The sequence below is a fragment of the Manacus vitellinus genome, unplaced genomic scaffold (genome assembly GCF_001715985.3).
Source record: "Manacus vitellinus isolate BGI_N305 unplaced genomic scaffold, ASM171598v3 scaffold_24_pilon, whole genome shotgun sequence".
In the NCBI taxonomy this organism is placed as follows: domain Eukaryota; kingdom Metazoa; phylum Chordata; class Aves; order Passeriformes; family Pipridae; genus Manacus; species Manacus vitellinus.
The window spans coordinates 5,459,229-5,587,251 of NW_021939798.1; the positions used below are offsets into that span (position 1 = coordinate 5,459,229).

The window sequence follows — 128,023 nt, forward strand, 5'->3', positions numbered from 1 at the left end:
AATCTAAGGAGTCTTTGTCCTAATTCCTGTTTGTGTCAGGAAATCTGTCCTGAGGGCAACTTGCACAAGTTTCAATGAGAGTCCTTCACAAGGTGAGAAAACTGATAATTAGAAAACTGGATGGAAAGTATTTCCATGGGAGTGTACTGTTGACTTGTCAGAAGGGGCAGCTTTCTCTTACTGCAGCAGATTCCAGAGGAAAACAGTGCCTGCATTTGTTATTCTGACTCTCCTTTGCACAGAACCTTGTGGAACTGACGCAACTTCCTGGCCTAGAGGAGGACAAGAACTTCCAAAAAGAGATTGGATTGAAGACACTCGTGTACAAAGCTTACAGGTGACTGAGAAACAGCCAGGTTTTCTTTAGCACACATGACATCCTCAAAGGTTGTCACTCCAAAGCTCTGTGTGCTGTACAGGCCTTTGATGCAGTTCCCTCTGCCCTTTTGTGAAATGGAGACTGGATGCTGAGGGGAAACTGGCCAGTGCTACCTAAGGATATCCCCTGTTACCAGTCCTTGGAGTTGGCAAAAGGTGTGGATAACAAACATGTCAGGAATCCACTCTTTACTGTTGCAGGTGTTTCTTCATTGCCCAGTCCTATGTCCTGGTAAAGAAGTGGAGTGAAGCTCTCGTGTTATATGAGAGGGTGCTGAAATACGCCCGGGAAGTTCAGTCAGGAGCTGGAGCTCATAGGAACAGCTTGAAGGTAGGAACCCAGTCCTGTGTGTAGAAGGGAGCTGAAGTTTATGAAGAAGCTCTGTCCCAGTATTTATTGTTAATTAGGTGCCAGGCCATTACAATTCAAGACTGATCTTTAAGTAGGGAGAGGAGTAATACTCATTATAGCAGAGACTTTCTAGTGATGTGGGAACTCTTCAACAGGCCCTCACCTTGGAGGAGAGGCAGACTTCCTGTAACAACTCCACAACAATTTACCACTTTTTCCTCACCTGTGCATTTTTTCCTATACAACTTCTGTAGTGCCTGAAGCATGACACTGTAGCTTTTTATCTTCTGGGAAAGCTTATCAGCAGTAGGAATTAGTTTTTGTCAGGTTTTCACTTTGCTCTGACTCTTAGACTGGCACATTTCAGGCTCTTAAATGATTTTCTTTAATGCCCTAGGAGCTGCCTGATGTTCAGGATCTGATCACTCAAGTTAATGCAGAGAAATACTCCTTGCAAGCAGCAGCTATATTAGGTGAGTAATATACTACAGACTATACTACAGCTCTGCTCTAATGTATCTTGAATAATGCCCCTGCAGCTATTTCATTCCTTTTATTTCATTTCTGAAGTTCCAAATGTTTTTCCACTTCACTCTGATTCATGCAGGCTCTGGAAAACTAATTTTCCCCCCCAGTTGTAGCTGCCTCTAGCTGTGTGTAATGCAGGCAGGCAGTGACTACCCACTTGGCATCTTGCTCCCTGCCCAGGGATGTGAAAACCCTTCATGGGGGTGGGCACCCTTTTTAGAAACCTGCACAGAACAGTTTAGTGTTTAATTTTTTTTTTTTTTGCTGCACACAATATGTCCTTACACATCCCAGTTTTGCCTGGGTGGGAGAAGTACTGAGAACTGCTGGGGAGAGCAGTGATGTTCTGCCCTTTGTCAGAGTCAGTCTGGTCAGTGGAGCTTTTGGGAACTGAGTGAACTCTGTGATTTCTTGGGCCGCTGTTTTTGCTGTGCCTGCTGCTGGAAACCCAGGATAAGGAATGGATTGCCTGGTCTCTTATTGCCTTAATATTGCTTTAACAGACCCCCCCGGGGCTGTTCTCATCATCTCCTGCTTTGTGCTTAACTCAAAGTCTCTGCTGCTTTTCAGAAATTCCCATGACAATGGGAAGGAGCAGCTCTCCACCACTGCAGAGCTATGTGGGCCATAGCTGAGTGTTTGTGCTCCTCTTAGTCTAGAAAGCAAGTTGATTCTACTGAAAATAGTCTTACAGAGAGCAAGGATCATAGCTGAGCTTAGAGGCAGCTGGTTCCTGAGACAATCCTACTTTACGCTGGGGTCAAGCCTGTTATTCTTACCACTTCTTCTTCAATTTTGCAGATGCAAATGATCCTCATGAGTCTGAGTCTCCATCTCAGGTCAAGGATGGCAAGGTAAGAGCTGAGAGCTCAGGCAGATTCCAGTAGTGCTCTTAAGGAACATCACTTTTAACCTGTTACCTGAGTGACTCTCATAACTCAAGGAGTGTCACACTGGTCGGGATTTGGTCATGACTGGTTTATTTGGGAGATTTTATTAGGCTTGTTTTTCTTCTGCACGTGCAGAAGGTCCCTGGCACAGTGGAGTTCCTTAGGCAGGAGCTGGGCAGCTGCTTGCAGCTTCTAGGGTGGCCTCTTTCTTTATTTAGCTTTCTCTCTGCACATGGGAAGGTTTTCCAGAGATCCTTTGACAGGGCTCAAGATGCCACACAAGGGAACTTCGGCTTCTTCTGTCTCAGTTGCTGCTCAGTCCTCTTTGCTTGTTTGACCCCATCAGCTTTGATGTGTCTAATTTGTGTTTCTCCTTCTCTTTCAGCCACTCTCAGAACGGTTTGAGACTTTCTGCCTGGATCCTTCTCTTGTCAGCAAGCAAGTCAACCTCGTGCACTTCCCACCGGGATTCCAGCCCATTCCATGCAAACCCTTGTTCTTTGACCTGGCCCTTAATCATGTTGCTTTCCCACCTCTGGAGGACAAGGTGGAGCAGAAGGCCAAGAGTGGCCTCACAGGATATATAAAGGGCATTTTTGGATTCAAAAGTTAACCAGGACCCCCAGAGAAACAGAGGTTTTATTCTGTATTGAAGGAAAAGCTCCAAGAGGTTCTAGGACACCAATACCTGCACCTGAAACCAACAGAGGGAAGTTTTACCACCTTCTCTCCTGTGTCCTGTGTGTATGTCTGTGCACTCACATTCTCTCCCAGTGTATTAAAGACAAGCAATTATTCAGAAACAAACACACACTATAAATAGCTGAAAATAATCTGGGGCACAGAGAAATTCCATTTTGGTTGGAGAAGTTCTGTGACCAGTGGCCTGTTCAAGGCCAGTACACATCTACTTAGCATGGACCAGGGCATAGGTATAATTTGACTCTTCCCTCTGCCCCATTATTTGACACTGTAATTTGGTATTTTGGTCTAGAAATTGGGGTGTGATGGGGAAACAGAGGTAAAAGTACAGGAGAACTAAACCAGCAAGATGGGGCTCCCACATGATGGCTATGGAACAGTAGCCAGGGGGGCTACTTCTCCTTCCCTTTTGAATCCCAGAAGTCTCTGTATTTTTTAAAAATGTAACAGAACTGACAAAATAGAGCCTCTTTCCTTATCCATAAGGATGGCAGATACGAAATGTTAATGGTTACCCCAGCTGTGGTGGGTGAATTTGTACTCTGGGCCAATAGCATCCTTCTTTATTCATGCACACCTTTTGTTAAATACCTGAATACAGTATAGAACCTATTCCTACATGGATTTTCCTGGGAAACTAGCTTCATGGGTGGCTTTGGAAATAGCTACTTGCTCTTCATGGGAAGTTGGGTCTCTCATTGTTCATTTTGTCTCTGATCTAAACCTTGCCTGAAAACAAGATGATCTTTTTCTGGAGTTCATTTGTTGCTTTGTTCTTCATCCTTGGTCAGTAGTTACACCTGAAATGAGGGATAAGGAACAGGAGACCAGGAAGTTTGTGAGTGATAAATCATCTCTGTCGTGCCAGACAGCTTTTTTTATAAAGCACCCAGGTGCCACAGTGACAGGCACTGTGAAAATGCAGATAATTTCGTAATTGTGGTGACTTAAACAGGAAAAAACCCCACAGCACATGAGCAGAACTGTTCCTAAATAAAGTATTTGGAAGTTTCCACCAGCACTGTGTGGGTTTTCACTCAGCCTGTGGCTGGAAGGTGAGGCAGCAGCTTGTTCTGCCTGAACTCCTGCACTCAGTTGTCTGGACTTTGTGTTGTTTCTCCATTTTTAGGCATTAGGGTCAGAAACAGAAGAACTGTTTTAAATGGTCGAATTTTTCCATGGAAATTTTCCATGCAAGGTGCTTGTGAGATGAATGGGGGTAATTAACAATTCCCATTATTTTAATACAAATGTTTGCCTTTTCTGTTCCAAGTTGATTTGATTTGTGAGTTCTCAAAGTACAGAAGGACTCTGTGCTCAGAGAGAGGTAAGACGAGGAGGAGGAGGAACTTCTTGTTTGTGTTTAAGTTTTGCAACATGGAAACAAAATGGGAATTTCTGGTATTATAGCTAATTCCCTTTGTGTCTGGATGCCAGGGGAATTTTACAGGAGAAAGGGAAAGTGCAGAGCTGAAAGAAACATAAATGACTTTTTTCATCAGATTGCAATTTCTAGAAAACATGGTCTTGAATGACAGATGTCACTCTAAAGCCCATTTCCTTTGAGGCAAGGAAAGGCCAGGGAATAACCAGCACAGGCATCACCTGCTCTGTTTCAGGGTATCTCCTCCTGTGTAAATCTCCACCTAAGCTGCTCTTTCCCTCTCAACTTTTGTATCAGATCCCTGAGAGCTCCCGTTTGGTTTGCACACCAAACTCCTGCTTTCCTACCACGGATCCGTGTGGTGCCTGGATTGACTCCAGGAAAACTTGTACTGCAGCCACTTTCTAGATCTGTTACTGTTACAAAAACCGAAGAGCAATTTGGCCTCTTTATGCCAAACATCTTTTGACAAGTAACTGATTAGTTGGAGGCAGATAAGAAATTTGAAAACAATAAAGTTTTATTCCTGACCTCCGAGGCGTGGAGTTTGTGTTGAGAACACCGAGCACTCTTTGCCTCCCAAGCACTCAGAGGATCACGGTCCTGGGGCTACTGAACCCCTGGAGAATGGTCACTTAGCTCTGGAGGAGGATCTTTTCCCCAAGGCTCAGATAACACCACTCAGAGGTAACTTGGCTTGTTTGTTTTGGTGTAGTGTTAATGGAAAGCAAGTAGAATGGCATTTGTTAGGAGTTGTGTGGCTTAAATCATGTGGGAGGCACTAGGAAAAAACCTCAAAATGTAAAAAAGGGGAAAAAAATCATTATTTAAGTCACCTGTATAAGGCAGACCAGACTCTCAAAGAATACTGAGGATTTTAGCCCTGCAGTGGAGTTGGGATGGTGAAGGTGAGGCTGAGGCAGGTGAAGTGTCTGATGTGCTGTGCAGAACAAACCGATTTCCTTGGACCTGCCACGAGTGTGTTGTGCCTGGAACAGCCAGGGCAAGGTGCAGAGCACTGGCTTTTGGGGCTTGGAAACCTTCCTGGCAAACCTGCTTCCTTATTGTGCTGCTCTTTGATCACTGTTTGTTTAAAGTGTTTGCTCTCTTTCCATGAATTAATTGGCAACTAGGCCACATGATTGCCCTCAAAACAGGAAACTCCAGCAGAATGGTCAAGAGGATTGCTTTCAATCAAGTTTTCCTATAGAGTATCTTTGGGATTAGCACTGGAATTTTAATTACAGGCTGAGCTAGCCATGCCTGGTACCATTGCATCTATTAAAATAGAAATGAGAGGTACATTGTGGCCCTTGGTCCCACCTTCAGAGACAGACCTGTGTCCTGGACAGTGTTCGCTTCTGGTTGTGCATTCCAAGGGGTCTGGTGACAGTGGATGGTTCTTGAGGGACTGATGGAACACAGGAGAAGTGATGAGCATGAGGCAAAATGGGCAGTTAAGGAGAACTGGCACATGGGATTGTAACAGTCTGGCCTGGGAGCTCCACAATAACAGTGTCTGCCTCCTTTAAAACAAGAAGTTGGGCGTATTTTAAACTGAAGGATTGTGTTAGTAGAGAGAATTGTTGCAGCCTAATCCAAGCCCACTTCCCATTGCCAGGAGTTCTCTGGGGCTTTTGTGGTTGTGTCTGTTGAGCAGCAGGTTGTAGGTTCAGCTGGCAGGGCTACAGCTCCCTAAGTTTAGTTGTGGGAAGTTCCTGTCCAACTGCAGTGGGAGTAGAACTCGTTCTTGGGAGAAGATGCACCTGCTGAGAGATGTCTGTGCTCCCACATAGCCCTGTTGGCACAGGGACCCTGTGGGGTTCAGCCGGGGCATAAATGGGGTTTGCTCACTTGAGGAGTGATTTGATGTGATACTGACTCTCTACGGCTGCTCCCTTGTTTCTTCAGGTGGGGCTGCTGTTTTCAAACGAGAACAGCTGGAGGTCGGCTTTCCTGCCAAAGAAAAGCCCTTTCTGCTCCGGGCAGGAGGAACGTGTGGTGGGTGCCCCCAGTGCATAAAGGGAAGCTCCAAGAGGAAAGATGTAGTAGAAAAAGCAGACAGTGATCCCAGCAGCTGCTCAGCAGAGGTGGGCTGTGTGCTCCGAGCTGTCCCGGGGCTGGGGCAGGAGCAGCAGCAGCTCTCCCGGCTGCGCTGCCTTCCCTCCCTCCTCTGCTCCGGGTTGAGGAAGTGCTGGGGCTGCAGCTGCTTGTTCAGCCCAGCTCGAAAACAGGGTCGCTGCTCGAGTCCCGTCCACCTGCCCCCCAGCCCCGCACTCAGGGTGGGTGGGGGACCCACGGAGCGGCCTCCCGCAGCGGCTCCGAGGGACGCGCCTACAGCCAAGGTTTGTGCAGGGCTCTGGCGTCTCGGGCTCACCCAAAACGTGCCGAGGGTGAGCAGGTTTGAGAAATGCAGCCCCTCCCTGACCCTCTCCCTTTGGGTGAGGTCTCCTGGGCCTGACTGTGCTGCTTTGTGTCTGAGGAGAGGCTCAGAGCTCTGCTGTCCTGCTGCAGAGCCGCCCGAAGTGCCGGTCGGGTGACTGCTGCTGCCACGGGTGTCTTGGGGAAGTGGGTCATGGTGGGATTTGGGTGGGGACAGAGCACGGGAGTCCTTGCTCCGGAGCATCCAGCCCAAATCCCTCGAGGGTCCTCAGTTGTTTGTGTTTGTTTGCATTGGAGATTCACTTTGTGCGCTGCAGAGGGATCGAGAGCGCCTTGCCCAGCGCTGAGCGCCGCATGTCAGCGTTCGGGTTAGAGCCGAGCACGAGTGCAAACTCTGTGTGGGAGGCGGCTGTATCTGTCCCCAGCCCTTCCCCGGGCTCCTGCAAGGAACCCGGGGTGAAAACCTTCCCACCTCTGGCCTAAAAAGCAGCAGTGTCTCAGAGGGGGAGGTTTAAAACCACTTTCAAAGGTGTCTGCTGTGCGCAGGCGGCCCTGGGCGCAGCTTTCATGTTCCCCACTGCCAGTGCATTCAAATCCAGACCCAGGTCCGAGCGCGTATTTGGCATTTCCAGGCACTGCCACACTGGGATCTTTGGCAAACTCCTCCGCTGCTGGGCACCCGAGGTGTTGGGGTTATTAAAGTTAAAATTCTTGCTCTTGTCCCTGCCCTGCCGGGCTGGGGGACGGCGCTGTCCGTGCACGGCACAGACACGGCACTTTGCCCGAGGCTCACACGCTGTGAACGAGGATTAGTGACTCTCATCCCATCCCGTGGTCAGTCCAGGGAGCGATGCCGGGGCTGTGGTGCCCGAATGACTAAAGAGCAGCATCAAAGCCTCTGAATTACCTTCAGTGCTTGCCTTTTTCCACAGAAGCAAGAGAACGTCTAATTTTCTCAGAGCATCAAATTAAGTCGGGTAAGGTGAGGTCTGGCCGTGCAGAATTAGCCGTGGCAGACAGATTCATCCTGCCCTGTTCTCTGCCTGTGACACAGAGGCACTCGCTGCTGAATCAGGCAATAGCAGCTCAAAGATTGAGCTTTGCAGGAGGCTCGTGTGATTGCTGGGAGTCTGGGGCTGGGGCTGTGAGCTGCACCGGCTCAAATTGTCCCAGCTGGTTGCCCTCTGTCCTTGCAGACAGGCTGGGAGGCGGCTTGCAGGGGCTGTCACTACTCTGTCCTCTGCCTTGGTCACTCAAGAAAGGTTTGTCTCCTCTCCCTGATAGTCCTGTTGTGCAAGCAGAGCCCTTCCACAGGCTCCGTGTGGTTTGGAGGGTATCTGAAAGCTGATCCTTGAAAGGTGATCCCTCCTAGTTGATGTGTGCATCCTCCTCCCTGAGGATCTTCAGGTCTTGCCAAATGTGGTGCTCCAACCTGGCCCCCTCTTTTCTGAAAGCCTGCTCCTTCAGTCAGCTCTTTGTGTCGAGGACAGGGGTTTTTCCCCCAAGCACGTACACTCGGGAGCTGTTCCAGGGTGGGTGTTTCAGGTGGCCACCACCTGCACTTCACCATCCTGCAGGTATTTTTGCATGTTACTTGGTGTTGCACCTGAGTGTGGAGGCACAGGGGAGAGCAAACCTGTCCTCATGTTTAACTTTCCATCATCCCAACACGGGCTGGTTGCCTGGTGCTTTATCCCAGTGTTTCCAAGGGATGGTCCCTCCTCCAGGGCACTCCCATTTGGGCAAAACAGCTTTTTTTAGGAGACGTGAAAGAAACACCCTAAAAAGCTCTGATTTCCCACCCTGATTCCATGGGGTGCTTCTCCAGCTGTGCCATGTGTGTGAAGGCTGCCTTTCCAGGCAGGTGTTTAATTACCTCATTGCCTGGTTAATGATCTGGGACACATCTTGTTCAGATCCAATCGCCCCGTTTGGGAGCAGCTCCCTTCAGCCATGTCACTGGATAATAAAGCCAAATTTGCAGGCTGCATCCTGTAAGTTATAAACAAGTTTTCCAGACAAAGTGTCTTGAGAATCTGCCATTAGTGAATTTATTTCATGCTATTACAGCCTTGCTAATCCTCTGGGGAGAGGAAAATGAGGCTAATGCGTTAGCTGCTGTGGGGAATTGCCGTGATGTCCTGCTCCGTGGCTCTAGGGCTTGAACTCAGAAGAAGCTGCAGGATGCTGGAATGAGCCTGGAGAGGCCATGGGGTGGGAAGCAGGCAGGTCCTTTTGATGTCTGAAGGGTCTAGGGATGAGTAGTCCATAACAGCCCTGGGACTGAGCTGTTAAGGAGATGGCGTGGTGCAAACGTCCTCTGTATTTAGAGAGATACAAAGGAGCAGGACAAGCAATTCCCATTTGTGCCATGCTGGATTTGGCCACTTGTGGTTTCTGGGGAAAGGTCCCTTGGTGTCACGGGTGACAGCGGGTCTGTCAGCACCTTGGCACATACTGACAAAGCAATAGATGTTGACCAGATCAAAGTATACCCCTGAGATGGACTGAAAGAGAGAACTGAAAATGGAGGCCCTGATCCTGACAACATACTGATGCATCCTGAAGAAGCTGTCCTGTGGGAACAGAGAACACTGTCTCATGAGAACAGGAGCACTGTCTCATGAGAACAAGGACCTGTTTTGAACGAGAGTGGTTGGGAAGAACATCAACATGAGAGAAAAATAAGAGCAGGTGCTCGGGACTGTTGTGGGAAAGAACTGGGCTGTTTTGAGAAAGAGCAAAGTTGTGGTGAGAAAGTAGAGTTTAGAAAATGCACCTATTAGCTGTAAGAATTCTGGTGTGAAAGTTTGAACTGTCCTATCCGTGTGCATTACGTGTGTTCAAAAACTGTACTTAAGGGGCTGCGCAGCAGCCCCGGGTGGTTGTCCCCGCTTTTTCCTTGGAATAAACTTTGCTGGAACCTTTTTTGTGTCGCTTTGGCCGTTCCGACATTATCAGCGACACCTTGGTGCTGAGCTGGCTCTGCATCCAGAGCCCCCTGACCTCTGCAGACCCTGTCGGGATCATTGAGCCCAGCTCTGACCCAGGGAAGCTTTTTAATGGCTCTTAATCAGACCTGCAGGGAGAAGTGCTGGGAGCCTTTGTTCTTCCCCTCTGCTTATCAGTTGATAAAGATAAGGCAAAGCAAAACAATGTTTGAGGACTGAGTAATTTTAGACTTAAGAAAATCAGGTGTCCTATTTTCCCAGTGGGAGGGCAGTTTTTTCAAACAGGCCGTTCCGAGGCTCTGGAGTTTCGCTTTGGACTGTATGAAAACTGCTCCATAGGGAGGAAAAAGAGCTGGGATAAGAATTGTATGAAAAGATGCTGACCCTGGTGTCTGCAAGGTGAAAGGGGGCTGATGTGTGAGCTGTGGGACAAAGTTCTGATACCTCCCAAGGTGGTGAGTGGGGGCCCCTGGCTCCTGACTCCCATGGCAGCTGTTCGTGCTCCACTGTTCTCCACGGCTTTGGAGACCCTCAGGAGGGTTTCCCTGTTCCTGAGGTCAGCTCAATCCTACAGCCTGTGTCTCCAGTTGCAAAGACCACATATCCTTTGCAAGTCTTGGTCTGGGCTGGCTGTTCCTGCTGGTCCTGCTGCCAAACAAGCAGCATCTCCACGCAGCAGAGTATCCGTCAGGGATGCAGAGGGCTCCTCAGGGATGTGGTGGTGGGTGTTGCTGGACAGGGCAGTTGGTGAGGTGGGCACCTGGGTTTAGTTTGTGTAGTCACCACAAGCAGAGGTTTCACAGGGGTGAGGACACTTCCACCCCTCTCCCGTGAGTGCTTGATGAACAACTCCAGGCTGTTTCCAGGTGCATTGAAGATCAAACCCCAACCTCTGCACCTGTGCTCACTGACAGTTCCTGTGTTTCTCTTCCTACCTCCCAATGATTCAGTCTGTTGTAAAGGTCCTTCCATTGCTCTGCTGTGGCACTCACCACTCTGGAGAGTCATTTAGGACAGTGGAGTTTTCCCTGCAGTGTCTGACCAGGGGCAGCTCTAAGTGGTGTGACGTGGGAGTGCAGTGCTTTGATTTTGTTACATCTCTTCCCAGGAGGATGATTCCAAGAACGAAGAATTTCAAAAGCAAGGAGGTGAAGTGGAAAGAAAACTCAATTGGAGAACTGGTGTGCAGAGGGTGTTCAGGAGGGGAAGGGAGGGGTGCAGAGAAGGTGGGTATGTTGTCATCCAGGAGGGCAAATGGTCTTCATAGGTCATAGTAAATCATTTATGGGTCATATTTAACTGCCATCTCCTCTGTAAAAGCTTAACAGAGAGACCAGCCTTATAACAAAGGCACGCCATCCTCCAACCTCCGCCTCTGCCAGTCTCTCATTGAGGATTAGCCCAGGATGGTTCCTGAAATCTTCCTTCCCTGAAATGTTACCTGCTCACCAAGGTCCTCCACACAGCTGTGCCTCTGCTATCTGCCCCTGCAGGCGACCTACTCAGCTGTGTGAGCAGCAAGAGGCATCTGGTTGTGTGCCTGCCCTGTAAAACCAGGCATCTGCATCCTGGCACAGCTCCCGGCTACTGGGATAAATCCTGGTCTGGAAAACAAATGAAATTATTATGATGTGACTTCCCAATCCATCTCCTGTTGTGTCTGGAGCCCTGCTGGAGCAGCCAGCCCCAGGTCTATACCCCCAGGAGGGACGTCTCAGCCCCCAGAATGAGCCCAGCTGGGGACGAGTCTGGGCAAGACACAACCTGCTCTGGGATTGGCTTTGCCTGTGGATCAACAACAGCATTTTAAGGCTGATCCACCTGGGATGAAATGAAGGCTTCCCACCCCGACCCATCTCCCCTGGGCAGGGCAGCTCTGGCAGCTCTGGCAGGAGGGAGCTTAGTCCCTATTGCAGCACTGATCCCACTGGAGATAGAGCTGGGGTGGGGGCTGCCTGTCTGGGGTGGTCAGGAGTTGGGAGACCCCTGGGAATGCTGTTTGGATGGTCTTCTCGGAGGTCTGGGAGTGGGTTTCCAGCTGCAGAGGGGCAGGTAGGTCTGGGGGCAGTCCTGCCTGGGATCCTGGGCTCAGGTCCAAGTGCCAGGCACAGCTGTGTGGGTGGCTGTGGTGGAGAACTGGTTGAACTGGTCTCCTTGCCTGTTGCTTCTTGCAGGGTCTGGGTTAACCACCGTGCTCTGCCCTGGCACAGCTCGAGCTGGTCTGAACAAAACCCACTGAGGATCTGGAAGTGACCTGGGCTGAATTCAGCAGTGCCTGTCACAAGTGTCTCCCTGAGGATTCCTGCAGTGACATCCCCTTCACCTGTGCAGGTCATGGTGGCCATGGCAGCGTGGGGGAGCCTGGGCTGGCAGCAACACAGCACTCCTTGTGTGCCACAGGGGTTGGGCTGCAGCACAAACTTCTGGGCTGGCAAGACCTGTCATCCTGGAGCCATCCTTGGCTCTTCCCATGGCTCCCCCTGCCATTCTTGTTTCCAGAGGCTGGGATGGTGACAGACCCCTCGGGGCTTTGCTGGGGGCTGGGTGAGCCCTGCTCTTCCGAGGGTGAGCAGGCAGCAAAGAGCTGCCCCCTGCATGGATTCTGCCTCTTCTCCTCCCAGTGTCTGGCTGAACAAGTGAGAGGCAGGTCCCTTCACCTCGGCTGGATGCTCGGCACCGCTCCTGGAGCAGGGCTCAGGACCAGGCAGGATCTGGCCTGTCTCTCTGGCTTGTGTCTCACACCATCTGCACCCTTACAGGTGCTCCCCTGCCAAGCACTGCTCTCCTCCCATTAGCCCAGAGATTATCCCTGTTTTTGTCTGTCCCGTCTGTGTGTGGCACAGAGGCTGCACTGCCTGCCAGAGCGTGTGCCTGTGTGTGCACAGGGCTGAGATCAGACACTGCTGGCTTTGGAACACTCTGTCTTTCCGAGGGATCCTTGCCAGGCAGGGACTTGGCTGGGGGAAGGATCACACCTCTGTCTTGTTCAACACAGGAGAGGAAGGTGCTGTCTCAGAGCTTTGCAGGTGAGGAGCCCCAGCCCTCAGCTCCAGGTTGCAGGTGATGGATGGCTTGGGAAGCAGGTTGTCCAGGGTGGTGTGTTGGTACGTGCCTGGTTTGCTTTTTGTGTTCATTCTCAGAACTTCCTCCACGTGTGAACACACTGTTTTCCAGGGTATGACAGGCAGATTACAGGCAGTGGATCTTGTTCAATTTAGTTTCCTCCTGGCCCATGCAAAGAGCAGCCCCACACAGAAGGGGTTGTCCCATGCTCCTGTTTTGTCTGGGTACAAACAGAAGTCTACTTGGCCTCAAATGCTCTCCACTCTCATCCCTGTCAAAGCTTCAGCTTATTTAAAGCCTTTGAATGCCAGTGCAGCAGGATCTGGCCCTGTGGGCTACAGGTGATGTGCTGGGCTGGTTCCTTCTCCCGGGGCCCTCCAGCAGCTCCAGTCAAAGGGCATCACTGCTGTCCTTGGTCAGTGGGATGTCAATGGCAAAGGGGTGATGTCTCAGCAACCACTTTCCATCCTGTCTGTGTCTTTCCCTCTCTCCTGAGGTGAGCATGATTTGTTTTGTGTCAACTTAAAGAGGACAAAGAAGTCACCCAGGAGGGGATGATGGACCCCAGGCCTTTGTCTCTGGTCCTGGGTTGTCCTTGGGCCACGTGGAATGGGGAAGAACAGCCACAAATCTGTGCTGGCATCACATGGTGGCTGTGACCTCCATCTGCTCCTGTCCTCTTCCTCCTCCATCCTCTGCCCTCTCTCTCTGTTCCTTCCCGGGTTAAGGATCCCCTGTTGCTGTGGGATCTGAGCTGGATCAGCCTGAAGCACAGGGTTCCTGGTCTGTGGGGAGCTTTGTCTGGCTTTGTCTGAAACCAACATATAGCCAGTCCTTGCTGTGGCTTAGGAGAGCTGTGGGGCTGGGCAGCCCTGCCAGCAGCACTGCCTGGATGGGCATCCCCAGGAGCCACAGAGGTGCCAGGGTGTTGTTGGGCTGTACTGGGAACCAGATGGGACTCTGAACATTTGCTCCACAAGGGAAAGAGCTGCCCAGAGGCAAAGCCTGCTTGAAGATCTTGCCTAGACAAGGTGTCCAGGCAGAGCCTCAGACCCAGATTTTGGGGCTTTGGTACCCAAGTTTGTCCCAGAGCCTCAGTCCCCCTGTCTGAGGCTCCTTGATGCTGCACTGGAGGTGCTGATCTTCCCTCTGCCATTAGCCTTCCTTGTTTTCCTGGGAGCCAGGGCCACCTTGTGCTAAACCTGGGCCAAAAGTTTGCTGAACTGCAACATAACATCAAGTCCTGCAGGTTGGTGGTTCCCAAACTGCTGCTGCCACCTTGGAAAACTCTTGGTTGGCTTTGTAGAAGTTGTGCTGTTCTCTAGCATTTTGAACAGCTACTACAAGAAGATGCTTTAAAGTATGTTTCAGTGGCTGCAGTGCACCCCTTCCAAGTTGCATTTGCAGGTTTTTCCTCCCTGCAAAGGCCGTGCTCTCTGCCCCTCTGCCGTGAAGCTGCTGCACGGCCGTGCCTGTGTGTGCCAAAGCGCTCTCCGAGCCAGGGCGGGGTCTCCCGTTCTCCCTCTGGGGCTCTGCTCTTTCCACCCTAAACTGGTTTTTCGAGTCATTTTTTCATATGTGCCTCCTCCATCCCTCCTGCTGCTGCTGCTGCTGCTCACCTGCGTTCGGGGAGGAGCCTCCCAGAAACTGCTCTTTAGTGCTCCGCCGACCTTCCCCCGCTGAGTCTTGTTCCACCCCGACAGACCGGAGCGAAGAGCCGGCGCCCACGAGGACTCTGCAGGCTCCGGGAGACCCGCTGGGACCTGGCCAACATGTTCAAGGGGGTGGGCAAAGGCTCCCCGAGCAGAAGTTCCCCCAACAGAGGCTCCCCTGTCAAGCCCAGCAAGTAAGTGTGACCTCTCTCCTCTCTCTCTCCCCATCCTGTGACCCTGGGGGAAGATGAGGGATGAGTGATCCGTGTTTACTAAGTCCCCTTAAGAACTATCCCTCTTTGTGGAGCAGCAGAAGGTTTGGGCTTGCTGGGAGCTGATGCCAAAACTTGCTGCCCCAGCCTTTGTCCTTGTCTTTGGAGGGCTTTGTGCTCCCTCCCAGAAGTCCCTGTGCAGCCCCGGTGCCTGACGATGTGCTCAGGGTGCGATCATTGAGCAGGGAGGGGCAAAAAGCCCCTTTTGGGCAGGAAGGAGTAGGCAGGATAAACACAGCCCCTGTGCTTGGGTGGAGCGAGATCTGCTCGGTGGTGAAGCAGATCCCAGCCTGGGTCTGAGATCCCGGGATTCATTGGTTCCGTGGGGTTGGTGTGATGCTGCCCTGGGATCCCTGGAGAGGGATGCTCAGTCTGGTGCTGCTGAGGTGGAGGAGAGGGGTGGGGAGTGGGTTTGCTCTAACCCATCCTGGGGACAGGCCGGGTCTCTGCAGGTCAAATTGCTGAGTTTGCCTCTTTTGGAGCTGCTTGGAGCAACCTGGTCTGGTGGAAAGTGTCCCTCCTATGGCAGGGGCTTGGAACTGGGAGGTCTTTAAGGTCCCTTCCAACCCAAACCATTCTGTGAGGAGATTCCCTAAGCTGTGGGGAGTGAGATATGTGATGGGACTGGGATGCTTCTGGGAGGGGGTACTCTTGCAGAGGGAGTGCTCATCCCTCCCTGCAGCTGCTGTTGTTAACTCAGGGTTATTTTCCACCTTCCCCAGCAATTTTGCAGTTCGTGGTGTTGGTGGACTGGTTCTGTGGGGATCCCTGTGCCCTGCCAGGGTTGGAGGGCGAGGAAATTGCAGGGGGGTTTGTGCTGAAGAGGAGGGGACCTGCAGGGGGAGGGGGGTGCTGGCCCCCTCTCCTGGGACCACCCCCAGCAGTCCAGAGTGGGGGGCGTGTGTGGACACCTGTGGGGTCACAACATGGTGCTGGCACCCAACTGCTCTGTTTTGGGGGTCCAAACCCCAGGTCACCAAACAGCCACTGAGGAGGGGGGTGGCAGGTGCTGCTGGGCAGGGCAGCAGGACCTGGGGAGAAGGTGGCCCCTACAAAGGCTGGGGCTGCTCTGAGTGGGTGTCAGGAGCTGGACCCCTGCCACAGGAAGCTTCACTGGAGCTGAGCACTCACAGACTCATCTTGAAGGCAGGTCTGGGGGCTCCCTGAACACCAAGCATTTGCTGGGGCCTGGCAGCAGTGAGCCACCTCCCCAGCAGCCCTGGAACTGTGTCAGGCTCTGGGTTTTTTTAGCCTTGTTAATGCAATCTATCCACCTCCTCAGCCGGCTTTCAAAGCAGGCTGGGGATTTCTCATGTCAGCCCCTGCCATGCTGCAGAGGGTTTGGGCCAGGTTCTCCCCTGCCATGAGCCTCTTGGGATAACTGGAGTTGCATCCCAGCAAGACCTCACACCTCTTCCCTGTGCAGGACGGAGGCTGGAGCCAGGAGTGCAGCAATTACTGAGCTAGTTGTGCTTGTTTTAGGAGGCACCAACCATCAGACACAGCCTAATTCGCTTGGCCATGGCCTGGGGCTTGGTCAGCACCCAAAGTAGCTGAGAAAATGAAGGTGGATGAGTTGTCTTGGGAGCAGCCACCAGCACACGCTCTGCAGATGGCCCTGAGAAAATGTTGGTGGCCCAAGGCTGCTCTTGGTGGCCCCAAGGCCAAAAGCTCATCAGCAGCTGAGGTTCCCTGTCTCTGGGGTTCACAATTAGTGATTGGACCCCTACAGAGGTACCTTGTCTTGGTCCTTGGGGTGATGGTGCTGAGCATCTCAGCTCTCAGGGTCCTTTTCTGCCTCCATTTGGTGGATGCATCCCAGGGAGGCAGCAGCAAGTGGAGGTTTGTCCCCAGGGACCATCCTGGATGTGCCCTGCTCTGGAGGAGGCACTGCAGGGCTGAAAGGGAAAACTCATGTGAAGGTGGAATTGAATTGGATCTGGCTGGACTGGCTACCTGGGTGTGATTTTTAACAAAGGCTGTGGGTGGTTTTGGAGGTGGAGGGGAAGTCACCTCCTGGTTTAATCATCTCCTGGGATTGCTGCTTTTGCCACTGCCTCCTCCTACTTCTCCTTGATCAGTCTAGAGCAGGGTGGACCCTGGGAGACAGGCTCAGGGATTAACCCAGCACTGGCAAGGGGTCAGTGGTGCTGTGCTATGATCTGCTGGCAGATCAAAATGTACAAGGACATGTCAGGGAGAACAGACCCAGCTTTGGGGTCTGCCATAAAACAAAGTCCCCTGTGAGGAAGGGATGGAGGGATCAGGGACTGCAGCACATGGGTGCTGTGGTCCTGCCCAAATGTGCCCTGGAAGGAGTGACCAGGAGTGGGGACAGTGCTCAGTGATACTGTCCCTTGCGTGTGGCTGGACTGTCCAGGAGGCAGAAAGTGGTATGAGAAATGAACCAATTAATAATGATAATAATAGTGCTCTGCCTCTCCCAGGCATGAGATAGCCCTAGGGAGGAGGCTGCTCTGGCTCTGGAGGAGGAGGAGCAGGAGGAGCTGTGCTGAGCCTTGCCCTCAGCTGTCCTGGGGCTGTGGCTGTACCATGAGCTGTGCAGGGAGCTGGGCCTGAGCTCTGGGAGGCTGAGGGGTGCACAACATGACCTCGTGGCTCCTTGTATCCCACCTGATGCCAGGCTGCCTCTCTGCAGCCCAAATGTCAGTATCTTCATCCTGAGATGTGGGGCCCAGCTGGGTTGAGTGAGGGCTCCTGCCCAGGAGCAGCAGGGATGGGGCAAGGGGACACCCCGAGGAAGGATGGTGAGGCACCACGTCACTGCAGCCTGTGTGGATGGGTGTTTGCACTGACAGGAGAAGCTCACACTCAGCACAGGGCAGACCCCCTCTGCTCCTGAGGTGATGCTCTCCAGGAAGCATTTTGGCAGCAGCATCCTGGTCTCTAATGTCCCTGTGCAGCACAGGCTGGGATGGGCTCAGTCCCCATGACCAGGAGGTTTCTCACGTCTTTTCAGTCCATACTTTTCTTGTGGCTCAGCCTAAACAAAGCTGATTCCTGTGTCCAGCCTTGTAAACCAAGAGATGGGATGTCCCGGTGTTTCCTTCAGCCAGAAAGGGGTGCCAGCAGGAATAAGCAGGATTTTGTTGGGGATCTACCCTTCCTAGGAAGGATGGATCCTCACTTCTCCCCTCTTGGAATGGCACAGAGGTATTCACAGTCACAAGACAAACTGGGATGGGCTCAAACTGGACACCCCATTCCCACTCTTCCCAAGTGGGAGCTGAATTTGGTCAGACTTCTTGGGGGAACAATGCTCTCCCTGCCCAGTGGGAGAGGTGTCCGTCCCCTGGGACTGCTGCATCCCTGCCCTGGGACTGCTGCATCCCTGCCCTGGGACTGCTGCATCCCTGCCCTGGGACTGCTGCATCCCTGCCCTGGGACTGCTGCATCCCTGCCCTGGGACTGCTGCATCCCTGCCCTGGGACTGCTGCATCCCTGCCCTGGGACTGCTGCATCCCTGCCCTGGGACTGCTGCATCCCTGCCCTGGGACTGCTGCATCCCTGCCCTGGGACTGCTGCATCCCTGCCCTGGGACTGCTGCATCCCTCCCCTGGGACTGCTGCATCCATCCCCTGGGACAGGGCCCAGCCCAGCCCGTGACTCACACTCTCCTCCCTGCACAGAGAGCCTGGGCAGGAAATTTGGGTGGTGCTCGAGTATTTGCTCATGGGACACCACCTCATTCCAGGCGTGTCAGGGATGAGTGGGAGATTGTGTAACCTCCTGGGGAGGGGAGACCTCTGAGAGCTTCCTCCTGCTGCACACTCAGGCTCACAGGGGCCAAATCCTGGCTCTGTGCTGCTCCCACCCACCCCTTTGTGCTGGGGCTTGGGGCCAGCATTCATCTCCATGAGCTTATCTCAGAAAGGCATCCATGGGGCACAGATTGGGTGGGAGGGATGATTAACGGGATATAAAAGACAGGTTGTAGCAGACAGTGATGCTTGGATGGGGATGATGATGATGATGATGAACGCTCTGCTTGGGCTCTTCGCCTCCGTGATCCCTGGAATTAGACCCTGTAGAGGGGGCCCTGCTGGAGCACAGCAGTCCCCATTTACTTTGCTCACTGCATTCCAGGCAGGGAAGCAGAGGCATGGCCAGGAGATGCTGCCATCCAAAATTCCCCAGGGCAGCTGAGAGCTGCTGCTGCCCTCTTGGGAAATCAAAAACAAGGGAGGAAGTGGAGAAAGGGGACAGGAGGATGCAGAGAGCAGGAGTGCTGGGGCTGTGCCTCCGCTGGAGTTACACAGGCTACAGTCAGAGTGGGCTGGGCTCACTTGAAACAGGAACTGTGGCATGTGAGTGCTTGGCTTGGGGTGACCATGACACTCACTGGCACGTTACAGTCACTTGAGGCTGTAATAAATGAACATCCCAGTATCTGCTCCAGCCTTTGGAATGAACGGTGGAACAGCTGCAGCCACGCTGAGGAGCTGGAGCAATGACAGAGCCATTAAGGGAACCACTTCCCTCTGTCCTTTGCTGGATTCAGGGACCTGGAAGGAAAGCACATGGCTCTAGGGCAGATGTGGTGGCTCTGCTGCAGGACATCACCTTTCTCCCACCTTCTTCTTCCACCAAAGAGGTACCGACCTGCCCGAAGAAGTGTCCCCCACCCAGACCCCCCTGCAATGTCACATTGCTGCTGCTCAAACTCTTCCTCCTGGTCTCAGACCCCAGTGTTGACACGTAACCTCACTGAACTTTGTCCCATCTGCAGCATTCCGAGGGCTCTGCATGATGTTATTGCTCCACACCCTCCTGCCTCTGCCCACACCGTGCTCTCCCTGCCTGCAGGGTAGGGCTGGCACTGTCCTCAAGGGCAGATGCTGCTAGAAACAACAGGACAATGAGGACGAAGGTGGCACCAAGGTTTGTGCTTCCCTGTCTGCAGGGAGCTTTGGGAGCCATCCCATGCCTTGCTACAGGCTTTGGATCCAGCTGTTTCAGCAGCTCATTCCCAATCCCGGTGATGGAGTCAGGGCTGTGATGGCACCATCAGCTGTGTGATGGCCCTGGGGTGACAGGCAATAGGGAATGGTCTGTTGGGAACCTTCAGTGAAGCCTCACTGGGGCAAGGAGAGCTGGCAGGTGTGCAATGGCCTTGGGAAATTAGAATTATAGAATCACAGAGTACCCTGAGTTGGAAGGGACCCATCAGGATCATCGAGTCCATCTCCTGACCGTGCACAGGACACCCCAACAACCCCACCATGTGCCTGAGAGCATTGTCCAAACACTTCCTAAATGCAGACAGGCTTGGTGCCCTGACCACTGCCCTGGAGAGCCTGTTCCAGTGCTCAAACACCTTCTGGGTGATAAATCTTTTCCTGATATCCAACCTAAACCTCCCCTGACTCAGCTCTGTGCTATTCCCCAAGCTCTGAAAACAGCACAAATGCAACAGCCTGTGCAGCACCCAGGGGGTGCAAGTCTGTGTCCTCTGCAGCCCGGCCCTGGGGTGGCACTGGGCTCTCCAGTGACTCAATGGGCCCAACTGTGGAGCACTTCACATGGAACAAGACAGCAGGATGGCAGCTCTGGGTCAGGCTGAAGGGCCACCTCTGCCAGCAGCTGAGGGCAGGCACTCAAGGAAGTGTCTCCAAACAGGGTGAGCATGTTGTGCTGCCTCTGCAGGGTGCTCTCCTGGCCTCCAGCCGTCTGTGGCTTCAGGTCTTCCCAGCCCAGATGTGGTGTCAGTGCCTTTGGGAGCCCTACAGTGATTTGTTGTTTGTTGTTGGGTGTTTTTTCCTTTTATTTTGTTTTAAATTTTTTTTTCTTCCAATGCTTTTTGAATCCACCTGAACTTTTGGGCATCTGCAGCTGGGAGTTGTGCAGATGTGAAAATCTGCTCACCCTAAACACACCAGCTCTTACCTTCTCTTGTCTGAAGGCAACAGCCAGGCATCAACCACTTGTGCGTGTCTGTGCCCTTGGCCAGGGCTCATAACCCTCTCCTTGGAGACCAGGAGGATATGGGGAAAGGCCTGAAGGACCACACCTGGGACAGGTCCTGGGCAGTGATGAAGAGGGTGGGAGTTGCTTTCACCCACCCCTCTGCTCTGCTGTTCCCTCCCTCAGGTCCTCCACAAATGAGCTGGCCGTGCTCATCTCCCGCATGCAGACAAACGCAGACCAGGTGGAGAAGGACATCCTGGAGACACAGTCGAGGCTCAAGCAGGTGAGCTGTGGCAGAGGGTGGTGGGAAGGTGAAAGTCTTTGCCTCCAAATGCAGTGTCTGGGATGACAGGTCAGGTGTCTGCTCTGTGCGTGCTGGTGCAGGTTTAGGGGCTGACTGGAGGCTGGGGAGGAACAGACACCCCACAAAGCCTCCCAGCCCCTGAGGCTGCATCCCAGGGCCTCCCAAATTCCAGCCTTGTGCTTTTCTGCTCAGTGCCTCATGCTTCCCACAGCCAAGGCTGTCTCACCTACGGCAGAACAGCCCTTTGCCTCCCAGCAAGCTCAGAGGCAGCCAGTCTGACCCACACCAGTCCCTGGGTGGGAGGGACACTGGAACAGCAGCTGGGCTGGACTGGGCTCCCCAGCTCAACCCTTTTACCAGGGATCCTCTGTGGTTGACATGTTGAGGACCCAGAGCCTCTGCATTGGCCAAGGAAGGTGTTGTGAGGTCTCTGTGGTCCGACCAGGCTGTTTTCTTCTGTCTCCCTTGGTCTTCAGGATTCCAGCAATCAGCAGAAGAACAAGGCTTTTGAGTTCCAGACAGAGAATGCCAGGAACCTGAAGGAAGCAGAGACCCTGCTGAAGGATCTCTTCCTGGATGTGGATCGTGCCAAGCGGCTGAAACACCCACAGGCTTCTGAGATAGAGAAAGAGTGAGTGCAGTGGGGGGACTGATGTGATGGGGGCACTGAGCAATTGGGAACCCCTCTATGATCTAGACTGAGTTCCAGTCATTGCCATGAGAGGTAGTGTCAACTCTTCTTCCCACAGAGTTTAGCCTTAAAATCAGATTTTCTGCCAATATATTATAGAGATAGGAGTGTACAGAGTGGCTGCCAGGGTGAGTGCCCAAGAGGCCCCATTCTTTTGGGAGCTCCTGTAAAAGGTACCAGAAAAACGCAGAGATAAAATGTGGCCCCACTCTCAGGGCAAATCCCCTTTTCCTCTGCATTTCTTAAAACGAATGCCTTTGGTTCAGGCAAGCACAGAGTCAGACGTGGGTGTTGGAATGGGAGAAGAGCTTCAGTTGGCTTCTGGTGCTTTGTTCCCCTTCACTTCCAGCACTACTAGGTGGAAATCAGGAGGGAATGGTAGTTTTCTAGCTGGGAAGGTACAGCCTTGATCTCCCTGCAGTGTCATCCTGGGCTGTAATTTCTGAGACATCCCTGGAGACAGAGAACAGACAAGTGCTGAAGGAGGCCAGTGCCACAGAGGGACAGCAAAGTAGCCCAGAGAGTCTTGCAAGTGAAATCTGGGCTCCACAAACCCCACTTTGGCTGTCCCTCTTCCCAGCTGACACAGAGACATGTGCCCTTTCCCCTTGGCAGCATCCAGCAGCTCCATGACCGTGTGACCCAGCTGTGTGCCGAGTACCGGGCCCTCTACGAGCAGCTGAACGTCCCCGACGTGGGGCCCAGGGTGGACTGGGCCAGGATTCTGGACCAAAAGATGGTAACAGCAGCTGGGTTTGGATGCATCTCCAAACTGTGTGCTCAGCATCATGCAGGGATGTTGCAGGGTGGTGGAAATAATTCAGTTGCTCTGGGTGGAAGAAAGACTTTCCTCCCACCTCTTAAAATGCTCTGGATTGACCCCTTCAGATTAAGAGCTACCAGAAGGGGTCCAGTAGAGAGCTCTGCTGTGGGATGAAAGGATGCAGAAGGTGACGTCTCCTACAACTTGACAGCACTTCCTTTGAGAGTTTCTCACTGTGGGGTCTGGGTATTTAGAGTGGCCAGATTGAAGTCAGTTTGGATTCCCTTGAAAGCTGGATGGTAACTAAGTGCATCCAAAGCATGTCACCATAGGCAGGGAGCTGGTGCAGCTTAGGTTTCTACATCAGGGTTATATGCTCTGGTTATCTTTTTCCCTGTGTATGGCTGGGAAAAAGGCAATCAGCAGCAGTCACAGGAATAAACAAGATCCCTTCCCTTGCTCCCAGCCTGCTATCAGATTCCAGATCTTTTCATGCCCTGCCAGCACTCACTGGGGTTTCTCCTTGAAATAAAGCCTTTTGCTTTAATCTCTGCCTAATTCCTTTTGCACAGAAACAAGTCAACGCAGGACAGTACGGCCCTGGCATGTCAGAGCTGGAGAAGCAAATAGCTGAGCACAACATCCTGCAGAAGGAGATCGAAGCCTACGGGCTCCAGATCAAGAACCTCCATTCTGGGGTAAGGCATCCTCTGTCCCCTCCTTGTTCTTGTTGCTTCACTCAGGCCCATGTCCCATCTGCTCCTCTGCACGGTGAATGTTCACCCTTGTTTTGCAGAGGGCATGGGGGGCCTGAGCTGGGACAGATGGAGCCATTCAGGGGCCGGGGAGGTGATTCTTGGATGGTTTCTAAAGCGCATTCCATAAATCAGCTCATCAGTATCTACCACATGTTTCGATAACAGCTTTTTTTCTCTCTCTTTTTTTCTTCCCCCCCCACCCTCCTTGGTCTGGGCTGTGTTGTAACCCAGGATGTGGCAGATTTAAAAAGCCAGTACAAGGACTTGCTGGTAAGCTTCTCGGTGGTTTTCTGTGCAGATGGGGTCATACAGCGGAGTAACACCATCCCTGATGGACTGGGAATGCCCAGCTCAAAGCAGGAGCTACCTCTGGGCTTGCTCAGTGATGTCCCTCTTCTTCTTTCCTCATTTCCTTCCCAGCTTGGGATGGGTGTAAATTGAGAGCACTCTTGCTGCCCTCAGGGCAATGCCGTGGGTGAGATCCATGTCTCTCCTCTTCATGGGTCAAGGATCTGGAGCTGCCCATGTGTGTCCATGAGCACAGGGATACAGAGGCAGCAAGAAACCCATCCCAGCCCACACACTGTTCCCAGTCAGGATTGCAAATGCTGAGGCTCAACCTGATCCCTATCAAGGGCTCCAGAGAGGAAATGAGCAGCAGGAGCAAAGGAGGTGGCTGGGAAGAAGGTCCTGGTTTTAGCCAGCTGGGCCCATGAAGGTTTAATGTTGAAAATGGGATTTATAAGAAACATAGCAGAGCTGGGCCAGCTCTGAGAGTGCCCGAGGCACCAGCCCACACCTGGGATTCTGGTTAGACAAACATATCCTGTCTGTGGGGAGGGAAGGGGAATGGCAGCCCCATCAGATAAGAGCCAGGGGTGGCAGATTTCTCGCTGAGGTCTCTGGGAATCTCCTGGTGGATGTGCAACAGGAGCAGGGTCCTGGGGAGGAGGGGAAAGGGACTCCCCAGGCTGAGCACCAACACCATCTCTCTCCCGTGTGTGTGTGGGCAGAAAGCCTCCATCTGGCGAGGGCAGAGCCTGGGCAGCCTCTACCACCACCTCCAGGGCTGCACCAAGGAGCTGGGCTACCTGACAGAGCAGCAGACCAAGATCCTGAAGCAGGACTGGAGTGACCAAATGATGGATGTGCAGAGTGTGCGACGGGAGTACGAGGTGAGCTTTGGGGGGTGGCAGCAGGTCCTGGCTTGGGAGGCTGGCCAAGCCTGGCTTGTGAGATTTGCAGGATGGATCCCAGCCTGCTGGACATCCTCCACCAGCCCTGAGCCTGGGGCTTTCCCAGGGCAGCCCAATAGTGCTGGGCACTGAAACAGAGGTGGAAGAGATCCTCTGGATCCATTGAGGAACTAGGGATGAGCCACTCTGTGTGTCCCTGCCAGTCCCCTGAGCTGGAGTGTGGGATCATATGTTAGAGAGCTGTCAGTGAGGCAGAGAGAAGAGAAGGACTCAGTATCACATCAGCCTCAGTGGCCAACATACAGAACACAGTGACTGCTATGTGCTGGGACCAGGAAGAATAGAGGGATAATTGCTTAGGAAAATGCTCTTTGAATGAATGCCCTGGTGCCTTCTGAGGCCCAAGTGTGTCTAATTTGTTTTAGCTTTGCCTAGTCTTTTCTGTTTTTAAAAAAAACAAACAAACAAGGATGTCTATGCTTTGGGAGCCTTGTCTCTGTTATGTTGGGGTTTGGTGCTCTCTGTGCTCCTTGCACGCTCCCAAGGTCATGAAGTTTCTCTTACCCTCCAGGATTTCAAGTCCAATGAGCTGCTCAGCCAAGAGGAGTTTGTGAACCACCTTCAGGATGATGGGGACAGGATGATTGAACTAAAGCACCCAGCCATCAAGCCTATCCAGGTAGGGAGAGGGGGGTCTCTTCCCAAACACTGTAGGAGAACCAGAGTGCCTGTGCATCAAGAACCAGGGGGAGGGTTGGAGGAGACCCCTTCACATCTTCTGCAGTTGTTACTCTTTCTTCTCACACTGCACTGGCTGTACTGCAGCACCTTTCTGCCTATTCCAACCTTATGGGGAAGCTGAGAGCAGTGCAGGGCCTTCACCCCTTTCAAAGTCTCCAGGAGATGGTGGGAACCATCTGTGTGCTGGGACCAGCTCCTACCCAGCTGCTCAGATATATTGGTGCTGCAGGGAGCTATGACATGGTGTGATTTCTCCCAAGTGAAACCAGTTCCCAGCTGCCCAGGTTGTATTTCCAAGCCTGCAGATGCAGTGTCAGGCTGAAGTGGGCTCTCAGCCCCCAGCACCACCAGAGCTGAGACCCCCTGGGGAATGGTGGCTGCTCTGTATGAGCCAAGTCCTTCTCAAGGAGTGTCCTCGCCCAGGTTCAGCGTCAGGCAGTGCCTGGGCACAGCTTTGTCTCTGCTCTTCCTCTGATCTCTGGGACTTCTGGGGAAAGGAGACCAGTGCTGGGGGAGGTAGGACCAGCTGGAGCCCACTGAGCTGTGCTCTGTCCCACCACAGGCTCACCAGGAAGCCTTGAAGAACGAGTGGCAAAATTTCCTGAATCTCTGCATTTGCCAAGAGAGCCAACTGAACAGTGTGGAGAGCTACAAGAAGGTAAAAAGCAAATTCATGGGCCGTGGGTCTACGGGTCAGGCCAGAGTGGGCAAGCTGGGAAGAGAGAAAGTAGAGGAATGAGGATGGGAGATCCTCTGCTGGTACCTAGTCAGGGCGTTTTGGGGAAACACCCCTCAAAACCTAATCTTTTAGAGATGTTGGGAACTGAGAGACCCCACTGGACTTGGGGGTAGTAAGGTCCCCCCGTGCCTGACTGTTTTCCTACCCACACCTCCAGTTCCAGGATGATGCTGAGGCTGTGAGCCGCTCCCTGAAGAAGATGAGCTCTGACCTGGACACCAAATACAGCAAGTTCAACAAAGACAGCCCCGGGGTGGTGTCAGATCTGCTGCTTCAGCTGGAGGTGAGATCTTCAAGGCTGGTGGAACCAGCCAGACCGAAGGGGCAAATCCAAAGTTGTAACCTCCCCAATAAATAACAGTGGGGAAGAGGAAGAGGTGGGTAAATAACCCTATGGGGACAGCTCACCACAGCTCTGTGCTCGGGAGAGGGAAGCCCCTGGCAATACTGTGCTCTGAGTGCTGAGTCCCTGCATCCCAGACTGCAGGGCAGTGACCCCTGGGACAGCACTGTCCCCATCAGTGACACACAGCCAGGCCCCAGGTCACCATCAGAGTGAAGGAGAAGTGCAGGGAGGAGCCTTGTGTTGTCCTTAATAGGAGACACTTGGATTAGAGGGCCCACAGAGTGTGAGCCACTGGCACTCAAGCAGAAGGGAAAGGTCCTCCCATCTCCTCAGCACTCCCATGAGCCAAAGGCAAGGGAGGGAATAAAGAAATCTGACCTGAGGGGTGAGATGCAGATAAGAAAGGAACATTTGCCCGGGAGAGAGGGAAGGGACACGTTCAACATGGTATCTTCCCAAGCATGCAACACATTTCACTCTCAAGAGGTGCTTGGATCTTGGTACTTTCTGACACTGGAATGCAGCCACCTCTTGGCAGGCCTCTGTCCCATTCCTGAAAAAGAAAACTTCTTCAGGAGATTTTAATACAACAGTGTGGGTTCACCTAAGGTTAACTCAGGCTGTGCCTTCAAAGGAAGACCTGCTGTGAGCAAAGGAAACCGAGCAGAGTGTTGATAATGAAAAGGGGAAGAAGGGACATGGAGGGATCAAGAATGGAGAACCTCCTGACTCTGCTCCACAAGAGTGGACAACTGGTCCCAGCATACTCACTGTAGAGTGACCCTCCCCTTCCTTCTCATGCAAGCCTGGTCACAACCACTGTCTTCCCTGTTTTGTCTAGAACGAGGAGAAGGTGTTGAAGCAGGCAGAGAAGAACATCGCTGACCTGAAGAGAAGGAGCAAAGAGATCAGCCCCCTGAAACTGCGCAGGACACGTCCCTCTCAGCCCCTCACCTTGGACACCCTCTGTGACTGGGATGCTGGGGAGGTGAGGGCTTGACTGGCAGCACCTTCAGAAGAAGCAGGGAGCTGAATTCTTCTTTGGTTGCTCCAGATCTTGGCTCTGTGGTGGGAGGAACCATCCTAGTGCCAGAAAGCCAAGCCTTTCACCGGGTTTTGTGTCTCTGTCCCAGGTGCAGCTGACCAGAGGGGACAAGTACACCCTGAAGGACAACAGCAACCCTGAGATGTGGGTGGTGCAGAGCAGCGCTGGTGTGGTCCAGGAGGCACCTTCTGCTTGCTTCTCCATCCCTCCACCTGACCCTGAGTCCATAGACAAGGTCAATAGGTGAGTCTGCAGCACAGAGCCTGACCCAGAGAGACATTTAGACTCACTCAGGTCATAACCAGCCTGATCACCTCACCTGCAGCTGGGGACAGGACTCATGACTATCTCTAGTATGAAATCTCTCTCCTGGAGAGGTACCTTATCCAGGTTCCTTCCATTCCTCAACAGCCCTGCACACTGCACGGACCTCACTGTCAAAGAGTTTTCTGGCAGTCAGGCTTGATTTCTTCACCCAAACATGTGACTCGCACAGGTCTGACTAAATTCATTGCAGAATCAGTCTGGAGTTTGGGACTTGCCAAACAGGACAGAGTTATCTGTGGTATCTCCTCTCAGCCAGCCCCAGCTGGAGACAGAAATGCTCCTTGAACCACCGTGTAGTTCTGCCTGCCTGCTCCGTCAGCTCCTGCCGTTCCCACAGGACGGGGCGGTGGTGCAGGGAGGTTGGCATTACCTTTTTAATCATGTCCCCGGGTCTTTGGATAAATCAGTGCAGCTCAAGTGCCATGGAAAGGCCACAGCCCTGACTCAGAGCTACGTGGGCATGTCCGTGGTGGGAGCTTGGGTCCCCAGGCACAACGGGCAAGATTGCTGCATTGTGTTGCTCTTCTTCAGTGCCCACCCCTCTTCACACATCCCAGATTACTGAGTCCTTTGGATTTATGGGTTTCATGTGTGCTTTAAAACAGAAATTTAGTTCCTCTGCATGGAGCTGTGCCCTGGACCCCCCAGACAGCCCTTGTCTGACAGCAGCCAGGCAAGCTGGGAATTGCAGGTTTTAGCACACAGCGTTTAGTTGGAGCAGTCCATAGCAGGGATCACAACTGGCCTGGTCTTTTCTGGTTCCCTTCCTCCTAGTTTCATTAGGCTTTTTTCTCCCAGAGGTACATTTTGGTCCTTCCAGTTTTACAGATCCCAGCTCTAGTTTCATTAGACAGGAACCATCCTTTCGATTGAGACTTGGCATTTCTATTGCAGCAGCCACAGCAGCAGCTCCTTGTACTCCCTTCCCGTGAAGCTGCAAAGCGCTGCCACCATATGAAATCAACTTCCAGCTTTGACAGCTTCTGCTGAGGGTTGGAAACGCTGGCTTCATTGGCAGAAGTCAGCTGCTCAAGCCAACCAGCTGCTTTTGCTGCTCTTCCCTTTCCTGAGGGATGTCTCTGAGTTACAACAGGCTGCAGGCTCCCAGACTGCCCCTGCCTTCGGGGACACCTTCCCCTGCCTTCGGGGACACCTTCCCAGCAGGAGCCACAGAGCTGCTGCCATGCAGGGCTCTGTCAGGCCATGCTCAGGGCTGTGTCCCATCCTGCTGGCTGAGGGTGCTCCTCTCTGCTCACAGGCTGGAAGGGGAACTGAACACGGTGAAGCAGAAGCGAGCGGCGGTTCAGAGCACCCTGAGACGCAGCCAAAAGGAACAGGTCCAGCCCAGCCAGCAAGGTATGTCAGCTGGATAGTCCAACCCTCTCCAAAGCCAGCTTCCTCCCAGAGCTCCCAAAGCAGACTGGAAGCAAAGCACCCACCCAGGGTGGGCAGAGATACCTGCAATACACACACAGGTCTCTGTAGGAGGTTGCTTTTTGCTCTGTGGAAAAGAACAGCCACAGGATAATCTGACTCCTGGTGCTGCCAAGGACTCACTATGTGATATCAATTCACTTAAAATCTGTTGCCCTTCTCAAAACTCTGTGATTGACCTTCAGCTCCATCAACAGCTGCAGGGTATTTAGGGTTGCAGAGGGATGTGCCTATCCAGAAACCGTAATTAAACCTGCTTTGTAATCTGGGTGCCTTGCAGTTCTCTTCCCTACCTGGGGGCTGTGGAATAAGCAGGCAGCCAGGGCTAAATCCCAACCCCTGCCTAGCCATGTTATTCCCACAGCTATAATTCAAAGGCTCCCAGCAAAGCTGAGCAGGGATGTGTCTGCAAAGACTTGGCTGTCTTTGTCCCTCCTTTGGACTTGAGCTCTGGCTGGCCAAGGAAGAGCTAAAAGCTGGGGATTAACCCAAGCTGTGTCTTGCTGCAGCTCTGCCCAGGAGCCCTCCAGCAGTCCAGGATGATCCCCAAGCTGACCGGCTCCTCAGTAGCCTGGATCGTGTTGGCAAGGACCTGGTTCAGGTAGAGAAGGAGGTCTTGAACCGAGTGAGGTCTCCTGTGAACTACAATGACCCCACGGATGACCTTGCCAGGAGGATCAAACAGCAGCAGGTGAGTTGGAGCAGGAGGAGTTTGGTAGCTCTGTGTCCTTGCCCCAAAGCAGGTTGACATAGAAATTACATGAGATGGGAGCTAGTGCTTCAAAGAAGCTGTAGTTGCAAGGGTTTCAGGCTGGCTTGAATCCTTAAAATGGGACAGGCTAAGCCAAACCCTCAGGAAACGCAGGTCCTTCCCTTGGCTCTGTACCAATCTGTACATTTGTTTCAGAGCTGTGGTCCAGGTCTTGGGAATTCAGTCCTCAGCTTGGTCGTGGGGACTCTGTCACCCTGCACTCTCAAGTCTATAGCAAAAAAATGAAGGGATAGAGGGAATTAATCCAAGGACTGGCTTTGGCTCACCTGATGGGAAGTACAGACTGGTAGATGCCAGTGGTACAGGAAAAGAGGCAGTGCCCTGGAGCCCTCCTCTTTCCTCTGGGATAAGGTCTGGGCCTGTAGCAGCTCAGCTTGTTACATCTTCATCTGTGGGTATTTATCCAGCCCTGGCAGAAGGATGGGCTCAGGCAGGTTTTTTCTATCTCTTTCCCACACCCTGCCATTGCCAGACAGCCACAGTCTGGATGGGGCTGTGCCCCAAGGGGCAGCTCCTTATGAGAGGGGTACCACACCCTGAGCCCCACAGCCAAATCCGCCCCTGGGGGAGACAAGTTTCCACTGCAGCACTGTTATGACTGTGTTGGGTGACTCTGCTCCCATCTGATGTGCCAGGAAACAACAAAGAAGCTGGAGAACCTGGGGGCAGCCAAGGATGCCTTGCAGAAGGAGTGTGAGACCTACCTTTCCAAGAAACCCACCAGCACCTCGGCTTCCCAGCTCCCTGTCACGCTGAACGCCCTCAGGAGCAAGTACAATGATGTCAATATGCTCTCCAGCCTGTACAACGAGAAGTGAGTGATGGTGGCAAGGCCTGATGGGGGTGAGGGAAGGAAGTCCTTGCACAGAGGTGTCAACACAGAAGCATGACAGAAAATGCTTTTAGTCTATGTCGGTGTTTGCTGAGGTCCTGCACGGGTTGGAAACCTCCTATCCATCACCAGAGCGACCTCTGAAAGAGTTTCTGTGTGTATTCTGTGCTCAGATCCCCCCACTGTGGAAAATCCACCACAATGGGTGTGTGTCCTAGCTCTGTTGTTGTGAAATGCAACGTGTCTGACTTCTGGGCAGCACTACAGGGTCATGAGTGCACAGTGCTTGTTCCCTGTCATGTTGGAGAAGCTCCCATGTTAAATAAGCTTAAACACGCAAAATCAGAGAGCAGAGGAGAAGAATGGGGTCTCCTGTAGCTAACCTCGTCCTGTCATTTTTTCCCTTTCCCAGGGCCAAGGCTGCCCTCAACCTGGAGACTCAAATTGAGAACACAGACAAGATTGTCAGCACATTTGAGGCCAAGCTGGCTCAGGACAGCATCATTCCTGCATCCCCCAATGCCCTGCAGGATCGGGCCAATGACCTGCAGGTAGGGGAACATCAGGCTCTTCCTTAAGGAAGGGACATCTCTGAGCTCAGATAGCAATGGTGGGAGGAGCTGAACTTTGCTAATTTGAGCACCTCGAGGTGCCAGCAATGAAGCCTTTTTAAGGACTTGTTCCTTTAAGGTTTCGTGTTGGTATTGCAGGCTGACCTGCCTTCACTGGCCAGCAAAAAGCTCTGTCCCTCTCAGGCTACCTTTGAGTCCCTAAAATGATGACCACCTTAGCATCTAATCTGTTGCTCTGCCTCACACTCATCCCTAATCTTTCCTGCTTCCAGTCTCCCTGCTCCATCCTTAACACTCACAGGGACCCTTTTTTACCTTCTCCCAAACTTCTGCATGCTGCTCCATCCACTGTCCAGCCCACCTTGCTTCCCACACTGTTTACCGAGTAAGTCTCACTGCTCTAGCTCTTCCACCTTGCACATCCCTTGGAGAGCCTGACCAGCCCCCAGGTACTGCACAGTTAGCGGTGACAGGTTAAGGAGGGTGTTTGGTTGGTGCATTGACTGCTACAAACCTGGAGGTGTCTTTTCTTTCCCCCTGCAGAAGATGAGGCGGGACCTGGTGGCCCAAGAGGACTGTGTGCTGAAGCTGAACCGGGGGCTGAAGGATGCCGAGCACAGCTGCAGTGCCGTGCAGAACAACTTCCAGGAGTTCTGTCCCGACCTGCCGCGGCAGAAGCGGGAGGTGCAGCTCCTCAATGATCGCTACCACGCCGTTGCCGACCAGCTGGATCAGCGGTGAGGGGCTGTGGGATCATCTCTGCTCCTCTTGGCTGACGTGGACCAGTGTTAGTCAGGGTCACAGAATCACAGAATATGACCAGTTGGAAGGCACCCATAAGGATCATCAAGTCCAACTACTGGCCCTGCACAGGACCATCCCCAAGAGTCACACCGTGTGCTTGAGAGTGTCATCCAAATGCTTCTTGAGCTCTGTCAGCCTTGGTGCTGTGACCACTGCCCTGGGGAGCCTCTTTTAGTGCCCAACCACCCTCAGGGTGAAGAACCTTTTTCTGATACCCAACCTAAACCTCCCCTGACTGCAGGACCCTGATCCTGACCACTATCCTGTAATACTGAGGACTGGGTCTGTCCTGCTCTGTGCTGTCCTGCCTGCACAGCACAGGCTTTGAGCTTCCAGATATCTGAGATAAGGCAGTTTTTGACTACTGGCCTCTGCCTGACACAGGGACCTTACACATAGAGACCCTTTTAGACACTTCTCCCAGGGACTGCTGCTGGTTGTCTGCCTTTTTCCTTCTCCCATCTCCCAGGTAATGTTCATGCTGCAGTAGCAAACCTGATGTGCGCAGTTAGGCTCCCCACTCAGGGATCACTTGTCACTCCCTTGTTTTTTGTTATCTTGGTGCGTGTTGTGACATTGTCACCAGAGCGTCTTTTTAGGAACTTGCAGATAAATCTTTGCCCTTCCCCTTAATGTTCCTGTTCACCTCTGTCCTGTGCAGAGAGAAGACCCTCAGAAACATCAGCCTCACCTACCAGCAGTTCCAGAACTCCAATGAGAACCTGATGTTCTGGATGAACAACCTACCCAAGCACCAAGTGAAGACCACTGATGGGCCAAGCCAGATCAACTACAAGCTGCAGGCACAGAAGGTGTGTTCCAGGGCAAGCATCATAACCTGTAACGTTACAGGGATGTGGGAATTGGCTTGCATAAAAGATTGTACCATCAGCTCCTGGATGAGTCCTCCCACTGTCACAGTGAATAACTGTGATTGCAGCCCACAGATGGTATATCTACAATCCTGAAAGATTGTACCTTGGGCTGAGATGTTGCACTGGGTCCTGCATCTTTCTCTCCTTTAGCAGATCCTAAGCTCAGTAGTTCAGATGATGAGTTGTGGAGGTCTCTGTGTTGGCTACTATTTATCTCATATGTGATAAATCAGTGTACCAGGGCAAGTGATAGTGCTGCTGAGATCCTCTAAAGCCTTGGAGACTCTTCCTAAATATCTTCCTGTTCCCATCATTCCCTCAGCTGAGCTAATTCTCTAGGCTGCAAGAGTGTCACTGTGTTGCTGTATTTCAACCTGTCCTTAACACCACATGTGTCTCCTGCAGAGGCTGGTGGAGGAGATTGAAAGCAAGGAGCCCGAGAAGAACGCTGTGGTCAGGCTGTCCCGGAATGTGCAGTCCACGCTCAATGTATGGCTGGGTTTTCCCATTTATCACTCCCTTAGTGTCTCACATGAGAGATCCCACCTGATTCTCCTGTTTCTGCTCTGGACAGGACTATGAACTTGAAGCAGGCAAATACAGCTCTTCTCTGGACCCTTCCCTGACCGACTCTGCTGCAAAGAGGCTGCGTGTGACCCCCCTGCAGGAAAGCATCCAGGCCCAGGTAAAATGTTCAGATGAAGGCATGGAAACCATTGTCTATCTCCTTACCTGTGCCCCAATGTCCTCTGCAAGGCCTTAATCCGCTCTTACAGCCACAGATGATCATAGTCAAATCCCAAGGTCAAAGTCATCAGGGATCTCTTTGTCTGTGGTGGAAAGCAGCACATGAGGTCCAGAATTAGGGTTGTGCCTGGTGCCTTGTGATTGCTGATGCTGCCTCTTTACCATGTTGTATGTGAAGATAAGACTTACAGGGTAGTTGTGTGAGGGCAGGAAGGAGCCAGAGCTCCTCTGTGCTGCTCCCAGTTGCACCCCAGTTCTCCTGCATCACCTCGGGCTGTTCACCAACTGCCATCCATGTGTGGCCCAAGGTGAATTTGGAAGTCTGGACTTTGTGTAGACCTGCAGGCATCTAACAGGCACTCAAATAATGGGGACAGGATCTTCTGCACGAGTCCCTAGACTCTGTGTGTCTCTATGGAGTCAGATGTGAAGACACTAATCCCTGAAATTGCTCAGTACACAAAGTGCCTCCAGGTGAAAGGAGGGGTGGCAGTGTCCCACCCAACAGAGCTGTGTCAGGGTGAGGGGACAAGGCTCTCACTGCTGTTTCTTTTTTAGGAAAGTGATGTAACCAAGCTCTACATGGAGCTGGCAGCAGAAAATAAACAGCAGCTCAGCCGGCTGGAGTTTGCCAAGAAGATTGTTGAGAAGGTACCAGCTCACAGCAAGATTGGGGTACTTTAGGTTGGGGGTTCAAATCTGCTCAGACTGGGGTTCCCCCTTCCTGAGTCTTCACATCCAAGTGTGAGGAAGGAAGGAATGAAAACCCTCTGAGAAAAAGACCACAAGTAATCACAGTTTACTGACACTGATCTTAGGCTGTGACTCTCTCACTTGTGTGGACTCTCAGCTCTTTACTGAAGCTGTAGTGTATGCTAGGAAAAAAGATTAGGGCTCTTAAGGCCTGTCCTCAGCTATATCTAATCAACATTCAGGGGCTGAGAATTTCAGATTTGTTTGTGGATGTGGCTGGAATTCAGTGCTCACAGCCTTCTGAGAACACTTCAAAGCAATAGGATTTTTAGACCTTTCTAGGGTTTGAACCATCTGTAGGAAAGGCCTCTGGTCTGGATGACTTTCAGTGTGCTCAGGAAGGACAAGAGATTAAACTGGGGCCTGGCCCTGTTACTCTCCATCAGCTGCAGGTACAAGGCAGCACAAAGCACCTTTGTGAGCTGCTGCAGCACCTCCAAAACAAGGGGAAAACACACCAAGTCAGTTGCTTGAACTGATGGGAGCATGTCCTCATTTTCCATTTACAAACAGCCATATTTGGAGACTCCCTGGGGATTGTGTGCCAGCTCTATCTCCCACCATGCCATGGCATTTAAAAGGTCTCTGTGCCACCCTAAAAAAGAAGAATGACTCCATTTCCCTGCCCTTTTTTTTTTTTAAATTCTTTTTGGTTTCTCCCTCGCAGAAGGAAGTGCATGAGGACATTGAAGCTGTACATGAGCAAACGCAGAAATCTGAAAACAAAGCTGCAACAAGCAGGGAATCTGAGGGGTTGAAATCGCAGCTGGAGGAGGAAAGGAAGAAAGTTTCCAAGATTGAAGAGGACCTGGAGGAACACAGAAACAAGCTGCTGATGTTGAAGACTCAGAAGCCCGTTGAAAGAGTGGAAGAAAAGGAGGTGATAGAATATTACAGAGACCCACAGGTGGAGAGTAACCTCTCTAAGTTGGTAAAGCAAATTGAAGAGGAAGGCAAAAAAAGGCAGAGCCTTCAAGAAAACATCGAAGCGATGAGCCGTAAACTTGCCCAGGTGGAGAGCGAGAAGAAGGTTGCTCCTGCCCAGCTCCTCACCAAAGAGATCACAAAAATTGAGAAGGATCCAAGCCTGGATGGTGAAGCAGCCAGTCTTCGTCAGGAGATCAAACGTCTCCAGGAGGAAAGCTTGGCTGCTGCTTCCGAACTTGAGCAGCACAAAAGGGAGCTGCACATGCTGGAGCGAAAGCAGCCCAACGTCCGAGAGAAAGTGGTGGTGAAGGAGCTGATCAAACTGGAGAAAAACCCAGAGATGCTGAAGTCTGTTAGGACCCTGCAGCTACAAATTGATGAGGAATCCTTCAAGAGGAAGTCGGTGGAAGAGGCGATAGAGAAAGTGAAGAACAAGATTGAGGAGGTAGAAAGACTAATTGAAATGGCAGAACCCAAAATTATTGTTAAGGAGGTGAAGCAGGTAGAGCAGGACCCAGAGTTACTGAAAGAGACTTCCAAGCTTAAAACTCTGATTGAAGAAGAGAGGAGCAAAAACTTGATGCTTACGGGTGAGCTGGGAGAGCTGCAGAGCCAGTACAGCATCGCAGAGAAGCAAAAACCAAGGATAGAGGTGAAAGAGAGGGTCAATGAGATTTTCCTGGTGGATCCTGAAACGGAGCGGCAGATTGCACACCTGAAAAGGGAGCTGCAGGAAGTCACTCTGAAAAGGACAAAGATTGACAGTGAAGTGGAAGAGGCCTTAGCAGAGCTCAGTGTCCTCAGGTCACAGAAACCAGTGGTGGAGTTTAAGGAGGTCATAGAGGAGGTGGTGAAACATGAAAAGAGTCCAGAGATTCTTAGAGAGATTGACAGGCTGAAGGAGCAGCTCAATGAGCTGGTGAACACCAATGGCAGGACCCAAGAGCAGCTCATTAGGCTGCAGGGTGAAAGGGATGAATGGAGGAGGGAGAGATCCAAGGTGGAAACCAAGCTGGTCAACAAGGAAGTCATCCGATATGAGAACGATCCACTCTTGGAAAAGGAAGCCGATCGCCTCCGTCAAGAGGTGCGTAACATGTCTCAGAAGAGGAGAGCTGCAGAGGATGCAATCTATGACTTGCAGAACAAATACATGCTCCTGGAGAGGAGGAAACCAGAGGAGAAGGTAGTTGTTCAAGAGGTGATACTGACTCAAAAGGACCCAAAGCTCCGAGATGAGCACACCAGGCTGAGCCGGAGTCTGGATGAGGAGGTGAGCAACAGGCGCCGCCTGGAACGCGACGTGCAGCAGGTTCGTGCGCTGGTGAAGGAGCAAGAGAAGTTACTCAACTTTCAGGAGGATCGAAGCAAGAGGCTTGCACTGGAGAAGGAGATGAGACAAATTACACTGAGAATAAAGGAGCTGGAGGAGAGCCCGGCCCCGGTGCAAGAGAAGATCATTATGGAAGAAGTGGTGAAGCTGGAGAAGGATCCAGTCCTGGAACAGTCTGCCAGCAACCTGCGCTTGGAGCTGGACCGGGAGAAGATGGAGGTGCTGAGCTTGCAGAGAGAATGCAAGAACCTGCAGGTGCAAGTCGATGTCCTGCAGAAAACAAAATCCCAGGAGAAGACCATCTACAAGGAGGTGATTCGAGTGGAAAAGGACAGAGCGCTGGAGAGCGAACGTGCACGAATCTGGGAGCTGCTGAGCAGGGAGAGAGGAGCCAAGCAAAAGGCAGAAGAGGAGGTACGGCGGCTCAGGGATAAGATCGAGAGAGCTGAAGGCATGAAGAGGACATGGGCTCGTGAAGAGACGGAGCTGCAGAAAGCCAGGAACCTGGCCATCCAGGAGAGAGCCAACTTGGAGAGTGAACTGCGGGACCTGGAGAGGCAGAAGCAGCAGAAAGTCCTTTTCCTTCGGGAGGAGTCCAAACTGCTCAACCAGCGGACTGAGAATGACAGGCAGAAGAAGAAGCAGCGGGAACATGAGTTTTCCCTGCTGGAGGCAGACATCCTTAGGGAGAAGGACCAGATCTACAACAAGGAGAGGTTCATTCGGGATCTCCAGTCAAAGGTCAACCGGGAAGAAATCAATCACGAGACCCAGATGAGAGAGACAAACCTCTCCACCAAGATCTCTATCTTGGACCCTGAGACAGGGAAGGACATGTCCCCTTACGAGGCCTATAAGCGAGGTATCATAGACAGAGGCCAGTACATCCAGCTGCAAGAGCTGGAGTGTGACTGGGAGGAAGTCACTACCCTGGGCCCAAATGGGGAAATCTCACTTCTCCTTGACAAGAAAAGTGGGAAGCAGTATTCCATCGATGATGCACTAAGGCTGAGGAGGATCACAAAGGAGGAGTACCAGCTGTACCGGGATGGCAAGATTCCCATCTCTGAATTCGCCCTGCTGGTGGCTGGGGAAACCAAGCCTCCCTCGTCCCTCTCGATTGGCTCCATCATCTCCAAATCCCCACTCACATCACCCACCACCCACCAAACCCAAACCTTCTTTCCCCCAGCCTCACAGAAGGGCGTAGGTGATGACACATCCCCCATCGCCGGGGTGTATGACACCACCACCGACACCAAGTACAGTGTCAAAACTGCTCTTGCGAAGAAGCTGCTCGATCCCATGACAGCTCAGAAGCTGCTGGAAGCCCAGGCTGCCACGGGGGGCATCATAGACCTCATTTCTCGGGACCGGTTCTCAGTCCATAAGGCGATTGAGAGGGGACTGATTGACAGGACCTACATGCAGAGACTGCTCAATGCCCAGAAAGCTTTCACGGGGATTGAGGACCCGGTGACCAAGCGAAGGCTGTCTGTGGGGGAAGCAGTTCAGAAGGGTTGGATGACCAAGGACAGTGCTTTCCCCTACCTGCAAGTCCAGCATCTAACTGGAGGGCTCATTGATCCCAAGAAAACCGGTCGCATCCCTGTGCTGGAAGCTGTCCAGACCGGGATGATAACAAGCAACTTGGCCAACAGGCTCCAGGATGAGTCCAACTATGAGAAAGATCTCATTGACCCTGTCACTAAGGAGAAGATAAATTACAAGGAGGCCATGGCCCTCTGCCAGAAGGATTCGCTGAGCCACCTCCTGCTGCTCCCGGCCGCATCTGAGGGGTATCAGCGGTACCACCAGGCGAGCCACTCCCCCAGGCTCTCACGGTTCAGGCACTGAATGTACTGGGGCTGGTTCCTTCAGGAGTTCATCCCTTCAAAACAGCTCTCCCCACGGAGGCAGCAGCGATCACAGGAATGGACCATCGAGCATTTAGGGCTGTACTCTCTTCTCTCTTAGCTACCTGCTTCCCCACACAGCTCGGCCGTGCACGGCAGAAGGCATGACCATGAACCTGACACGGAGGGTCCCCGCAGTCCCCCGGGGGCTGCTGTGATGCCAAAGAGGGGTTGATTGTGAGAACTCCACTGTAGGTTAAACATGGTTATGCTCAGAAAGGGGGGAGAGCCAGAGTGTTTTCTAGCTGGGTCATTCTGCATGCAATAAACATAGCAAGTGTGTCTCTGTGGCTGTGTTGTCTCTGCAGGCTGCGGCTGCCAAGTGGCTGAAGGCACAGATACTCTTCCCTCCATGCAATCCCAGGCCCTGCAGCCCAATCTACAGGGGGTTTGTAGGCTCTTGCTCCCCGTGATCTCACAGCACTGAACCCCCTAAATGTCTTTCTGCATGTGAGTCCATATTTTTAAAGATTTTGTTGTATTTGTCTTTAAAACTAAAAACCACTGGGACTTTGCTCCCTGGTCATTTGGACACCTCTGAAAGAGGGTGCAGTTCCACCAGCAGTACTGGGAAATCTGTACTTGCTATTTCTTTAGGTGAACTAAAAGGATGTTACTCCTCTGTGTAACCTCCACCGCTCAGTCCTTGCTGAAACAAGCAAATCTCATATCCCAAATGTTCTCCCTTATTATCTACCCCATTGTGGAGCACCTCCTGGCTTTGTTGGATGAGAAAAATTACTTTCTACTGATGTCAGCTGCTCTTCTCCCTCTCCCAAGGGCTCTTTTACATGATGCTGTTCAGTAACTCCAACAAAACCAAATAATCCATAAGGACAGAGGTTTCTGCCCCCTCCTTTCCTCACCAGAGCAGCAGCATAGCCTCTATTTCCATATAGTCTTACTGGAATTTGAAGCATCCGTTCCCAGCCTCCTTCCTCTCAGTAGAGCACTACTGGCACTGCTGCTCTGGACCAGCAGCAAGGGCTGGAGCTGGGCTGTGATGGATCAGGAGAGAAACTCTGGCCTGCCAGGGCAAGTCCAGCAGCCCTCAGAGCACAGGAGCATGGCCAGGTAAGGATCATGTTCCAGCACAACCCAGGAGCCCTGGACCAGTGCAGTTCCCAGCAGCCCCTGGGTCCCAGCTCTTCAAAGCTGCTGGGAACAGCCTTGCAGTGCCTTGGCTTTGCTCCCCTCAGCTGCCTGAAAGCAGGGAAGATCCATTGGCAACGGGGCTGTTGCCTTTCCTGCAGCTCAGCTCTGCCCAACAGGTGAGTTTGCTGCCAGGCTTCCCCTCACTTGGCTCTGTGGGGTGATGAAATGATTTGGGGGAGTGCTCTGTAACTACAGGGACTTTGGAGTTCTGGTAATTAGGAGGTCAGTTAATCATTTTGGACAAACTGTTCCCTAGCTGTGTGGTAGGAAGTGTTTACCTGGGGCTGGGTGAAGGTGTTAAGAGATGATTAGGTGGCTGAGCAGTCTAGTCTGAAAAAAACTCACTAAAAATCCTTTTCTTTGCTACCAAGAGCCCCTCATCTGCAGAAAGCAGCTCGTGTCACGTCCCGATGTGTCCGTAGGAAGCACCAGCCAGCCAGAGGGCTTTCCCCAAGGCCTGGCTGTCTGGCAGGGTTGTCAGTTGCTCAGGAAAAGCCAGGCAGGACTTCTCCTCCCTTCCCAAGCACAGGGTGATGAACCATGGTCTTCCCAGAGCAGTTATTTCAACACAGCTGTTGTTGATTCCCTTTGCTGACAGTGGAGTTGGGTCCCAAACATTTAAAATTCAGCCTGTTGCTTCATTTTGTTGGGCTAGATGTGCTGTAGTGTTTTTATTTATGTTTCTGGTCTGGATGAATGTCCTTGGTATTTATTTCTTAATGCAGATCTTTTAAAAACAGAATAAAAATGAAACTCTCCTGCAAACGGTTTGTCAGGTGAGCATTGTTTGCATAGAGTGAACAGTGGAACATTGTATGAAATTAATTGACTTTACAAGGCATATGCAAAGGCAGGGAAATGATTCCCATAGCAGAATTAATCCATGTCTCCATGGATTCATCCACAAACGTGCCCCTGTTGGCTGTCACCAAACAGAGGCCACAAGATGCTGCAGGAGCACAGATGTCAGGTTGTGCTGAAACCAGTTTTTGGGATCACAGTTATTAGGAGGGCACATGTGTGCACGTGCATGAAAAACAGGAGTGCAGAAGTTTGGCTTCCATGAGTTAAATCTGTCTTTTGAGTATTTAAATAAGCAGAACATAACTGTGATCTAGTTTGTGGTGATGGAAAACAAGCCCAGCTTACCCCACTGAGACACTGGGCTGCAGAACCATCAGCCGCTTGCTCCACAACAGAATTGAGAGCACATCTCTTCACCTGCCAAGGATTTGGGCTGGAAAGGATAAAAGAAAGAGTGCAGGAGATGAGGAAGGAAGAGCAGCTCTGTGGAAAAAAGGACTGGCCAGGTTGTCCTGCGTCAGCAGCCCGACGGGCTGTTCCAAATAATAAACACCAAGGTTTCTGAACAAACTACAAGTATATATTTTATTCTATACTGAAACAAAAAAATGAAAATTACAAAACCACACCAAGTCAGTGACAATTCTCCAAACATTTGAACTGCAAAAATATTTCCAATACAATAAAGCAGAGGAAACAGCATTACATCTGGAAAGATGATGGAAAGTCAGTGGTTTAGCTGTTCCTGTTTCCAGTCATATCCAGCAAGTGTTTTATCCTAACTGGATCTGCTTTATGATAACTGGATCTTTTGGCTTCTTGGTCCCACCTAATGCACAAATTAAGACTCCTGATAGTGCTCTTCAGCTTGTGGAAGAGCAGGATGTGAGCTCTGTTAAACAGCTCAGATTAAACAATGTGCTGACAAGCCCGGTGTGGTAACAGCAGTAAAGGGCTGAGCTCCTTTTCCCAAAGTGGAGCTCCAGCACGCCCTGGTGCCAGCTCCTTTTCCCAAAGTGGAGCTCCAGCACGCCCTGGTGCCAGCAACTGCCACTGACAGAGCTAGGGATGCTCCAGTGCTGGAAACAGAACTCACTGTGAGTCACCTTAGCTCACTAATGCAAGGACAAACGTCTGAGAGATGCTCTCTTCTCTACATTTCAGTGTTTTATGCTGATAAATGACCCCCACCCTTTTGCACGTGACCTCTTCAAACCACTCTCTGGCTGCAACACAAACTTTCCCCCAGCAACAGGCTGAGAGTCTCTAAATGCCAAGAATGTCCCCTTCCAGGCTCCTTGGGAGAAGCAAGATCCCAAGTCCCAGCTGGGCCCCAAACCAGACCTGCAGTGCTACCTGGAGGTGCAGGAGCTTGGGGAGAGCTGTGTCCTCTCATCTGCATTCTCTCCGCAGTGTGTGTCGCTGTTCAGGGGTCCCAGAGCTCCTGCTGAGGAAGTACTGGTGGTTGAGGGCTGCCTTGGCTGAGATGCGCTTGCTGGGATCATACAGGAGCAATTGCTGCCAGGAGAAAAACCCAGCAGAGTTAGGATTTTAAAAATTAAATGATCACTTGCACCCACACATGGCTGGGCCCACTTGCAGGTGTTGGTCCTGGGCTTCAGGGGTCACCCACAACTCAAATTACTGTGGGGATTATGTTAGAAGAGTTCCTTGACTCCCAGTGCCGTGGTTACTAGAGGAACCTGTGAGACTGTCCTGCTTCAGAGCAGGACTGAGCCCTATTCCGTAATTTGATGCTTCTGCAGTGGCAGAGGTGAGCTTTAGGCCCAGATCAGATTTACACTTCCAGGTAAATCAGTCTCAAACATCCCTATTCTTTGCCCAGTTTGAAAAGGTCCTGTCTGTCCCCAGGTCTTATTCTGAGCCCTCACTCACCGTCAGTAAGTCTCTCCCATCTCGATCCAAGTTGGGAACAATGTCCTTCATCTCCTTCTTTGGCCACCGGGGAAAGCTCCCCTTGTAGTCAGGCAGCTGGGTCACGCCAGGCCAGGTCACCTCGGTGGGAGTGCCCAGGGTGCGAAAGATCTGGAAGAGCTGGTCGATCTCAGAGTCCCCTGGAAACAGGGCCTTCCTGGTCATCTGGTGGGGAAGAGAAGGCGGCAGTTCCCACCTTTCCATCAGCTGTGTGCCCTATTTCCTGCTGCAGGCAGCCCTTTGTCCCAGCAGGGGCAAACGACTGCACAGAACAGGGCACTTGCAATGCCAGGCAGTGGTTGGGAAAGTCACAAGTGTCTGAGTGCTTATCCCTCTTTGTCTCCAGCTTCTAACACCCACTCCTGGTCCGCTCCCTCTTGCCTACTCTGCAGCTCAGGGACTTTGGGAATGAGGGATAGTGCTATTACACAGGGATAACCAGAGCTCTTCCAAGGGGAGTACAGGCCCCTAGGAGATCCACTCTGCCATGCTACAACAGTGCTAGTTCTCTGCAGCCCACTGTGGAGACATAGAGTCATCTCCTCCCAGGATCAAAATGCTGCAACAGCAAGACAGAATTTACCCCTTCTGTGAGGAGAGGCACCATGTCACCATGTATCTGGAACTGCAGCCTTCTGCCAGGCCCCTGAGGGTGGCAGATTTCCCTCTGAGATAAGGATCAGCTAACCCTCAGGGTGGACTTTCCATAACAGAGTGGGAACACAGTATCACAGATGTTCTGCATCTCATCCCATCTTCCCACTGCAGCTGCCTCCTCCCTGCCCGTTAAAGACACTATTTAAACCCATCCTACCATTTCTGCAAAGATGCAGCCGATGCTCCAGATATCCACAGGGGTTGAGTAGTACCTGCACCCCAGCAGTATCTCGGGGGCTCGGTACCACAGAGTCACCACCTGGAAAGGAACCAACAAACAATCTCTGGAACAAATAAATATACCCTGTACAGAGAAGGTGGGAACCCAGCTCGCAGCCAGGCTACAGACAGAAGACTTCTTGGGGACGCGAGGTAACTTTTTAGGTGCAGGTTAGGATAAGAGCGTGTTCCTGGCTATGGCTGTGCCTCCGTTGTGGATGAATAACTTGTTGTGATGCTGCTACTGTTCACCCACTGTGGATTGTGTACCCCACTGTGGGAGTCTCAACACTACCTCATGAGTGTATGTGCGCAGGGGGACTCCAAAAGCTCTTGCCAGTCCAAAATCAGCCAACTTGATTGCTCCTGCTTCGTTAATGAGCAAGTTCTGCGGCTTCAAGTCCCTGTGGATGACCCTGTGAGAGTGGCAGAAGCTCACACCTTGCAGCAGCTGGAAAAGGTAGTTCTAAGGAGAGAAGAGATTTCAGATAAGGCCACGATGAAAACACTTTGAATGCTGGATTGTGCGAACCAACAAACTTTGGATTACTTATAGATCTGAATGGGAAAAAAGACCTTGCTACAATGCAACATCAGGCTGGTGGGCTACTACTCAGAGACACACACAACCTGCTCCCACCCTGTATGGGGTCAGAAGGACTCTAATCCAGGCAATGGATCCAAGGTCAGTCCCTTCCACTCATCCATTACTCTCTACAAAGGCAAGGAGCAATAGATCCCTCAGTTTGTTCTGCAGCAGAGATGGGCTGGAGAGCCTGGAAACAGCTGGGAAATAAATGTACTGAGCAATAGTGCCACGAGGGTTTCCCAGCTGAAATGTTTGAGATCTGAGGCTGAGGAAATCTCTTCCAGGTGCAGTCTGCCCAGCAGAAGGCAGCAGGGATACATGCTCTCTGCCCTGCCTGTTGGCACTCCTTCCACACTGTACCTTGACCAAGCTTATAGGGAGAGCTCCGGATTGGCACGAGTCCATGTATTTCTTCAGGTCCTGACTCAGATACTCAAACACTATATAGAGCTTCTTCTGGCTGTGTATGACATCCAGGAGCCTGCAGAAGAAGTGCAGATTCTCCCTTCAGTACCTTCTCCTAGAACTTTATGAATATCCAAACATCCCTCATCCCACAGATGCCTCTGCTCTGTGAGCCCTTTGGAGCAGAGAGAGGCAGAGGTGCAGCTAGTATGGAGCAGCAACAGCTTAGACCAGCGTGTGTTGCTGGAGTGAGGTATTGCTGAGAGTCAGGGAAGTGCAAGTGATTCCTGCATTTTCCTGTTTATTTTTCTCCTGTCTGTGCAGTTGGGAAAGGACAGAAAATTCCTCTTGCTGCTTGTACCCAGAGCTCCTGTAGCAGGAACTCATCGATGAGCTGGTGGGGAGGGTTCATCTTACCTGACTATGTTGGGGTGCTTCAGCTCCTTCAGCAGTGAGATTTCTCGGATCGCAGTGCTGGGGACACCCTCTGACTCCCTGTGGCAGAGACACCCTGTAACCCAGGGGGATCCCACAGCCCATTGGGGTCCTGTGTCCTTTCCCTCTTCCACTGTACCCCATCACCTGCCCAGGGGAGCGTTTGAGTTTGGGATGGAGCAGTGCTGGGGGTGAGGAAGGGGGCAATGGAGTTGTGGGCAAGGAGATGGAAGAAGTGACCCAGACAGTTCAAGTCCCAGGGCAGAGGTTGTTTGGAAGCACCTGAGAGTGCATTTAGAGAGTCAATAACGGTTTAAATGCCCAGGTCTTGATTTTTGGAGGTGGTGGGAGATGAAAGCTCTGTGTCCCTCAGGCAGCCACCTCCCCCATCCTGAGGGGCCACAGTCCCACTACAATTGCCCCCCAGCCCACAGACACCCCTCACTGTGCAGACAGCCCAGGGCTCATCCAGGGGAAGAGCAATGAGCTTTTACCTGCTCAGTCCCACCTTGGAGGGGCTGAGGCTGACCCCACTGGGAGGCTGAACCTCACCAGACCCCCACACCACAGCCCTGAGGGAGAGACCACCTCCCAAAATGGCAGCTGCTTCCCCCTGCCCCGTGCCTTGAGCCCAGGGCCTGGTGTCACTGGGTAAGGCCCTAACCACTCCCACGAGCTGATAGAGACACTTTTTCCCCTCATGTCAGGCTTTTTTGAGCCTCTTGCACCATTTTAGATGCCAGCCTGGCGCCATGGCGGGCCCAGGGCTTTGCCCCGTGGCTTTGCCCCACTCACGCGTCCAAGCGGATCTTCTTGAGGGCCACCAGCTGCCCCGTGCGCTTGTTGCGAGCCTTGTACACCACACCGTAAGTGCCCTCCCCGATCTTCTCCACCTTCTGGAATGACTCCTGGATGGCCTCCATGGGGCTGCCTCTGCTTGGCGATGGCACTGTGGGGTGGCCGGCTGGTGCTGTGCTCTGAGGGGAAAAAACAAGGCGGGAAACAAAAAGGTGAATGTGGGGAAGGGGTTTGGTCTCCCTGGGTGTCCCCTGAGGTGCCGCTGTGTCTGAGTCCCTGCTTGCTGCTCCCTCAGCCTTGAGGGATCCCCTCAGGGACCTGCCTGGGGTGGCTGTGGGTGGACAGGGCTGCCTGGGCACTCTGGGGGTGTCTGAGGGGCTTCTGGCAGACCCAAAGAATCACACCCTGGTTTACCACAGCTGGTTGTTCCACCCGGGTTGTGCAGTGTGCTGGCTAAAGCCAAAAATTGAGGAAAATGGAGGTACAGAGGTGCTTTGGGGCCTGGGGAAAGGCAGCAAGAACTGCACGGGGCCAGGGGAAGCTCTCCCACTCCATTTGTACAGTTTTTGGCATCAAGGGGATAATCAGGCTCATGATTAATGTTCCCTGGGACACGCTGAGGTCAAAGACCCAGCAGGATGTCTTTTTTTATTGTTTTTTTTTTTTCCTTTTTATATTTCCTTTTTTTATGTGTGTCTTGCACAATTGTCCCTTTAACCTCCCCACCGTGGGCTGTGCCACTTGGTCAGCCTTTTGGAAGATGCCCTTGAAGAGGGATTAATCATTGACTTGACAGCTGACGGAAGACATGATTAAAAGAATCTTATGTATTGTGGCACCAGGAAAGGCAAAGCCAAAGGGAATGTTGTCTGGAGGGCTTGGGGGCTTCACATCTCTAGGTGGTCATGGACATGGCAGTTGTGTGAATCCACAGGGAAGACCCCAACTTTTAGGGTTGATTTAGCCCATTGCTGAGCCAGCAGCTCAATTTTTTTTTTTTTTTTTTTTAATTAATCCTGATTTTGCTAATTTGAAAAAAACAAAGCATTAGTTGCTCTGTGGCAGAAGTGGGATCCACATGGCCATGGCAAACTCTTGTGTGGTTTCTCTGGTGGCTTATGAAGGTTGAGTTTGCACTGAAATCTCCGTCTGAAGTCATTGCCAAATTTGCTCTGTTCTTTACTGGTAGGATTTGTGGGTTGATTTTTTATCATAACACTTGTAGAAACCTGGTATTTTGGATGTTCTCAGTCCTGGCATCTTGGATCATCCCAACTCTGGCAAACTTGGCCATTTGGATAAAATTTAAGCACGAGGAGGAAGGTAGAACAGATAGGAGATGAGGTGTAAACATAAATGCATCATGACAGACTCGCTGTTGCCTTACACAAAACCAGGTTATAATCTTGCCTCTTGAAATCATGGTTTTGGATTTGGGCTCAACAGAGTGCTCAGTCACAGCTTTTCTATTTCTGTAACTGGGTGAAGAAAAACATAAGACTAAATTATGATTAAAGATTAATGCAAGTACTGTAATTGCCATCTCAGGCCCTTGAATCAAGCCTGCCTGCAATGGGATCGTGCCAATACCTGTTGTATTTTATCTGCTGCTGTGCACTGGACAGCTTCAGTCCTTATTTTCTGCACATTTCAAGAGAAAAACCATTTTATTCTCACTTGACATTAGTGATTTTCTGTCCCTTTGTCAGTGGTTTAATTCTGCTGGGTGGGCCTGGCACCATGTTCTTAAACCAGAGTGGCTCTGATGTAAACTTCATCTTCTTCTCTTGCAGCTTTTTCAAAACAAACCAATTCCTTACACACCCAGTACTTAGGAGAAGGAGGAAATATGTGTATCACTGAATTTTCTTACATCATCCACAGGGTTTGTGCAGGGTCTAATGCATTTGACTTGGCAAGAAAGAGGGTTTTAATCAATAAGACAGGCTGCCTTCTCTTTTCATCTTTATTTAGGAAAATATCAATAAAAAAAAAATCTCTCAAAAGGGATTTAAGATCTCTTAATTGTGTCAAGGAAGAAAGTCAAGTGATGGTTGTCAGAGCACTTCAAATATTTATCTTAGAGGTAAAATCAATCCTCCCCTCGGACACCAGCTACTGAAAGCCTGAAGAGGCAGCTGCTACTGAAAATAGGGACTCTTTGTTCTTCTTGTTTCTTTGTTGGTCAATCCAGGTAAGTGAGTGTTTTTCCAGGAATGTTCCTGTGTGGCAACTGAGTCAGGGCACCCTTTCCTCTTTCCTCCAATCTGCCCACAATGAGCTGCTTAACTCCTGATTCGGAGACTTCTTTTCCCGACTTCTCCAGGCCCTGTATTACAAAAGGACCAGTATAACCCAAGTGTTCCCTTTCCTTAATCACCCTTTCAAAAAACAAACAACAAACCTCCCCTGAGCTATTTTCAGTGATGACACATGGCATGAATGGATAACCCAGTCACAGACTGACTCACAGCCTTCAAGTGCTTCCCTGCTCAGTGACTTTGCTGTTTGCCACAGCAAAACCCATGTAGCAAACCCACATCCTAATTTACTTTTAACATATTTGTTGCAAATGGTAGTGCAAGGACCAGCATGTCTGGTCTCGGAGCTGTCAGGATGTGCTGCTTTCCCTCTGCTTCTGCCTCTCCTTGAAGTATTTCCTCTGCTCCTGTATGGCTTGTTCCAGCAAGGGCACGTTCATCCCTTCCACGCAGGTCAGTATTCGTGCTTTTACCACGGGACTGGAAGTTTCTGTAGAAAGAAAAACAGACAAAGCAGCTTGGAGACAGAGAGTTCCCTGAGGCAGCATATGGCTCCAGCTAGACAAGTAACCACAGCCTAAGTGCCAGGAGACTGGATTGGCCACTGGCCACTGAAGGGAGCAGCAGGCCTGGGAGCAGGTTAACTCAGTGACATGCTTCCCCTCTGCCCTGATGGCTACAAAATGCAGGTGACTGACACTGCAGTCTCCTTGCACTGGGGAACGGTGCCAGTGCCTGCCATGCAGCATCTGTCTACTTCATGGCTGGGAGTTTGGTTTTTCCTGTCTAGAAAGCAGCAGGGACAGGTCTAATCTCATTTCTGAATGCTCCTGTGCAGACAACAGGACAGAACAAAGCTGGGCTTAGAAGAGGCTCAAAGCTGACTATAACCAACAGTTCATTGGTAGCATTCAAATGGTAACATGGAGCTGCACAGAGGGACCAAATCTTGGTGACACAGCCACCATCTCAGCCTGCTCCCCTTCCATCCCTGCAAAAGGGGCCCAACTCGCTCCCAGCCTGTGATGACCAAAATAACATCTTTCTAGAGGAATTTCGTGGCAGTGGTGTAGCAGGTCGCTCTCTAGAGGCCACGTGCAGTGTGGCTTTCCACACTCTGAGGATTTCAGTGGCACAAACGTGAATGCTTGTTACCAGGTGTGGCCAAGACAACAAAGGATTTGCTTCACCGTCTCAGCCCAGCTCAACTCCCCAAGCAAAGCAGCTGGAGCACAGGGCACCCCAGGAAAGGACAACAGGGTGCACTGCATGACAGAGCCTGCCTGAATTCCTCACATGTCTGAGGGCAGGGATGATAATTAGAGCCTTTCAAGGATGGCAAAGACCAACCCAGCGAGCTTGCAATGAGGTATTGCTGCAATCAGCCACATTTGGAACGAAGACGGTCGGTGTGGTGGCTGCCGGTGATGCCAGAAGGCTTTAGCACAGGTCTCACAAGCCCAGCAGTGGTGCTTCTTGTCTCTAACAAACTCTGTGCCAGAGCATCAGATTTTCACCAAGATAAGGGTGGCTCTTCTCATGGTCAACAGGGACAGACAGGCTGCTCCTTGGATCAGCTGGAGGCAGCTGCACGACACGAGCTGCCTTGGCCCACACTGCCCTCAGTGACCCACGAGCAGCAAAAGGCACTGGTTCCTGGAGCATTTACCTTCCCTGTATTCAGCCTCTCCCAGGACGATGTAGAAAGATCCCAGCTGGGCTTGGAACGGCTCCACAAACTTGGTGTCGACACAGACCTGGTACTGAGCTGAGCTGTGCTGAGCGGTGAGAACAGCTTCGGATCGGGCCAGGTCATAGCAGCATAACCTGGGAATGACGGATTTGGGAAGCTCAGTGGTGCAGAAATACAATTACAAACCAAGTGAGGGGAGTGAACCAGTGAAGGAAAGGCACATCTATGGCATCCCCTGGCCCACAAGGAGAGCAGGGTATCCTTCTCACCTGCCAAAAGTCCTCAGGGCCTCCCCCTCAGGGACTGAGTTGTTGATCTCCCATGGGAAGTAATAGACACCAGCACTTGGCAGCATCTCACACAACTGCTGGGCCTGCAGGAAAGCAAAACATCTGAGTCCATGTTGTTCCAAGCTATAGGTGACACTGCCCCAAAACCCCTTCTTTGCCCAAGTACCACCATCCAGGGGGCTGCAGGAGCTTCCTAGCTTCCCTGATGAGTTCTGTTTGCAGCTCAGTGTCAAGCCCGGGGCATTCCAGCATAAACGGGCACTGTCTACTCCAACATAACCCAGCATGAACAACAGGCAGCCCACCAGATCCTCCAGGTCTGGCCCAGAATATGGATAGGTTAAGAAAGGTTAAGAAGTGGGAAAAACGATGATTGAGAAATTCAGAGAGTGGGAGGGTCTGAGATGCAGGAGTAGCCTCAGCTGCTGGGGTGATGGGTTACTATGCAGCAAGATTTAAGGAATTATCCTGAACTTGTTCTCTTACTGGCAGTGTCTGATCCTGCAGCTGGAGAACAATTACTTGGACACAAGCCAGCCTGGTTTCATCAGCAGTCTAGTAGGGTTTAGTAGACAGCGATGAGTGAAAAGGATTCATTCTAAAGCATTGCTCACGGGGCTTGCAAAATGCCCCACAGAGGACTCCGTGGGAGGCTGCTGAAACCAGGGCAATCCTGGCTCACCCCGTCTCTGCACATGCCTCACGCTGTCTGGCTGCCCCGTGCAAGGCTGGGCACACACACGGCGGGCGGCAAAATCCCCCAGGCACGGTCTCAACCTGGCCACGGAGGTGCAGACCCACCTCCCTGCACTCCGCAGCTCCCTCCACCCCCGCCTCACCTAAAATTGAACAAGCAGGGCCAATTCTGCACCTCCAGAAGTGCAAAGGTTGTTCTGCACGGTTTGGGTTTTGCTCCCGAATGGCGCTGCGCGGGCGGGTGTGCAAGGTACTCGGTGCACGTTTTTCGGGTATAGAATCGTTTATGTTGCAGAAGCCGTACCCCGGCCGCCACACCCCCTGTGCCCGCCCAATGCGCTATTTAATGCCCGCGCCACCTCCACCGCAGCACGCTGCAGGCACATTTATCGCAGCGCTTTATATGCACATCCAGAGCACTGCCCAACCCCGCGTTTAACGCGCGGCCGAACGCGCCCCGCCAAAGGCATTTAACGAGCCGTTTATTTAATTAACTACCCAGTGGCGATGCAGCAGGCGATGTGCGCGTTCCCCACGCACACCACACCGCATCCCAGCCCCGGCTGCGGCCCGTTTCAGCGCTAAGGCGCCGCTCCAAGCTCGGTCTAACGCGCCGCTCACCGCTCCGGCACCGCATCCCGTGGGAACGGCGCCCACGTGGTCGGGACCCACGTGTCGTCGCGGGAGTGACGTCGCGCGGGGGCGTCGCCGGCGGAGCGGGGCCGGAATCGGGGCCGGGTTTGGGATCGGGACTGGGATCGGGACCGGGACAGAGCGATGACGATGAACGCGGACCTGCGGAGGGAACGCGCCGCCGCCACCTTCCAGCCCCTGCTGCTCACGCACATCCTGGACGGCGGCCCCGAGCGCACCCGCCGCCGCAAGGAGATCGGTGAGGGAGGGCCCGGCGGGGACCGGGCTGGGGAGGGCGAGGAGGGGCAGAGGCAGCCCTGGTGAGGGCTTGGGGAAGGAGGTTTTAGGAGAAGGAGGCGTGGCGGTGGGAAAGGGAGAGGCTGTGGAGTGAGGGACACCCAAGAGGGGACCCCCAGGGCGAGGGAGACCGGGATATGGGGACGGGGAAACGGGGTGGGGACCCTCGGGGGAGGTGAGGAGGGACGAGGTTGTGAGGAGGGGGACACATGGAGGGGAAGGATGTATGGAGGAGCTTTTGGGGAGAGGGGAGACTCCAAGGAGAGGGCAGAGCTGTAAAGAGAAGATTTGCAGACAGATGGTCACAGCCTAAAGGAAGTTTAGGGCTAGACAGGAGAGGAGCGCTCTGATGGGTTAGACAGGAACAGGAGCTGCGTTACGTCCCTGGTCTCCCTCTCGTCCCCTTTCCAGGAAGGCTCTGAGCTGACCCTGATAGAGCAATGTCCTTTTACTTGTTTCTCCTTCCTCTGGAGAGTAAGAGGCAGCTTCTCACGGTTATTTCACTCGGCCCTCTCCTCTCCTGTTTCCTTCCTGCCACGCACTTGCCCAACAGTACAAATGTCACCTGTTTGTCACCTGCCACCGCTGTGGTATGAGAGATTAATGAACTGCTTCCATTCTCTTCCCTGGGGTGGGACTGTCAGGGGCTGCTGTTGTGTAACTTCTGTGCCAAAGAGTGGGCCACAGGAGCTCTGTGGCCTCAGGGTACCTATTTTTCCGGTTGGCACAGTGGGAATAGCCGCTGTGGCCTTCTGCAGGGAGGGAGTTACGAAGGGATCAGAGTTCAGGAGGCTGAGGGACAGCAGCCTGAGCCTCTGAGGCTGTTGCTGGGGGACCTGTAGGTCTTACGTCAGAGTTGCCCTCCTGCCAAGTCCAGAGTGCTCTGAACTAAGCATGGGGTTTATGTGTAAAATGAGAGTGCCAGGAGTTGCTCTCTAAAAGGGCTTTGACTTTTTCCTGATTTCATTAACTTCCAATTTTATTTTTAATTTTCTGGTTCCTGTGCCTTGAGGTACAGCAGGTAAAAAGCTGAGTCATTTCTCACCCACTGTTTGTTGAGGTTTGTGGAAACTGAGCTTGTTTTCCTCTTCTGTTCTGTCCCCAGAGGCCTTAGTTCTTAATGACCCTGACTTCCAGCATGAGGATTTGAACTTCCTGTCCCGTAGCCAACGCTATGAGCAAGCCATCAGGAAGAGCTCCTTGATGGTGATGAAGTTAAGGGAATATGGAATTGCAGATCCTGAAGAGATCTTCTGGTTTAAAAGGTACCTACACCCAGCATTTGCTTTTTGTATGTACTGTGATCATCACCAAGGACATTAGAGTTGTGCTTTTTCCCTATGTTTGCTGTCCAGGGGAAGCTCAAAACCTGTGCAAAAGTCCACTGAAGTCTTGGCTTTTAGTGACTTTCAGATGAGACCTTGATTTCATGAATAGTATGTTTTCTTAGATTATTGACTAGAGATGCACCATTAACAGTTACACCCTATTTCTTATATGTGGTGCAGAAAGTAAAAAATGGGACTTGTAGCTTGATTTTTTTTTTATTCCACGAAAGAAGTAAAAAAATACACTAAAATATTTTCAGCCTGAATAGATCTGATGAGTTTGCAGCTTCTAATGAAATATCTTAAATCCGATTACTTCACTTTGCACTTAGACCTAATAAAGTAACATTGCAGGCATACTTGAAAATGTTCCAAGATGGCTTAGAAGTTCTTGTTTATCACTGCCTGTCCTATCTCCCTCCTTCATGCTCCTGGTGCTGCAGTGGTTCCCTTTGACCCAGAGGCTTTTTGTTCTATCTGACCTTTGGTTTATCTGATACGACCCTTGGATTAAGTTAATAAAAATAAGACAGTCTTTACATCTGAGTTTTCATCCCTTCCAGGAGGAATCAGAACTTAGTTCCTGATTTTGATGTATTTTTCCCCTTAGTTCTGTTAAACTCATTCTGATTTAATCAAACAGAGACTGTTAACAGATTACACAGACCTATAAATCTATGGTAACACTGTGGATATATTCTCTGGCACAGTATTTAATGAATCACAAGCCCCCTCTGACTGGTTTTGTAGCAAATCTGGCATGGGCCTTAGGGCATGAATATTGGGAGTAGGCAGTTGAAATCACTGTGGTTTTAATTTCCAAGAAATTGGTCCACACTGACCTGTGTCATGAAAGTTCTCGTGGAAGTAAAGTAAATGTTTTTGCTCTCATTGTCCACCAATGCCAACTTTAAAAAGAGCAAGTTCAGTGACAGTATTGGATTATTCCAGTGCTGCATAGTAAAAGTTAATGATTAATTTTTTTTCCTTCACAAGGATTATTGGAAGTGACAGGAAGTTTCTTCATTTATTTGTATGGAGAAAATGCAGAGAACTCTATCCAATCTACCAGCTGGCAAATTTCAATGGAGTTTGCAATGTAGATGCTGTCTTTGGTAGCATTACTGACAATATCATATGAAAACAGACTTTTCAGAAGTAGCCTAGTGAGAGATTCTAGTTTTGTATTTCCATAAATTTTTGTGGGAGTCAGCAATTCTTAACTTTAAATGGATGAAAGTGTAACATTTCATATAGACACCAAATAATACCTCTATATTTTATGTGATAGGAACAGTCAGGTGTAATGAGTCAGAATTCATGATCCAAAATCGACTGAAACAATGAGAAAGACTTTTTTCAGAGTCAATTCTAATTGCAGGCATTCAGGATTTTAAAATGTAAATGCAATTACTTTAGACTGACTGCTTTTACCATTTTTTAACCATATTTATTCTACATAAACATGTAGAGTAACATACAATGACATATAACAGAATGAAGAGCAGTACATGAACTTCTTGCCTACAAGTGCAGTGTGCTTGCTCTGAGAACTATACACTTACTATTCCTGATTTGACTTCTTTACTGTAGTGTCTGGTGTTGGCAAGGGAGGATGTGGGCTTACTGCTGCTTAATAAATGGAAGAAATGAAAGGATTATTTTTTCATCCTTTGATTTCATTTGCATTTTAACATCTGTCTCCACTTTCTCACCTGCTGAGTGTCAAATATTTTTTAAGCTCAGTGAACTCCATCCAGCTGGCAAAATGAAGTTTATTTCTATCACATATCCAAACATGCTAATTGGTGCTAACTAGAAGAAACTCCATGAGTGCAAAAGCTGACCTGGAGAAACTGTATTTGTGTTCATGCATTTTTCCAAATTGGAAAATTGAGTGGATATGGTGTTGCAACATTGCCTTGAATGAAGTTTATGAAAGAGATTGAAGTCCTTGATTCAGATGTCAAGTTGTATTTATTGTGATGGACCATCAGAGTTTTACATATGGAAGCCTAAGAAATTCTTTCAATCATCCCCAAACAGCAAGGACAGATTTACATATGCAATTTTTGGAGAATTTTGAACCAGTAGTTTTCCTGTAGCTTTCCTATATTCCCTGAACAGCACTAAGGAGCTTGGCACATGACTCACTGACTTTATAGCTTGATTTATGAATAGGTGAGGAGAGATGCTGCTTCCTTCAGCTGCCCTGAAGATACACATAAACAGTTGTTGCTGCTGTGACATGCCCAAGTGAATGAATGCTCCTCCTCTGTTTCCAAAGAGCTTTGTTGGACTCCAAACCGTAAGAGGATCTATTAAATATATCTAGAATCCATTTTAATTGCTTCTCATATAGTCAGTTTTTCTATGTCCACACTGCAGTTGCTGCTGTGATACAACTTTGAAGGCCAGCAGCCTAAAAGTGCCAGTATTTCAGATTTCTTTGACAGCCCTAACTACAGCAAAATGTAAATCAGCCTGAGAAGTGGGAAGTGGTTCTGATGTGTGATGCTACAGAGCTCTTGGAAGAGAGCAATCTGGCCAATTTTAATTCACCTTCAAGTTTAATTAACCTTCAGTGAGGACAATGGGATTAAATGAAGAAGTGAAAAACAGTTGGGAGAAACTGGGTCACTGAAGAGGAGAAGATCCAAGAGCTGCTGGTCACCAAGTGATCCCTGTGTTCATGGGCATTGTGTGAACGTGCACTTTCCCTGTGGGAATTTGTCCTTATGTCTCCTTTTGACACTAAATTAGAACCTGGTGTAGCTTTGAGGAATCAAATCAGAAAAACCGTACTAGGGGCCCTACTGGCCACTGCTAAATTAATTTGAAGTGGATGAGTCTGACTTGCTTTTTTTGATACAGCTGGAATAGGAGTTTATTCCCATAGGATTTGTCAGCTCTAGGGCCCAGTAAGCACAGTGCAGACATAGCTCCTGCTCCTCCTCCACTGGGATGACCCTTCGTGCTCTTCCTTGAGAGAGTTACTTGAAGGACTCCTGCAAAAAGCAGAAAATTTTGCATGCAGACTTTGCTTTAACCCTGTTCTGTGACCCAGCTCTGCAGCCTGAGAGTGGCTTTGCAGTTGTTCATGTAGCTTTGGAGCCTCTGAAGAGGCAGACTCTGCTTCTGTCATGCTCTGTGCACTGAGAGACAATGACTTACCTGTCATACAGGTGCCTTCTGCTGTGTGGGTGGCACTGGTTGCTGTGAAATGTGGAAAGATCTATATTGCCAAAGTATGGGTTGCTACACATCCATCTCCCATCAGTGGATTTGGAGCTGCAGCCTCCTCATGACACTGGTTGTCACAGGAAATCTGACCTCAGGCCACCAAGGTGATCGTTGGTCATTGAACAAATGGCCAGTGCCACAGTCAGTCTTGATGACTGCCCACACTGCAGCCTTTGGGGAACAAAGGCAGTGGGCAGTGGGAATGTAGAAATTCTGATGGGAAGCAGTAAGAGTTCACAGAAAGGAAAAGAAGAGAAGAAAGCCTTTTGTTCCTCCCTTTACAGCTGTTCCTCCTCTTCTGGAGGAAAACAGGTTTCTGTCTTCTTGTGGTTCAGGTTGTTAAAAGGCATGTTAAGGAAATCCTAAATATTCAGTGTGGAGTATGCAGAGATGAACAGTTTCTGCTGTAATTTAGGTTTCAGGTTCGTTAATGCGAGAAGCTGTTAAAATGCTGCATGTTTAGTTAGTGACACACCATGACCTCCTGACACAGGGGTGTTAAAGCATCCACTTGCAAAATGTCTCTTGTCTTACTCCTGTCAGAGAAGGTGCTAATTAAGCACGAGATACCTGGCACTTGTGATTAAACTTACTCATAGGCAGTGAAAGTTGCAGCTGTGGCCTTTAATGTTCTTGTTTTTTCTGAAGCATTACCTTCAGAGAAACAGTGTCTGACGTGATTTTTCTGACAGCAAAGCACGTGCTGCAACTTTTTCACAAATTCCTTCAGTAGCCTCTGAAAATACCCAAAGCACCGTTCAAGCTCTTCCCAAGCTGCCCAGAAATTGTGCATTTCAAAGTCAGCATTCGGTTTCTCCCTGTAGATTTGTCCTTTTGGGCCCGAGGAGCAGATGCACAATAACTGTGCTGCAGGCAGTGAGGAAATAAAGGGTGCTGCTGTTGCTATATGGGTCCTGGGCTAAGACAATAACCCACTTAGGAAACCACAAGAATGCTGAAGGTATTCTGTCTTGCTGTCCTTGCAGCATTTTTAGGCCCTTGGTCACCCTGAAAGCATCAGCTTTGTAAACGTGTGCTGCTGTAGTCGAGTGTTTTCTGGTAAGAGAACCATCTGCCTCTATTCCAAGAACTTGAGACACTGCAGCTGCACCCACACCAGCTTAAAGCACAGTTCATGCATTAATCACCAGCATCAGATTACTTGATTGCAATAGTTTTGGTCCTGGAAAAATCAGGAGGGAAGATGTTGTGGAGTCATGTACTCCACAGTGACACTTTAGCATGTTTGTGTTACAGAGCTTGTTGTACTTGGAATGCACTTTGCCTGCCATCGTGGCTACTAAATAATTAGAATTTTCTCTCATGAAATATCTTCTGCTTAGATAAAGGACACCTAAAATATCTGATTTTTCCTTCCATTCCCTCCAGCACTAGACTGTAATGGTAATTTTAATTAAAGGTGAGTTCCTGATCTCACAACTGATAGGAGCAGCTACAGGTAATACAAAGCCCTTCTGAAAAGCACTCAGTCACCTAAGAAGCCTTTTCCTTTTCAGTGCATAGTGCTTGTAGCTAATAAAGGCCTAGTTGTAGGCTACCAGCAGCAGTGGGATTGATTCCCACCAAGCCTGAGAGATGGGGGAGAAAAGAGTTGATTTAATTTTCATGTCCTTAGTTTTAAGTTCCCCCTAGATCTTTGTAGAATAATATTTTATTATACAGTTACATAGCAACAGCAGGATTCATGGGGAGATGAAAATGTCTGGAAGAAACATTTATTTCCCCATTAGCATTGCTTCTAATGCCTCCATATTTGAAGGTTGGTTGTGTGACAAAAAAAAAAAAGGTTGAAATAGGCCAAGAGATTATTCTTCTTAGTTGGAGAAAAGCCTTTCAGGTTCACAATCACAGTAAGACTGAGATCCAGATCCCTCTATTTCTCTCCTGTAGAACATGCATTGGCAATGTGCCTGAACCTCTGGGTCTCCACTTCAGCATGTTTCAAAAAACCATAGAGACCCAAACGACTGCTGCTCAGAAGGAGAAGTGGCTGCCCCTGGCCCGTGGAGTCGAGATAATTGGCACCTACGCCCAAACCGAGTTGGGACATGGTTAGTTCCCTTCAGGCATCAATGGGTAACCTCTCTTCTGTAACTCCAGTGTGTAAGTTTATGATGTTCCCTGGGTAACTCTAAAAGGGGAAAGGTAAAATACCTTGGTTAATGCTTGATGTTTCTTGCCCTGTAGCCAGACAGCCACCTGTTTTTACATCCTGACAATCCCAGAGTTCTTTTTGGTCTTTTCCAGAATGCACCTCTTAGCTGATCACTGCCTCTGTAGTTGTTTACGGTGAGGAGATTGTTCTAAGCCGTCAGAGTCTGAATTTCACTTGAACTGGTTGGAAAGTGTCAGCCAACAGTCTTGTGGGTTTTATTTTTGCCTGCGTTTGGGGCACGTGTCTCTCAGAGTTGTCAGTGCAAGGTTGGCCTGCAGAAACAGGTCAGGAGCATTCCTTTAGGTGCAGTGGAGCACGGTGAGACTGCAGTTTGGTTTGAAAGTCAGGTATGCTTTGCCCCAGGCACTTTTCTTCCAGATGCTTCTTCACTGCACCTGTACAACTTCATGGAAAGGTCTTGGTTATAAGGAAAAAAAACATCTTACTCTTACTATTGTTGAAAACTTCCACTGCTTCAAAGGAAAAAACATTTTATGCATCAGAAAACAATCTTTTAGCCCAGAACCTGGAATTATGGCTGTTAAATACCAGCAAGAATAGTTAACAAACCAAAGACTCCAGTGCTTGTGCTGGCATCTGAACTGGGAAAGCATGAGGTGTACAAGTCTGGACACTGCAGAAGCTGGATGGCAATGCTGGTTGCCTTGTTGTTCATTTACAGCTGCTGAAACGTTTGTAGAAGATTCAATGAAAGAAATCCTGTCCTCTGCCCTGCCTGGGAGAGATGGAATTGGCAAACCCAGCTCGACTCTGGAAACTGAGGGATAACTGGATGGCAACAATCAATGCCTGCTGTCCTTGTTTGCTTTCCTACAACAGCTGCTTTCAATCAGTCACACCCACACTGAAGTGATTGGTTTTTACTTGCAATTTCACGTTACATGATTTTACTTTCTTGCCTGGTGATGGTCTGGTTTGCTGATAGTTCTCATGCTGTTTGATGGTAAATTGACACTAAATAGAACTATTATATTCTCTGCTGAATAATTAAAATGCAAACTTTTGTGAATGTCGAGCATCTGACTACTCCACCTATAAAGCTGCTGCAGTAATTGTCACTGAATTTTGCTTAATTTAATCCTAATGTTTAGAAACTGGTGATGGGGAAATAGACCATTGATTATTGAGTTGAACCCCAGCCTGGGTGGGTAGTTGCTCAGTTTTATCTTAGTGACTACCTGTGTGATAGCCTGTGTTGATTTCAACCTGTTCCATAGTGAAGAAGTCTCTCAAAAAAAATCAAAGAAAGAAAAAGCACAAATAGCACTTAATAGGACTGAACAGGAAATGAGAAGGAGCAGTGAAAATACTGTGCTGTTTCTGTCTGGTTTATAACTATTGCTGGTAAATAAGGGTTTCCTTTCCCTCATTGACTGTTAGCTGGGTACTTCTCACAGTACTGAACTCACTTATAATCCAGTATTCTTGTTAACCCATTAGTCCCCTCTTGAGCTCGGTCACTGTGCAGTCAAAAAGCTTTGAAGATATTTCTGCTGGGTTTATTAGATGGTTGAATTTATTTATAGGTGCCTGAGAATATCAAAGAACAGAACTGCAGTTCTTGGGAAGTCCCAGGGATAGAGCTAGTTCATACTAATGTGTGTTTAGAGAACACAAGGGTGCATTGTTCCCACTTTGATAAGAATGTCAAATGAGTTTGAGCCAAGCTCAGACCAGTGCTCTTTCCATAATGCATATAACTTAAATATATATATATATTTCTGTTAAAGACATTATTTCATACATAAATGGGCCAGGTGCAGGTACTGATCCTCAGTTTATCCCCACCATTTTAATACTCAAATCTGTCAATATTTAAAGATTTAATAAGCATTTAATTCTTCATATTGAACAACTTAATAGACCACTTAACTACTTCACAGTGGTGCTTGACAGAACTTGGAGGAAGAGTCATTCTAATGAAACATGTTTAATTGGAGATAATTTGTGCTGGTGATTTGCAAATTGAAAAATGTTGGCTTTCTTGCCAAGTTGTTCATGTTCACAACGTTGACTTACACATGCAGAGCACTGTCCTTTTTTTTAAACATAGCAGAAGTTGAAGGGAGTTGTTTTGGAATACCATGTACACTAGTAGTGTCTGATCTTTAATTTAAAAAAAAAATTAAGTAAGTAATGCAGACAGTTATGATTTGCCTTTTTTAAAAAAAACAAAATTTAGTTAAAATTTAGCTTGTTCAGCTGGATAAACAAGAATTTCTACCAGGTTCTGCCTTCAAAAAATGAAGAGGATAAAAAAGTGGACTTCCTATGTCTGGGTAAGGGCTCCCTGCATCCAGCCAAATCACATCTTCATCAAACTGACATTCTGCCTCAGCCCATTTAACTTAGGGATGCTCTGGTTTGAGAACCAGAGTGAAGGTCTGATCTGTCTTTGCTTTGGATTAATCCCTTTTTTTTAATCAATCATGGTGTATCAAAAATAGGTGAATGTTGCAGATGCATTTTATGTATGATAAGAAAGAAATGCATTGCAGCACGTTTATTTCGAAGTGAGTGTAATTTCTTATTATTCAGGCCTGAGAAAAGGACAGTGCTCTGTCTTTCTAAAACACACTGGATGAACTCGGATTTACACATGAATCATTTTTTTTTCTTTTTGTCTCTTCCTGAATCTCCACCATGAATCCTCATGCTTGCTTCCCTCCCATAACATTCCCTTCACGCTCCCATCCCATGGCAATTCTTCACAGCTTTGTTCACCGTGGACGGCCTGAGCCTCTGGACCTTCATCTGGGCATGTTCCTCCCCACCCTTCTCACCCAGGCAACCCCAGAGCAGCAGGATCGCTTCTTCATGCCTGCCTGGAACCTGGAGATCATTGGCACTTATGCCCAGACTGAAATGGGCCATGGTACAGTACATTCACTAAATGCTATTTCTGAGAATGGCTTTGTGTACAGAGCGTTCCCCTGCCTGGGAAGAATGGTGTGTGTGTATCCCAGAGACTTCACACGTGCAGCTGTGGCTGCAGGGAGAAGTGGGCAGCCTCTGAAGTGTTTAACAGGGCATTATTGCCATGTGCTGCTTCCTCCTTTTTCCCCCTACAGGAGGGTTTGGTGTCTGTAGCTCTATATGTGAGCACCCTGAGTGCTCCTTGTGCCATTCAAACCAGTGTCATTAGTGCCTCTGACTGGTGCTGTCAGTTTGGTGGCATCTGTTCATCATTCTTTCCAGTTTGATTTCTGCTTTGATGTAATTAATGTCCAGTGTGAAGACAAAAGGACGGAACTTTTACGGTACTGAAAGAGAAGCCAAAAACTTTAAAGAGTTGTTTGTCACCTTGGACTGACCTTGGGTCAGAGAACATGTGGATGACTTTGTTCCAATACTCATGTTTTGTGTGGAGTTTTATTCCCCCTTTGTTAACTCCCATGTGTTCTTTTTAATTGGACTGTGAAATGTTTTGGTGTGTCTTTAATTTTCTGTCTCAACTAGACTTTGGTTTTTGTTGCTACTCCTTTGCTTTCAAGCTTTGAAATGGATTTTGATAACTCCAGCAGTATTGTGATTGCAACACTTTTAATCCAAGTTTCAAAGGGAGGATACTGTGCCTTGGGAAACTTTGACATCTGAGAGTTGCAGATGAGAATTATTTTCTAAGAATGAGCAGGATTCACGCTTGTGCTGAAGTGAAATGTAGAAACTGTATGAAGCATAAAGTAACTGCAAGTCTGAGGAGAATCTCTTGCAACTAGTGAGGTTTGAAGATCCTTTACCAGCAAAGTAAGTCTGTGTTGAGCTGCCTGTGGAAGTCTGCCATTACCTCCTTGTTTTGGGAACGTGGTTGCATCAAGGTGATCCCCTTTTTCATGTTGGAGCTCTTGTTCTGCGCTCTCAGTCCAGACTCTCAGGAGTGTTCACAGCTTGCCTAGTTTAAGCAAGTAGGCCTGGTGATTTTTGATTTTTTAAGGCATGCAGGGACAATACTACTGCTCTAAGATAGGTGTGTGTGAAGAGTTGGAGGCAGAAGACAAAGGCTGTTCCTGGAATTACCTCCATCTTTTTTCAGTCTCTTCATCTGCTTGCATCAGTCCCCTGGCATTCATGTGCCATTACTTGCTGTCTTGGAGCTATGGATGGTCTTGTTTGGGAGATCAACTCCACCAAGTGAGGAGAATGTAGGCCTGAGAGGGAATAAAGAGGTAGTGGGCACTGCTTATTTCATCTTGTGTCTGAGAAGGGTATGATTTTATTTTTCAATTTAGTCAGATTGCATTTTAGTGAAATTGAGGCGAGTGTGGTTTTGTGGAATACCTTAACTGAGAAGGGGCTTCTGGTGTGTGATAACAAAAAGGTGTCAGATTGGAGGTGCTTGGAAAACTAGTCTCAGACCACTGGGGGAAAAAAATTGACATATTTTCTGAGAATTGGCTTCAGGTCCCAGATTGTGGTCTGGCTATCACTTGTTCTTCCTTAATTGATTGAAATTCAGTTCTTTATGTAGCCTAAAAGCTAAGTTAAAATTTAAACATTACTACTGGAGTTCCACTTTCCGTTGTCCAGTTCTATCCTTGTCTCTGTTTTCTGACTGACTTTCTGCCAAAACAATGTGTTTGCTTGTTTTCAGGGACTCACCTTCGGGGTCTAGAGACTACAGCCACTTATGACCCTGCCACGCAGGAGTTCATTCTCAACAGCCCCACTGTCACCTCCATTAAGTGGTGGCCAGGTGGACGTAAGTGCATCACTGTGTGTCTAAAGCTGGAAGATGTATGGAATAACTTGGGGAGGTGATGTCATGTGTGTTGCATTTACAGAGTGATGGTTGAAAGCTGACCCAAAAAGTTGGCTGAAAAGCAGTTACTCTTGAACACCAAGAAACAAACTTATCAGAACCTGCTAAAACATCATCTGTGTGTTCTGGACTGTTGTTCACAACCAGTCACACTGTATGAATTTAGTGTAATGTTTGGTTTGGTATCAAAGTTTATATTTCCTTCAGCTTCACTGGTAGGTTTGCCAAGGATTTGGTGTTGTGTAGTCGAGAGAATTGTGTTGTGCAACTTCCACTGACTTGAGCAACACTGTTTGTCTAGAGCTGTACAGCTGGGGTGATAACCAGTGTTGTAAATCTGGTTTTCTGCTGCATGATGTGGTTCAGGTAATCTCAGATCCTGCTTTAAGGAAAGACTCTGTGTGTGTAAGTATGTTTCACTGTGTTTTTCCTTCTGACTCCCATTCCTGTTGCAGTTGGGAAGACGTCAAACCACGCCATCGTTCTGGCCCAGCTCTATACCCAGGGCCAGTGCAAAGGGCTGCACGCCTTCATTGTTCCCATCAGGCAGCTGGGCACCCATGAACCTCTACCAGGTAAAAATCCATGTTAAGGGTTAAAATCCATCTCATGGAATAAGTTAGATCTGTTTCTCTCTGACTATACACAGCTGCTCTCTTGTTGATGTCCATGGCTTACTTCACTAGCTGCTTGCAGTGATTAGATCACAGGGCTTAAATGAGGCTTTCTTGTGACTGAACTACCACTAAATCACCTTTTATCATGCCTTCAATGTGAAGTGCAGCTTGGGATTTTATTCTGTCCCACTGTCTCCCAGTGTCTCCCCAGTGTCTCCTATGCATTCTTAGTGCAGCATGTCCTGCTTTCTGAAAGGGAAAGGAGAGCTTTCATCATTGTTTAGCTGCAAGTGAGCTGGGTGAACTTCAGAGGCAGCTCCTGCAGTGAGTGGATAGTAGGAAGTTAGGAAGTTTCCCATGTTTTGATGTCCCCTTGTGGTTTAACCCATCAGGCAGCTAAACACACAGCCATTCCCCTTCCACAGTGGAATAGGGAAGAGAATTGGAAAAAGGTAAAACTTATGGGCTGAGATAAAGGCAATTTAATAGGACAGAAAAGGAAGAGAAATTAATAATAATAATGATAAGAGAATATGCAAAACAAGTGATGCAAAATGTGATTGCTCACCACCCATTGACTGATGCCCAGACAGTCCCTGAGCAGTGGGCTGCCACACCACCCAGTTTCCCCAGTTTTATTGTTCAGCATGATGCCATATGAAGTGGAATATCCCTGTGGCCACCTGGGGTCAGCTGGCCTGGCTGTGTCCCCTCTCAGCCTGTTGTGCCTCCCAGCCTCCTCACTGGCATCACAGTGTGGAAACTGAAAAGTCCTTGATTTGATGCAAGCACTGCTCAGCAACAACTGAACCATCAGTGTGTAATCAACACTTCTCATCCTGAATCCAAGGCACAGCACTGTACCAGCTACTGGGAAGAAAATTAACTCTATCCCAGCCAAAACCAGGACACCACTTTTCCATCAAATCTGTTACTCATAACACTGCCAGGACTTGCTAGAAAACTAAATAATCTTACTGGAGAAAGCTTGAACCTCTCAGCTGGTGTTTAGTTCCTGTTTCTTAACGCAAGTGGCTTTGTCTGTGGCAGGTATTACAGTGGGTGACATTGGCCCGAAATTTGGCTATGATGAAATGGATAATGGCTACCTGAAAATGGACAACTTCCGAATTCCTCGGGAGAACATGCTGATGAAATATGCTCAGGTAAAGCAGGGGATTTCAGCACCTGCTGTTAGACATGGCCACACTGAATGCTCTTGTGTGGCTGAATAAGTGCACCAAAAGGACTGTGGGTTGCTTAAGTGCTGCTTGATGAGTTTTGAGCTTGACGTGTCGATATGTAAAAGGGAGGAAACTTCAACAAGCTGGTTTTTGGGGTTTTTTTGGTAGGTTGAACCAGATGGTACCTATGTGAAGCCTGTCAGTGACAAGCTGACCTATGGGACCATGGTGTTCATCCGCTCCCTCATCGTGGGTGACTCCGCTCGCTCGCTGTCCCGCGCCTGTACCATCGCCATCCGCTACAGCGCCGTGAGACACCAGTCTGAGCTGAAACCAGGGTGAGTGCAGGGACTCCCAGGAGCAGCCTTAGTGCTGAGGGGAAATTCTCAGTTACTGGAGGGAAGAGGGACTGTGGTTAATATTTGTTTTGGCACTTGATACTGTTTCAAAACACTCAAACTTCAAAAAATCTTTCATTCTTGACTGCCAAAATGTCCTCCCCTGCCAGGGGCTCTTACTGGTCTTAGGTACTCTTAGATACTCCAGCTTGATATGGGTGTAGCTTGTGCTATGAATGGGATTTCTGCAGCAGCAGATTGCTGGCCACTGGCATGCTGATTCATCTGTGTTTTGCTCTAGGGAACCAGAACCCCAGATCCTGGATTATCAGACCCAACAATACAAACTCTTTCCTCTCCTGGCAACAGCATATGCTTTCCATTTTGTGGGAGCCTACATAAAAGACACCTATCATCGTATTAGTGGGGACATCAATGAAGGGGACCTGAGTGAGCTGCCAGAGGTACTGTGTCCTCTGGGAACCAGAGGGGTGTTTGTTGAATTCATGTGAGGTTTTTTACAATTATCACTTGTGAGATGTCTTGTACTTCTGCAGTTTCAAAAGCCCCCAAGCCCAGTATGTGCTGGTAACCTTTACTTCTTTATTTGCACTATTCATTTAGCACTTTATAAAAAACAGGGAGTAATGCACAGTGAGAAAGCTACTGGGAATATATTTTATCAACAGGGGACTTTTTAGGAATGATGGCATATCACTTGGGAGTTAAGACTGGTGTTATGCTTGTACTGTAGCTTCTGAGTTGTTCTTCCAAGTGGCTGGGGTAGAACAGGTGTGTTGATCAAAGGTATCAATACCATACTGAGGGGCCAGGGTTGTAAAATGTTTGTTTTCTGTTAGGGTTTCAGTCTGAGAACCTGGTGTGACAACAGGCAGTTGAAGACAGACTTGTACATAAAATGCGTAGGCACAGAAAGGGTGGCGTACTCAAAAGTGGACTTTCCATGTACAGAGGTTTTCCTATAAATAGTTTGGCTCAGGAAAGAGTTCTTGCAAGAAAAACAGGACCCTGTGGGACAGTGCAGGAGTGGTGTTTTTCTGGGAGCTGCACGTACATGTGCAAGCCAAGAATGGGAAATAAATCTAAACTGGCTTTGCTTTGTCCCTCAGCTCCACGCGCTGACAGCGGGGCTGAAGGCCTTCACTTCCTGGACTGCCAATGCTGGCATTGAGGAATGTCGGATGGCCTGTGGTGGGCACGGCTACTCCCGCTGCAGTGGCATTCCTGACATCTACGTCACCTTCACCCCCTCCTGCACCTACGAGGGAGAAAACACGGTCATGATGCTGCAGACAGCCAGGTGTGGTGGGAGCTCTGCACAGGGGTGCTCCTGCCTCAGTGTTGTGCTATTTGTAGCAGAAGAGTGTTCTGTACTACCGTGAAACTGGAGTCATGTTTCTGTCCCTTGCCCTGTTTTTGACAGAAAATTATATGCCTACAGTGTTCTTTCTGGCCTGAGCCTGACTTTTCTCTGCTCAAACAATTTGTAAGAGTTGCCGTCTGCTGTCTCTGTTTTCAGATTCCTTGTCAAAAGCTACACCCAGGTTAGCTCTGGGCAGCAGGTTACTGGCATGGTGTCCTACCTGAACGACCTCTCCAGGCAGCGCATTCAGCCACAGCACGTGGCTGCCAGGACTGTGACCGTGCGGATCAACGACCCTGTCAGCTTGGTGGAGGCTTACAAGGCACGTGCTGCCCGGTGAGTTCACAGTTACCAGCCTGAGCCAAGCCAAACTGGATGTCCTGGGAGGTGGTGGTGATGCACTGCCCTGTTAATGCTGGATTTTCAAGGTGTGGTTGGCAGAGCTTTGATCCATGTGTTGCTTTCGGGAAGTGACACACTTCACTGGGTTGGGGTCGGTGTTAAGTGCTTTGTGGTTACAAGAGGCCACTTACAGCCTGCTCATAGCCTAGTTACTCTGCTCCCATTTCCATTGGGAAATATTTACATGTAAAGTATATTCACGTGTACAAATACCAATGTTGTATTTGCTCTGAGGCTGCTCAGAGATCTCTCTGGAGAGAAACAATCCTGATATTCAAGCCTGTTATGAAGGAAATGCGAGAGTAGAGCAGATGCCTACATGTGAGTAGGTATTGAAGCACCACATGGGTGCTGTCAGATGTCCTTTACCCCCCTACAGCTGTATTGTAGCTGCAGCAGGGGTAACTGATGTTTCAGAGGCACAACTTTTCAGTCCAGGCAATATATTCAGTCATAGCACATCAGAATAATTCAGAGCTCATGTGCCATGACTGAAATCCATATGAATTCAGTGTATGTCATCTACTGAATGTGGTGATATTGTGTAAACCTCTTTTTATAAAACAGACTTGTAGAAGCTGCAGCAAAGAATTTGCAAGCTGAGCTGAACCACAGAAAGAGCAAGGAGGACGCCTGGAACAGAACTTCTGTTGACCTGGTGCGGGCATCAGAGGTCAGTGGTGTGCCTGCTACAGAAAATGTGCTGTAAGAGCTTCTCATCTCCTTGTGATCCTTTGTGACTGGCCTTCCTGTGTCTGTGCAGGCACACTGCCACTACGTGGTGGTGAAGCTGTTTGCAGCAAAGCTGTCTGAGGTCTCCAACGCCGCTGTCCGAGCTGTGCTGACCGACCTGTGCCTCCTGTACGCCCTGTTCGGCATCAGCAAGAACACAGGGGATTTCTTGCAGGTTGGTGTCTTTCCCCAACACTTTAGATCTCCAGAGCCAGATTCACTGTTTGCAAAGATGCTTTAAATGCCAAATGTATGAATATTTTAGGTATAAATTCTTGACTTCCAGAAGGCCATTAGCAGGGCAGGTCTGGTGGAAGAGTCTTGTCAGGTTTCCCTTGTGATCTGCCAGAATGGAGAGTTGGGTGATAAATGGAAACCAGGCATGTGCCAGGTTTAGCTGAAATGGTTTCCAGTTGGTGACCAGGTGTTGTGTGTTAAAAGACAAGGAGTTAATAAAGGAGGTGCATGTTAGACATGCTCCAAGAGCTGGATCTCTAAAAGAGGGGTCTTGCACTTCAAATCTCGACTCTTACTTCAGTGAATGGGTTTAAATTGTCAGGCATTGCTTTTCTCCTCATTCTGTCAGTTTGAGAATGTGCTCCTGCAGCAGTGGTCTTCAGGCAGACGTGGTACATTTTGTCTTCCCATTTTTCCTCTTTGCTGCTTCCTAAAAAATTCCCTGAAACTAGGAGCAATTTAACATACATGTATGCACATTCTTCAAGTAAACTTGCACACAGGGCCTCTAAGGAGTGAGTCTCCCATCCAAGATTAAATAGCTGGGTGGTATAGTAGGCTGTGCTGGGCATCTCCATTTGCTTGTACAGTATGGATAATTGCCAATTTAATTACTTAGTAAACTAAAAAAACCCTGGTGTTTATGAACTGCTGCATTTGTGTGTGGGAAGGCTGACCACGGGGAAGGGAAGGTTCTTTTGGCTTCTACAATCCCTTTTTCCCCTCCCCAAGGCGGGTATCTTGACCAGTGCCCAAATCACCCAAGTGAACCAGCACGTGAAGGAGCTCCTGGCTGTGATTCGCCCCAATGCAGTGGCCCTGGTGGACTCCTTTGACTTCCACGATGTCCATCTGGGATCTGTGCTTGGCCGCTACGACGGCAACGTCTACGAGAACATGTTCGAGTGGGCAAAGAAATCCCCACTGAACAAAACACAGGTGAGGAAACCTTATTTCATCCTCTTTTTCTCTTCCTCACACGTGCCCAGAGACATAACTCCATTTAGGGTTGTTAATTATGCTCCAATGATCTCAGCAGGTAATTGATGAAGGGGGGAGAAAAGTCACTGGTAGTAATGGACCAAAACTAGCAACCTACTTTCAGTTTGCTTTCTGTAGTTACTCTCACACGTGTCCCTCATGTGCATCCCTGTGGGATGCTTTTGGGGTTCTCACTTGAGGGAGGAGATGATACACTCCATAGAGGAACAACTGAATCATCTCATTGAATTTAAAAGCAATTATCACTTGCTGTTGATTCTGCTTAGTGACAGTAGCTGTGAAAGCTTTTGAAAGATTTGCTGTTTTCTGGCAAATCTTCCTGTGTTCAGGCAGTAGCAGTGACCAGAGATGAAAATAAATTGCTCCTGTGTAGTATTTAGGTGTCAGTTGTTGCACATCTGCCCTAAGACTGGAGCTGCAGCTGAGCTAATAAAATAAACTGTGCTGGGAAGAGTCAGTGTCCCTGTTCCATCAGCCAAACTGAATCCTGTCTTGGAGGTGCCTTTATTTAATTAGGACAGACTGTGTCTCCTACAACGGGCTGCCAGAGACTGCAGCTGGAGTTAAATCCCACCACAACTTGCTCAATGTTTTGTAATTCTGAAGTCAGTGGGGCTTAGGAGCTTCATTACAGTCCCCTTAGGAGACCTCTACCAGTTTTCTTTTAATTAAAATGCCAGATAATTGTATGGATATAAGGTATCTTGCTTTCTTTTCTTAGAAGAAAGGCAGTGGGCAGGATGCTTTTTATATTCTCACGTTTTGTGCCATGTAGACACTCAAATATAGAAATTATCTGGCTGTTCTTAAATCTCCAAACTGCCTCTGATTCAAATTTCCTTAGCAAAGAAACACACTGCAAGATGTGAGGAGCCAAAACTGTTTCAAAGACCAGACTTGACCTTGTGACCACTGTCTTGTCCTCTTGCAGGTTCATGAATCTTTCCACAAGCACCTGAAGCCGATGCAAGCCAAGCTGTGAAGCCTGCAGGGTTTTCAAAATGCACTCTTGTCCTGCCCTGAAAACTGGGTGTTTGCATCCTTTCTTCAGGCACCTGAATCAAACCTTTCAAATCCTGTAGCTGTAGGACAGTGAATAATTGTAGCCTTTCTTTTCCACTTTTGTAAATGGAGGAGGTGTTTGGGGAGAGTGAGTAGGGACTGATGCCTGTTTTTAAAGTGCAATTATAATGGTAAAAATTAACCTTTTAAAAATCTGGGAAAGCTTTATGGATTTATACAAGAATTGCTTTTGTGAAGCTGCTAACTAGAGAGAAGTTCCTGTCAACTGGAGAGGGGGCAGGACTTTACTATGAAGTAGTTGACAGCCCTCAGGCAGTAGCTTCTGATGAGCAGTTATGTCCTCCCCCCCCCAAAAAAAGTGTCTTGATTATTTTTTTTTTTAATTAGCACCACCTCTCTCCTTGTTTGGCAAATATTTGTGCTGTCTGGAGCCTCCTGCATAGCCTTGTGCATGTGAGTCTGTGTGTGGCACTGTTTTCCTGATGTATCTGGGAAGTAAATGCCCATCCTTCTCTGCTGAGCTCTGCTTCAGGAATCTTTCCAGAAGAAATATTCATGTGTCCTTTGTTTTCCAATACATCCTTTCACTGCCTTGCAGAACCTCCTTTTCCCTGTGTGCCACCTCCAGCACTGGCACCTTGCTCCTGGTTAATAAGAAGTCAAAGGAGAACATAGTGATGCTGCTCTGAGGACAAAAAACAACCGGTAGGAATCAGCTGGGTGCTGATAGCAGATGCTCTGCCCCTTTTTTCACTGTTAGTATTTTCTAGCACTGTCTCAAAGCACTTTACAAATGTTACTTATGTTTGATTTGGTGGGAAAAAAACCCACATGTAGTGGTAAAAACTGCAAATTTGACCTGGAATGATGAAGCCAGTATTGGAGGGCAGAAATCGGTTGACCAAGGTCCTCGGGTCTTCAGATTGTTCTGGGATCTTGTCCTGGTTTTTAAAGGCATTTGTCAAGAAAACGACAATCCCAAATGAAGTGTCCAGATTTTTTTTTTTCTAACTGTGCATTTCCAAGGAGCTTTCTCTGATTTGCTTGATTTTGTTTTTATATTGACTTGGGCCTTGCCACGGTGCTTTGACTGAACAGGAAGGATTTATCTTGTAAGAGAACCTCCTGCTGCCCCATGAAATCAGTGCAGCTACAAATAAGCAAAATCATTTGGGCTTTTCCACACCAATAACACTGTCCAGTAACCATAAAACCAGATATAAGGGCAGCTTTGAGCTTAAAATGGCAAAAAGCTTCAGCAAAACCCCAAATCCTGCAGGCAACACCTGAGAAGATGCTTCTCTGCAGCTTTTGGTATCTGTTAGTCTCTAATTTTGGATCAGTTTTCATGGATGAGTTTTTTCCTGGCACTAACAATGATCAGACACAACGTTTGGCTCCACGTGCAGTGGCTGAACAGAATGAAATGTTTAATTTTGAATAAACTAATCAAACTTGCCTGTGAGCTGCCGAGTGTTCCAGGTCCCGTGGAAGCACTGCTGTTCAGGATTCCAGAGGACCTCTGCCTTCCATGTGTCCAGTGGAACAGCCTCCTGACCTGGGGAGGGAGGAGGGAGGAGCAGGTTAAAAATACGCTAATGAGAACAGTACTAGTTAACTATGTACAGATCTAATAAATTACAAAAATGTGTTTTCAGACAAGATGTCTCTCTTTTCATGCATTGCCTTCAGTGGATCTTGTGTAAAGTAGTGGAGGAAGTAGAATGAAGTATTCAGAAGACCTTTAATTAGTTGGATTTTGGTGTTTTATGTAGTCTGAGCTTTGTGGCTTTGCTGTTCAGTGTTGCAGGGCAGTGATCCCTGTCCTATCCCACAGTGATCCCAGCCTCTCCTGCTCACAACCACAGGAGAAATACCCCTGGCAGAGGGCAGAGCTGGCTGTGGCAGTTCCTTGGTGTCATTATGGCTCATAAACCATCAAAAGCTGGTCACTGCCAACAGCCAAGATTTAACCATGATGTTGGGCAGCAGGATCTTTAATCCACAGAAGCTTTTGTCTGTTGGTTTTTGGGGTTGGCAGTGATGTGTTGGCAAACGCTGTCCTTCCTTGCTGTTGGTGAGGACACTGTGCACTTCTTTGTCCCCTTACTGCTGTTGGTGGTGACCCCCAAGTGCCACAGCCCGGTGTGGTTTGCTGTGTCTCAGGGTCACTAAACAGCATTTAAGCTCTCTCAGAGCCCCTGCAGCCGCCTTGGGACTCATCCACCTTCTGACAGCACACGGTGGTGCCATTTCCACAAGTGCTGAACCTCTTCTGCTGGAGTAGGAGCGGTTTCAGTGCCAAGCAGTGACACTTGTGACACTTCACTAGTCTGTGACTGTGGGTTCTGTTTGGAGCGATGGACTCCTACAAATGCCACCTTTTGGAGGAGACTTTACAAGGACCCCGTGGTCCCAGAGGGACTGGCAGTGTATGTGGTGAAAGGCAGGGTCTGCAAGGTATAAAATACCAGAGGCAGACGTTTCCCTGGGGATTTTATGGAAGCAGGAACTGAAGTACAAAAAACGAGGCAGGAGCAGGGCCTTGTCCTGTACCCAGCTTTGGTATGTGCCCTGCCCATGGCATGAAGGAGGGTCTGGGATAGTTCCCTCGGGGGGGAAGGGGAGCCCGGGGGCTGCGGAGACGTTTCTAACCAGGCGCTGCCAGGGGCAGCCCCGCCGCGATGCCCGCGGGGACGGCCCGAGTCAGTGGGGCAGCAGGCACTGCGAGGGGCAGCCCCATAGCAGCGGGGCCTTCAAGTCAGGGCTGCGCGACGCGCGCCCGTCGCCATGGTAACGGGGTCCTTCCCCCAGCCCGGCGCACAAGATGGCGGCGCCCTTGCTGAGCGCGGCCGTGCGCGGGGCCCGGGGCGGGCGGAGCTTCGGAACGGCCGGTGAGGGGGGCAGAGGGCTGGGACCGGTCTGGAGGGGACTGGAGAGGCGGGAGGAGCGCTCCCGGACGCCTGGGTCCCGAACGCCAGGCCCTGTCACCAGCAGTGTCCCCCAGGGTTCAGTACTGGGCCCAGTGCTGAGGGAACTGGGGCTGTTCAGCCTCCAGAGACACTGAGACACTCCCCAGTGTGTGCCAGGGTCTGCAGGGAGGGGGCAGAGGATGGACCAGGCTCTGCTGGGGGGGGCCCTCAATGGCACAAGAGGAACGGGCAGGAACTGATGCCCAGGAAGCTCTATCTGGACACGAGGAAGATGTTCTTCCTTGTGCAGTGACCCAGCCCTGAACAGAGACCAGAAAGGGTGTGGAGTCTCCTCCCTGGGGATATCCCAGAACCATCTGGACACAACCCTGTGCTGTGTGCTCTGGGATGGCCCTGCTGGAGCAGGGAGGTGGGACCAGATGAGACACTGTGGTCCCTTCCAAGGTGTCCCATCCTGTGATCCTGGGCGTTGGTCTGTTCTCCTGGGCAACCAGCAGTAGGACAAGAGGGCACGATCTTAAGCTGTGCCAGGGCAGGTTTAGGTTGGACATTGGGAAGAAATTTCTTCCAGAGAGAGTGATCAGACATTGGAATGGGCTGCCCAGGGAGGTGATGGAGTCACCATCCCTGGAGGTTTTTAAGAAGAGACTGGATGTGTCATCAGTGCCATAGTCTGGTAACCACAGCGGGGTTGGATCAAGGTCGATGATCTCGGAGGTCTTTTCCAGCCCAGTTGATTTTATGATTCTGGGAATGTGGCTGTGGGAGATGGGGGTGGCACAGCCTGGATCATGCTGCTGTTCCACATTCACTCCTCTCTCTCTGTTCCCCCACAGCCGTGCTCTGGAAGAGGGCAGCCCCCCTGGGGCCGATGCCCAACGAGGACATCGACGTCAGTAACTTGGATGCCCTGGAGAAATACCGGAGCTTCACCCGGTACTTCCGGCTGGCGGAGAAGGAGAGCAGGAAGCCCCGGTGGTGGAAGACGTACCATCAGCACACCAACCCCCCCAAAGGTACCCTGGGAGGGGCTGCTGGAGGGCTGGGAAGCTGCTTTGGGGGACATGGGGTTGCCCCCAGACCTGCCCTCTGAGGAGCTCTGGGACAAGGTCAGCCCTTGCACAGTGCAAATGTCTCCTGGGGAAAGGGGTGGCAGTTTTCCAGGAGGGAGGCTGGCCAGGACCTGCCAAAAGTCACAAAGCAAAGAAATGATTCCTTGGAGCCTCAGTAGTACCACGGAGAGCAGAGCAGGATACAGAGTTCCAGACCTGCAGCAAATGACAGTTGGGCTGCTCCCAGTCCCAAAGCTGGGAATGGGAGGGTGATGAGCTGGGGAAGGAGGAGGAGGAGCCTGGAGGTGCAGAATCAAGTCCTGATCATCCTTTCAAGTCTTTTCTAGTGAAAGGTGTCCCTGCCCATGGCAGGGTTTGGAACTCTGTGGTCTCTAATGTCCCTCCAAACCCAGACCATTCTGTGATTCCACGATCCTGATGTCTGGAAGTTTGTGCCTCTTTCCCACACTTTCAGACATTTCGCAGAGTGTTGTGTTTGGCTGTTTTGGGTGCTCACATGTTTCACCTGTGTGATCTTTTCACCCCATCTGAAGAGCCACAGACAGACATCAGCCTGCCACGTAAGAGGGTGTCACGGGCCAAGGGGATGAGGGAGAGAAAGGTGATCCTGAGGGGGAACCGCCAGAACGCTGAGATGGAGAGAGCAGCGCGGCTCCAGACGGGTCAGTGCCCCACCACCCCCTCCCTGCCCTGGCTGCCCCAGTGCCCAGCTGTGCCTCTGCAGCCTTCCTGTTTCCCTGCAGTGCTCATTCCCCTCGATGAGGTGAGGGCAGAGTGGGAGAGGACCAGCGGCCCGTTCCACAAGCAGCGCGTGGCCGAGCACTGCGGGGTGTTCAGGGACCTGTTCAAGGGGGCCACCTTCACCCCATGGGTGGCCCTGAGGGTGCACTACAGCCAAGAGGATGAGTACCTCGTGCCAGTCTACTATGGGAACATGGTGACTCCGTCAGAGGTGCGTGAGGGGGGCTGGGAACAGCCTGGACCCCGTGGGAGGCCTGTTCCTGTCTGTCTGTTTCTGTCAGATGCTTCCAGTGTTCCTTTTACTGCAGTATTTCCTCTGTGCTGAAGGAAATGTATTTGATGGACCTGATAAGGACAGATATTTGCAGCAGGATGGTTGTCTGTTAGCAGGCTGATGGTTATTAATGCTCTGGGGGCAATCCAGGTGGAGCTGGATTCCAGTGGCCTGGCTGTGCCCAGTCTTTGTTGTTTTCGAGCCTTGCCTGTGACAAATTCATGGAATCTGTTGTTTGAGTGATTTACCTTCTCTTTATGTTGCCCTTTTAGGCTTCCAGTCCCCCTGCAGTGTCATACGAGGCAGATAAAGGCTCCCTCTGGACTTTGTTGCTCACAAATCCAGGTAAGCAGAGAGTTCTTTAAAAAAACCACATTTAAACTGGGTTGTTTCACTCTACTTTTGGTTAACTCCTGTTTCTTTTGGCTGCATAGTCAAAGGTGATGTGATATCTGCTAGGGAGGGACATGTAATATGTAGGCAAGACTGTAGCCTCCCCATATCTGTAGCAGTTAAGAGAGAGAACAGTGACACAACAGGACCTGTATCACACCAACAATTCCCTGACTCCCATCCCAAAATTCCTCTCCCTTGTCAGTCTGCCTGGAAGGCAGGTTTGCTGACACTGTTCACCCTGAGAAACCAAGGCACAGTGAAGGGAAGCAGCCGACTGAGAATATTCCAAGAATCTCAGAATTAGATCTGCAGAGTTCTTTGCTCCTCATTTTAAACTCAATCCTATAGCAATGAGCTCCTTTTGTGATAGGAAAGGAATGCTGGGAGGTTTCAAGGTGCTCCCTCTGATCAAAGCAGGTCTGAGCATTCTCACTTTGGGGTCAATGCAAACACCAGGGGGTCCCTAAGTCACCTTTCTCTGTTGTGTGTTGGCAGATGGACATCTAAGGGACACAGACTCGGAGTACCTGCACTGGCTGATGTGAGTACAACAGAGCCACATGCCCTGTGCTCAGGGTGTGGGCAGGAACTCCCCCAACAGCTTGGGAATCCGTGGCTTTCCCTGGTGCCCCTGCCATGAGCTCCTGTAGCCCCCTGTTCTGGGTCCTGCTGAAGATGCAGGAGTTCCAGGTGTTGCTGCTGTTTGGCATTGCAATCACTGGATGGGATTTTTCCTCCAATGAAAGCAGCCTCTGCTATCTGTTCCCTTATCAAATGGGGCAGAAGTCACCTCAAAACGTGGCAGAGCGATTCGCAACCCTGGGTGAATCTGCTGGAGGGAAACGAGTGGATACACAGCAAAGTAAATGTCTTTGTGTTCAGAACCAACATCCCAGGCAATGACATCAAGTCAGGAAAGGAGATCTGCCACTACCTGCCCCCCTTCCCTGCCATGGGGACTGGCTACCATCGCTTCATCTTCCTTCTCTTCAAGCAAGACCATCCCATCGACTTCCGCGAGGACACTCGGCCGACACCGTGGTAATTCTGCTGTTGCTGCTTGTTGTGTTCATCTGCCTGTCACTGCGGTAGGAGGGCAGTTCCTATCACTCCACAGGGTTCTCCAGGGCTGCTTTGGGTTTGTGTGTCCCTTGCAGCCACAATCCCAGCCCTACAGAGTCCTGTTGCTGTGGAACTGGACTGGGGCAGAAATGTGCACAGAGCTGGAGACACTGGGAGATTTCCTTTTGCTGGCTCCATTTTCCCTATGTTTCATAGGCTCTGGGGTGATGTGGAGCAGTAGTTGCCTCCCAAGATGCTGCTGCAGGGAGAGGTTCACCTCAGCCCTTGTGCTTGTGTCTTGTTTCCAGCTACAGCCTCAAGATGAGAACCTTCAGCACGTTTGACTTCTACAGAAAGCACGAGGATGCCATGACCCCGGCAGGGCTGGCCTTCTTCCAGTGTCGGTGGGACAGCTCTGTCACTTCCATCTTCCATCAGCTGCTCAGTAAGGAATGAATGCAGTGTGTGGGGATGCTGGAGGGGCGGGTGGGACACGATCCCATGTGGCTGCAGGCTCTCGCTCAGGCCTGGGATGTGTCTGGGATCGGCATGGACTGGGTCCTCCCTGAGCCACCCTCCTCCAAACGGCAATCTGAGGGAACAACCTCTAAAAGGCTGCTTGGAATGAGCAGCCCTGTTCCCGTGGGGGTGGAAGGGGGCCTGGGTTGGGATCTGAGGCCTCGTGCTGAGGTTGTGGGTCCCTCCTTTGCAGACATGAGGGAGCCGATATTCGAGTTCGTGCGCCCGCCCGTGTACCACCCTCGCCAGCTGAAGTTCCCGCGCCAGCAGCCCCTGAGGTACCTGGACAGGTACCGGGACACGGAGGAGCCCACCTACGGCATTTACTAGGAGCTGGCCCCCTCCCAGCGCTCTGTGCCCACTGGGATGCTGCCTCCCAGCTTTGTGCACTCCCTCAGTGCCTCTGGAGGGAGGTGACAAAGTCTCAGCCCCTCAGCTCCCAGATCCCCTGGGAAAGGCAGGCAAGGGCAGCAGGTGCTCACAGTGCTGGAGCTGCATGGTCAAGAGGCTGCTTAACGAGGACATTCGAAGTGAATCCAGGCTGAAATCTTGCTCCCGATTCTGCAGCAGAGCTGATCAGTGGCTGGCAGGGTAGAGTCCCCCCAGAGATGCCCTGCCTTGCTTCTCTGCACGGATCACAGTTCTCCTTTTGCCTGTTTAGGGAACAAACAGAGCCAGGCCAGCCTGGATTTCCTCCTCTTAACAGCGCTGCAGTTCAGGGCTGTGTCAGCCTTTATTTGTGCAGTCCCCTTGGAGAGATGAGCCTGATTAAACACACTCTGAGAAGTGTTGGCAGAGCTGTCTTTATTGGGAAGAGCCTGTTATCCCAGCCAGCTGGCACAGAGCTGGGGAGCTCAGCAGGGTGCAGGGGAGAAGGGCAGCCCTTCGCCTGGCTGGGACCACTTTCCCTCTTGGATATTGTGGGTTGGGAAGTGTTTGGCTACACAGGTGGTAAACCTGCACAAGGTCAGTGTTTGTGGATCTGGCTTCAGCTGCCCAAGCACATGGACCTCAGTGTCCTTCCCCTCACTCCCTGGACAGGATGTACCTGGTGTGGACAGGTGGAGCACAAGCACAGCTGCTGGGGTTGGGGCAGACCTGTGGTGGTGTCCTGGCACTGCTGCTGCTGGTCCTGCTCCGAGGCTGTGGAGTTCCTCTGCTTTCTGCTGTGCTCTCCAGGGCTCTCCCTGTTCACATGTTTAATCCCCAAAATACCAACGTGCTCCTGCTGTTAAAGCTGCCTGTTCCCAGCTCTGCTTCCCAGTGACTTTCTCTGCAGGTCCTCTTTTCCTCAGGAAATGAAAGCCTCCAGCAAACACCTGAGACTGGGCTGAAGTGTCCCCTTACTGCTCGTACTCCAGGTTGTTACAGCTTCCCTGGAGCTCCCTGAACTCCCCTCCCATCCTGAAGAGTTCTGGGGTCTGGTTTAAGCCTGGGGGAGGGTGTTGGAGGGGTGCCCACAGGTTGTGTTATGCCCTTCTCTGAGCTTTGAACATTTGGTCAGAATTTGTAGATCCAGCCCAAGGAAATGTCTTGGGGACTGAAGCTCTGCTGGAACGTGCAGGGAGTTGTGACAGGTCCCAGGGGTGGTCTGGGGGGTGGCTCTGAGCCTACCTGTGGTACAGAAGCTGCTCCAACAATCCAAGAGCCCCCTGGTGAGCACCCTGGCTGCACCACAGGCCTGCTCCCTGCTTCCCCTCACCTGTGCAGGTGAAAGTGAAGCTGTTCATGAGGGGAGGCTGCAGAGCTGCTGCCAAGTGAGGTTATCCTGCAGTGTCAGCAGCCTGGGAGTGCGTGCAAGCAGTAGCACAGCAGAGAGTACAGAGATAAGGGTTGGGTGGTGCTCCTCCTGAAACTGAACTGTGTGACAAGGTGAAGGTGTGCAGTGCACAGACACTCACACAGAAGGCTCCACCTGCCCCCTGAGCAGGGACTGGTGGCCCAGGTGACATCTTTGTTGTGTTTCAGGGTGCTGATGCACATGGGTGTTGCAAGGAAGTTCGTAGGAAAAGGTGTGGTGGGTGTGCACGGGGACATGCGCAAACAGCAGGAGCTGGAGTTCAAAATGGAACGATGCAAGGGTGGAATGTGGCCCTGGCTGGTGCGGGTGTGTCACAGCCGTGTCGCTGCAGAGGGAGGTGACACGTGGCTGCAGCAGCGGTGGGTGCCTCTCTCTGCTGGTTCTCACTCTACCGAGGTCTCTGTGCCAGGGGGAGCTGCCGTGCTGTGCTAGGGGATCCAGCCCTGGCAGAGGTGAGGATGCCTGGGAGTTCCCTGAAAGGGCAATAAAAGAATGAAATCCAGCTGCACATCGATATATACCTGTGCAAGCACATTCACGGAGGTCACGTTGATCTGATCCCTGTCAGCCCCCTGCGTGTGTCCCTGTGCTGCCACTGCAGCATTCCATCCTCTCCAGAGCCTCCTGCTCTGCTTCACAGCCCTCCCTCTCCCCGAGGGGAGCAGCTCCAACCCTCCCTGTCACCTCGTCTCCCCAGCGTGTGGCACACCCAGCGTGGCCAGCGGGCACCCACTGGGTGTCTCTTTAAGAGCACGTCCGGCTGGGAGCCCTGACCCGCCTCCGGGCACAGCGTCACCATCTCCTCCTCCCCTGCACAGCTGAGTTTCTGTTTCCCCGGCTCCTCGCCCCGATCCCCGGCACAGGCAGGATGGCATCCCTCGTCTCGCTGAAGCTGGAGGAGAAGCTGGTGTGCTCCATCTGCCTGGACCTGTTCAGGGTGCCCGTGACTTTGCCCTGCGGCCACAACTTCTGCAAGCGCTGCATCAGCGACCACTGGCACAAGCAAGAGCGGGCGCCCGCCGGGGCCGAGAAGGGCTATACATGCCCCGAGTGCCGCAGGGACTTCGAGCAGTGCCCGGAGCTGGAGAAGAACGTCACCCTGTACAGCGTGGTGGAGCTGGCGAGGGACGGGGACGCGCGGGGCGCGGGCGCGGGGAGGTGCGAGGTGGCCCCGGGCGAGCTGTGCCGGCAGCACGGGCGCCCGCTGGAGCTGTACTGCGAGGACGAGCGGCGCTGCATCTGCTGCGTCTGCATCGTCCGGCAGTGCCAGGGGCACCGGCTGGAGCTCTTCGAGAAGGAACGGTCCAAAAAGCAGGTGGGGACGATGGGCGGCAGGGATGGGGCGATGGGAGAGCGAGCAAGGGGAGTCACAGCAGCTCGGGCATTCACTGCCCCGTGCCCTGCTAGGGGGATGTGATGTGCCTCCGGGTGCCAGGTTGTGCTCGGCCTAAGCTGAACAGGGGGTTTGCCAGGAGGTGCCACCAGTGCCCTGCTGCTCTCTGAGAAACCAGGTGCTGTCAGGAGCAGCAGCGAGCTGGGTAAATCCAGCAGCGCTGGATGAACGGTGATACATGTGTTTATGATCCTCTGATCTAGAGAAAACAGATAAAAAAGAGGTGAAAGACAGCACAGAAAATCACTTCTTGGTGACCCTGATGCAGTGTCCCCTTCCCAAGGCTTCTCCCTCCCCATTAGCCTTGTCCTGCAGCCCTGAGAGGGCTCCTGGGGGCCAGGTGGGCAGCAGTGCTGTACTGCAGGATATGCAATGGGACACAACTGGAAGAAAGGACTGGGCATGGCACTTAGTGCTGTGGATTAGTTGGTGGTGTTCAGCCAAAGGTTGGACTTAATGACCTTGGGGGTCTTTTGATTCTGTATTGGTGCCTCTCTTCACAGATCATTTTGAAAGAGTCCCTGGAAAAAGCGCAGGAGGAATCGAAGCGGATTGAGCGGGCGATGCGGGAGCTGGAGGAGCAAACACGCAGCATCAAGGTAGTGCTGTGGCCACCTCTGTGCTGGGCACGTGGGTGGGAGCACACTGGCTCTCATGGCTCTTCCCTACCCAGGACTCCTCCGAGGAGCTCAAATCTCAGATCCAGAGCAAATTGTCCCACCTGAAGAAATCTCTGGAGGATTTCGAGGGTCAGTCGGTGGCCAGGATCGAGCAAGAGCAGGTGGTGGCACTGGGGCGCGTGGAGGAGAACTGGAGCCTCCTGAAGGACAGGCTGGATGTCCTCAGCCAGCACAGGGAGAGGGCTCAGAGCCTGCTGGCCTGCCCTGACCACAGGACCTTCCTCCAGGTACCATCCTGACGCTGTGTCCCTTCTTGTGCCTGGGCATTGCCAGCCCTGCACCCTTTCAGTGAGGGCAGAGGTGTGTTCAGCCCCTTTCCCAGGGGGAACACATCCTCAGCCTGGCTCAGGGATGTGATGGGGCTGTGGGGAAGAGCTGTTCTGGTGGGATTTGTGTGGGCAGTGCTGTGATCCCGCTGTCACCCACTGGGGAGTCACAGTGTGTGCACATGGATTTGCACAGTCCTCCCCAGGCTGGTGCATGGCTGTCTGTGTGTCTGTCCACAGGAGTTCCCCCTTCTCCCACCTCTGGAGAGCCCAGAGGCACTGGTCCCCGTGGAGTTTGATGTGGCTCATGTGATCAAGCCCATCTCTGACATCCTCACCGGCATCTCCAGGCTCCTGCTGGAGGACCTGCCCGGCTCTGGGGCCCCCAAAGCCCCCAGTCCTGCTGGCCAAGGTAGTCCTACTGCTCTCAGGGCCACCGAGTCATCCTGAATCCCAGCCTGGCCCACATCATGGTGACAGGGACTCGGTTGTCAGGCTCAGGGGGTTGGGATGGGGACACATCTACTGTTCAGCAGGTGGGGTGGGATGAACTGGGTGGCTTCCCCATGTCCCCTCCTTGCTGGGAATGCTGAAACAAGTGGGCACATGCCTGCTTCCAGGCTTGGATATGATGGACTTCCTCTTCCTCCTCCCCCTCCCATGAAGCCAGGAAGAAACAAGCTTTTTGGGTGGCATCACTCAAAATGCCTGTTCCCATCCTCCACAGGCCCAGTGCATCCCCAGGCGCCGGCGGTGAAGGTCTTGAATCCTCTCCCCAGGTGCCAGCTCCGAGCTGAGCTTCTGAAAGGTGAGGAGCACAGGAGGGCCTGGAGGGACAGGGGGACCCAGCTGGGGTCCCCAGCAGGCAGAGATGTCACCAAGCTGGGCTCCTCCCTGGGAGAAGGATGGTTGTGGCTGCGGGGACAGGGGTTCCTTCCACGGTTCTGCCAATCTCTCTCCCTAAATGCGGGATGGGGTGGATGGGCTGGGGGACATTGTGTGTGTGTATGAAAGGGCTTATTAGGGGGATTAGCAGCACCAGGGAGTGCTTTCCCCTGGAAACTGGAGCTGCCTGGCATTGGATCAGTCACTGCCCTGCACGGCACAGCCCTAGTCCAGTGCCCTACCTGCAGTCGTTGCTCTCTATCCAGGGATATGGCCTCAGCATTCCCTGTCACAGTCCTTCATATCCCCTTCCCGGGCCCATCCTGCTCCAGTTCCTTAGGGATTTCCTCACTGCCCTTTTCCCATCTCCTCCCTGTTGGGAAGAGGGTTGGGCAAAGTTCAGGGAATGTTGGTCACGTCACTCTTACCAGGGAGGCAATCACTGCCTATGGGACCTTTAATTCCTTTTATTAGTCCCACAAAAAACGTTCTTAGGGTTATTAATAGGAAAACCCCCGTTATTTATGGGCAGAAGGCAGGAGCCCAGTGAGCTGTGGGCCAGGTTGCTGTGGGAGGAAGGTGATGTGCTGGTGACCAGTGAATGCCCATGGCAGGAGTTACAACAGCCCATGCACAGGAGAGTAACTCCCTGCAATACTATATTTATTTGCCTGGTTTTCTCCCCCCCCTCGCCACCCACGCTCGTATTTTTTTGCTCATAAAACCAAGATCTCTTCCAAAATGGCCATGGAGCCGCTGGTATTTGTTGGCTGTGAGCTGGGCTGTGCAAGGACTGTGTGAAGCATCGTGTCTCAGTGCCTTGCCAGCTCTCTCTGGGCTGCTTCTCTCCCTTCCAGGGCAGGTATCTCATCTCACCTCGCTCACCTTCCCCTCCAAACAAACTTGTTCCCTTCTGTTTCGGGAGCCAGCCCTACACAGTTTAAACCCCATCACTGCTGGGGGGGGTGTGTCACACCAGGGGCATAAAGATCTGATGAATCTTTTCAGCCCCACCCATGCTGTTGCTCTTCCCAGACCACCGCAACCTGACCTTCGATCCCGAGACGGTCAACAAGTACCTGGAGCTGTCGAGAGGTGCCCGGAAAGCCAAGCACTGCACCACCCCTATGTACAGGGGACAGGGACCCCGCTTCGAGCCCTGGCAGGTGCTGTGCACGCAGAGCTACGGCTCAGGACACCACTACTGGGAGGTGGAGATCTCCAGCCACTCCGTCATCCTGGGGGTGACTTACTGGGGCCTCCCCTGGGAGCAGCAGCGGGGCCACAAGTTCAACATCGGGCTGGACGGGGGCTCGTGGGGGCTGCAGGTGCGGGAGGATTGTTACCTGGCCTGGCATAACGGCCAGGCGGAGAAAATCCAGGAGCAGCTGTACAAGAACCTGGGGGTCAGCCTGGATTATGGCAAGGGGCTCCTCTCCTTCTACGGCCTCGGGGAGAGGATGCAGCTCATCCACTCCTTCCACGATGTCTTCACGAAGCCCCTCTACCCTGTGTTTTGGCTGTGTGAGGGCCGAGTGGTGACGCTGTGCTGGAGGGACCGAGCTAGAGCCGCCACACTGATCCATCAGCCCGGCTGGTGCCACAGCCAACCTGCAACCAGGACCTGTCACAGTGCAGGAGGGACCTCGATACCGATTTTAATGAGAGCTGATGAGGACAGACATGAAAATTAACCGATTTAATCTGCATATGCAAATATACGCTGCTGACGAAGGGAAGTGGAAGGAGGCAGGGCTGGAGCTCACCCTGTGGGCAAAGCCCCTGGTCACTGTGTGTGGGGGCACATGTGGGTGCCTGTCCCTGCAGACGGAGCAAGGGAGGGGGAAACAGGGAGTGAAAGAATTAAGTTTTTCCCTTTCTCCTATCCCTGCCAAACCTCCCAAGCCTGGAGAATATTTGGGGTGAGGGAGAGCGTAGAAAGGGTGCTGCTGCCACAGAGTGCTGTGGAGCAATGCAGAGGGAGCCCTGTGCTCGCCCAGCCTCACATGCAGGCAGGTCCTGCTCCCCCAGCCCCTCCCAGTCCCCTCTTGCCACTCTCGGACATGGCAGAGGAACTGTTCATGATTCTATGCTGCAGTTCTTTGTATGATGCTGCTTTTCTCAACAAAGCTCTATTTCCCTACAGGTTTGACCTTAGTGCTGGTGGGAGATACAGGACCAAGCAGCATAGGGGGAAGGGGAGGGAAGCTGGGTGCCCCTGTTCCCGCACCCATCCCTGCAGGGCCCCATCCTGCCCCTCCATGTCCTCGAGGGGTTGGGGACCAGCCCCTTGGAGGGACCAGCTGGCGGAAGAACCAAAGGGTCCTTTATTTACCGCAGCACTGTGATAAGGAAACCTGGTTTCCTATGGCTCTGCCCCAAGGCTGATCTGGCACAGAAGAAAATTCTGAAGTTTTGATTGAAGCTTTTCCAAGGGCGAGACCGCAGGTCCGGCGCCTCCTCCTGCTCCCTCAGGAACGCTGGTGAGGGATAACGGGGTGAAACTGGGCACTGGGATCAAAGGTGCTGGGGATGTGCAGGTGAATGCATGGGGAATGAATAACATCATTGTTTCCTTTGGGGACAAAAGGCTTAAAAGGATCAAACCCCTTCTGCAAGAACAGATGTGATTTTTCTTGCCATGTTTCCTCCTTCACTCCACACCTCCCCACCCTCCCAGCCCTGTCCTTGGGCCAGCGTGGACCTGGGAACTTATCCAAGTCAAAAAATGGTCTGCACAGGAGGGGTCTGGAGACACCATACTTATGAGGCAGATCCTCACACTCAAAGCACTTTGCTTGGTGTCTTATGGGCCCTGGCGGAAGAGGGGACAGGGACTGAGCCAGCCCTTTTTTCCATGGGAATGGCTGATGTGGGTCCAAGGGCACGGGGCTGGCAGGAAAGCACCCGCAGTTATGCACAGGGGGGGCCAGGACCTCCCATATGGCCTCAAGGTGGGGAGCAGCTCCTGGGGAGCGGTGGGGTGGCAGCAGGTCCTGGGGTAAGGGGATGCTCACAGAGGACAGCAGACCCTTTGGGGTGGGTTTGGAATGGGCTGGCTACAGCTTCCCGGGATGGGAGATTTGGGGAGGGGCAGCAGCTTCCCCTGGGAGCAGCAGAACTCTGGGAAGAGTCCAGATCCCAGTGGGGCAGATCCTTTAGGAGGTGGCAGACCTCCCCCAGAGGCTGGGGGGACAGTACATCTTTATCGGGGTGGCATCCCCTGGAGGGCTGGGGGGAGATCTCCCTGAAGGCAGCAGATGCCGGGGAGAGGAAGCAGATGCCCGGTGGGGGTAAATCCTAGGGGTGAGAACTCGCCAGGAAGACGAGTGACTGGGAAGCAGGTCCAAGGGGCTGAACACCCCCAGTAACGCGGTGCCTGGAACCAGGTCCAGGGTTGATGGTGCCGCAGCCCCACCCCGCGCGACGGAGCCCCAGCTGGGCGCGTGAGAGGGAGGGCGGGCGAGGGCCGGCAGCGCCCGCCCCCCCGGGGCTTGGACCGCGCGGACGCTCCGGGGCCCTCAGGGATGGATCTGCGCCGGGAGTGCCCCGCCGTCCTCCGCCGCGGCGTTTGCGCTGGCGCTGGCTGCCCGGGCTCACGAGGTCCTTCGGCTGCGGATGCCCCCATCTGCCTGACGTACTGCTGACCGGTGCGGCCGTGCGGGCACAACTTCGCCAGGGCTGCCTCGGGCCTCCGCCAGCCAGCCGGCCCCCCGACGGCGCGGGGAGCGGGGCCGCCCGCTAGCCCCTCTGCCAGAGCCGGTCCCCGCGTCCCTCGGCTCGCAAGAACGCCCTCTGCCGAGCTCCTGCCGCTGCTGCGGCCGCCACCGCGCGGCTCGTCCCGCCGTCGCGATGGCCCAGGAGCCTAGGAGGAGGATGCGAGGGGAGGCGGAGCGGCCGATCTGTGCCGACGTGTGCCCGCCGGTCTCGGGCGCGCGCGCCGTCTTGTCGCGCCTGGTGTGCCTGCGTGTCGTTCTGCCGGAGACCCACCTAGCGCACCCCGCGCCCCCGCCTTCCGCGCCCACCGCCTCGTGCCCCGCTGCGCCGGCTGAGGAGGGCTGTGCCCCCGCCACCTGCAGCCCCTTCGACGCTTCTGCCACGCCGAGCAACCTCGTGTGCGCCCGGCTGCCCGCCCCCAACGAGCACTTCGCGCCCACGACGTGTTTGCCCCCGAGCAGGAGCGGTGCTTGAGCACAAGAGGTCGTGCGGAGTGGGTGTGTGGAGGGGGGTGCGCGGCAGGTCCCCCCGCGTGAGGTGCGACCCTGCGTTGGGGGTCCTGGGTGGGTTGTGCAGCGTCCCTTGGAGGGTTTCATGCCGCCCCCCTGCCCCCAGCGGGGAGCCTAAATCGCCACGTGGGGTGTGTGCAGGTGCCGCGCTGGTGGGATGGCGTGTGTGGGGTGGTGCTGTAGCCCACACCCCTCGGGGGACCCCACCCCGTATGGACAGGGTGCTGTGCCGTCGGGGAACCCCGTGAGGTGGGGACAGGGTGGGCAGCTGGGGACCCGCTGCCAGCCGGCCCCTGGGGATTTTTCCCACTGTGGAAATCCCGTGGGTGTAGGGCTGGGGTGGGGGTGCCTGGGACACCCTGCAGTGGCCGCCCCCGCGGTCACAGGGCACGCGCCTCCCCCGTCTTGTTCCCACAGCTCCGTCGAGGCGGTTTTTCCCGACTCCTGGCAGCCTGCCCGGCCGCCGCTCCCGCTCCCCCAGCCCTTTGTATCCCGGCGTTTTGGCAGCGGGGTTTTTTTCCATCACTCCCATTCCCAGATGTGACTGAGTCACCTCCTAAATTCACACCCACGAGCCTCCCCGGGAGTCGGGGCTCCAAGCCCAACGTGGTGCTGCCTTCCTGGACGGTGGTACCTCAAATGTGTGGGGCCTCTGTGGGGCTGCAGGCAGATGGGAGTCTGTGAGGCTTGTGGTGTGGTGACACCCTGCATCGGGACCTTGGTAGGGTTTGCTTTTTCCAAGGAAGAGCCCAGGGGTTTGCATTTGGGGACCTTGGTAGGATTTGCTTTTTCCAAGGAAGAGCCCAGGGGCTGTGGACATGCTGGCAGGGAGCACAGAAACAGCCCCGAGCCAGCTCCCACTCTCTTGCGGGTTCTTGGGATTGCAGGAAAACCCTTCTGTCGGCATTATTAGTCATCAGGTGCCTTAAAATAGAAAGTGAGTGTGATCCCAGCCCGGGGGAGCTGTCAGACCTCAGCAGACACTGCTTAACGTCTCCTAGATGGCCTCTGCCACTGCCCTTGCGCTGCAGGCTGGGAAGGATGGACGGGGAAATCACCTGTATCCCCTCACTGGGGACAAGCACTGCAGAGAGCAGGGCCAGGAGGCCGAGCACTAGCGGGGATCTGCCCCGGCTGGGAAGTGCAGTGCCCTCCTGGCTCCCCAGGGAACTCGTGATGGGCAATGGCTGGCGCCAACAATAGCACGCCAGGAAACGACGTGTTTGGAAGGTGCTTCCTTTGCAGCCATGCAGCACCTCTGTGCTCCAGAGCTGGTTTGCTTTGCTCCTAAAGAGAAACCCCCAGGGGACTCTGTGCTGTGTTTCTGAGTGGTCCAGTTCTGCCTTTCAGCTTCTCCACCAGTCCCAGGTGTATTTTCCCCAGCCTTGGGATACACACTGAGAGCACATGGCTTTGCTGCAATCACTGCCTGATGGGTTTGCTTTCAAATTCCTGTTTGTTTGGTTTCCTGCTGGGACCAGGGTGGGGAGCATGGAACTGGACATGACCCTTTGTAGCCCGGCTGCTCCTTTAAAGGTTTCCCAGCCCAGGGAGAAGGGATGTTTGCAGGTTGGATGTTGCAGGGAAAGAAAACAGGAAAACAACTCATGGTTCCCCCTGCATCCTTCACTCGAAGCCTGACAGCAAGGTCGTGGTCAGAGAAGGCTGAACTTAGGGAGAGGCTGGGTGTCCTGCAGCTCCCTGTGGGATCGGGGGCAAAGCTCAGTGTTTGTCCCTTGTGTCCACAGGCCCAACAAGCCAAATTCCTCAGCGATGTGGAGAATGAGCTGGAGGAGCTGGCAGTCACCATCGCGCAGGCCAAGAAGTTGGTGGAGCTCATTAAGGTGACTGTGCCATGGCTTTGCTCTGCTAGTGCAGCTCTGCTGGGCTGGGGAGCGAGGGGAAGGGGCTGTGAGCTTTTGGGGTGTGTGGGGTGTAGAGTTGGTGCTCACAGGGCAACGTGCTCCATAAAACCACAGTGACCCTGGCAAGCATCCCTGAGGATTCTTTGCTCCTCGTCTCTGCTAACCCTCACAGCATCTCTGGTTGCTTTTGTTTGCAACCTGGAAGAAGGAACAGGGCAAGGACTATGCCAGAACATCCTCTGGCTCTTGCACCTTTTCTCCTCGGGCTCACAGGGGTTTGGTCCCCTTTGGCCCTTGTGCCACCACGTCACTTCACTGCCTGGGGACACCAGGCGTGGTGCAGCAGTTAAGTGGCTGTGCCCAGCCAGATCCCTTGATAGGTGAACTGTGAAATGATCTGAGCTCTTGGATGAAGGGAGTGACAGGGTGTCAGGGGGACCCCAGAGAGCTGAGAGGTGGGTGCTGGGCAGGGGACAAGGGTGCCTTCCTGCACCTTCACCTGTGGGACCTGACCTCTCTCTCACTGCACTCAGGGTGCTGCCACGAAGGAGAAGGAAAGGGTCGAGAGGCTCTTTGCAGAAGCCTCTGAGGTCCTGGCAACCTTCCAGAAGGAGGTGACAGGTTTCATCGAGGCCGGGGAGCGCTCCATGCTGGGGGAGGCTGAGGCTGATCTCCATTGGAAGGAGGAGAGACGAGCCAAGCTGGCCCAGGGCAAGCAAAACCTGGAGAACGTCACCAGCACTGACACCATCTACTTCCTCCAGGTGGGATGGGGCAAGAAGGAGCCAGTAGTATTGTCTTTTGGGGTTTTGTCCCATTTCCTGAGGAGCTGGGGGCGAGGAGCCCTGGGATGTGTGGGCTGTAGAGTCTCACTGCTGTTGGCACAGTCCTCTCCCCTCCCCGCTCCCAGGAGGACCAGGCAGCCAAGACTTTCTCCTCCATCCTGTCTGTGACTCAGGGGAAGCTGATGTGCTGCCCAGGCTGGGTACCTGGGCATGAGGGGCAGAGAACAAGAGATTGGGGTGCCCCACTGCCCCCCTCTAGCCTTCCCCCCTCCCTGACAGCCCAGCAAGAGGAGACCTTTTCGGGAGGAGATGCTGCTCCATGTGAGGTGGGCATGGTCTGGGCCCAGGTTTGAAAGGGAGCTAAGAGCAGGTTCCAGGAACATGTGGCTGGGAAAGAGCTCTCCTCCCTTGTGAAGGCTGTCCTTGGGCCAAGTCCATCAGAGCTGCCAGTTCCCAAATCCTCCAGGGCTGGGTGGGGTTGCGGAACAAGAGACAACTTTGGCTTGTTTGAAAACTCCTGAAACTCCGTCTTTTTTGGCTCAGGAATTTCAGGCCTTAAAAGTAGCCATGGAAGAAAAGCTCTCCCCAGCTCCGAGCTTCCAGAACGAGCTGAACTTCACCAAGTGCACCCAAGTCGTGGGTGCTGTGAAGGATGTGCTGTCCACTGCCTGCAAAAACCAGTGGAACCACTTGCAGGGGAAAGGAGTTGATGGGCTGAACTACCAGGAGATGGAGGAAGGTTTGTGCTCACCCAGTGCCTCTGCCTGGAGGTCTCCCCATCACCCTCCCCCTCCTCCCTGCATAGCTGGGAGATGTCTGTGGGCTCGATGTCCCCCATGAGCACTGGCCCCTCTCCCTCCAGCCCTGGAAGCTGCTCAGCACGGGTTCCCTGCACGTTGCACAATCCCTGTCTGGGCTTACGCCTCTGAGGTTTTGTGAATTTTTCCACAGAGACCGGAGGCTGGAGAGGCAACAAACAGCCTGGGAGTTAGGCAGGGCCCTGCGGGAGAGGGCAAGTGGCCAAAGTGGCCTCTCGTGAAAGGGGACTCTTCTTCCCAGGATAGATGATCCTCTTCATGGGGCAGGCTGTGATCTCCCAAAACTGCCAGGGATAGAAAGCCAGTGTGGCAGCTCTCTCCTGTGCTCTCTCATTTAACCTGAGCTCTCTCCTCACTCATTTGCTCAGATTCCCATGGGAATTGCAGCCAGTTCCTTGCCCCGCTGCCCGTCTCCCTGGGGTGGCAGAGGTGGTGTCTGTCCTTTTGTGTGTGGGAGCCATCAGGGATGTGCAGGGGGAGTGGGGATGCAGGAGGCACGGGGGGCCACGTCAGCTGGGTACCACCAGGGTGCTGGGCAAGGGGTGATGCTGCAGTAACACCCTTGTTGGTTTGGTTCCTTGGCTGATGCAAACCCTTCCGTCCCTGTCTCTGCAGTGTTGGCTGAATCCCGGTTTCCAGACAAGTCAAACAATCCCGCCTGCCTGGAGAGCCGTGATTATTTCCTGAAATGTAAGCGAGGGACTTCTGCTTTGACAGTTGTTGCTAAGGTCCACCTTCCCTTTCCTCTCTCCTTCCCACATGCCCGGCCGGCGCTGATCCCGAGCCGACAGCTGGCAGGAGCGCTGCCACCACCAGAGGAAATATTGCTTGGCAAACAAGGAAGCCTCCTTGCTTTCCTGACAACGGTCATAGTCTGGTTATACTGGTGATACTTTTTTTCCCTTGTCTGTGGTTCTGCTGGCCCAGCTGCCCCGGGGGGTCTGAAGGCATCCAGTGTAATTCCTGCTGCCTTCCAGCCCTTGACAAAATTGGATCCTCCACTAAATTAGATCAGAGTTTGTGCATCTGCCTTGTTTGCTGCAGAGCACTGGGCTGGTGAGGGTCAGCTGCAGCATGAGAGGGATCATGCAGTGGCTGAGCAGGGTGGGGCACAAGGGGCTGAGGCTGGAGGGTGCAGGGCTGGGCTTGAGCTCCCACACTCCACGTGTGTGTCCCCCCAACCTTACAGGGGTTATGGGGTCACCACAGGGATGTCCACAGGGGACAAGATCTGCCTTGGTGGCACAGTGCAGCCCACTGGGATCTGTGCTCAGCTTGGTGTGCTCTGCTGCTGCTGTTGGGTTGGGACACACCATGGTTCAGACGTGCAATGCAATCGATAGCAACAGATATCCAGGGCTGTTCCCACTGGATCTGTTTGTGATCCAGTGGTGGTTCTCATATGGCCTTGCATGTTGGGGGCTGCATCTGCTCCTGTGGGAGCCACAGTGCACTGCAAGCTGACCACAAGGAGCGGTCAGTTTGTAGCTGTGACGTGCCTGGTTGGTCTCCTGTCTTCTCAGGGTCTCTCCCTGCCAGGTTTGTCTGTGGTTACCTGAAATCTGCTTTTATATGGGATTTTCCTACCACCACTCTGTCAGGTGGATGCTCTGATGTCATGGTATCATAGCTGAGCTCACTGAGCAGCCCCTCTATTCCTTCCTCTGCCCTGTATTCATCCTGCTTATGGGAGTATCAGCTCTTTCAGTCCCTGATCCTCATTGACTGAAATTTGACACGAGATTTAAAAGCAAGGGGAGTGACAGGACAAGTCAGAAAGGATCATGCTATTTGTCAAAGGCTGGGGCAGAGGGATCAGAGCAGGGAGGGCTGGGAGGATTTCCCTCCTCATCCTCATTTCTCCTTCTTGCCCCACCCAGTTGCCTTCATCATTGACCTGGACAGCGACACGGCTGACAAGTTCATCCAGCTGTTCGGCACCAAAGGGGCCAAGCGGGTGCTGTGCCCCATCCCCTACCCGGAGAGCCCGACCCGCTTCATCAACTGCGAGCAGGTGCTGGGTTTGAACCTCATGAACAGGGGCAACTACTACTGGGAGGTGGAGCTCATCGACGGCTGGGTCAGCATCGGGGTCATCGCCGAGGACTTCGACCCGCGGGAGGCCTACAACCGGGGCCGCCTGGGCCGCAACGACAGGTCCTGCTGCCTCCAGTGGAACGGGCAGAACTACGTGGCCTGGTTTGGGGGCTTTGAGTCCGTCATCCAGCAGCCGTTCTTCCAAACGATCGGGGTCTTCCTGGAGTATTCGGAAAAGGCCTTAACCTTCTACGGAGTCAAGGACTCCAAGATGACCTGCCTGCAGCAGCTCAAGGTCTCCCCTTTCACCAAGGGAAAGGCTGACCCGTTCCAGAACAAGATCAACCACCACTTTGGCTCTCTCTTCTCGTGCAAGCTGAAACCAGCCTTCTTCCTGGAGAGCGTCGATGCCCACCTGCAGATCGGGCCGCTGAAGAAGGACTGTGTCTCGGTGCTAAAGCGCCGGTAACTGCCCGGACAGCGGGAGCGCAGGAAGGCCCAGAAAAGTCTCTCCTGCAGGTTATTGCCACCATCACGGCCTCCCTTTGTCTGTCTTTGTGGCAGCCCTCCCTCCTGTCTGTGCTGTTGGTGACCCAGGGCTGGATGAAGCCGTCTGGCGGGCAGAGCCACGGGCTGGGAGCCAGGATAGGGCTGCATCTGAGCGCCGGCTCTGCCGCTGGGCTGCTGAGTGAACTTGGGTGAGTCTCTGTGCTGCTCCCTGCCCCTCAGCTTCCCTTTCTGGACATCAGGGACTGTGACAAGCCTTTCTTGGTAAAGTGTGCTGCTCGGGAGAAGTGCCACATGGGTTTGAAGCTGTACCTTGGCCAGCTGCCCAGTCCCCCTCCTTCCCATGTGCTCGCACTGCCCTGGCGACTTGCACAGATGCTCTGCTTTGTGCCTTATCTCGGGCTCTGTGTCACTGATGCTTTTTTAAGTGCTGGCTCACTGACACCTTCCACATGCTCCTTATGAAGTGCCTTTGACCCAGCAAGCCCAGTGTGGACCAGGTGAAACCCCAAAGCAGTGCCCACATCACCGCCGTGCCTTGGCGTGCGTGAGAGGGATGTGGAGGAGCCTGGCAGGGTGCTGGGTGATGCTGTGGTGATGCATCACCACTCCTTGCTGGGCTGGCCACCCACTAGTGCTGCAAACATGAAACAAAGATGTGTGCCCTTCCTTGCACTGCAGCCAGTGGGTGTTTGGGATGCTGCTCTGTGGCCAGGCTGGTTTGGGAAAAGCCATGGTCCTGCGTGTTTTGGAGCCCTGTGGCCACAGGTCTGATCCCCACCACAGCTGAAAATCCCAGCTGGGAAAGGGAGAAACTTCCTGTCTGGAGATGGTGAGGGGAGCAGCACAAACCAAATTTTGAGGATGTGCTTTCAGTAGATGCATTCCTTGGGAACTGCTTCCCAAAGCTTTACAGCCAAATTTCCCCCCTCATTTTTGTTGACCCTACTATTTTAAAGGATTTTAATGCTGTTAAACTCCCAGCTCTTCAAGAATCCTGGGTACACTTGAGCTGCAAATGTGCCCCTTAGCTTAGAGAGTTTTTTAAGTGACAGAGATGCTGTGAATATGTCCCAGGGACGAATGGTCTGTTTTAGGGACAGCTGTGAGCGCATCAATAAAAGATGCAGCATCAGTCAGTTACTAAATGACCCTTTAGGCTCTGGAAATAAGTAACAATTAACAAAAACTACTCTCAAGCAAGAGAGAATACTATTCCCTTCAGGAAAGGTGGAAACTTGAAACTGAGAGCCAAAAATGCCAGTTGATGTGTCCTAAGGGAGCTTTTTCAGAAGAAAAACACAGAAATACTGCCTGTATGGGTGGCACAGAGCAGCCCCTGTCTCAGCACAGTGTACCTTTCCACAAGTTTATTTTTTCTGGGATTATTTTGCTACCTACCTCCCAAAGCTTGCTTTACAGAATTGTAGTGCTGTGTAATATACACCTAGAGAGAAAATATAGAGGCTCAGGCTCTTTGCTGGCATGAGCGAGTCAGTGATGACGCAGCAACAGTCAGCAGGGGTGGAAAATGACCCTTTTAGCTAAATATATGAAATATATATATATTTTCCCCAAAGGATAAGCTGGAAATCATAGTGGTATATTCAGGGGGAGCCAAGGGAAAAAAGTGAACATGAATAAAAGGCAGGCACAAAGCCAAGAGGTTTGAAGTTAGAGCCACGTTTACATGTAAAGCCACGTTTACACACTGAGGCTTAAAGAGCTCCTTTACTGTGACTCCTTTGCCAGTGCTGCCAATTCCTGCTGGCATAGGAAGAGGTGCCAGTCCCCAGAAAACTGGGACATCTGAGTGGATGAAGGGTCTGAATGTAGGCAACCCTTTGCCAGGGCAGGGGCTTGCTGGGATCTGTCTGGAAATTCTTTCTCCTCCTCCTCCACATGTGGTGACTCCTAAAATGCTGCAAGCAGTGGGGAAGGGAGCAGTAGGGCTTCCAGGGTGAAATCTTCAGCTGAAATCTTGGCCTTTCCTGGCTGGTGGGAATGCGGCCCAGACTTCTGTCCAGATGGGAATTCATTCCCTGTGCCCTGAGCTCCAGACCCGCTCTGTTTGGCTGGCACCGACAGCGCTCCTGCAGAGCTCAGCCCTTGCACGAGATGTCAGCGGTGACACAGTGCAGGCGTCGCTGCTGCTTTGTGAACACCGAGGGGAACTTGGGATCGGAAATTCCTTACTGGATAAGAAAGGTAGAGGCATGCAGCAGCCTGCTCGCTCGTGGTCACGTCCTGGGAGGAGGAGGAAGGTAACCTTCCTCTCTGCCGCTCGCCTGCAGGAAGGGATGTCACATGAGGGCCCCCATCTCGGCTCTGTCTGAGCCCTAAATCTCATTTATTCAGGCAAAACTCCCACCGTTTGCGGCGAGGAGTTTTGCCAGAGTAAACACAGCAGATCTGGGTCTTTGCCCTGTTTCGTTTGCATTGATTGCTCCGAGGGGAAACCCACGCTGGAGCCGCGCATCCCGCCCTTCCCCGTGTTGCACATGCACAAACCTCGAAACTCCTTCAGGGTTTGGGAGGTTCGGGGGGGATCCTAATCCTGTCTCTTTCCATCCTGTCACCACGCGGGAGCAGCTCAGGAGGACACATCTGGTGTTCAGGCTTTGTGCCTGGTTGTGCTACTGTTTTGGCTGAACTCATCCCTGCCTCGGGAGCTGGGATGCTGGGATGCAGCTCCACGGAGCGTTTGGGGGGTTCCTGGGGGTGTGCTGCAGTTGGGAAGTGCTGTCCAACCCTCCCCTTCCTGCTGCTTGCTTTTGTCCTGGTTGGAAGAGCTATAAACCCTCCTGGTTTAGGGCATGCAGCAAATTCGGACCGATTTAAGACAGGAGCAATCCCCCTGGGAGCTGGATTGGAGTTTGCTCCGTGCTGCCAATAATTTGGGGTGTAAACTGGAATGACTGGGAAACGTGCACAACGCCAGCTCTGGATCCCTGATTTTGGTGTAAACAAAGGGCTAAATGCGGTGTGAGATGAGTTTAGATGGACTGATAGCACTTGGCAACTTAAACAGCCTTTCCGTGTTCCCTTGAGTTATTTCTGCTGTCACAGAGTGTTCCTCTCTTTAATTAGGATTTTTTAAATATAGCTACTGTAGAGTATTTTACAGTGTGTGAATAAATGGTAACAGAATAATATAATGATGTTAGAGATTATGATTTGCCATTAAATACCGTACAGATATCGCTCTGGGTTGTCTTTCCTTTAATTACCAAACCGTTCGAGTTGTCCCATTATCTCGTGTTTATTTTTCTGTGTCCTGTACGCAGATTTTATTTTCCAAGTTTGTCTAAGGGAATTGTGCCAAATACACATCTTTATTGCTTGGCTGCAAAAGGAGCGGAAGAATAATAAAATCCAATAACAATATTGTCAGCCCTGGGCAATTCAAAACAATGAATTGTCTCAGTCTTCTCTTCTGTGTCTGTCCTCAGTTTAGAAACAACAAAGATGAACAGATTAGGTGTTTTTTTTTCCTTTGTGTTTTCAAGTTTTAGAGTATAAATTTTCAAGGTTTTCCTATGCTATGAGGAGGTCTAGAGCTTCCCCTACACACTGGCAATTACACCAACATCCTTTTTTAAGTGCATTTCTTAATGCCAAATGCCAGCTGCAGCTAAGAGAAAAATGTTAATTGGTGAGTTATTTGATTGTTATTTGATATTTCGTGCAAAGCAGCAATGCCTCAGCTGGGCACTTCGGTGGCAGCCGAGTGGATTCTGCTCCTGACTTTAATAGGAGAAGAATCAGGACTGTTTGTTAGAGCTGTTTCTTAAAAGGGAAACTTACTGCTTACTGAAGAAGCGGATATGAAAAGCACAAACTTGTTCTTTTCTTGCCAAGAACTGTACAGATTATGTCACTGTATTTATTTAAATCTTGTTTCCATTATTTAAGTTTCTCTGCTTTTCCCTCCTACTCTGCATCTGGTTCTCAGGCACTCAGACGGGGCTGGGCTACAAACCCTGCAGGGAAAAGCTCGAACCTATAGAAAAAGATATAATTTAGGGTAATATATGTTCTTATTTGTGTATTATTGATATACAGTTGTCAGTTATTGATCTGAGGGAGCCCTTCAAAACAGTTGAAAAGTTTTGCAGGGCTCCTGTATTTAATGAAACTATGCAATCATTAATTTTTAGGAGTTCCTCCTACTTGCACACCTGGAGGCGGGAGATTAGACCCTCCCTGCAGCTCTGCAAATGCCACAGGTATTTCGCTGCTCCCAGATTCCCAACAGACAGACAAACGGACAAACACACACACACACAGAGTCCTTGCTTGTTTATCGGGCACCTGGTTAGTCCTTCCAGTTTACCACACGCTCCAATATAAAGGGGTAATTTTCGGATGTGCTCGATTCCAGCACGGAAACCATCCCAGTATCAGGCTCAAAAATCCGTTTGCAACTGTGTGAAACATGAGAAGTGCCTTAAACGTAAATGACAAAAAGAATTTGTTGGAAGCCTCTTCGCTGTTTAAAGGGGCTAAACCTCATTCTATGTGCAGAACCACCGACTATGCGGGATTATTTTTATTTTATTCCACCAGACATCGCAATTATTTATACACAGCGGACGAGTCCCCGGGCGGCCCGCCGGCCGCCATGACATCCTGCTCCCCGAGGGGCGGGGTGTGGGTGTCATGGCGACTGGCGGGCGGACTACAACTCCCAGGACGCACCGCGCGACCAAACCAGAAGGCTCTTAGCGGGGAGGGTACGGACTACAACTCCCAGGGTGCACCGCGCAGCAAAAAGGAATGCAGTGCTGCGTGTTTTGAGCGGACTACAATTCCCAGTATGTCCCGCGCGCCCAGTGACGTCACCCCTTTCCCGCGCAGGCGCAGAGCGCGGTGGATGCTGTGAGGAGGAGGAGGAGGCGGCGATGGCGCTGAACAAGAACCACTCGGAGGGCGGAGGCGTCATCGTTAACAACAGCGAGAAGTGAGGTGCTATCCCCTTCTCCTCCTTCCTCGGCCGCGGCGGCCGGGGGGTAGCGCGGGAGCTGCCTTTCCCCCCCCCCGCCCTCCTCCTGCCTTCCCCCTCAGCGGGAGCAGCTGTCTGTGGGCAGAGGGGCGGTGAGGGGATGAAAAGGTGCCGGCGTTGCTTGTCCTCCCCTCGTCTCCCTGCGGGTTGCGGGCTGTTCGCACCCCCCTGCCCCAGGGCCTTCCCGGGGGGAGCTGTGCTGGGCCTCAGCCGCGGGCCCCGCGCCGCTCCCCGCAGTGTCCCGCCCGTCCCCCGCCTGCTGCCGCCTCCCGCCGCCATCCCCAGTGCCCAGGGAGGGCTGGCAGAGCCCAGCTCCCACCCGGGTGGTCTGGGATCCCGCCGCCAATCACCAGGTGCCCAGGAGGGCTGCCAGAGCCCCAGCGCTCCCACCCAGGGCGTCTGGGATCCCCCCCCCGGGATGCCCCTCTCGCCTGCTGCACCTGCATCGTGTCCCGGTTCAGAGGCCCGGCGTGGTTTGCTGGTTCCTGGCCCCGTGTGTTGGGGAAGGAGCAGCAGTGCTGGAGAAAGGTGCTGGGATATAACCATGGAAACGGCAAGCCTGCACGGAGCTGCCTCTGTGTGCGCGGCCAGGGGCTGCCCGCACCGTCTGTCTGGGTCTGACGTGGCAGTCACAGGAGTCCTCTGCCTCGGGGGCAAAGGAGGGAGGGCTTCATCCTTCAGGGCTTCTTTCCGTGGGGCCACTTAAGCGTCGGCGTAGGAATCCTGCGCCCGACTTCCCCTTGGGATGTGGCCTTTCTTGGAAGGATTTCATAAGATCGACTCTGGTGCTTGAATTTGCATTTGCTGAAACAACTGCAGCAGCTTAAAAGTGTTGCTGTTCCCAGCTGTGAGCCTGCCCTGGATCCGGAGCTGCCTGTCCTGTGGCAGCCTAGGCTGATCCAGCTGGAATGCTGCAGCCTGGGCAGAGCTGGCCCCTCTGTGCTTCCAGAGCTTTTCCTGGAGGGACAGGTACTTGCTGGCAGAAAGCAAAGGCGAGTGACTGAGGATGGAAACATGCCAGCTGCCAAAGATAGAGGTGGTGGAGGTTTCTGCAGCTTTAGGGATTACAGTCCCTAATGTGGGTGCTGTTGTGTCAATACAAGTTACCTGCTGTGTCCGTGCAAGGTTTTAATCAGGTCAGTTTCTAACTGAGAATTAAGGAATCGGTGCAGGCAACACGGGTTAATGAGATCTTGTGGAAAGGAAGGGGGAATTCCTTTTGGTCACATTTTTGTGACAGACGTGCTTGAGCTGTGGTGAGACCTTCAAAAACCAGCGTTGCATAAGCCAGGCTGAGCAGTTCCTGCTCCTGCAGCCCTTCCCCTGTCATGTGGGAACTGGATTAGGGAACTGACCCAGGCGAAATGCAACACAACTTCAAAAATAAATAAATAAATAAATAAAAGGAAAGGAAATGTCTTGAGGTCTTGATCAGCTCAATCGAGTGGATTCCCTGCGCGGCTACACAGACAGCAGCAGCTGTGTCAGCACACCGAGGAGGGAACCAGCAGCCAGTGCTCCTTCAGTTGCTGCTGCCAACAGAATAAAAAAGCAAACCAGACTGATGTTGTCTGCTCAGCACGGGCCTGAGGGAACGGGCAGGTTTGGTAGGTCAGTAAACTTTATGTGCATGTTGCACTTCTACCTTGGGCCTTAACACTTGTCTGTTCTCTCGTGGTTGGCAGTGTTCTGATGACGTATGACCATGTAGAAATTACCTTCAGTGACATGGAACTGATGCCAGAGGCCTTCAAAGGGACCAAGAAAGGGAGTGTTTTCCTGACTCCCTACCGGGTAAGTGGTGAAAGGCTTTGTCCTGGGTAAGGAGATAAAGGCTCTCTGCCATTCTGTATTTAAACATCCTCAGAGCATGAAAGTCGGGATAATCTACTCCTGCTTGAAGTGGGGCTCATCCCTCTGCCTCTGGGAGGCATTATGAATTCATTGCATATCCCACCTATTTGTCAAAAGATAATAAATCTGATTAGTCCATGTACAGGCAGCTGTTTAGTCCATCAGGCATCTTCAAATTGGAAATTAGCAATGGTCTGGAAATGCTGAATGCAACAGCACAGCTACTAAATCATAGCTGTGTGGAGCAGCAGTTCTCTGGAAGCTGGGAGGAGTATTATCTGAGCAAGGCACTTCTTGGAAGGCCTTATTACCTTGAGGCTTTGGTTTACCCCTGTGGCTGTTCTGTGTAGCTTTTGGCTTGCAGGACTGATGATGTGGGAGGGAGTTTCAGTCCATCAAAAGTCTCTTCAGGTAATAACTCGGGGCTGTGCTTCCTGCTTGTTTTGAGGAGCTTTTGTAATGTTATTCCCTTTTCAGGTTATCTTTGTGTCCAAGGGGAAGGATGCAATGCAGTCTTTCGTGATGCCCTTTTATTTGTTGAAGGATTGTGAGATTAAGCAGCCAGTGTTTGGAGCAAATTATATCAAGGGCACAGTGAAAGCAGAGGCAGGAGGTATGTATGGGACAGGGTATGTTCTGTGTCTCAGTTCAGCTGCTCAATTCCTGACAAAGTCCTGGGTAGCCAAAACTGAACACTGACCAAGTGGGTTTTCACAGTCCTGATAAAATGTGTTTCTTTCTTTGAAACTGGCAGCTAAAAATATTCCCCTTATCAGCTCCCTGTTCAGTTACAGTGACCAGGTCTGCAACCCACCTCATTCCTACCCTCTGCAAAATACTGAGCTCACTCAACCAAGTGATCTCAGCTAAATCTTTGTGAATTTTCCCCAGAGGCCCTCTCTTCTAATGATGATGTTGCCTTAACAGCCATGAGAGTCTGGTTTAGCTCAAAAAGGCTCTTTAATCTCCTTGTTTCTGTTTCAGCTCTGCCACAGCTTCTGCTTTGATGCTTTGTTGTAACTCTGTGCATGTTTTCCTTTTTTATTCTGTAATGTGAGATGTCACAAATTCTGGTGTTTTTTTTTTTTAATTATTATTATCCTGACTTGAAATATCTTCTGTGAACTCCTAATGGATTTATGTGGACCATGTTCTTCATTAAGCTCTTTGCTTCGTTGGACACTCAAACTCCCAAACTAATTTGTAGCTGACAGGTGTAGTTGCAAAGGCTTTTTAGCAAACGGGATTAACACAATCCCCATCTTCTGTACTAATCTTATCCAAAGCAGGAGCAAATCCAGTGCTCCTGATAGCTGTGGCAGCTGGTGTGGCAACAGCCACAACTCCAGAAAGCTTCTGAAGGTCTCCCTCATGGGTGTTTCTTCTGCAGGTGTCTCTTGACCTGACAGTACCACACTGTGAATTTTTCTGATGGCAGCACAATTCTGCCACTTCATCTGCTTTTTTTTTTTTTTCCCCTTGGATTTTTGGGATAAGCTCTTTAAAGAATTATATGCAGGGCATCTGTAGTTACAGCATGGAAGCTAAATAGCACAGAAACAGCTTCTCCTGGCTTCTCAGCTCTTGTCTTTCCTCCCTCAGGTGGCTGGGAAGGATCTGCCACGTTCAAGATGACCTTTTCAGCTGGGGGTGCGATCGAGTTCGGGCAGAGGATGCTGCACGTGGCATCACAAGGTATGGGAGTCTGCTGCTCTGTGCCAGGGTTTTGTGGTTTCAGGAGGCCTTGCCTTCATCACACAGCAAGGGCAGCTCTAGGTTGCAGCAGGTTGGATTCAAATATGTGTGAGTTTCAGGCTTTACCTGAAATTTTCTTGCTTTTAAAAATACCGTTTTCCCATCCAGTGAACAGCAGATTTATTGGGGTGACATTTGTTTGTCTTTCCCATAAGGACTCCCTAAGTTTGTGGGAGTTCATTTGGTGCAGGCTTGATGTTTTCACGAGGTCTTCTCTTTACTTTTCCAGTCTCCAGAGGTGAAATACCCAGTGGAGCTTATGGCTATTCCTACATGCCAAATGGATCCTATGCTTTTGCACCACCTGCAGCCAACGGGGGCTATCCATACCCACCACCTCCTCCTGGTAAGTCTGGGAGTTGAGGATGGGGATTGTTCCAGTTGGTAAGAGTTAAAACAGGTAAAAAGGGGAATGCAAATTTCACACAGTATTTTAGATTGGATTTGATGACTTTATACAACTTCTGTTCTTGAGTTTAATTATGTTTGCCTTGGCTTCTTTTGGCTGTGTAACTCCACCCAAAGGACTTAAGTCTTTTGCTGTGTGATTTCCTTTCCTGACAGACTTTTATCCTGGTCCTCCTATGGCTGATGGAGACAGGGGCTACATGCAGCTTCCACCCCCACCATATCCAGGGCCCATGGAACCCCCTGTCAGTGGTCCAGACCTGCCCTCCACTCCTGCAGGTAAGAAAAGGGTGTCCAGGTGAATTAGCTCACAACACTTTTGTTACCAGTAAGACAGACATTGCTTCTTGCCTAGTTTCTTTTGGGGAACTTAAAAGCTCCACTTTAGAAGTTAAAGTTGTTTAGGAGAGGGATTAGGAAGCTTGTGGAAGTGCAGCCCTTCCTCTGTCTCCAGCCTTCTCTATCCAGCTCAGTCTGGAGGCCAGCCTGATTCTCTCCAGGGTAGACACCATTAGTGGGTATTTCACAGCTGGATTTATTCTTCTTTTGACAGAAAAGATACAGTTTGTGGTTCTCCTGTGGTGGTAATCTTGCCCTAATGGATGAACACAAATAAATTGATGGTGAAATGTGTTTCTAGCCCATTTTAGTTTGTAAATGTGTCTTGGGTGATATTTACTCCCCCTTCCCCTGTTTCACTCTAACCTGATTACTTTTGTTTAAATAATATGGAACAGAGAACTAGATGATGGAAAGGAGCTGGGGAAATACCAGTCTCATTTTTCACTCTTTGGGATTTATTAAAATGATTTTGAACATGCTCTTCATAGGTCTGCATGTTGGGGAGGGGAAGAGCTTTTGTGATTGGACACAGCCATAGATCTCTTGTAGATAAGGATATTTCTCTAGATAAGGGTTTAACTTCTCTTAGGTTTGAATAAACAACTATTCACCCTTGAATTATTACTTGGAAAGTGGCACTGCTCCAGAGGGTTGTACAAGATTTTTGTGTTCTGCAGAAACAGAGAATCTGGCTTATCCTCATAAATTTCCACCTTTAAAACACGAATCCCCTGAGCTGCTATAAACTTGTGCTGATTTTTGTTTTGCCTTGTGTTTTCGCTGCCAGGAAGGGTGGTTTGTTCACTGCCTGGTTAAAGGGTACTGCCTGTATTCAGGCAAGGCAGCAGTTAGCATTTATGGGTGGCAGGCAGGCCCCAGCTGACATTTCCAAACCAAATCTTGGTCTCTCTCACTGGGAGTTGACAGTCCTGTGGTAACTGAAGAGATAATGCTCAGTTGTGTGTGTTGTAGCTATTTTGCAACTTGAGCACTGTTTATATCATGCCTTATTAGTAACACTTGATGGCCAGGAACATGTGGAGTTTTTGTTTGATTGTAAGAGTTCTCTGTGTCCCTAAACCTATCACTTCTCTCTCTGTGACAGCTGAAGCAAAGGCTGCTGAGGCTGCTGCCAGTGCTTACTACAGCCCAGGCAACCCACACAACGTCTACATGCCCACGGTGAGTTCCTGTGTCCTTCTGGGTTTGCAGGGTGACCCCAAGGGTGTGTTTGGCAGTTCTTCTCTCAGTGGCACAGCAGAGTTTGTCCAAATTCATTTTGCTGTCTTGGGGTTTCTGCGGGGGTGTTATTTTTTCTTAGCAGTGACCTGATGATCTTTTATGCTCTTTATTCCAGGACCAGCCACCCCCTCCCCCATACTTCCCACCAGAGGACAAGAAAAACCAATAAGCTGACACAGAACTTCTCCACAACTCGATGCTTTCTTTTTTTTTTTCCATTTTGGCAGAATTCTGGGGCACGGTCCATAGCACTGAGGGAGTAGAGCCTTCCCCCAAGGCACATGGCTTTCAGGGGCTCTAGTAGTAGGTCTGTGCAGAGCAAGGGGAGGGATTTCAGCAGTCTGGGTCACCTCTGGAGCTCTGGGAGTTTGCTGTCCTGCAGCATTCCCTCCTCCCTGTGCGTGGCATTGCTACAACTGGAGGTTCTCTTCATCTGTGATTGCTTCCCTCAGCTCTGTTTCTTTTGATACTTAAATTATACCTCTTTAGAGTAAGCAACTGCTCCAAACTGCTGATTAATATGCCCATAACATGGAAACAAGGCTCTTGGGGAGTGGGAGGTGTCTTGATTTTTACCTTAGTGTGTATCCAAGAGCACCTCTGGACACAGGGATGTCTCTGGTTATTCCTGTCAACCCAGAGTGTCACATCCAACTCTTCCCTCTGCTACCAAGAAAGGGCTTCAAAGGGAACCTTTGGCATCTCAAAGGAGATAGACCTATGACATTTTTCAGATATGTATTCAACTTCCTTGTTTTGTTTTTTTTTTTTTTCTTTTAGCTAAATCATTCCTGACAATCATAGTGAATAATCTGGTAGCCCTCCAAATTCTCCTGCTGCATGCTGTGTATGACAACATTTATGAGCTTCCCTTCCTCAGACAAAACACTGCTCTTTACAGGGTTCTTTAGTAGCATCTGACTAGTTTAGATCCCATGGGAACATGAATGTTTCTGTTCTCTTTTTTCCAGTTATGTGACTCACTAAGTCCTGAATATTCTCTTTATAGTCCACAAGGCACTTTTGTTTTTTCTTTGTTGTAACACGAGTTATACTTTTTGGCCAGTGAAGCATCTTGCTGCTGGGATTTACCTGGTGAATTAACAGCTAAGGAGGAAAAAGTAGTTGCTTTACTTCTTCTGCCCTGGAAGCACTTGAGAGAGTGTGCAAAACTTTGGAATAAGCTGTAAGGTACAACTGAGCTGCTGGTTTGAATGTTGTTTATTGCTGTTAGTGTTCCTGTTCCAGCTGTGAATTTACTTCCCAATCACTTGAATACGGACTCCTCAGAGGGTTCCAGCATTTTCCTTCCATAGCATTGACTCCTTGGTCTCATTAGCAACAACTCCAGTGCAGAACCTCTGCAGGACTGACCAGAATCTGGGTTGTGAAACTTTTGTGTTGTACAAAGCTTTGCACAAGTCACACTTCACTGACTTCTGACAGATGAAAGAGAAAATCCTTCCCAGCAAGTGTGATGAAAGATCCCTGTGCTAGGGAACTGCTGAGACTTGCTGCATGCAGCCTGCTTGGAGAGAAAAAAGGTCCACCTCTTGTTTTCTTTTTGTTTGAGTTTAGCTGATTAATGAAATTGCTACTATCTGTGCACTGACTTTTCTAGAATTGCTACTGCAGTGATGTAAAGAAATGGTTATTTTAAAAAAAGTATTTATTTTGAAAATGTTTGATTAATATATTAATGTTAAATGAACTTTTGAATGCAGATTTGTTTTGCCAAGACTGTGAAATAAACAGAAATCAGCTCAAAACTTGGGGCATCTTGTGTGTGAGTGGGGAAACTTGATGGTGACTTGGTAGCTTTGGATGGGGAGAGGGAGAATTAAGCAGCAAAATCACTTGGATTTTATTCTTGGCTGTTCATTGCTGACATCAGTGGCTTGATTTGTCTTGGCTGACTTTGTGAAATGAAAATAAGATGTTAAAATCTTTCAACAAAAGCCTATTTCACAATTCCTCTTGGAAGCTGGTGCAGTGACTGCTTTACACTTTACCCAGATGTGTCACCCGGGTGTTTTTTCCAGACCAATTGTCCCTGAAAAAGTTGCAACCTCTTTACTGTTTTACTTTGCAGGGGGTAGCTGAGGGACACAGCATAATTAATGCCTCTAAAATGTCTCTAATTAGAAACAATCCATAATTTTGGGTGTTTTCCCCTGTAGGTGTGCTGAGACACCTGGGTAGTTCTGCCCAGTGAGTTGGAGCTCCCTCAGGTGTGCTCCTGGTGGCTTTTCTCCCTGGAAAAGTGAGGAGTTGTTGCTCCCTCCTCCCGGGTGTGCTCCAGCAGCAGTGCTGGAGCTCTTCCTCCCTCTGAGCTGAACGAGGGTGTGAGTGTCTCTTGGCGGGGCAGGAGAGGTGTGTTCCACGTGGGATCAGGTCCTGATCAGCCCCTCTGGTTCCTCTGGCACCTGTCAAGCAGGAGTTACTCAGAAGCTGCTTTCCAGGTAACATCCAAACCTCCCTTGGTTTCATTCCTCCTCCCAGCTGCCACTGGCTGCCTTCATTCTCTCGAGTTCCCTGACCAGCCAGGGTGGACATCTTCCAGATTCTGTTCTCTTTTACATCCCTTTTGACTCTCCTGTCCTCCCACGTGGCTGTTTTACTGCATTTTAAGGCTGGCTGAGCCACTTGGGTTGGTTTTCTGTAGAAGAGGTGGGTGGAGCAGGAAAACATTTAAGAGATAAAACGTTACAGTCCACTAGGAACGGAATAAATCCTGTTTTGTGAATTAAATTACTTCACATCAAGGTTTCCTCAATCACATCCATTCAACTGTAAGATGCTGCAGAAACCTTTCTGTACTGGCTCTGTCCCAGTTACCCTCTACTCCCAGACAGAGAATCCTAGAAAACACAGATTGCACGGACTTTCCAGGTCTCTTGCCCAGCCCAGCTCCCTGTGCAGCTCTTAGGCCAGCAACCAGAACAAATCCAAGAGGCTTTTTAAAAATCTTTCCTCAGCTGAAGGTGCTTGGGAGAGAAACATTTAGATCCCTGCTCCCATGGGAACGGGGCTCCATGGTTCAAGCTGAGTCTCTTCCCTTAGTGTGGACAAGGGGCAAGACCTGCAGAGGCACCATGAGGTTTGCTGTTTGGAAAAAGGGAAATATATTTAGAGGATGAGTCAGGCTGGAATAAATGAAATATTCCTTTCCTCAGCACGGGTGTCACTGAGCTAAATCTGGCTTTTGAACTGTGGGCTTTTCACAGTGGTTTGGGGTTGAATGTTCCCATTCTCCCGGGCTGGAGCTGGTCATGGTCTGTGGGGAGGGGAGGAGGAGCAAAACAAAGAGACTGAGCATGGTATTCTTGCGTGTTTGGAGTGTGCTGATGGGAAGTGAAGCACATTTTGGGAATGCTGAAGCTGTGGGGCCGAAAGGCTGGGGCAAGTCACACAGTCAAGCAGGGCTCATGCAGGTGTTGGGCTGAGTGGAGCAGCACAATTCTAGATGCTTGTGAGAATCCCTGCCTGAACCCCCAAATTTGGCTAAGATATTCAGCACTTGGTGCCATCTCCCTAATGGGAACTGGGAGCTGTTCTCTGCTTGGGAAAGGGCTTAGGGAGCATGGAAGGGTCAGCTGGTCCTGCTGCCCACATAAAAGGTTTTAAATATTAAAGCAGGGAAGTGCAATTGAAAGTCTGCTGGTGCTCTGGAGTGGGGTGGGAGTAGGGCAGCAGGAAATGTTGTGCATTAACACGTCTCCAGGTCTGGACCCTGCTTAAATGATTAACCAGCTGAGCAGCAGAAGGATGTCATGTGAAAGCCAGATTGGTACCATTGAATTCCAGTATTTGGATGGTATTATACTACTGAGGGAAAAGAGGGGTCATAGGGAACAGTTAGTGCTGAATCCTTTGGCAGAGAGAGATTTTCCACCACCATGTGCAGTTCTGTCTCCTTGGTGTGACTCAGGCTCTTCACCTGAGAAGTCTCTCCCTGCCCCTTGTGTCTGCTCCCTGTGCTGAAAAGGTGGCTGTTTCCCTCCTTTGGGGAGAGTGGTGTAACTGGGTATTTCCAAAGTGCTTTGAGATCTTATGCAAAAAAACTGTTGCTGCAGGAACTGCGGGTGCTACTTAGAGGTTTCCTACTGTTGGCCCTGAAATCTTGGTGCTGTCCCTGGAGGCTGGGGAAGGTCTTTACCCTGGAAGGATTACCCCATCCTTAAGGATTAAGGATCCTCACCCTGTGAGGATTACCCCATCCTGTGTGTGTTTGCCCAGGATTGCCTGCAGATGAAGGAAGAGACAGAGCCCTCCTCTTCCTCCACACTGTTCTGCCCAGATTTTACCTCAATTGCTCTGACTTAGTGCAATTTACTGCATAAAAACCATTATTTTGCATTATTTTTTTCCTAGCTGGGGGGATGCACTGAGCAGTCAAAGGGACTGGGGTTAACCCAACCTGGCCAGCACCTCCCTGTGCTCTGCGTGTGCCTTCCTTTGAGGTTTGTGAGGACTTCAAGCCACTCTCCCAACTGTAGACGGTCAAATCGCGTCTCTGCCCCGTGATGGACCCCGTGATTTATGAGCTCTGGCTCACAGCACTGTCTCCTTTCTCAAGTGCTGCTGGAGGTGGCAGGAGGCGTGGGGTGAGGTTTGGATCCAGCTGTTCCCGGAGCAGCCGGGAGCAAGGCCAGCCCTGGCCGGGGAGTGGCTCGTGTTGGCTGATGCGGTCGGACCACGGGCTCCTCCAGCTGTGAAGAACTGCCAGGTGTGTGGTGGAGGTGGGTTTAGCCAAGGCAGGCTGTGACCAGGGGGCGGTTTCAGGTTAAAGCTGCACAGCTAAGCCCGAGTGACAAACGTGGGGGTTTGTGGGTTGGTGTGAAATGCCAGAAGGCGCAGGGTGGGGATCTTTATTTTAGTCAAGGGCTCTCTCTGCAGCCGTAGTGGGTGTTACTCACCCGTCTGCTCTCCTGAGTGAGTCAGCTCCAAGAGCTGCCACCATGAGACTGAACTGGAAACCGGTATTTCAGCATCCTCCTTGCTTAGGGGCCAGCACTGAGCCACCCCGAGAGGCCCCAGTGGGATGTGAAAAGACCCAGGTCACAGAGAGCAGGAGCAGGGACTTGTACGTGCTGGTGGGGGCTGCTGGATCTCACACCTCGGGGTGTAAATGATCCAAGATCCATCTCTGCTGCCTCTTCCAAGCCTGCCTGACATTTCCTACGATCTCTGGATACTGGAGCAAAAGGTATCAGCTTGGCTCCATTTGTGAGCTCTGCTCAGCAAATCCCATCTTTCTAAACCTTTCCTTTCCCTTGCTCAAGTCGTGTCTTCTCCTCCTCCTCCTCCTCACATACTTTGCTCCATAAGGGCTGGGCCCTGGCTGGGACACAGTCACTCTCCCCATGGCATGGATTGACTGCAATAATATTCCATGTTTTGGTATGTCTGTCTGGAATCTGGGGGTGGTGGGAGGGGTTCAGCCCTGCAGCCTCCTCCCATTATCGAAGCCTGTGGCTCCACAGGGCTTGGAAGGCTCCTCAGGGGCTTTGAAATGTTTGTGGGGAGAATTGTTGGTGGAAAACCCATGGGGGAAGCACTCTGGTGCTGAAGGTGGTTGATAATTTGGCATATGTGCTCCAGGATAAGCTGGTTAATGGGCACCACGGGGCATGGAGGGTGTCTGGGATTCAGCCCCAAGTTCTTCCACCTACTCTCAACTCAGTCCCTGAACCAGCACATAAAATGGCCTTGAAATCTTTGTCCCCCGTTCCCTGTCCCTACAGTGAGAGCAGCCACTGCCCCAGCCCTGCAGAGAGGGAGTGACAAATCCAGTATCCGACACTGAATTCATTTCATTAGGAGAGGGAAGTGGAAGAAATACTTGCTGCACACACAGAGCACATGACAGTGATGGTGAAAACACTTCCAAGTGCTCACAAGGTCCTGTGAGGCAAATGAGTGGGGACTACACATGAAGTTTGTGACCTCCTTGGAGTTATCCTTGCAACATCCCTGCCATGGATCTGGCAGGTCTTGTGCTCCTGCATGGGGCTCCCAGGGGGAACAGAGCTTTCACAACTGCCCTGTCCCGTGTGGGTGGCTGGAAGTCCCCTTTGCTCTTCCCAGAAGGATGGAGCTTGCCTTGATGGCCCAAATGATGTGGGAGGTGCTGTGTGTTCCCTCACTCCTTCCCAGCTGCCATCAGTTTTTGTGAGGTGCCCTCAAAGCTCTCAGGAGAGCCTGTGGCAGGAGAGATGTGGGGCTAGGGCAGAAGTAACTGGAAGACCCCCCAGTAAACAAGGAAAGGGGAATGGCTGACATCCCTCCTGGGTGTGGAATCACTGATCCCAGAGCACACAGCACCCAGTGGTTCCTGGGCAGAAACCCCATCTGGGCAGTCCCGAGGAGGGGGAACAGGGATGTCCCTCTTCTCATTTCGAAACCACCTTCCTCTCCTCTGTCCTGTGCCTGCACTGGCCGCCTTGCCAACCTTGGGCAGGCGCAGCCGGGTTTTGCAGAGTCATCAGACCCCGTGTTTAAAAGGAGAAGTGAGGGAGGGACATGTTGAAATCAATTTTTTGACTATTTGCCCATTTCCATCTGAGAGATAAGAGTGAGGCCAAGCTGCAGCTCCAGGACTATCAAGCCAAGAGGTAGGAGATAAACTGCTGTTAACGCTGGCAGAGGGTCCTTTCCTCCCAGGCCTTCCTAAAAAAGGGAAGATGATTCCCTTTAAAGAGGGTGATAATGCTTGTTCTTTGGAGATCTGTTTTCTCAGCAGCACCTATAATCCTGTTGGTTATAGTGAACTGTGGATTTTACTTATACCAGGAACAGGTATAAAGGGTTTTTTCCTTTGGGATGAGTTGTTTTTAAAATGAATGTAAGGCTTCACTCTATGTTGTGCATGTTTATTATAGTTATTTTAGGAGGCAGACTGATGGTGTGGGGAGGGAGAGCTGGTTTGGGGAATGCTGACCCACTCCCCCTGGAGAGTCCTGACCTGGGTGTCTGGGATGTCTTGCTAGTTGTCTGCCAGTTTGGGGCACAGGTTATTGGGATTGTCTCTACTAACCAGAAATCTGTGCTCATCCTGTAGCTGTTTTTATGGCTTTTCTTATTGTTTCCTGGACAAGGAGTAATTCAAGGTGCAAATATAATGAGATATGGGAGCTCAGTGATTTTTGTCACCGGTGTTTTGTGGAGCAGGTGGCTGCTGGTAAAATCCAGGGGGGAAAAAAAGGATATTTGCTGTTCTTGAAACCTGGTCACCAAACAAAACCTGATCTCCATTGGCACACACAGAAGCTCAAATCCACGTGAGCCCTGCACAGAGACCTTCCTAAGGACTGTGCTGGCCTCTGGTGGGAGAGCTGGCTGTGCCCAAGCATTTCCAGCAGGCATTGCAAACCAGTGCAGTGACCAGCTGGGGAACTGGTGGGGAAACTGCTTTTTAACAGACACTTCCACACCAAAGCTGAACATTTCCTCTCTAAAACCTGCAAAGCTCCAGCCCAGCCACCAGCTCCTGGCTAGAGAATGACTGCCTGATGCTTACCAGTATTTATGTGCAGTGGATTTTATTTCTTCAGCGTTACAAGGAGAAGGGAGGTGGATTTGAGGATTGATGAAACTCTTTAAGTCGTTCTCTCTGTGCTGGTTGAGGCAAGAGATATCTCTTTGACTTCTGCTATTTTTTGCTGGCAAGAAGCAGCAAAAGGTGTGAGCAGCTTGGAGATGTTGCATCCACATCCTGCCTTTATCTCTGTGGTTGCTCTTTGCTGGACCAGATTTTGCTTTTGCAATCAAAGCTAAGAGCAGAGATGACAGCAATTGTTTCCAAAGGCCATCATGCACTTTATGTCTCTACTTCCCACTGACAACACTGCAGTGGAGCACTGATGTCCCAGATCATTAAATTGCATTTGTGTGTGTCATGGGAGTAGGAATAGGCTCCTCCACCACCTCCCCCTCCATCTGCCAGGGAGGAGATGCTTTTAAGCTGTTTGCCAAGGTGAAGCCAGTGCTAGGCTGGATAAAGTCAAGGCTGAGGCTGGCAGGGCTGGGCAAGCACCTCTGAGCATCTGTGCCAGCAAAGGGGATGGGCATCCTCACTGGGTGTGGGCTGAGGAGGCAGCTCCAGTGCCAAACTGGGGAGTGCAGAAGGGATGCTGAAGCCCAGTTCCTCTGTACTGGGGTACTGCACCAGTGCCTGGGGACACATACCAGAGCCCTCCTGACATGGGAGAGAGCAGAACTGTACCGAGCAGCTTTTTCAGACCTTGGGAGATGAGGCTGAACAATCTCAGGGATGGATTTCAGCTTTTCAGTGTCTCGCTGTATCTCTGGATTTTTATTCCACAGAATACCTTGGCATGCCCTTGCCCCTGGCAACCCACTGTGTGCGTGCTGTGCAGCCCCTCTTGGCTTCAACCCTGTGCTGGCTGACCTGGACAAAGAAAATCTGACCACCCCCCCAGTGCCCACAACTCTTTTCCCATCTCCTGGCCTCCCAGCTTCAGGGAACCCCTCTCGCCAATATACCCTGTTCTTACAGGGTTCCAGGGCAAAGAGAAGTTGTGTCTATCCCAAAGCAGCTAAAACAGTGCAATCTGCCTGAATTAGAGGACTAGATGATTGCAAGGCTGAAAGGGACTGGCTGCCTGCCCCTGTCCTCTCACAGCAATGCTGCTGCCAGCATCCTCCTGCAGCCCTGGTTGGAGCCAACGCGCTTGGTGCTGCTGGATTGTGATGCCTTCCACGGTAGTTAGGAGGACAAACTGTCCAGTGCAGTTTCCATGGTCATGGTTTCCTGTTTGGACTCAGCAGAAATCCCTGAAGGGCTACAAAGCACCACTGATCCCGACATGGAGCCTCTGCCCTCTGTGTTGCATCAGAAGCATCTTGTTCATGGCTTCCAGGAGTGTCCATGGGCCAGAAACGGGAAGGCTGGGAAGACAAAAAACTCCCCTTAACAGAAGGTGCAGCATCAGCTGTGGTCACAGCCCTGCTGCACAGGGCCTGTGGCTCCTCAGCAGCCCCGGCAGTGACACCAAAGCCCAGCAGTGACACTGAGCACAGGCTGATGTCCCTGTCCTTCCCTGGGCTGTGGGTCTGGCCGCTGAGCAGCAAATGCTTTTGCAGCTCAACAGCCCCTGGGAGCCCCAGCGAGGCTGCTCTTCCATGTGTCTGTAGGATATGCCAGACATCCAGGAGCAAACCTGCTCTTCCCTTGGCCATCTCCTGGTGCCCACCCATGCCTTCCCCCTGTCTGCCACCACTGCAGTTCTGATAGGGATCTGTGGGGCGGGCGCTGCTGCCGGTCTGTGATAGGCGAGATAGCCCGGGGAGCTGCAATCAGATAAAGTGTTTACAGGAATGAAAGCTGATGGTAAAGCACAAGTGTTTAACTTCTTTTCCTGCTACTTTTTTTTTCTCGGTAACCAGCTCTGTCTGGGCAGTCTTTTTGGGAAGAAGGCCACACGCCCTTTCCCAGTGCTGTCCCTGGCACGTGCACTCACTGCATCAGTTCTCAGCCCAGCTTTGTCCAACACGTTTGGCTGTCACAAGGATTTCCCACCCTGCAACTTTTGCATGAGGTTTTTAATCCCCTCCATCCTTTGGGGCTGAAGACACCTTCTGCTTTCTGCAGGGCCTCTGTTTGTGCTCACAGGGCATGACAGATCCCAAATACACATGTTGCCTCCACCAATCCTCCCCATCACCCCCCTTCCCTGCTGGGCTTTGACATCTCAGGACTATTTCTGTCCACTTGCTCCCAGTTCCTTACTCATAAATAACAGCAGAGACGGGGTGTGACACCTTTCTTTTGCCCCCATCCCATCTGTTCCACGAGGTCCCTGTCACCGGGGGGGTGCTGGGAAGCTGCTCTCGAAGGAGCCCTGTGTGCATTTCCGCTTGCAAAAATGGCCACGGCGAGATAAGGTCTGTGGTTTCCTTTGAGCAAGAGAGTGAGTGGGAGAGGCAGCAGCGTCAGGCAGAGTTGCAGCCACTCCCCTGCCGTGCTCAGCCTCCCCTGGAGATGGATCCTGCTGGCCAGACCCCCGTGGGGACCCTCCCCAGGGACGAGAGCCCCGAGGTAGGTGGCCTTGACCCCAGGGAGCTGGGGAGCGTGTTTGGGGTGCAATGGCCCCAGGAGGGGATCTGCACCTTGGGGTGCAGAGCTGGATGCTCAGGCTGTAAAAGGGGAATGAGAGAAAAGGGATGGAGTCCATGTCCCGGATGTGATGCTTTGCAAGGGCGACCGAGGTAGGGGGGAACCAAACCCGTGTAAATGTGCACCCAAGGGTGTGTGCAGGGTTGGCTACAGCTCTGTGCTGGCACTGAGGGTCCCCTCTTAGCTCAGCTACAGCTTCCCAGCACCTCACAGCCCCTCTGGGCTCCCTCCTGCCAGCAGCTTCCCCAAAGCCCTGCCCTGGGCCAAGCCAACCAACTTCCTCTGCAGTGGACAGACAGATGGTGTCTGTTCTCACCAGTGCTGCTGGGAGCATGAGGGCCTGATCCCTTGTGCTGGATTCCTGGGATGACCCACCCCTCCTCAGGACTTGTCCTTCCTCCCAAATGCCCCCATCTCCACAGCCAGGCTGGCCTCCTGCACCACTGACACTGCTGCAGCTACTGGGGTGGGGTGATGCTGGTGGCTGTATCTGGACCTGGATTTAAGCAACACTCCTGGATTTGAGCTGGGCTCTTGGCGTGGGGATTAGCAGCAGTAAACACATCCTGGTGGCTCAGCTCAGCTTTAGCTTAGCCAGTCCCATGCACAGATGGGCAAACACGGAGCAGATCCCGCAGACGCTGTGCCCGATGGCAGAAGGGAGCAGCAGGGACCTGCCCCCAAATCAGCAGCAATTCCTCCCCCTGCCTTACTCCTCATGCTACCCCACTCCTGGGCAAGGAACAGATGCTTGTGGCTTGCTAATAAGTGACAGCAGCAGAGGAATGAAGTCCTTTTTCTCCCCCCTCTGCACTCATGACCTTGCTATGGGGCAGCACTGCCCATGGTGATGCTGAAGGATTCGGGATGGGGCCATACCCCCCATGCCATGGTGAAGGCAGAACAGTGCCAGCAGCAGTGAAAGGTGGATGGTCCCTGGTCAGGGGCAGGCAAGAGCAGGCTGGGATCCTCCTGCATGCAATGGGTCCCCCTTTTCCAGGGGCCTTTCCCAGGAGCCACCACAGCCCCCAGCACCCACCAGCAGGTGAAAGAAGGTATGAGGAGGCAGATGGGAGAGAAGTAGCTCAAGGGTTAAATTTGTCAAGGATGGAAGAGTTGAATTTAGTCCAGATGGCTGGGGGATTATGCCAGCCCTAGATTTGCCATAAGCAAATGTTAATGTTTCCAGCTCGGGGTTGGGTTTTTTCTATCAGGGGTATCCTAAGGTCACTTTGGGGCCTGGGCTGACCCACAGGTAGGGCTCATGCATCCATTCATGCAGCCCTGCCAGCCCTGGCTGAGCAGGCACAGGAACTTTGCTTGACACAGAAAGGCCCAAATGCATTTCAAAAATTTCCATTATATTTTCTGGCGTCACCCCCTTGTACTCCCAGAGGCTCCAGCTCTGGGATCCATAACAGATGACACAGCAGCACTGGTCCCCTTCCTTAGGTGGCATCACCCAGCTCATGGCAGTGGCAAAGTCACCGTCACCTGGCCAGGCTCTGCAGCAGGAATGAGTTTCTGGGCTGTGGTGGTGTCTGAATCCAGGCTGTGGTGAGAGAAGCAGATGCAGGACAAGCTCAGCCTTGGGGAGGGAAGAGGGGTGAGGATGGGCTGAGAGCTGGTTTTCCAGGGAAAAGGTGGTTGGCAGAAGTGGTTTGATCTCCCTGCTGGACCCACACAGAGCTGGGATGAGTGGGAGGTGACATTTTAGGTGGGGAATGGCAGGGGCTGCGTTGGGCAGCAGGACCCACCTGGCCAGTCCTGGGGTGAGTGCCATGGGAGTCAGGCAGTGCCTCATCACATGGCTCTTTTAATTTAATTCCCATTTGGAAAGGCAGTGCTATTGCTGGTCATCCTTCAAGTGGGGAATGGAGCAATGCATCAAATCCCGAAGTTTTTTTGGAATCTCCTCGCCCAGCCTGCAGCTCCTCGCTGTCCTTTGGCCACCTGCCCTCTCCCTCAGCTGCTTTGCTTTCCAGCCTGGCCCTGCTGAAGCAAGCAGCTCTGTGGGGTGAGAGGAGGGTAGTTGGCCTTTAAAACCGCCTGAGGGTCACCCCAAATGGCTGTTGCCATCCTTGCTGCCCCCTCCTCAATTAACAGGGATGGGGGGTGACATCCTACTGCTGCCCTGCTGGGGGGTGACAGACAAAGTGGTCCCTTGGCTGAGGGTGCCTGTGAGGTGTCACAGCACCCTTTGGGGCATCCCACCCTTATGGACAGTGTATGACCCCACCCCATCCTGGCTGCCCTGCCCTGTCTGACCACGATTTCCTCCCCAAACCACGTTGTACCACAAGACCTTACGGGAAACTCTCTCCTCTTTTCTCTCTAGATGGATCTGTCCCACCGGTTCTCCAAGGCAGAGGTATGAGCCAGGCCCCACCACGGTCTCCCTTGGTGGCACTGGAGGGGGGGGCAGTGCTGCTGGGGCTTGGGGACATGGCTCAGCTCCTGGAGTTCCTCCTCAGGGACAGGCAGTGGTGGGTGAGCAGGGCTTGATTCAGGGGGGTGGCAGGGACCAGTGGGAGCTTCGGGAAGTGCGAGGGGGACACCCCACTGATCCTGGGGGACACATGGAGCAAGTCCCCACTAGCCTGGCCCCACGTGAGGTGTCAGCACTGTCCCCCCACAGCTGGACCGGCTCTATGAGGAGGTTCTTTACACCATCCGGCACCGCCTGGGCAAGCCCGAGCCCCACCAGGTTGCAGACTCCCAGGAGCTCTACTCCTACGTGCAAAAGGTGGGTCCCCTCCTCATGGGGTCCCCCAAACCTGTCCCCTGACCTGTCCATCCTCCCAGCTGAAGGGGATGGTGGGGGTCACTCAGAGGGAGTTTTTAACGAGCATCTTAAAAGATGTAGCAGCAGGATCCAGCTGGAGGGCTGGGACAGCCTGTGGCTGGGAAATGTTGGCCCTAGGGAGAAATGTTTATCTTAGGCCTGGGATGGTGGGAAGAAGGCTCTCCCTTAAGAGCTTTCAGCTGGTCCCCAGCCCTCCTGCTGGGCTCTTTGCTCCTCTCCTCTCCCCTCGAGCTGCAGCTGGCTCCCAGGGAGTGGAGGGAAGCCCCTGGCTGCTCTCCAGCCGTGTTAAGAGGGCAGCATCCATTACCAGCCCTGATATCCACACAGGCTTTCGGCATGGATGCGAAGGAGCACAGTGTCATCATGCAGCAGGTCATGGGACTGGAGGTATGGCCTCTCCCCAGTATGCTGCTGGGGGGAATACTGGGGTGGTGTTGAGGGGCTGCAGTGCCTCCTGGCCCCTGTGTTTGGGATTTGGGGTGCCCTGGGGTTGTCACTGCCTGGGTAGAAGTTGATGGTGTGGTTCTGCTCGAGCCCCATCCTTCCTCGCAGGGTTGGTGACCCCACACATCAATAGTTATTTTTTCATTCTTCCAGAGCCCAATTTATTGCCTGAAAGCAACTGTGAAGGAAGCCAAGGGGATTTTGGGCAAAGATGTCAGTGGTAAGTGGGTGTCCCGTGGGAAAAGGGGCAGCTGCTGCTCCCGACTGGGACTGGCACAGCTCTGCCCTCACAGGCTTCAGCGACCCATACTGCCTGCTGGGCATCGAGGCCAAGAGCCAGGAGCCAGCCCACCCTGACCACAGGAAGAGGATGAAGGCTGTGGTCAAAGACCTCATCCCTGAAGACCAGATCCATCGCACACAAGTCATAAGCCAGACCCTCAGCCCGGTGTGGGACGAGACGTTTATCCTGTAATCCAACACCCCTTGGCTTTGCTGTTGGGGGGCTGGATGGGGTGGCCAGGGCTCTTGGGGGTGGATGAGGGGCTTCACCACTTTCATGTCACTCGAGTAACAGCATCCTGCCGGTGCCTTGCAGGGAATTTGAAGATGTGGAGACAGCCAGCTTCCACCTGGACATGTGGTGAGTGGCAGCATCCCTGGCCAGTGACCCCAAGAGCCTGCCCTGAGGGATTCCTGCCTCCTAGGAGGGTCCCTGAGGTGGTCCTCCAACCTACACCCTTTAAAAAGCCCCAGAAACCAGCTGGGAACCCCTCTTCCCATCACTTTCTGCTGCAGCAGTGCTCAGTGCAGGATGTGACCTGCACGAGCAGAGAGAGCCCAGGTAGGGCCGATCCTGACCCCGGGTTCTATTTATGGAAAGAAGCCACGTGCTTGCAGATTTTGGCTGCCTTTAGGGGTGGCATCTGTCCTGACACTTCCCCCCTCCTGTACCTTCCCTCCTCTGCCATCACTTCTCCCTGAATTTCCCCCTTTCCCCTGGCAGGGACTCGGACGTGGTGGAGTCGATGCGGCACAAGCTGGGGGAGCTGACGGACCTCCACGGCCTCAAACGGTTGGTGCTGGTGAGGCCCCAAGGCTGCTGAGGGAAGGGGGCTTGGAAAATGCTTGTTTGTCTGCTGGATTTTAAAAATCACCTTTGGAAGGAGGGAGGGAGGGAGGGAGGGCAGCAGGTCTGTGCCACCCTTCATTCCTTTCAGCTGTGGCTGGGTCACAGCTGCAGGACACCTTCTGACCCCCTCCTTCGTCTGTGCCTTCCAGGATCTTTAAAGATGCTCGCAAAGACAAAGGGCAGGATGATTTCCTGGGAAATGTGGTCCTTCGCCTAAAGGTGAGTGCCAGGGTGCACCATCCTCTTCTCCAGGCACCAGTTAAACCTCTAGGGGTCCAGGCAGGATCCCAGCACTGTGATAGCACCCAGCACAACCAGGATCCTGGCTCAGAGCCACAGACTCATGCCAGGTCATTCGCTGTGGTGGCAGGTGCCACAGTCACTACAACACACTCAGTACATCCTGTATTTTTAATCAAATACAATCTTTCTGTGCCATGAATGCAGATCAGGATTCCCTGGTCCCTGAGTGGGATCCTTCCCCCAGGAAGGCTTCTTGAAGCTCATCCTTGTCTCTGTGCCTCCAGGACCTGCACTGCTGGAATGACCAGTGGTACCAGCTGGAGCCACGGACTGAGACGTATCCCAACCGGGGAGACTGTCACCTGCAGTTCCTACTGACCCACAAGAAGGTGGGAGAGGGTGGGGAAAGGCTTCCCTTCTCAATACCTTGGCAGGATAGGAAGTTTCCCATCCCTTGGGGCTTATCTTGGGGTCAGAGATCCCTGCCCCAGGACCAGAGGTGCCAGCACCAGGGTTTGCATGTGCTGGGCCCTTCCCTGAGCTCTGTGCCAGCGTGGGGACCCTGCTCCTGGTGCACCTGCACCCCTTGGCTCTCCAGCTCCGTGCTTTTTGACTCCTATGTCCCCACTCTGACTGTGTCCCTGCATATTGAGGCAGGTGATGGTTATTTCTGCCTTGTCTCTTCTCAGAGGACCACCACGAGCAGCCGGACACAGCCGAGCTACACCGTCCATCGCCACCTCCTGCAGCAGCTGGTGTCCTATGAGATCCTTCAGCACCAGGTACTGGTGCTGTACCAGTGCCATTAGCAGCCCTCCAGCAGCTGGGCTGGGTGAGGGCTTCCTTTGGAGCCCATTGCCCCTGACACATCGTGCAGTGTGACGAGAACGAGGGTCAGGATGATCCCTGCCCGTGCTTGGCATCCTTACAGGACACACACTCCTCCCATGGTCCTGCAAATACACCCCACCTGCCCCCCTCCCTGCTCATCCTGTGTTGCTCCAGGACATATTACCTCTTTTCCATCCTACAGGCCGGGAGCATCTCCTGGGATGGGGAGCTGAGCAGCCATGCCAGCACCGTGCTGTACCTGCACGCCACACAGAAGGATCTCTCCGACTTCCACCAGGTCATGGCGTAAGTACTCCACACTCAGGGAGTCTCCTGGGGGGGTTAAGGGCCCCAGTGCCTTCCCTGGAACTGTCTGACCGCAGCTGGTGTCCCCCATGAGCTCAGTGTGATGGGTATTGCCCCCTGAACCCAGGAGACCTGGGTCCTGCCCCTGTGACTGTGGGTGGGGGAGCCCCACGCTGACCCCTGCGTGCCCCCAGACTCTGGGGGCTCATCCCAGCCCTCCCTCTTCCCCAGGAAGTGGCTGGCATACAGCAAACTCTACCAGAGCCTCGAGTTCAACAGCAACTGCCTCCTGCACCAGATCACCAGCATCGAGTACCAGTGGGCACAGGAGCGCCTCAGGCCAGAGCAGGTGAGGGGGCTCTGGCACAGCTGGTGGGCAGAGATCAGGGAAAGGTGCCTCATGCATCCAACCCCGAGCCTCTCCTCCCAGCTCCCAGGGCTATTTCACTCCCGGTGTTCCAGGAAGGGCACAGGGATGCTGGGGCAGCTGGAGGACATTTCCCGGTGGTTTGTTCCCCTCCTCTCCATGGAGAAGCTCTTCCCCTTTGTGCAAGCTTCCCCTCCTCCCTCCCTGCCATCCAGTCACAACACCCTGTAAAACTTATACATATGACCCAGTTCCTACTTTTCCCTGCCTGTTTTCCCAGAGCATCCCTGCGCCCTGCTGAGACCCTGAATTGTTCATGCATAGCAATAAGATTTAAGAACAAAGCTCAGTTCAGCCCCTCCAGGGAGAAGCTAATCGAGGCATCAAGGGGTTTTCCCATCCCTGGAGCCGGCTGGAAAGGAATGGGAACCACCAGCTCCCTCCGCGGTGGTGCCGTGGTCCTGCAGGCATCTGCCTGTCACTGAGGGGGACGTTTCTTTTCTTCTCCTCAGAAAGCAGAGCTGGCCGAGTCCTTCCAGTCCTTGCTGACCTACGGGGTCTCTCTCATCCGGAGGTACCGCATCATTTTCCCCCTCTCTGTCCCGAGGTCCAAGGAGAGGCTCCAGTCCCTGCTCCGGTGAGTCAGGCACCGGTGCCAGCTGAGTGTGGGGTTGTAGGACTTTGCCACTGTGATGGACAAGCCCATGAGCTTGAGCAAAAACCTTTGTGAGCCCTTTCTGACTCCTTCTAGGCTGCTGTAACACTTGTCCTGTCCTGTCCCTCATCCTGTGCTCCCCGTGGGGGATGTTGTTGGGAGGGGAAGGTCTGTTTGGGTAGGGTCTCCGGGGAGAGAGGTGGTTGTTTCTGGTGGCTGGTGCTGGGTTTCACTTGAGGTTCTCTCTTTGCAGGGTCCTGGTCCAGATGTGCAAAACAAAAGCTTTCCGTGAGTTGTGCACGCTCAGCCCTGACCTGCCCCAGATGATCTCCACGGCACTGAAGGTACCAGGGGTCTCACCCACCCCAGACCCAGTGAGGTGGGACCCTCTGGGTCTCCCTTCCCTTACGTCCCCTGCCCAATGCCCACACCTCAGCAAATCCACATGGACCACCACGGTGGGGGAAATACCCACCCCTCTTCAAACTGGTGGTCCCAGCCTGTGGTTCCCACCACATGGAGCTGGGTCCTGACCCCACCCAGGGGACAGGGAGAGTGAAGGGAGTGACAGAGCTGTCTTTGCTCCTCCTGCTTCCTTGACACTCCATCAGGACTCCTCTCTTGCAGTCAGGTACAACAGAATGGTTTCACATGCAGAAGGAGCACCTCAAGCCCATAGTGAAGGTCAGTTCCCATCTCTGCCTCCCTGACATGGTAAAGTCACCTCAAAACGTCCGAGCATCCAAAACAAGCTGTTCCTTCCTTTGCAGAGCATGGAGGAGAATGGAAAAGCCTTGTCCAGACTCCTTCTGGAGGTGATAGAAGATCTCCAGCAGTGCCACAAAATCTGGAATAAATTCTTCATTAAGTAGGTTCCAAGTGACAGGGTACTTTGATGCCTCATTCCTTGGCCCTTGGGCCCCACAGGTAGCATCTGTGGTCCCACCTCTACCCTTCAGACCTGTATTGTCCTTGCCCTCAGGACAAGGGCGTGGTCTGGGAGGGTTTGCTGGGCTGGGTTTGCTGGGCTGGGGCTGGCAGGCTCCTGATGCCCCATTTCTCTCTTGCAGCACCTTCAAGTTGAATATCTTCTCCATTGCCTACCTGGAGCTGGAGAGCCTGGTGAGCAAGCCTGGGCTGCTCTGCACTCATGGGACTAAGGTCTAAAGGCAGTCCAATATTTTGGCCACTCTTCAGGCAGTAACAGATTGTAGCGAGACAGGGAAAATCCCCATCTCTCTGTGCATGCCCATAAGGGCCCTATGGTCTGCTTACTTCACCCAGTGAATCTCCTGAAATGCCACCAAAAAGGAAGAGGAATCCCCTGAGCTGACCCTCACCCTGTGAGTCCAGAAGGAGCATTCCCAGCTGGACCCTCACTGACAGTTCCCTCTCCCCAGGTTGCGGAACATGTCCGGGAGCAACTGCACGAGGTCAACAGCAGCATGTCCAAGCCCACAGCTGAGAGCCTTTTCCAGCTCTACATGAACCTGCAGGAGCTCTATCGGATGAAGGACTTCCTCCCGAGGAGGTATCCAACCCGGAGAGAGGAGAGAGGCCAAAGGGAGGGATCGAGCAGTTGAGAGGAACCCCAAATCCTTCCCATTCACCTACATCACCAGTTAGACACCAGGCAGACCAGGCTGTTGGTGTCTGGTGTTGATGGGAGCATCACCAGAGGGGTTTCAGGCTCATCTCTGGGTGGGTTGATGGAGACCTCAACTTCCAGACAAGGGGAGGTTTCTCTTTATCACAGTTGCTGCAGTGCTGCCTCCACCTCGGGGCAGTTGCTTGGGTGTGAGGGGTGATGTGAGAGCAGGAGGGGTGATGTGAGAGCAGGAGGGGTGACAGCCCCATGCCACTGCTGTGCAGTTGGAGAAGCTGGTGCCTTCATCCACAGGGATGGACCTCTGGCTCTGAGCAATTTCCACCAGTGGTTCAAGGAAGCTGTGCCCCAGTGGCTACAAAAGGCCTACAACACTGCACTGGAGAGGGCTCAGAGAGCTGTCCAGATGGACCAGGTAATGTGGGGAAGAAAAGATCTCCCTCTTCCCTATGGGGACACTCCAGCTTTCTTCCACTCCTTGCCCCTGTGCCTGGCTCACAGCACTGAGACCACCACGCAGGTGTCTCTTGCAGCCCAGCAGCAGGTTCCTCACCCAAATGCATAACAAAGGATGTGGTTTCCTGGACCAGCTGATCCCACCCTGGCCCCACACTGTGTCCCTGTGCCCCTTCCCTCGCTGCTCTCTGGCAGCTCATGTGAGCTGAGGAGCCTTCATTTGGGCCATGCCATGAGCATCCCCTTTGCTTCCAACCTCTAGGAAGAGGGAAGGGAGGGCAGCCATGGGCCCACAGGCTTCTCTCTCCTCTTCACTGGGGTCCAGCAACCCTGGGTTGGAGTATGGGAAGCAGGGAGCTGCTCCACCCATCTTCATGTCCTCCTCTCTCCAAAGTGGCTGTGTGATGACATAGGGATATATGAGGCTGATGATAGGCCAGAGAGCCACAAAGCAAAGGAGCAGTTCTGCTCTCTGGGCTGGCAAGTTGCATTTCTTTCTGTACAAGTTGCATTTGCTTTCTCTGCCCCTCAGCTGAAGCCCTTTGGGGAGCACAACAAGCACAGCACCTCCACTGTTGACCTGTCCACCTGCTACGCCCAGATCGTGAAGACCTGGCAGCAGCTCAACTGGCCGGACCCTGAGGAGGCCTTCATGATCATGGTGAAGCTTGTGGAGGTTTGTACACCTGGGCATCAGCACCCAGAGTTTCCTCTCCTGCTCTTGGAGATGTGTGTCCATGGACAGGGCTCCTGTCCCACCCCTGACCCCGTGGTGGTCCCGGTGCTGCCTGGTTCAATCCCGTTGGCTTCTTCTCTGTCCTGCAGGATATGTGCAAAATCTCCCTGATGTACTGCCGGCTCATCAAGGAGAGGGCTGAGGCTCTGTCCCTGAGTGAGCAGAACGAGGGCGAAGCAGCCAATAGGGTTGGTATGGGGGCACTGCTCTGGGACAGGCAGGATTTGGCTGTGGTTTCTGGGCAAAGGGGGAGACGAGCCGCTGACAACCCAGCTGATATCTCCAGTTTGGGATTCATAGGGATCAGTGGGCCCCCAATGGCCATAGTCCTGGAAAATCAGGAGGGAAATGGTGTGAATAGGGAGAGAGGAATGGAGATGAGGACATGGATAAGGGTGGGGATGGGAATGAACATGGGGACAGTAGCAGAGATGGGACTGGGAATGAGGAAGGGGATGAAGATGGGGTTGTGCTGGGGATGGGGATGGAGATGGGGATGTGACTGGGGATGAGGGATGCACCAGGGGTTGTGGGACACCCTGAAGGAGACCCACCTCCCCCAGCTCTGCATCGTGGTGAACAACATCAAGCAGCTGCGGGTGCTGATCCTGAGGCTCCCGACGCAGCTGGACTGGGCGCAGCTGGAGCAGCGCACGGGGGCCGTCATCGACCGGCAGCAGATCCAGCACACGCTGCACCACCAGCTCGACAGCACCGTGTCCTGCCTGGACCACGAGGTCCGGGACGTGGTGCAGGCCCTGGCCACCAAGGTGACCACCAGCCACTGACCCCCCCTGGCCCTCGCCTGGCCCAGAGCAGCTTCACCCAAGGCGTCCTGGAGCCCATAATGCTCCTGGGATGGAGACAACGTGGACCTGGGTGTGGGGAGGCTGGTGCAGAGGGCGAAGTCTTAAGTGCCTTCCTGTGTTTCTCCCTGGCAGCTGGAAAAGGGCATTGCCAGACATATCCAGGAGCTCTCATCTTCCAATAATACCAAGGAGCCTGAGGATGTAAGTACCTGATTCAGCCCCTTCTGGACCATCTTTTTCAGGGCCATCCATAATGCTTTGCTTGATCCTGTGTTAGCAGCAGGACCAGACCAGGCACAGCCTGCCCATATCCTGTGGGAAGGAGCCCCTCTGGGATCCTCCTCTGCTGGATACGACCCCTTGTGCCCTCCCCAACACCCCTCTCCTCTCTCTGCAGTCCATCATCCCACTCATGAAGTTCCTGGAGTCAGAACTGCAGTATCTCAACGAGCATCTGGTCCAGGAGAACTTCAAAAGGTGACCGGGGCACTGGGGATGGCAGAGGCCACCAGTGTCACTGTCCCTCAGGCAGGAGTGTCACCCCAGCTCCGTGGGGCACAGGGACATCCTGCTTTGGGCTGCTCAGCCCAGCAGGATGAGTCACTTCCCTCTGGGGCTTTGCAAAGCCCCTGAGCTGAGGACCATCCCTTCAACCCACCTGCTGGACCTTGCTCACAGCCTTCCTCCCTCGCCCCTGCAGCCTCCTCACTCTTCTCTGGCACCACACCCTGTCCGTGCTCTCGGCAGCAGCAGCACCGCAGGTCCCCTCAGCCCAGCACTACAAGAGGCTGTACTGTGCCCTGAAGGTACCCAGGGAGAAGGGGGGGTCCCTGGCAGGGATGGGGTTTGGTTGGTGGCTGACAGGATCCTTCTCCCCAGAGCCTGGAGCTGTGCTTCTACGGCGAGGGCTGCGGGCTGCCACTGGAGATCCTGCACACTGCAACCTTCCTGGTATGGAGAGGTGGGAATGGGGGGCTCCAATAAGAGTTCCCTTGGGAGGAAGGAACACCAGGCTGTGGACCTGTCCGTGTGCTTGACCATCACCTCTCACACTCCCCACAGTCACTGGAGACCCACCTGGCCCTCTGCTCCGCCAGCAGCCGCAAGCTCATCCAGAAATACTTCAGCAACAGGATCAAGCAGCAGGTAGCAGTCTGGATGGTGCTCCCAGCCCCTTCCCACATCCCACCTTGCATTCATGAGGCTGCCCAGCACAGCCTGCCTCACTGTTTGGGCTGTTTTTGCCCCAGTGGTGGCAATTGAGCCAGAGGGGGCTCAGTTGCATTCCAGAGGATTCCATCACCTCCTGGGTACCCAAAAATTTCTGCTCAGGCCCCATGGATGCCCTCCCTGGGTGTGCTGAAGGGCAGCACCCTTATTCTTGTACCCCACTGCTCAGCTGGACACGAGCTCGGAGAAGTTTGGGGCCGTGACGATCAAGGCTCTGTACCGCCCTTCGGAGCAGAAACTCCACGTGGAAGTGCTCAACGCTGCCAACCTCATCCCACTGGACTCCAACGGTGGGTGTGGGTGGGCTGGGGGGCCCCACCAAACCAGGACCCTCCTGTGGGTGGGCTGGGGGGCCCCACTGCCCCGGGGACCCCCTGTCCGCAGTCCCCTGGGTAGGAGAGATACTGGCAGTGCTTGGAGTAACTCTCTTGATTTGCTTTTGCATCTAAGGAGTGGATTTGGGGAAGAGGGAGGGTTATTGTGCTGATCCGGGGTGGTCTGGGGTGTGGCAGGCAGGAGCAGGCAGGACACTGTGCCCACACCCCCCTGCCTTCACCTTGAGGCACAAGGCAGCAGCCAGGGCAGGTGGCTTTTCTTCGTTGTGCAACCCAGTTGCAGACAAAAAAATGATGCCAGGGTGACGAGGGACATTCTCCCGGGCTGGCTGTCGTTCGGGGAGCTCTCCAGGAGAGGTCACTCCTCCTGCAGCCACCTGTGGCCGATGGACGTGTGGGCAGGGTTAGGGATGTTCCTGCGTCTTCCCAGGAGCATGGGCTGGGCTGGGGGTTGTGGTGAGGGTGCCCTGACCCCCCTTCCCCTGCCCCCAGCCACCCCAGTGTGTCCAAAGTCACCCCATCCGGGTTCATCCCTGTGCCGGGGCAGAGGGATTGTGGGCAGGGCTGATGTTTGCACCCCACCAGGCTCCAGCGACCCCTTTGTCCAGCTCACCCTGGAGCCCCGGCACGAGTTCCCCGAGGTGGTGGCCCGGACCACCCAGTGCAAGAGGAACGAGCTGCACCCCCTCTTCGACGAAGCCTTTGACTTGTACGTAGGGGCTGACACCCACCGGCCCCCCCCAGTCCCTGCAGCCCCTCAGGCTTCAGCCGAGCCCCTGCCATGGGGCTGCTGCTCCAGGAACTGGAGGATTCACCCTCCAGTGTGGGGATTTCACCCCCTGCACCCCAGTGGGGGCTCAGCCGGGGGGTCCCACGGTGGGAGCTGGGCTGGGGGTGACCCCAAACACCTGGGTGCTGTTGGTGGGTGCAAGGCTGGGCTGGGGCCCTGTGCTTTGAGGTGCTGGGAGCAGTGCAGGGGGGGTGGCTTCCCAGGGAGCACGGAAGGTTGCGTTTCGGGATGGAGGGGATGGGATGTGATGAGCACCAGCATCCTGTTCCCTTGCAGCTTGATCCCCCCGGAGAAGTGCCGGCAGGAGGGGGCCTGTCTGCTGCTGACCGTGTTCGACTACGACACGCTGGGGTCCAATGACCTGGAGGGCGAAGCCTTCTTCCCCCTCTGCCACCTGCCCGGCCTCAATGATGATGAGGACGAGGCTGACATGGGACGGGTGCCCCAGACCCGCCTCCCCCTCACTCACCCCAAACCCACTGGTGAGTAAGTGGTGCCCTGCCAAGCCACTGCTGGCCCTGTGGCATGAGGAGGGGGCTGTGGTGAGCATCTCCCACCATCATTCCCCTCTTCTCTGGCAGGGGACGAGATCCTCCAGCTGCTGGAGTCCAGGAAAGGAGACAAAGAGGCTCAGGCCTTTGTTAAGCTCCGTAAGCAACGAGCCAAGCAGTCCAAGGAGACACAGTCCAAGGAGGCAGAGTGAGGGAGGCAGAAGAAGAGGGTCCTGAAATGAGAGGTCTGGCCAGTGGATCCCAGGAGATTTGTGGTGCTGGAGCAAGAGCCATCCGCAGGGATTAGGGAGGATAGAGAGGACCTCTGTGCTCCCCCTCACCTCCCAGCACCCATCTCACCCCCACCTTCGGGAAGCAACACTCCCGTGAGCCTGGGGAGGGTGGGCACATGGATTTCAGGGGATTTCTTCACCTGCCTGGACTAGGAACACTACACGAGGGATGTGAAAGACTGTGACTGTCCCTGCCTGTTCCTCAGGAGCTTGTCACTGCCTGTGCCACATCTCCTGGCCCGGTCCCCAACCCTCCTGCCTGATCAGGGCAATGCAAACACATCCAAGTTGATTCAGTCTGAGTGCAACCATGTCCAAAGCTGCCTTCATTTTTTATTTTTTTTTTTACTGTTTTAAATCTTTTTCCCCCTCTTTTTCTTGTGGATAAGCCTCTTATTTTAAATGAAAAGCCACAAAGCTGATGCGTGGGTTGAGTCTGTGCAGTGGCCCTGTGCCGGGGGCAGCTGTGGCAGCAGCACGGCAGGGTGGGACAAGGCATTTGGGATGTGGTGGGAGCTGCTGAAATGCCTATAGCTCTTGCGTCTGGTTTGTTTGGGTTTTTTTGTTTTTTTTTTATTTTACCACCAATTGTATCCACCTGCTGGAGCTGAGGGAGCCTGGGCAGCAATAAAGAACATCGCAGTGCCGGCAGCCAAACCAGGAGGCACTTGGGGCTGCTGGAGGCCAGACACAGGGGGCAGGACCCCAGTGTCACCTCCAACCTCTGCCAAGGATCTGGGTCCCTCTGGAAGTGCTGGGAAGCTCTGCAGGGTGCCTCCATGTGGGATGGCCCAGTGTGACAGCAAATATGCCTGGCAGGACAGGTCGTTGTAACTATTTGCTGGGGTTTTTTGGTGCTTGTTTTAGCTGCAATGAGTACTAATTACACACCTGGAGCTCCCTCTATCCCCACCCTGCAAGGGGGTGGCTGTGTTCGAGCTGCAGAGGGTCCCTGGGAGCTGCCCAGGGTATTAAAAGCATCACCCTCACGGGTGCCTGAGCAGCAGCTGCTCCCTCGGTGGGCAGAGCTGCCGCTGGGTCAGTTCAGGTCAAATCCTGGATGCGGGGGTGGGAAAAAAAAAAAAGCTCCTTTGGTATCTGTGTGACAGACAGAGCCCACAGCAGGAGGGATTAAGGCTCCCAAGGAAGCCATTTGCTGGCTTAGATCACTCGTTTCAGTGCAGAGAAATAATATTCCAGAGGCAGGTCTGGGATTGCGGAGAATCTGTCCCGAGGGGGGTCATTTCAGCCGGGTTCAGCACCCCAAGCCTGAGCTCTGCAGCTCATTTGGAGTTGGCACCTGTTAACAACCAACCTCATGCTTTATTACAAGGCTTAACTCTACGAGGCTGTAGGTCTGAACGTGTTTTTAGCTTATTTTTTAGCTCTTTGTTTAAAAATCACTATGCTCTAACTCGCCCTGGGCTGCCACCACCCAGGTGTGTCCCGGTGAGCAGGTGCCACGGGCTGACCTCTGTTTTGAGGTTGTTTGCACTGTATTATTCAAGGTGTTTCAGCTTAATTTTTTGCTCAGCTCCGGGCAGTTGGGTGGGTCTTCTCCCACCCCTGAAGAAATTGTATCTTTTTTACAGAGAAGGACTAATAAACCTTAATCAATCAGGGCGTCACTAACCCCATGGACCAGAGAACAGCACAAGCATGAGACAATATGGCTTGAAGCACAAAAAAACCAGCTCCTGCTAAATGCAAGACTGAGGAGAAGGAAGAAATCATCATCCTCATCCTGGTGAAGAACCTGACACAGACAGATTGCTGGAACACAAGAGGGAAGGGGAGTGGCACTCACATTTACTG

At 52.0% G+C, this 128,023-nt stretch overlaps 9 protein-coding genes across 15 annotated transcripts in view; 7 read left to right on the forward strand and 2 right to left on the reverse strand.

The window, feature by feature from the left end:
• SRP68 (signal recognition particle 68) overlaps window positions 1-3,865 on the forward strand; it is a 12,229-nt gene extending 8,364 nt beyond the window's left edge. Inside the window, exons 11-15 of the mRNA XM_008927890.3 lie at window positions 243-337; window positions 580-709; window positions 1,128-1,203; window positions 2,060-2,112; window positions 2,534-3,865. Of these exons, the coding sequence (XP_008926138.1) occupies window positions 243-337; window positions 580-709; window positions 1,128-1,203; window positions 2,060-2,112; window positions 2,534-2,761 (582 nt within the window). The 3' untranslated portion in view covers window positions 2,762-3,865. The remainder of the gene's footprint in view (window positions 1-242; window positions 338-579; window positions 710-1,127; window positions 1,204-2,059; window positions 2,113-2,533) is intronic.
• Window positions 3,866-14,402: 10,537 nt separating this feature from the next.
• On the forward strand, window positions 14,403-38,298 carry EVPL (envoplakin). The gene is made up of 22 exons (XM_029960034.1): window positions 14,403-14,476; window positions 20,666-20,765; window positions 21,263-21,417; window positions 22,093-22,216; window positions 22,813-22,938; window positions 23,230-23,268; window positions 24,012-24,173; window positions 24,766-24,873; window positions 25,498-25,593; window positions 25,832-25,957; window positions 26,862-27,008; window positions 27,154-27,308; window positions 28,651-28,748; window positions 29,336-29,517; window positions 30,234-30,412; window positions 30,843-30,981; window positions 31,546-31,739; window positions 32,468-32,618; window positions 33,087-33,170; window positions 33,256-33,366; window positions 33,987-34,079; window positions 34,849-38,298. Exons 1-22 carry the CDS (start codon window positions 14,403-14,405, stop codon window positions 38,296-38,298), a joined length of 6,093 nt encoding a protein of 2,030 aa, XP_029815894.1.
• A 3,024-nt stretch (window positions 38,299-41,322) lies between these two features.
• Window positions 41,323-45,940, reverse strand: CDK3 (cyclin dependent kinase 3). The gene is made up of 7 exons (XM_008927892.3): window positions 45,352-45,940; window positions 44,539-44,616; window positions 44,077-44,197; window positions 43,423-43,593; window positions 43,066-43,167; window positions 42,213-42,416; window positions 41,323-41,834 (listed from the first exon to the last, which is right to left on the reverse strand). Exons 1-7 carry the CDS (start codon window positions 45,477-45,479, stop codon window positions 41,709-41,711), a joined length of 930 nt encoding a protein of 309 aa, XP_008926140.1. The 5' UTR covers window positions 45,480-45,940; the 3' UTR covers window positions 41,323-41,708.
• A 1,548-nt stretch (window positions 45,941-47,488) lies between these two features.
• On the reverse strand, window positions 47,489-51,041 carry TEN1 (TEN1 subunit of CST complex). Of its 3 annotated transcripts, none has more exons than XM_018073237.3 (4): window positions 50,793-51,041; window positions 49,578-49,681; window positions 49,285-49,442; window positions 47,489-48,105 (listed from the first exon to the last, which is right to left on the reverse strand). In XM_018073237.3, exons 1-4 carry the CDS (start codon window positions 50,844-50,846, stop codon window positions 47,966-47,968), a joined length of 456 nt encoding a protein of 151 aa, XP_017928726.1. In that variant the 5' UTR covers window positions 50,847-51,041; the 3' UTR covers window positions 47,489-47,965. The 3 variants fall into 3 exon arrangements, with proteins under 3 accessions (XP_017928726.1, XP_008926142.1, XP_017928727.1); XM_008927894.4 differs by having other exon boundaries at window positions 50,916-51,040; XM_018073238.3 differs by lacking the exon at window positions 50,793-51,041 and adding an exon at window positions 50,438-50,538.
• Window positions 50,991-71,329, forward strand: ACOX1 (acyl-CoA oxidase 1). Of its 4 annotated transcripts, none has more exons than XM_025895172.2 (14): window positions 50,991-51,186; window positions 52,330-52,489; window positions 60,707-60,867; window positions 62,584-62,691; window positions 63,207-63,326; window positions 64,419-64,534; window positions 64,721-64,890; window positions 65,192-65,354; window positions 66,021-66,211; window positions 66,431-66,610; window positions 67,244-67,349; window positions 67,440-67,583; window positions 68,378-68,584; window positions 69,579-71,329. In XM_025895172.2, the coding sequence occupies exons 1-14, from the start codon at window positions 51,072-51,074 to the stop codon at window positions 69,627-69,629; spliced, it is 1,992 nt and encodes a 663-aa protein (XP_025750957.1). In that variant the 5' UTR covers window positions 50,991-51,071; the 3' UTR covers window positions 69,630-71,329. The 4 variants fall into 4 exon arrangements, with proteins under 4 accessions (XP_025750957.1, XP_017928725.2, XP_025750958.1 ...); XM_018073236.3 differs by lacking the exon at window positions 60,707-60,867 and adding an exon at window positions 57,707-57,867 and having other exon boundaries at window positions 51,053-51,186; XM_025895173.2 differs by lacking the exon at window positions 50,991-51,186 and adding an exon at window positions 52,136-52,245.
• A 1,151-nt stretch (window positions 71,330-72,480) lies between these two features.
• Window positions 72,481-77,459, forward strand: MRPL38 (mitochondrial ribosomal protein L38). Its single transcript, XM_018073118.2, has 9 exons — window positions 72,481-72,564; window positions 73,440-73,619; window positions 74,210-74,338; window positions 74,420-74,628; window positions 74,964-75,036; window positions 75,583-75,628; window positions 75,970-76,128; window positions 76,458-76,594; window positions 76,862-77,459. Exons 1-9 carry the CDS (start codon window positions 72,498-72,500, stop codon window positions 76,996-76,998), a joined length of 1,137 nt encoding a protein of 378 aa, XP_017928607.1. The 5' UTR covers window positions 72,481-72,497; the 3' UTR covers window positions 76,999-77,459.
• A 1,811-nt stretch (window positions 77,460-79,270) lies between these two features.
• Window positions 79,271-95,134, forward strand: TRIM47 (tripartite motif containing 47). The gene is made up of 13 exons (XM_029960073.1): window positions 79,271-79,784; window positions 80,366-80,461; window positions 80,536-80,769; window positions 81,049-81,220; window positions 81,536-81,616; window positions 82,729-83,360; window positions 85,399-85,876; window positions 86,458-86,549; window positions 87,668-87,763; window positions 88,318-88,548; window positions 89,113-89,308; window positions 90,003-90,077; window positions 91,268-95,134. The coding sequence occupies exons 1-13, from the start codon at window positions 79,338-79,340 to the stop codon at window positions 91,891-91,893; spliced, it is 3,456 nt and encodes a 1,151-aa protein (XP_029815933.1). The 5' UTR covers window positions 79,271-79,337; the 3' UTR covers window positions 91,894-95,134.
• A 1,627-nt stretch (window positions 95,135-96,761) lies between these two features.
• WBP2 (WW domain binding protein 2) lies at window positions 96,762-104,306 on the forward strand. Of its 2 annotated transcripts, none has more exons than XM_008927897.4 (8): window positions 96,762-96,894; window positions 98,622-98,730; window positions 99,268-99,403; window positions 100,393-100,485; window positions 100,775-100,891; window positions 101,110-101,232; window positions 102,401-102,477; window positions 102,653-104,306. In XM_008927897.4, exons 1-8 carry the CDS (start codon window positions 96,836-96,838, stop codon window positions 102,704-102,706), a joined length of 768 nt encoding a protein of 255 aa, XP_008926145.2. In that variant the 5' UTR covers window positions 96,762-96,835; the 3' UTR covers window positions 102,707-104,306. The 2 variants fall into 2 exon arrangements, with proteins under 2 accessions (XP_008926145.2, XP_008926146.2); XM_008927898.3 differs by having other exon boundaries at window positions 96,786-96,899.
• An 8,237-nt stretch (window positions 104,307-112,543) lies between these two features.
• Window positions 112,544-126,518, forward strand: UNC13D (unc-13 homolog D). The gene is made up of 32 exons (XM_018073345.2): window positions 112,544-112,600; window positions 115,017-115,049; window positions 115,317-115,424; window positions 115,812-115,871; window positions 116,082-116,148; window positions 116,222-116,399; window positions 116,527-116,571; window positions 116,935-117,003; window positions 117,210-117,279; window positions 117,588-117,692; window positions 117,993-118,085; window positions 118,337-118,440; window positions 118,672-118,789; window positions 119,320-119,444; window positions 119,716-119,806; window positions 120,090-120,146; window positions 120,233-120,330; window positions 120,533-120,584; window positions 120,863-120,993; window positions 121,363-121,483; window positions 122,057-122,200; window positions 122,350-122,448; window positions 122,824-123,030; window positions 123,202-123,270; window positions 123,467-123,546; window positions 123,770-123,875; window positions 123,949-124,020; window positions 124,132-124,215; window positions 124,469-124,589; window positions 125,220-125,343; window positions 125,701-125,906; window positions 126,006-126,518. The coding sequence occupies exons 1-32, from the start codon at window positions 112,544-112,546 to the stop codon at window positions 126,125-126,127; spliced, it is 3,216 nt and encodes a 1,071-aa protein (XP_017928834.1). The 3' UTR covers window positions 126,128-126,518.
• Window positions 126,519-128,023: the final 1,505 nt, after the last annotated feature.

What these genes read in the sequence shown, in the direction of transcription:
- EVPL (XM_029960034.1), top strand. Translation starts at nt 14,403, where the DNA reads ATGTTCAAGGGGGTGGGCAAAGGCTCCCCGAGCAGAAGTTCCCCCAAC. An exon ending in TCCATAGACAAGGTCAATAG is followed by an intron (nt 27,309 to 28,650) that starts GTGAGTCTGCAG and finishes CTCTGCTCACAG; the next exon opens with GCTGGAAGGGGAACTGAACA. An exon ending in TCCAGCCTGTACAACGAGAA is followed by an intron (nt 30,413 to 30,842) that starts GTGAGTGATGGT and finishes TCCCTTTCCCAG; the next exon opens with GGCCAAGGCTGCCCTCAACC.
- CDK3 (XM_008927892.3), bottom strand. Translation starts at nt 45,479, where the DNA reads ATGGAGGCCATCCAGGAGTCATTCCAGAAGGTGGAGAAGATCGGGGAG. An exon ending in AAGCACCCCAACATAGTCAG is followed by an intron (nt 44,198 to 44,538) that starts GTAAGATGAACC and finishes CTTCTTCTGCAG; the next exon opens with GCTCCTGGATGTCATACACA. An exon ending in ATGGGAGAGACTTACTGACG is followed by an intron (nt 41,835 to 42,212) that starts GTGAGTGAGGGC and finishes TTCTCCTGGCAG; the next exon opens with CAATTGCTCCTGTATGATCC.
- TEN1 (XM_018073237.3), bottom strand. Translation starts at nt 50,846, where the DNA reads ATGCGGTGTGGTGTGCGTGGGGAACGCGCACATCGCCTGCTGCATCGC. An exon ending in GCCCTGAGGACTTTTGGCAG is followed by an intron (nt 49,443 to 49,577) that starts GTGAGAAGGATA and finishes CGTCATTCCCAG; the next exon opens with GTTATGCTGCTATGACCTGG. An exon ending in AGAGGCTGAATACAGGGAAG is followed by an intron (nt 48,106 to 49,284) that starts GTAAATGCTCCA and finishes TTCTTTCTACAG; the next exon opens with AAACTTCCAGTCCCGTGGTA.
- ACOX1 (XM_025895172.2), top strand. Translation starts at nt 51,072, where the DNA reads ATGACGATGAACGCGGACCTGCGGAGGGAACGCGCCGCCGCCACCTTC. An exon ending in CCAGACTGAAATGGGCCATG is followed by an intron (nt 60,868 to 62,583) that starts GTACAGTACATT and finishes GCTTGTTTTCAG; the next exon opens with GGACTCACCTTCGGGGTCTA. An exon ending in ACACAGGGGATTTCTTGCAG is followed by an intron (nt 67,584 to 68,377) that starts GTTGGTGTCTTT and finishes CCCCTCCCCAAG; the next exon opens with GCGGGTATCTTGACCAGTGC.
- MRPL38 (XM_018073118.2), top strand. Translation starts at nt 72,498, where the DNA reads ATGGCGGCGCCCTTGCTGAGCGCGGCCGTGCGCGGGGCCCGGGGCGGG. An exon ending in GCGGAGCTTCGGAACGGCCG is followed by an intron (nt 72,565 to 73,439) that starts GTGAGGGGGGCA and finishes GTTCCCCCACAG; the next exon opens with CCGTGCTCTGGAAGAGGGCA. An exon ending in AGCAGCGCGGCTCCAGACGG is followed by an intron (nt 74,339 to 74,419) that starts GTCAGTGCCCCA and finishes GTTTCCCTGCAG; the next exon opens with TGCTCATTCCCCTCGATGAG.
- TRIM47 (XM_029960073.1), top strand. Translation starts at nt 79,338, where the DNA reads ATGGCATCCCTCGTCTCGCTGAAGCTGGAGGAGAAGCTGGTGTGCTCC. An exon ending in CGATACCGATTTTAATGAGA is followed by an intron (nt 83,361 to 85,398) that starts GCTGATGAGGAC and finishes TCCGCCAGCCAG; the next exon opens with CCGGCCCCCCGACGGCGCGG. An exon ending in TGCTGCCTTCCTGGACGGTG is followed by an intron (nt 86,550 to 87,667) that starts GTACCTCAAATG and finishes TTGTGTCCACAG; the next exon opens with GCCCAACAAGCCAAATTCCT.
- WBP2 (XM_008927897.4), top strand. Translation starts at nt 96,836, where the DNA reads ATGGCGCTGAACAAGAACCACTCGGAGGGCGGAGGCGTCATCGTTAAC. An exon ending in ATCGTTAACAACAGCGAGAA is followed by an intron (nt 96,895 to 98,621) that starts GTGAGGTGCTAT and finishes CGTGGTTGGCAG; the next exon opens with TGTTCTGATGACGTATGACC. An exon ending in TTTTCCTGACTCCCTACCGG is followed by an intron (nt 98,731 to 99,267) that starts GTAAGTGGTGAA and finishes TTCCCTTTTCAG; the next exon opens with GTTATCTTTGTGTCCAAGGG.
- UNC13D (XM_018073345.2), top strand. Translation starts at nt 112,544, where the DNA reads ATGGATCCTGCTGGCCAGACCCCCGTGGGGACCCTCCCCAGGGACGAG. An exon ending in CCAGGGACGAGAGCCCCGAG is followed by an intron (nt 112,601 to 115,016) that starts GTAGGTGGCCTT and finishes TTTTCTCTCTAG; the next exon opens with ATGGATCTGTCCCACCGGTT. An exon ending in CATCCCACTGGACTCCAACG is followed by an intron (nt 124,590 to 125,219) that starts GTGGGTGTGGGT and finishes GCACCCCACCAG; the next exon opens with GCTCCAGCGACCCCTTTGTC.